At 35.8% G+C, this 144,179-nt stretch overlaps 1 pseudogene across 1 annotated transcript; it reads right to left on the bottom strand.

The window, feature by feature from the left end:
• Positions 1-31,495: 31,495 nt before the first annotated feature.
• LOC308499494 (small ribosomal subunit protein uS2-like) lies at positions 31,496-133,167 on the bottom strand (annotated as a pseudogene). The gene is made up of 2 exons: positions 133,095-133,167; positions 31,496-32,412 (listed from the first exon to the last, which is right to left on the bottom strand). The product of its transcript is annotated as a small ribosomal subunit protein uS2-like (transcript).
• Positions 133,168-144,179: the final 11,012 nt, after the last annotated feature.

Here is a 144,179-nt window from a genome sequence, read left to right as displayed (position 1 = left end):
GGGTGCATAACCTTTCTGCCTCTTCCTCACCTAGGAGTTAACCCAAGGGGCTTACTCCCTGGACAAATCTGGCAGATGGACATTACACATATTCCTGAATTCGGCCATTTAAAGTATGTACACGTAACTATAGATACCTTCAGCGGCTTCATGGTTGCCACCCTTCATGGGGGCGAGGCTACAAAAAACATCATAGCCCATACCCTCCAATGCCTTACCACACTAGGAAAACCTCAAACTATAAAAACAGACAATGGACCAGGGTATACCTCCCAGGCATTTCAAGCCTTTTGTGCTCAATTCCAAATCAAACACGTCACTGGCATCCCTTACAATCCCCAAGGCCAGGGCATTGTAGAGCGAGCCCACCAGACACTCAAAAACACCATCAACAAGTTAAAAACCACCACTGCCTATCCGACCAAAGGATCTCCTCGTAATGTTCTCAGCCATGCATTATTTACCCTTAATTTCCTACAACTTGACGCTCAGGGAAAATCGGCTGCCGATCGCTTCTGGCACCAAGAAACAAAAAATCAATATGCTACAGTTATGTGGAAAGATCCATTAACCTCCAAATGGAACGGCCCCAATCCAGTCCTCATTTGGGGACGTGGGTCAGCCTGCATTTATGATTCTCAGGAAGGCGGCGCGCGATGGCTGCCAGAGCGTCTCGTTAAGCCTGTCAACACCCCAAATCCAAATAACACATAAAGACTCCAGGGATATCTTCCCTGAGAAAATCTCTCTCTCTTTTCACAGGACATAAAGTTCTTCATGGAGTCCTTCACTTTGACACTCTTCACATTCCTCATCATCCCCGTTTACGGAGGGTTTGGGCCCCCCGTAAGCCGCGAGCAGCTATACAGACAGCTCTATGGCAACCCATGTGACTGCCCGGGAGGCACAGTGCCCAGTGGATACCTCCGTGCCCACACCGAGGAGCCAGCCCCACAAGGACAGGTAGATTTAGCATACTTAGCATCCACTGATTGCGGTAATAAAGTAGCCTACCTCGCCTATAATCCTAATATAAAGGGGGGATTCGGACTAGGAATAGATGAAACACAATGGACCTGTACCAATAAGCCCCGCATTATTCCCCCCATTGCAGGACTACCACCGCCCTGCCCCAGCGAATGCAGCTATTTTGATCAAATGCATTCTTCCTGCTACACAACCACCCAAATTTGTACTGGCTCAGACAACCAAACTTATCTCACAGCCATGTTATTGAGACGTAGGTCCGCCACATTCGGAGGCGATTGGGACTCCACCTCCCTCTCTGACAATAACAAATATAGTCAGGCGGGCTGCAGTGGTACAATTGGAAATAAAGTCTGTTGGCCAACTAAAATGCCTGTCCACATTTCAGATGGCGGAGGGCCAAATGACATATTAAAAGAGACTCTTGTCACTGAGCACATTCAAAAAATACTCCACCACCTATTCCCCCCTTTAACTTACCACCCCTTGGCTCTCCCAAAATCCCGGGATATGGATTTAGACACACAAACCAACAACATTCTCGAATCCACCTTCTGGGCCTTAAATCATTCCAACCCTTCTCTTGCCCAGGACTGCTGGCTTTGCATGACTATGGGAACTCCCATACCTACTGCAATCCCCTCCAATATCACAGTAAACACACAAATCTCTAACTGTTCCCGTCTCTCCCTTCCTCTTAGAGTTCAACCTGTAGGATTTAATACCTCCCCCTGCTATCAGGGACGATTTCAAAACAACACTTTTGATGTAGATCTAGGGTTTGTCACTTTTACTAACTGTTCTGACATCATTCAAGTTAACGGAACCTTGTGTTCTAGCCCTGGACAAGTTTTCATATGTGGGAACAGCCTCGCTTACACCACGTTACCCACCAACTGGACTGGACTTTGTGTCTCAGCTAGTCTCCTCCCTGATATCTCTATTATCCCAGGAGACACACCTGTCCCTCTCCCCAGCCTAGAATTTGCCACCGGGCGCCACAAGCGTGCTATTACAGCCATTCCCTTACTCGTAGGGCTAGGAATTACTGCTGGAATAGCCTCAGGTACCGCGGGAGTAGGTGTTGCAGTCCAGTCCTACAATAAACTATCACGCCAGCTGATAGATGATGTCCAAACACTTTCTGGGACCATCAATGATCTCCAAGATCAGATTGACTCTTTAGCTGAAGTAGTCTTACAAAACCGTCGAGGCCTAGATCTTCTCACTGCAGAACAGGGAGGTATCTGCTTAGCTTTACAGGAACGCTGCTGCTTCTATGCTAACAAGTCTGGGATCATCCGAGACAAGATCAAAAAACTACAAGAGGACCTAGTAAAAAGACGCAAAGAACTCTTCGAAAACCCACTCTGGACGGGTCTCAACGGACTTCTCCCCTACCTGCTCCCCACCCTTGGCCCCCTCCTATGCATCCTTCTCTTAATAGCCTTCGGGCCATGGGCTTTTAGGCGCATTACTGACCTCATTAAAAACCAAATCGATGCTGTTTTGGCCAAACCAATCCAAATCCATTATCAGCGGCTAGCAACAGGGGACGGCCTCGAAGAAGGCTATCTTGGCTTCCTCCCCACGGGGACGACATAATACTAAGGGTATGTCTACTCCCCCCACGAGTTGGGGAGGGGTATGGGCACCGAGGTGAGTGCAAAGCAAAGCATTTGCAAGGAAAGGGCTCGACTCACAACGGTCGGCTCCCTTTAACTTTCCTGAGAACATACCTGGTTTGCATAGAGGTTGGTATCAAAAAATCTCTACCTCTCCTCCACAAAAGATACCCAAAACCATCCAATAACGAGCTCTGCTCGTTGGAGGAACCAGGCCTCTGTTCCCTCACTCGGTCAAGGCCCACCTCCTTAAAACAAACAAAAAGGGAGGAGATGTCGGAAGCCATAGAAATCCCCAGGCCTTGCCTAGGCAGAACTTCCTGGTCACAAAACCCAAAGCCCACGCGCGCCAAACCCAGAGCCCGCGCGCGCCAAACCCAGAGCCTGCCCATTTCCTTGTACCTCATATGGCATCGCCCTGTCCTAGCCTATCAGCCCGCAACAAGTACCTCGCCACCCTATGACATAGCATATCCCACCCCCATCTGACATAGCTATATATATAACCCGCCATCTTAATAAAATTTTGAGGCTTGATCAGATCCCTGTCTTGCCTCCATTCTTCGCGTCTCCTGTCTCCCCTTTTTTTTTCATCCTCAACAGGTTTCTTCCCCTCGTCCCACGTTGCATTGTCCTGCCGGTCGGGACAGTTGTGCATATAAACTTGCAATTAATCCCCCTTTTCACTCCTGTGCCTGATCCACACTTCCTGACGTTCCTACCATCTCTGAGCCCCAAGCCTGTTTCCTCCAGAGAGGAGAACTCCATATCTTCCACCAATCTTCATTTTCCTTATTTAAATTAAGGCAATAAATAATCAGTAGTAAACTTCTCTAGAAATACGGAACTAGTAAATTAAAATTATTAAAATTTATTTAAAATTACTTTGCTGTTGTTCAGCAAAAATCTCTCCTTTATTACAACACAAAATATTACTTTATTTAAAGTGTGTATGTTTAAGACTATCATTAGCTTTATAGAAATGGTTTGATTGGGCTACAAAGATACACTGTATCAAAAAAATATGTAAAGATTCGATAATTTTCATCATAACTAAAAACTCAGATTAATCTAACGAAAAATGAGCCCAGATTGTCTTCAACTCTATTCAAATGTTATTTTACAGACACTAGTGATACTACAAAGGAAACAGTTCTTTAATTTGAAATTGAAACATAAGATTTCAATGGCTCCTCAGTTCTTACAAAAAAAAAAAAAAAAAGCATGTTGTATGTCAATGCTCATAGCTGGAAGAGTTGACCACTTCCAATTTCATGGTCAAATAGACAAAAGGGTGAGCAGAGATCAATGTCATTTTAAGCTTTGAATTTGCTAGCTGCCTCTGATTTACTACAATCAATTTTAGTACTTGGATTTGGCCTACCTTGATTAGACAAATATCCATTTAATCAAAACGTTGTCAGACTACAACAGAGGAAAAAAACAACAACTAAGAATTAGGTTGGGATTGTGTTTTTATTTTTATGAAGCACGGTTATCTATTGCCTATGTAAATGAGATATGTATATTTCTTTTTCTCTTAAATGATTCAAGATGGAGCTTCATGCTCTTAGGTAATACTTTTAATTAATAATATAGTTGGCCACCATGATTTATTATATTTAAATGATAAGCAAATACATGGTTAACTCTAAAAGAAACAGTTCTGTATTGGATCTAAAGCTCCCCTATTCTTTATGTGCTTCCTAATTGAGCAAGCAGTTTAGAGCTTCTTAGGAGTGCTTAGTGGAAAATATTATTTGGCATGCCTAAACCAAATATGAGACCAAAACACCTGACATGGCTGTCATGTTTAGTCTAAGGTGATTTACAAGAGAAATGAAAACAAGAAAAAAAGAAACTGGATCAAGAGAACTAAATACTTTTAAAAACCCTTACTTTTATCAAAATAGTTGTGTTATCTCAACTACTGAGATTACTGAAGTAATTACAAATAATACCAGGTGTGCCAAAAAAAATGTATACAAGTGGACACTTTGGTCAATGTTGTTCAAGCAGTAGTTCACTCTCTGGACACTGATGTAACCACTTTGAGTACTTCTTGTAATTACAGAAGTAAAATGTGACTTGTATTCATTTTTTGTTATTGGTTTATATTGAGTATGACTATAATTGTTTTTCCCATTCTTAAAAAAAAAATATATATATATACACATACACACACACACACACACACACACACACACACACACACACAGGTAACCTCTGTATTTAGAAGAGTCTCTTTAAAAACTCACTAGAGCAGCAAAGACACAGACCACCAAATACACTGGTAGAAAAGCCAATTGTTTTTGTAATTTTTCTACTTATATGTAAACATAAAATTATTTTCATAATTGCATTTGCTACCAAATACAAAGTTATTTTTATTATAAGGTTGAAACGATTAAAGTAGATAACTGAAACACAAAGACCAAATAATCTCATTAAAGCACAAATTAATAATGGATACAGAAAGAACTTAGAGTATAACTTGGTATAATGATTACTTTGGATAATGCATTTCTTTGATTCATATACCTTTAGGTCAGAAATGTGAATTGATTTCAATTAGGCCTAGAAATTCCAGTATTATTAAAATATTTTCTATGTCCAATATATTGTGTTAAATGAAAATAATCTGTGCTTCTTAGGAGAAGAAATGTTTAGAAGAATTAGAGAAGTATAAAAGAAAGGACAAAATACTTATGGATCTACATTCTGCCAAATACTGTGTTTGTTATTTAGGTTAATACTGATACAATTCCTATGAAGTTCAAAACAGAGGCTCCTTTTTGATAAATGGAGAAATACTGAGAATCAGAAAAATTGTTTAAAAAACACAATAATTAGTTAAGTCAAGATTAATAGGTTTTTCAGATTCCAAAATCCCACTAATTTTTATTAGGAATGGAAATATAATTAATGGACACTAAATACAATAGAAAGAGAAAAAATAATTGTAGGTTATGTGATTTAAATACTAATTGGCTGCTTTCTGAGCTCTAATTCTCCCAAAAGTAACATTTATACCAAACTTATGATTGGAGTTTTATGAAAAAAATTAATAAAGCAGAGGTGATAATTGTATGGGGAACTCTGTGGTAGATCCTCAAGTACTGTAAACTAAGAGGAGTATTTACAATCATATTTATATTACTATTTCCTTATATAATTTAAAACCACATTGTTCATTATTTTTTAACATAAACTGATTTTAAATAAAACTTAAGTGCTCATAATGTAAAGCAACAATGCCATGCATTACCCTTTCTACTCCAAGTTTTGCTCTCTAAACATCACTACCTTTAACTTTTTCAGATTTTTAGCTTATCTAAAGGATACATTTCTGACTCTAAAAAGTATTGTTATGACAATATTATCTGACATAATTTGAGAAATTATATACTGAATCCCTGTTTTGAAAGATGAGTATTAGATTACCAACGTCCTGTGTTTCTTCTGTCCAACTTTGGTGAGTTATTATTTTATTCTTCTAATGATTTGGGATATATAAATGTTAATCTTATTTTATCACTGCATCAATTTTTGAGTGTTGTCTTAAGCATCTCTTAATCCTCATGATGTCATATGAAGCTACAAACATTCCTGTTACACTCTACCTCTTCTTTTATCTTTATCCTCACATTTTCTTTCAACTATACTTCTAAATGTACTGCAAAAGTTAAGAACATCTTATTCATAACCATAAATAATTTTGTTATTGAAAGTTACAGTTTAATTCTAAAAGTTGAGAATACCCACTGTTTATAAAAATATCACACACGAAAATATTATATAATAAGTTAGGAATTGATTTGTCTATATGGGTTGACTATACAATTGTTCTATTCAAATGCAAATGTTCTTAATACACAGATAAATAGTATTTGATATTTCTTACATCTTATTTCTCAAAATTAAACCATATTTTGAGAAGCTTCATATAAAAATAAGATATATGAGTTTCTTTCCATGGATTTTGTCATTGACTTTCTTTTTTCTTATTGAGAAAAGAAAAAAATCCTTTTTTTAAACTTCATCATTAACATCATCAGCATCTAAATTTTATCGAATCTATTCCATTCAAATAGTAGGTAATCTATATGAAGTTAACTGATTTCTTGTTTATACTGTGTTAACCTAAAATAAAGGCCAAAGTGAGAGGCAACAACATTTATTTGAGATCAAAGAATAGCTATCTTAGAAGCAATGATTCAGGCAGAAACTCAAACAGTGTTCCAATTAGGGAGTGAAGGCAAGGGTTTTTTTGTTGTTGTTGTTGTTTTTGTTTTTCTGTTTTTTGTTTTATGAGAAAGGGAAGGGAAAAAGAAGAAAGGTATTTCCATTGGTGTTAATAAGTGAAGGAAGAAATTTCTATAGGTATCAAAGCTAAGTTATGCTTTAACTATACAAGGTGGTGCTATTTCTAAAGAACGTCTTTAATTTTCAGTCCAGGAGTCAGAATGTCTGCTTTTCTGTCAGCTCTGCAAACAGCTGTAGGAAATGCAATGTTGATTTGGTCCAACCCAATGGTTATTTTGCCCAGTTAAAGCATCCCAAAGTTTGAGGAGTAAGATACGCAAGGCAGTTCCTTTGGAATGGTAGCTCCAACTTCATTTTGAAGTTGCTCTATTTATATTATTTTTCAAAATTGAGTGAATGTTCTTTTGTAGGTATTTATTTTTGTAATATAGAAAATATTATGTTTCTACAGAACCTCCATATTAACTTCTCCCATTCTATTTCCTAATTTCTATTGATTGTATCATTAGTTTTATATATCCAAAGTTGAACGCACTTGCCTTCATTCAATAATAATGAAACAATAATATATTTATAACATTTTATATTTATAATATATTTATAATATATTTATAACATATTTATAACAAGTATAAGCTTTGTACTTTAGAATCTATGATTAACAACAATATTTGAGTTTTCAGTAGGTATTTTCCTTAGGATTGGAAGAATTATCCACAGGACAAGTCTAAAAATTTCAAGTATTACTTATAGTATGGCTGAGTAAGCCTCTTCTAAGCTTTTTCTTATGGAGTTAAGAACTGTAAATTGAAGAAACATTAATAAACAACTACCTGATGGCATTACAGGGGAAGAGAAAAAGCGCATAAATTCTAGAGGGAATTCAAAACTTAGAAAAAGGTAAATAATGGTGTGAGTTTCCTGTTTTAAAGACTTTTACACTGAAGGCACAACACAGTTGATGTCTTATATGGTAGATAAAATGTCAATGGAAAACATGCAGTCTTTCAGAGACCAGAGTGTGAGACAATTATATATGTGAATGCAAGGGGACAGGTCCCATAGAAAAAGACAGCTAAAGGAAGGGAGCCCTAATGTTTTTGTTTTTTTTTTTTGTTTCTTGTATAAGCTTGGCCCAAATCTCTGACTGATCTTCACAAGTACGTGGCAGATACAAAAATGGTATAGCTAAAGATAAAAGAACTGAACTGAAATTTCAGTTGCAACCCAAAAAAATAATTTGCATTTTTTGTCTGACCAAGATAATTACCTGCTAAAACAAACAAAAAATCAACACACTTAGAGTGATATAAAAGAATGCAAAATCTCCACGACATATAATTTAAAATGTCTAGGATAGAATTAAAAAACTAAATATACAAAGAAACAGGAACATGGGACCAGCTCTTAATAAAAGGACAATCAATTAAAACTCATCCAAAGATGATCGAGATATTGGGAGGAGGAGATAGGATTTAAACAAGCTATTTATAACTATGTTCAATGAAGTAAAAGAAAATATGTTTGCTTAATGAAAAAATAGGAAATCACAGCAGAGAAACAGAACTACAATAAAGATCTAAAAGGAAATTCTGTAACTGAAAAGTAAAATAACAGATGAACGAGTCACTCAACTTGAATATAAACCTGTAGAAATGATCCAATCTGAAGAATACAGAAAAAAATGTGTTAAAAAAAAAAAAGCCTCAAGGACCTGTAGGACAATACCAGAAGTTGATCATACATGTAATTGGAGTCACAGGAGGAGAGAGGTAAAAACATTTGAAAACTTATTGGCTAAAATTTTCCCCAGTTTGGAGAAAGACACATATACAAATGCAAGATACTCAGCATACTGCAAGCAGAATAAATACAAAGAAAACCATGTCTAGGCACATTATAGCAAAACCTCTGAAACCAAAGATAAAGGGAAAATCTCATAAGCACTCAAAGGAAAACAATATATGACATACAGGGAACAAGGATTCAAAAACCACTGATCTCATCAGAAGCAGCTGAGGACAAACGGTAGTGGAAAAATATCTACAAAATGCTGAAAGACAGAACTATCAATCTGGAATTCTATTTCAAGTGAAACAACTCTTCAAGAAAGAAGGACAAATAAAGACATTTCAGAATAAAGAAAACTAAGTGAATTATTATACTGTATGAAATACTAAAGGAAGTTATTTAGGTGAAAATAAAATTATACTGGGGGAAACTCAGTTTATAAGGAAGGAATGAACAGCATCAGAAGTTATAATATAAAACATTATTATTTCCTCTCAATTTAAAAAAAAATGAAACAAATGCTTAAAGCAAAAATTGTAATATGGTCTTAAGAGTTTTATATATACAAGATATGATCAAAAACAATGGTGTATGTTTAAATTTAAAAAATTGTGACAGTAAAAGATGTATTGCCATTAATCCCTCTCAAAATACTCTGCCTCACTTTGAACACACTTATCCCATCATTCTTGCCACTTTCTGAAGCAGTTCTGGAAGTCCTCTTTCGTGAGTGTCTTTAGTTGTGCTGTCATGGCTGCCTCAATGTCCTGAATCATTTTGACTTTGGGGAAGAGCCAGAGTCGCATGTTGCCAGATCCGGTGAATAAGGTAGATGAGGACACACCGTAAGGATTTTATTTAACAGAAACTGCCATACCACAAGTGATGTGTGACATGGACCATTGTCATGACGAAGGATGAAGTAAAGACATTCATGAAAGAGGACTTCCGGAACTGTTTCAGACAATGGCAAGAACAATGGGATAAGTATATTCTAAGCAAGGGGGAGTATTTTGAGGGGAATTAATGGCAAGGTGTCTTTTACTGTAATAATGTTTCTTTTATTGAAACATTCACCATATATTTCTATCACATCTCATATGTAAATGTACATAACATCTGTAGAATAAGGATACAGAATAAAGAGAACTATATGGGTACAAAGTTTCCACATTTTATGTGAAGTGGTAGAACAGTAACTTTAGAATGAAAAGTTAAGGGTTTATATTGTAACTGGTACAGCAACCACTAAAACACTAATGCAACTAGGTAAAGCTAAAAATTCGACAGCTAAAGATATATATTATATAAATATTCAATTAATTGAAATAAAGGCAGGAAAGGAACAACAGAGAAATGACTAAAACAAATAAACACACAAACACAAAACCCTAGAGGTGAAAAACAAACAATAGAGACATGTATCCAATCATATCAGTAATTTTATTAAATGTCAATGTAATAAATGTATTAATCTTTAAATGCTCCAATTAAGGGGGAAAAGTTTGTCAGAATTAATGAAAGAGCAAAACCAAACTATATGCCTTCAAAAAAGTTTGACCTTTAAATATAGAGACACAGGCTGAAAGTAAATAGATGAAAAAAAGTATTTTATATAGAGAATAAGCATAAAAAACCTAGAGTAGTTATGTTAGTATCAGCTAAAATAGACCTCGAGAAAAAAAGGTATTACTAGAGATAATAAGAGACATTTAAAAATAATACAGTCATTAGTACAAAAATGTAAATGCACCCTAAAACAGGGCTTCAAAATTGAAGAGACTTATCAAAGGGGAAGTAGATAAAATCACAACTACGTTGTAACAGTCATTTTATCACCTGAAAAGATCAGTAAAGACACAGATTATCTAAAACAATACTATAAACCACCCTGACGTAAATGACATTTAGAGAACACTATACCCAATAACTTCAGAATACACATTCATTTTTAGTATACAGGATACGTTCATTAGAAGAGACCATGTTCAGAGTTTTAAAGCAAGTATTAATTGTCCTATAATTTAACACATTATAAATAAATCACTATTGAATGTATCACTATGGCAAATATAATTTTTTTCAGTTGTAGGTTGGTGCAAAAGTAATTGCAGTTTTTGCAATTATGTTTAACCTTTTAAACCGCAATTACTTTTGCACCAACCTATAGCAAAAGGAGGAAGGAAATAAGGAAGAAAGGGAGGAAAGGAGGTAGAAAGGGAAGAAGGGAGGAAATTATATACAGATCATTTCTATATAGTTTTCCTTGTTTTATGTTAGCCTTCGCCAACCTCTCCACCCATGTTTTTATTCTAAAATAATTATTGAATGAAGCAGCCTGCTATGTCTTTCCCTTTCTGGTTGTTTTTTTTTTTGCTTGTTTTTTTTTTTTTTCTAAAAATAAAAACAGTGTTTCTAAGTCCTGCAACTATAACACCAGACCCTAGCCAGGCTATAGTGTTTGTTTGCTATATTGTTTAAAGATATTCAACTCTTCAATGGAGAACAAAATAAACAAATGTCAGGGATGAAATGTATAAGGTCTACTAAGTATAGTTACTAGGTTATTAATCTGTAGGACATGTCAGATATAAAATAAATATGGCCCATGTGTGCTGAACACAGATAAATATGATGGAACAAATGAGTTAACTTGTAGATATACAGGGGTGGAAGGACTGATTAAACGTTAAATATTCATAAATCATGGATCATATTACTCCTGGCTGTGAGTAATGTGATCCCTATTGTGACACTGTTACCCATTGATGACACCCGTTTTGGTCCTCTGTGACCTCTGCCAGAGACAAGCAGATGAAATCCATAGCTGCTCAGCAAGTCGTCAGTGATCTACAGCAGTTGGCCAGGCATACTTGCCCCTGTGTCTCTCTAATCGAACAAGAAAGTGATGGGTCAAAGGACCCTATATCTGCTGAGTGTCATTTCCAACCCTCACTCTGGTTCTTGTAGCTGCACTGTCAGCAGAGCAGGCTGATGAGGCAGTGGGAGAGAGATGGGTGAGTGAACACAGTAACGCAGGTCTGGGGTAGTGTGTTCCTTCCATCCAGATGCATCCTGCCATTGTAAGGATGTAAACTTACACCAATCGTTTGCCTTTGCTTCTTGCTATATTTTGGAAACCGATTAAATAAACCATTTGATGCCAGGATGTTAATTTGGTCTGTGAGTCTCTGTTACGCAATCTCTGGGACAGCTTCTATGAAGACTACTGTTCAAAGATGATTTTCCGTTGTGGCAGTAGGCTCAGGTGACCAGTTGCCCAAGGAAGTTAACAGGCTTAAAGATGGTAGTTAAATGTGTGACTGGCAGCTGCTAGCTGGATTTAGACTGAAAGGCTGAATTTGCTTTACTCCCTGAGTACTTAAGAATAAAATATATTAAGCCTGAAAAAAAAAGACAAAGTTGAATGATTTAAACACATCATGTCAATTTGAAAAGAGATCCCAGAATTTTCTAGCAGTTGAATGCTTTTATCTTAATAAACCAAGAACAAAAGAAACACACACCACACACACATAACCGGCAACATCAACAAATACTATTTTCTTTATACAAGAAAACATGAGTACTGGACAAAGAGCTAAATATGGAGGCAGAAAACCCTCGAGCCCATGGCTCACAGAGATTTCAAGCAATTATCTTTCTGTTTTTCTCTCTTCTGCATAGAATTGTGATGAAGATTAAACACTTTAAGCTTCTCAGATTAGAATGATTTAAAGGAACAAAACATCGGGACATTTTACATTTTCTAAGTAGATATGCTTTCCTCTAATATAAAGTGTTAGCCTGAAATATTGAGTAGTTTAATTGTCGGAAGGTTAGTTGTCTTTTGGTTAGAATATCTTTCTTTCATTTCATATAGTTTAGAAAATCAGCCATTCTCTATTCTTATTGTGCATCAGAGCCATGTGGAAAGATTTTTATAGCAGATACATGAATCTCATATTAGATTTTTGGATTTTTTCTTTTTTTTAATTAAATTGGTCTGAGGTGGGATTCCATATACTTATAGAATGGAGTTTTGATATCTTGAGTCACCAAATTGATATAGAATTTGATAGAATTTGTTTTTTGTCATTATTAGTGGAATACAAAAAATTTAAATGGAGATAGCCAGTTTGAAAGATTTTAAGGAATATTTTAAAATATTACGTAGGTACATAAGGAAATCTAGTAAGCCTGATTGAAGAACAGGCCAGGCTAAATGTTACATGATATTTATCTCCACTGTGTACACAGAATGACTAAAATTCAGCCTAATCAAATGTTTCCTGGCAAAATTCCTTCACAGAAACTGATGAAATGATAAGATAAAAATGATTAATGCTTATGGCAATGATAGGGTAGCCAAAAAAAAAAAAAATACCAAAGTTTCTAGGAATCAGAAACTTGAATATTCCACTAAATAGTGAAAATTTGAAGTATGTTTATTCATTTTCTTTGGATCTCATTTACTTAACCTGTTACTGGAGTGCTATTTTCTGAAGACCTTTCTGGCTACAGGGCCTAATCTGGCCTTCCGCGACTATTATTCATTCAATAGTCATAAACCACCTGGCTGCTTTCCCTCTTCCCTCTTTCTCCGGCCACTCCCTGATCTCCATCTTCTACTCCTGAATCCAAAGCTGGCAGCCCTACAAAAGTTTTTACCGAAACAAGTTGGAGCTTTCAGAAGAGTCTCTGGGATGTGAACAGAAGACGAGAACAGCTGTAAAGCAAGAATCGTCTATGGCAAAATGATGTATCAGCTGATGCCTCTGTCCTAAAATTGCTTCTGGGCATCTGTCTGAAAATAGTCTCTTCATTCTGCTTTGTGAAGTCTCATCTTTTGAAGATTCTCAATTTCACGATGGGTCAATGGTAAGTTCATTCTTAGTCTCTAACTCGAGCTCCTAAAGTAGCCTAATAGGGCACTGCTATTGCAATTCCAGACCTAACATTAAAAGTTTTGGGAACTGTGGGACAGGACAGGCCTGCCTGCCCTGCAATGATTTTTGGTTCTTTCCAACACCACAATACATGTGTAAATGGATATAAATGAGACTTTGCTGAAGAGATGCAATTAAGTAAAATATAAATGTAGCCAATTAAAAAATCATCTCTGAGGGCGGCCTGATGGCTCAGGTGGTTAGAGCGTGAGCTCTCAACAACAAGGTTGCTGGTTCAATTCCCTCCATGGGATGGCGGGCTGCGCTCCCTGCAACTAAAGATTGAAAACGGCGACTGGACTTAAGAGTTGAGCTGCGCCCTCCACAACTAGATTGAAGGACAACGACTTAAAGCTGCTCGGCCCTGGAGAAGCACACTGTTTCCTAATAAAATTTATTTTAAAAAAAATCATCTCTGTAAATGAAGAAAAATATTAAAACGTTAAATCTTTCACAGGGGATCCCCTTGAGGGTGCCCATAGTCCTAGACTTTTTCCTTGGCCTTGATCTTGTCCCTTCATCTCCTCCTTTGCACAAACCACAATTCCACATAGGAACCACCACCCATTCATAAAAAGCCCCTATCCTTGGAAATCCTTTCCTTCCCCTGCAAAATCTCCCCCACCACCCGAGTAATCCACAACACATGGGATCTCAAATAGTTCGTATCCAAATCCAAGGAAACCAGTTTACAATAACATAATTAAGAGGAATGAGAGACCCAGTCACAGTAGGACTGTCCTCCTAATAAGAAAAAACCTGCCTCAATGAACCAATTACTACTTCTCTCCTGAATTCTCTGTCTTTCCCTATAATTTCAAGGGAAGTTTTTTTGTTTTCCTGAGAAAAGCACAAGAAGATCAATCACTCACTGCCTGAGTTTAGCAAAGTCCACACACTAGACATCATTATGAAGAACAGCAGAAGTTTCTTTTTGTTCACCTTCAACAACTCTGGGAACTTAACTATTTCCAGTTAAGTATACTGTATTTGTGTGATTCCAAGATAATTCTTTTTCTGAGGAAAACAAAAACACTACCACATTAAATATGCACATTAATAAGATTCCTTATAATTCCAAAGGTTAAAATGTCCAACTTAAAATATACTTTATCAAATATTAGACAGATACTATATGCAGTCGGACAATTGAGTTTGCAAACTCATCCTAGAAAAGGCGCTACACACCTCATGCTGAATATCGCTATGGTCACTTTTGAAGTGCTCCCCTTGGGAAGCTATGCACCGATGCCAGTGCCTAGTCCACCCTTCAAAGCAATTTTGGAACTCTTTTTCTGGAATGGCTATCAGAGCTGTAGTCGTATTACCCTGATGTCCTGAATGTCATCAAAATGTCTTCCTTTCAATATTTCCTTTATCCTTGGGTAAAGAAAGAAGTCATTGGGGGCCAGATCAAGTGAATGGGGAGGGTGTTCCAATACACAATTGGAACAGTATCGGTGTTCCAATACTGGCTAGAAACTCCCTCACAGACAGTGTTATGTGAGCTGGTGCATGGCTGTGATGCAAGAGCCATGAATTCTTGGTGAAAAGTTCAGGTCATTTTTGTCTAACCTTTTCATGCAGCCTTTTCAGCACTTCCAAATAGTAAACTAGGTTAACTGTTTGTCCAGTTGGTACCAATTCATAATGATTAATCCCTCTGATATCAAATAAGGTTTGCAACATCGTTGCAACAAGTTCATGAACTTACTTGTCAGGCTGTCTATGCTTCATATGCCAATGAAACAATAAAAAACATTCAACTTTTTTCTCTATAAGGCTGAGGCTGCTTAATTTTGCACAGTGGAAAAATGGTACTAATATATACTGTCAAAACTTTCAGAAATAGTCATCAACATTAATATCTTCATAAAATTATTAGATGACCAGAAGTAGTCTTTAATCTGATTAATGTGCAACATCTTAAATAAGACACATTCCATAACAGAAAGTATTTGTCCTTGTTAAGTGACACAGTATTTCAAGATTATTTTAGCTGTCAAGATATTTGTAGGGACTTAATCAAGAAATTTAATTTCATGTTTTAATTTGTATTAACATAACCGTCTATCTAAATTATTAGAAAAGTTGATCAACTTATCTAAAAAATGTATTTTGTCTTACAAAACATATATTCCCTAAAAATTTGATGTTTAATCTCTGTTCTCTCTCTGCATCTCTAGGTAAACATTACCTTAAATGTGATGTTACTTTATTCTTATGCTTCTGAAGGATTTAATGACAAAATTAAGTGTTCTCTATCTAGCCAACACAATTGAATACTTGCTGTTACAAAGAGAACTAATACACTATGGAAAGTATCAAAAAGATTTAGAAATAATCCCATCATTAAGAAGCGTATAGGATATTCGGAAACTAATTTATACCCAAATGAAAAGACAAATCATTATGCAACCCATTATATAATTTCCAAATGAAATCTCATGGAGTCAATAGAAGGGTAGAACATTAAGTGGCTTGAATAGTTGTTATGAATGCTATGATTTGATGAGTTTTTTTGTGTGTCTCTGCCTGATTTTTGTGTGTTTAATTCCTGTAATTGACAGCAATTGTAGTGTTGGATTGTATCAGATAGGATTGCAGCAATAAACAACTATTCCTTCATTGCACATTTTTAGTATTGTATTATTTGGTTTATTTGTTAACTTATTTTATTTCCCTGTTTGTGTGTGTGTGTGTGTGTGTGTGTGTGTGTTTTCTATGTGCTTTAATTGATATCTATAACAATGCTGATGAGAGAACTTTGATAGGAAAATGATTTGTGCTGAGCTTGAAAAATGTACAGTTTTGTGATATTTTAGATATGCTAATTTTTATTTATAATCACTGCAGAATGTTAAATAAAGCATTTATGTTCCACTATCACATTTTTAAAGAGAATTGGCAAACTTTTTACACCCACAATATTGGCAGATAAGTGCCTTACTCACCTCCATGTACACATCATAAGTAAAAGATAGCATCTAACTCCTAACTCTACAGCATAAATTAGTCCTAATGTACAGAAGGAATTATTCAAATCTACAACATCAAAAATCTCTACTTTCTATTTAACAATTTGCAGATTACTTAAACTTTACTAATTTTGGATATTGTACAATGTCAATATAATTTACTGATAAGTTAACATGGTAAAAACAAAACAAAAACAAAAACCCGATTTTATAGCATAATGAAAAATGAAAACAAAAGTTGCTAGACAAATTTAAGATTATTTGGTTTTAGTTTTTCCAGCTTAAATTAAGCATATAGGCTATAAACATTTAATTTTTAAAGAATGAAAATTGCAAGTATATGAAAAATATTTAAATATATTTTATTTTGTAAAGATAAAGGCAAGTAGAGGTCTTCATTTTTATTTTGAACTGATATGGTATTCAAATTGTGTTATTAGCAACTATTATTTGCAGTTATTTCTTTTCTTCTGCTTACTCTCAATTTAATTTGCCCTTCTTTTTTTAGTTACCTAAAATGGAAACTTAGATTATTCATTTTAGATACGTTCTTCTTTTCTAATATATGCATTCAATGCAACCGATTTTCCTCTACACACTACTTTCAGTGTATCCCACAAATTTTGATAAGATGTGTTTTCATTTTCATTCAAAATATTTTAAAATTTCTGAGATTTCTTCTTTGACCTATGTGTTATTTAGAAGTATGTAGTTTAATCTCCATGTAATTGGGAATTTTCCAGTTATGATCTGAAATCACTGTATGATTTCTATTCTTTTAAATTTACTAAGGTGTGTTTTATGACTCAGAATGTGGTCTATCTTGGTGAATGTTCCATGTGAGCTTGAGAAGAAAGTGTATTATGCTGTTATTTCATGAAATAGTTCTATAGATGTCAATTATATTGGTCAATTATATTCACTTCATTGATGGTGTTGTTGAGTTCAATTACGTCCTCACTGATTTCCTGCCTGCTAGTTTTGTCCATTTCCGATAGTGGGATATTGAAATCTCCAACTTTAATAGTGAATATATCTACTTCTGGCTGTTGTACCTCTTTTTTTTTTTTTTTAACCTCATGAGTTTGATGGTATGATGTTAGGCATATTCACATTAAGAACTGTTAAATCTTCTTGGAGAATTGACCCCTTTATCATTATGTAATGCCCCTTTTCCCTGATAACTTTCTGTGCTTTGAAGTCTGCTCTGTCTGAAATTAATATAGCTACTCCTGCATTCCTTTGATTAGTAGCAGCATGGTATATCTTTCTCCATCTGTTTATTTTTAAATCTACATTGGGTGCCAAAAAATATATACACATTTTAAGAAAGGAAAAAAGTATTAAAATTGTAATACTCAATATATATCAATAACAAAAGATGAATACAAGTCACATTTGACTTCTGCAATTACAAAAGTGCTCAAGTTACCATCAGTGTCCAAACACTTCTGATTATGGTGAACTACTGCTTGAGCAATGTTGATCAAAGTGTCCACTTGTACACATTTTTGGCACCCCCAGTATACGTATCTATATATTTAAAGTGGGTTTCTTGTAGACACCATGTAGTAGGTTCTTGTTTTTTTTATCAACTCTGACCATTAATCTCTGTCTTTTAATTGGTGCATTTAGACGATTGACGTCCTAAGTGATTATTAATATAGGTGAATTGATATCTACTGTATTCATTATTGTTTTCTATTTGTTGCCCTTGTTCTTTGTTCCTATTTTTTGTCCTCCACTCTTTTTCTGCATTTTGTGGGGTCTTTTTAACTCAGAATTTTCTGTGATTCCATTTTTTCTCCTTTTTTAGCATATCAATTGTACTCTTTTATATTTTTCATTTTAGTAGTTACCCTAGAGTTTGCAATATACATTTACAGCTAATCCAAGTCCACTTTCAAATAACACTATACCACTTTGTGGGTAGTATAAGTACCTTAAAAAAAACCAAAATATTCCTAATTCCTCCCATCTCTTGTATTATTGCTGTCATTCCTGTTAGTTGTATATAAGCATACTTAAACATATGTATATATAAGTATACACAATCAAATACATTGCTGATATTATTATTCTGTACAAACTATTATCTGTTAGATTATCTAAAGAACAAGAAAAATAAATGTTTTTATTTTACCTTCACTTATTCCTTTTTTGATGTTCTTCCTTAGTTTATGTAGATTTGAGCCTCTGACGTACATTGTATTCCTTCTCTCTAAAGAACTTATTTCAACAGTTCTTGCAAGGAAGGTCTGTTGGCAACAAATTCCTTAATTTTTGTTTGTCTAATAAAGTCTTTATTTCTCCTTCACTTTTGAAGAATAGTTTTGCAGGGTACAGTTTGGTGTTTTTTCCTTTCAACACTTTAAATATTCACTCCACCCTGTTCTTCTTACTTGCATGGTTTCTGAGAAGTCAGATGTAATTCTTGTCTTTGTTCCTCTATACGTAAGGCATTTTTTTTCCTCTCTCATTTAGGATTTTTCTTTATCTTTGATTTTCTGTAGTTTGAAAATAATATCCCAGGTGTATATTTTTGGAGGGTATTTATCCTGCTTGTTCTTCTCTGAGTATCCTGGATCTGAGCCATATATATATATATATTTTTTTTTTTTTTTTGGTTCTTTCTTAGGATTTCCATCTCTGTTTGCATTGCCCTTACACTGTCTTTGCATGCTATCTACTTTATCCATTAGAACTCTTGAATATGTTAACTAAGTTGTTTAGATCCCTAGTATGATAATTCCAACATCTCTGTCATGTCTGGTTTAGAGGCTTTCTCTGTCTCTTCAAATTGTGCTTTTTGACTTTTGATATAATTTGTAATTTTTTTCTTGATAATCAGACATAATATACTGGGTTAAAAGGAAATGAAATAAATAGGACTTTAGTAATACTATAGTGAGATATAGGGAGAGGGAGAAAGTTCTATAGTCTTATGTTTAGGTCTCAGTCTTTTAGTGAGCCTGGACTGTGAACTTCAGTATTTCTTGGGGGTTTCGTCTTCCCCCCTTACATGAGACAGGATGGCTATAGTGGGCTAGAGTTGGGTATTTCCCTTCCCCCAATTCAGTTAGGATTTGATAATACCCCAGCAGGTTAGGCTATGTTTAAATAGTTTCTCCTGAGAGCATAGTTTATTAAGAACAGAGTGCTCTGGAATATTTCAAAATGATTCCTTTTCCCCCCTCCTGCCAGAAGTATGAGGAGATATTTCTCTGATATTTACTGTGGGAAACTGGTTGAGATCCTGAAGGTAAATCACAATATTGCCCCTCCTCCCCCATGACTGGGATCCCCTGGAGTTATTAACTCTCAGCATTGTCCATAATGAGTACCCTAAAATTCATCAATTACAGCTCACTTTTTCATTTTTCCTACTCTGTCACTGGTTTCCATGAGTCTCTGTTTCTGCAAGGCATCATTCCCTATATTCACTTATCTGTCACTCCGATCTTAGTGGCAGCTGCTTCCCCTGGATCCTCCCTCCCCTGTCTTACAGATCCAAGAATTGTTGACTTTTCAGTCTGTTCAGCTTTAGATGTTATTCAGGTGGAAAGGTGACCTATAAGCTCCTTACATGTAGAACCAGAGTTCACCCAGAATATTAATTTTTTAAATGGAGAAAAGCATTTTCTTCTCTTCTAATTTTAATAGTCTTGCAAAGCAAGCTACTTAGTGCTGAGTTCATGACATTATAATTTACAATCTAGTTTGCAAAGAATCATTTTTTAAACCCTAATTATCTTCTCGAAGTGGCAAAGATGGTTAAGGCTGCTACTTTGTAACTCTTGAAAGATGTTACATGAATCCTCATTATGACATACTGAAAAGAGATTGGGTTTGCTTTGAGTTGTATTTTTTCACAGATTATAATTTGATTATTTATATAACTGTATTTCCAAACCTGTAAGCTTTTCATTTCTAATAAATCTTATTTGTAATATACAAGGTCTGCCATTAAGTTTGTGCACTTGCCATCACACACTTACACTGACAGCACTGTACAAACAGTTTGGTAAGGTTTCATAACCTTGGTATATCAGTGTCTCACAGCTGTGTTCATGTTGGCAGTATCTTGCTGAGTGGCATTCATTATTGTTGTTGTGTGCTTTGTGTGCCTTCGTGAGAATGTCTGAGCTTGAATTAGAGCAACGAACAAACATTAAATTTCTTGTTAAAGAGTGGAAGTGAAATAAAGGACATGTTAGTCCAAGTTTATGGGGATAATACCATGAAGAAAATGATAGTGTACAAATGGATTAAACGTTTTTCTGAGGGGAGAACACGTCACTGATGGAGAGAGGTCAAGGCGGCCAGTAACAAGCAGAACTGACAAAAACGTTGCAAAAATTCATTGAATTGTGCGTCAAAATCATCATCATAGCAGACCACATAAACATCAGTACAGAAAGCGTTAGGAAAATCTTAACTGAAAATCTTGACATGAGAAAGGTGTGTGCAAAAACAGTCCTGAAGGAGCTCATCAATGAACAAAAGCAAAGGAGAGTCAAAGTTTGCCAACACCTTCTGGAGAGGTAACACCGTGTTTTGTGCCATGTTATCTCTGGTGATAAAACATGGGTGTGCCAATACAATGCTGAAACAAAGCACCAAAGTGCACAATAAAAGTCAGCTAATTCTCCACAACCAAAGCAGTTCTGTCGCTCTGAATCAAGATTCAAAACAATGTTGCTAACCTTTTTTGATATCAGAGGGATTATTCATTATGAATTGGTACCAACTGGACAAACAGTTAACCATGTTTACTATTTTGAAGTGCTAAAAAAACTGCATGAAAAAGTTAGACAAAAATGACCTGAACTTTTCACCAAGAATTCATGGCTCTTGCATCACAGCCATGCACCAGCTCACATGATACTGTCTGTGAGGGAGTTTTTAGCCAATCAACAAATAACTGTATTGGAACACCCTCTCCACTCACCTAATCTGGCCCCCAATGACTTCTTTCTAAAGGAAATATTAAAAGGAAGACATTTTGATGACATTCAGGACATCAGAGTAATATGAGGACAGCTCTGACGGCCATTCCAGAAAAAGTTCCAAAATTGCTTTGAAGAGTGGACTAGGCACTGGCATCAGTGCATAGCTTCCCAAGGGGAGTACTTTGAAGGTGACCGTAGTGATATTCAGCAATGAGGTGTGTAGCATTTTTTCTAGGATGAGTTCGCGAACTTACTTGTCAGACCTCATATTGCCTTGCAATAAAATATAAACCGCTTATTTATTATCCCATTTTTTTAACAGTCTTGTTCATGTCATGTAAACCTTATTTTTAAATAAAGAATATTCATGCATTTAACAATAGAGTTTCACAATACGTGAAGCAAAACCTAAGAGGCCTGAAGGAGAAATAGATAAATCCACAATCATGTTTAAAGGCCTCAACACACCTTTCTCAGTAATAAATGTAACTAGTAAACAGTAAATCAACAAACATATTAGAAGACCTGAGAAAATAACATCTACCATCTGTATTTAATTGACATTTATACAACATTACACCCAACCAAAGCACAATACATATTCTTTTCAAGTGCACATTGAACATTCAAGATAAATCGTGAAAGAAACCTTAGGTTTGCTATCCTGGGTTATGAAAAAACTTTACTATTTAAAAGAATCGAAATCAATGCAAAGTATGTTCTCTGACTATAACAGAATTAAACTGGAAATCAGAAACAGAAAACAATAGGAAATATCCAAACACTTAGAAATTAAACAATATACTTTTAAACAATGGTCAAAGAAGCGTCAAGATGAATTAGAAAACAGTTTTGAACTGAAGGAAAATGAAAATATAACATCAAAATTTGTGAGATACAGCTAAAGCTGTGCATATATGAAATTTATAGCATTAAATCTTAACATTAAAAGAAAGATCTCAAATCATAATCTAGTTTTCAACTTTAAAAAATTGAATTTTCCTTGTACCATCAATGGGACTGGCGAGTACTAGGGACATGAGCAGCCAATTCTCTCTTCCTTAGTCATGAACGTAACACTCTGCTGCTGCTGAGCCCAGAAACTGACCCCAAATCTCTCTCTACTCAGTGCCACGGGAAGCCACCACTAACTCAGTGGAGTTGAAATGTGACATGTGTTTGCCAATCCAGACCTACAGCTTCATGTCCAAAAGTCAGCAGGACAAGGTTTAAAGTCCCTGGTTAAGAATTTAGGAAAAGTGGAATCTTTCTACCTATAGATCTAAAAACCTAATGGATAATTTTTAATTTTTTTTTCTTGAAGTATAACAAACATAAGAAAAGTTCACAGATTGTAAGGCTAAAGCTCAATGAATTGTCACAAAGTTGAACACACCCATACAACAACCATGCAGGTCAAGAAACAGCGTTGCCAGCACCTAGGAATTCCCCTCATGTCCCTCTCAATCAATTCACCATCTGCCCTCCAAAAGGGACCACCACCCGGACTTCAAAGTTCATAGTTAAGTTTTGCGTATTTATAATTTTATATAAATAAAAGCATACCATATGTTTTTTAAAAAATGAAAAATAAAATAAAAACAAACCAAAATCAAGTATAAGGTAGGAAATCATAAAAATAAGAGCAGCAATCAAAGAATTTGAAAACAGAAAAACAATAGTGAAAATCAATGCAACCAAAAAGCTGGTTCTTTGAAAGCATCAATAAAATTAACATACCTCTAGCAAGACAGACAAAGGAAAAGAGAGCAAAAACACAAATTAATATCAGAAATGAAGAGGAAATATTGCAGACCTCAGACACATTAAAGTAAGAGATAATAAGAAAATACTATAATGAACTAACACTATGCATATAAATCTGATACCTTAGATAAGGGTACAATTCTCCAAAAATTAACGATGAACTAGATAGCCTAAGTAGTCCTAGAGCTATTAAAGAAATTGAATTCATGGTTTAAAACCATCCAAAAAAGATATTTTTCAGGACTTGATGTTTCACTGGCAAATTCTACAGATTATTTAAGAAGAAATACATCAATTTTTTGTACTCTTCCAGAAAACAAAAACATTCATCTCTGTTTTTCCAAGATTCATGTGGATGTGATTTCTGCATGATCATATCAAATACGGAATGTGTCAGTACCTTGAAATTACACGAAATTACACTTACTCCCGTATAAATGTTGACAGAGATGACTGACAATTAAGTGTCTTAAGTTTTATTTACTCCATCTATCTGAACATGAGTATGAAAATTCTACAATCTCCAAGTTAAAAATCTTGCTATCTGTGTTGCAATGAACTGAATGTATAAAATAATTCATAAATTTGTTTCAGTAAATTACCCTATATAAAGCTTATCTGTGCATTTTTATGCATCCAAGAGAAGAAGGCGACAGAAACATAATCAATGAGACACACACATACACACCAAGTAAGAAAAATTAAAAAGTGTGTTTGATTTCCAACCATTTCACTAGCTGACACATGCCTAGGAGTGAATTTTAGAGAAGCAACATAAATGCTGTTTCCTCAATTGGCCTCAGCTCTTGCGTGAGCTCCTTTTGAATGTGTACATGTGTTGTGTAATAGGTATATAATTCTATATGTATTAAATACAAACACATACACACACAGAGTACATAATATTTAAGCCAATTAAGCCAGTGACTAAACCAAACTGAAGAAACAGTAATTATTCCAAACAAATATCAGATACACTGCATTTTATGGCTGATTTAAGAGAGTTTTCAGAAATAACTGTAACACTTAACTTCAGCAAATTATATAACTTTATTTTATGTAATTCTGAAAGGTTACAAGGACCAAGAAACACTAAGTACATTTGAGCATTTATTTCAATGATCAGAGAATGACACATTTCTAAGGTGAACAACTGGCACCATAATGTATAAGAACTCTGGGAAACAGGAGGAGAAATGCTAATATAACATTTAAAAAAAGACCAAATATACTATAATGTATTATATGACAATGAATATGGGCTGAAAAGAATATTGAAGAATGTAAAAGGCTTTGGAAATGAAAGAGCAAAATACAGTAGGACAAAAAAATATAAGCTATGGTGGATGGAGAAGAACCCGAGTTCAATACAGGGCAAACCACTGATGATATGCTATCACATTAAATACTTGAATGATCAAATTTTCGATCTACCCACTACCTCAGGCAGCCTGTCTACTACACAAACTGTCTCCAATATATTTAAGAGTAGGTGATATTTCCATCAATGGGGGTTCTCATTCAATCATCATTTAGGTGTTCACTATGACATATTTCTAAGTGTTTAAAAGTTATACTAATTATTGATATTAATATTAATCATATCTGCATTTTAACAAACATTTTGTTTATTAACAAGTACCCAGGCGAAAAATAGTTGCAATTTTTGTTGTAGAAACTTCCACAAAACTGATGGAAGCTCCAAGATTTCTCTTGCTCATTCACACTCAGTTCATTTATAGTGGATTACGATTTGACATAGTGGATTACTTCTCCTCTTTGAAAAATCTTCTCTTCGTTTCCATAAGACTTTAAATTAAATATTGAATTTAAAAGTATATTCTTTTTCTGGGGGTATTCATGGGTCCTAAATACACAGATTTCAATAAACAGTATTCTCCAGTTAATAACGGAATATCATTATCAGGGCAGATATTACCTCAGATTTTTTGGTATGCATTTCTTTCATGTATTATTTCTAGTGCCATTCCTACACCCACCAAAGATATTCAATACCGTGCACTAAAGTGTGCTTCAAAACTTCCATTCATTGCTATACTCTTACATATCCATAAAAATATATGTAATTATATTTGAGAAAAGACTTTGTAACCAGATCAAAAGACAAATTATTATGCAAGCTATCATTTCCAAATGAGAACTGAGTTCAAAAAGAGGTAGAAAACTTAGTAGTTTGAGTAGTATTACGTATATTAGTTTGTGGGCTTTTCCTTTTTAATATGCCCCTTTTTCTAATATATTTTTAGTTCCTGTAATTGGGAGCAATGATATAATGTAGGATTTTACCAGATAAGTGAAGAAGGAATTCAGTCATGAATTAGGCACAAGTAATTGTCCTCTGCTTAGAATTGCACAGAAAACTGAATAAGGAAGATTTTTCAGACTTGAACTTTACTAAACATTTAACTTCTACAAGATGAGTGATTCCATTTGGGCTTTAATATATTTATGAAAAATTAATAAAAAATTCTGTATTCATCTTGTTCAAATTTGGGGCCTTTTTGAATTGCTGGTAATGACTGAGGACCATAGAATTGTTAACTGCTCATTGCATAACCTGTTCAATGTGCTATGTAGGTGAGACAATTAGCTAGGTGTAAAGCAGGATGGGACAGAAAGGAAATATTCTATCAAAGTACAATATAACTTGGCAATTAACTTAATGGATGTCATAATACGACCCTTTTTAGAGCTTTTATTGTACAACAGCAGACAGACAGTCCTGTAAACAAGAACAGCCTATCTCATCACTTATCCCAGACAACTGTGTAAGAGTTGTATAACCTGAGAAGCAATTAAGTATAGGGAGGTAAAGGACCTTCTGATTTCCTATTGGTCTTCTGCAAAGAAGAGGGATAAGCCATCTCTAGTTTCCAATAGTCTGGCTTTTCAGCCTAATCACTTAAAATAAATATGTATGCAATTGCTTAAAGAAACACACACACACACACACACCTTGGGGAGACAGGTGGGAAAACACTTTTAACCACCTTAATTTAGTTCTTCCATAAAGGAGGTGGTACCAATGTAACTGGGTTGACTTCATGTCACCTACACTTACAAATAGAGTACAAGTAAAAGTCAAGTGTAAGTATATGGCTTTCATCAGCACTTTCTTCTCAGAACATGAAAAATAAAAGCCAGGTCCTGCCTCAACTACGTAAGCACCAGAGAGTCTTACTTTCTTTACATGTCCTCTGTGATAAATTTTGTATGAACTTGGCTAAAGTAGAGTTCCCTGTTATTCAAATACTAAATTAGGTGTTGCTGTGAAGGTATTTTGATAAAAGTCCATAATCAGTTGACTCTGAGTAAGGAATATTATCCTAGATAATCTGAAAAGGCCTAATTTAATCAGTTGAAAGGCTTTAAGAGTAGTGTTGAAACTTCCCTGAAGTAGAAGAAATTTTGCCTTTGGACAGCCCCTCCAGCTCCTGCCAAAAATTTCCAGCCTGCCCTTCCTGACAGATTTCAGACTTCCCTTGCCACTCCCCACAATCATGTAAACTTATTCCTTGCCATATATATATATATATGTATATATATACACACATATACACACACACACACACACACACACACACACACACATATACAGAGAGAGAGAGAGAGAGAGAGATTTTTTTCTCGCCATATATACAGATGGATTATAATCATCTTCAATCATCCATAATCATCCTTTCAAGCGCCCATGACTGAAAAGTAGTAGGATTTTGGTATAGGTTGGAAAGAGGCCCCACTTAGGACTTAAGCTAAGGTCATGAGCTCTAGCCTAATTTTCCAGAGAACAGGCTACCATCTGATAATAAAGCAATACAATATTCCCTGTTTACCATCCTCCTTTATATCTCTTTCAAGAAACTCAGTGATGCAAGTAAATTGGCCAAGGCAGAATCTAGGCATTTCTGGATATAGTCCCTATTCCATAATGTCATCTTAGTATATAATGTCATCAAAACCTCATTCAAGTCTGAACAAACACACATACACTCATACACATACATCCTACTGCTACACTATTATGTATCACTTCTGTCTCCCTCTGAGTTTCCTTGCAGTGACACTGGACAGTTCTCAGAACACAGCCAAGTTTCTCCCTGAAGCACTGAGTCTCTGAGATTCTCTGCTTCATTCAGTGCCATGGGCGCTTGCCCAACCCCGCGCTGGGCAGCCTGTGATGTATGGGGACTTCAGGCCCTCAACAGCACCTTTCAGTCAATGAGAAATGCAAGTCACAGAACAGGTGTGCCAGGTTTGGCATTCCAATGTGAAAAAATCCTCAGGTGTCTTCCACATGGCTCCTCAGAGAATGTTCTCTGACTTGAATTTGTTGCATGGATGAAATAAGGTCCCACCCCCTTCAACAGTCCATTTAAAATGTCTCTTTGTTTCGGTGTTGTGAATATTTTTCTCAAAAGAATGCATTTCAGAAGTGTTTGTTAGGGGCTGGAGGAAGGCTTTCCACCCCATAGTAATAGAGAGTAGTAAGATTCAGGATGGATGAAGCTTACACATCTCTTCTATTAAACAGGAAAAGGGCAATTTTGGAAGGGGAGATGGGGGAAAAAGAATACTCAACATTTCTGGGGTCTTTGCATGCAATAGAAAGGAAATGTAAGAAAATCAAGGATTCAATGGAAGAAAACTTGCATTAAAATACTCATAATGTAAAGAACCACAAGAAATGAGTCTCCCAGTATCCCAGGCTTGGAATTAGAAGACGATGTTCAAGTATCAGATTCATCAGTTAATGGATATTTGGTGTTAACAAAATGATACAGTATGCCTGAGCCTCAAGTTTTTGTCTATAAAATGAGGATAATAATATTCAACTTACAGGGCTGTGGTGATGACTAAAAGAAATAATTCATGTAAAAATGTTATAAACTTGAAAAATGTATGCAAATGTTAGAAATTATTATAAAAGATCCATTTTCAGACATTCAAGAAAATAAAAATTTGTTTTAAAAATTACCATAATGCAAAAAGACTGAAGTTCTAAATTCAGCCTTTAATTAACCAGCATTAATCCAGTTTAATTAACACAGCATTTCGAAGAAGGCAGGCATGCTACAGCTTTGTTAGCAGCAAGTCTGCTCTATAAATACCATTGTTCGGTTACAACTTTGCCTATTTAACTTGGCATCACACATTTATAATCATACAAATACCTATCAAAAGCTAAGAGGTCATAGGGAACACATTCAACAGACAGATAAAAGCATAGGATGAATTGAGCATGAAACAGAAAATAATCTATTTGAACAAAAAAAACAATACTATTTGGCCTTTCTCTGGAAATAATTTCATGTCCTTTGCCTTGAAGAAAATGCAGCTGCATTTTATGTTTCCTTTTATTGGACGTTATATAGTGGTAAACAAATACGACAAAGAAGCGATGGGGACATGGAAGGGCATGAGGAGAAAACACCTAAAACCAAAGCAAAACAAAAACAAAACCATCATGTTGGTTTTCCTTTTTAGAGGCCTCCAAACGTACCTCATTTGCTCAGAGAGAATCCTCTTCACATCCTGATTAAAGGCAGTGAGAGTACTTCAGCTGGCAATCTTGTCTAATTTTAAAACTATCGTATCAAATGATAACTACCAATATTACACAGCGTGAAAATGAAGGTCAAATGCTACAGTTCGAATGCTAAATAAGGTGCAGAATATGTCTAGCTTTTAATAGGGTAAATTTTGTTGATTTTAAAGAAATTTACTCTAAAATGTACTCCTAAGCCACAGACAGGCTGCACTTTCCAGTGTTTAGTAATAGTGATGGCCCTGTCATCACTGGGATTCTTTCCTCCTAACTTACAATGCCGTGGGGCACGGGACGTTACAATCTATCATTATAAACTCAATCCTGCAACGATTGCCTTCTCCTTCATTCCCAAAAATCCAGCAAAGAATTTTCCAAAAGAGGTCAAAGCGTTTTTGTTTTTTAATAAAATTTTCTAATACTGGTCTTATGCAGCATGCACAAAGAAGAAACCTAGAGTTTTCCTATTAAAAGGTCCCCCTCCAGAAGACTGCACCTGTGAGGCCTAAGAAGGTCATTTTGGAATGTCATTAATACTACAGTGTTCTGGGCTCTACTACAGTTTTACCCTCTTCGTCAGCCTTATGCTGATCGCTGGGAAAACAGAGGACCCTGCCCCCAAATACTTAGCCTCATCAACCATCTGGTATTTGTAATTCTATCATTAGTGATAATGATAATGTGCTTGTATATTGTGGTTGTGGACGTCCCTGATTAGAATGCAAACGGAACAGAGGGACATCACAATAAATCATTGTTTGCCATTAACACCTACTTGTAAGCTACTGTATCAGTTTATGGAGCAGGGCCTTGTTAACTAGGACATGCCAATTTTTTGGAAGCAGCAGCAAATGGGCTCGGATCTGGAGAAGACATGTTCAGGGAGACCTCGTTGTGAGATCTGGCTGATCAAAGAGCTTTGAACAATTAGATATATGCACATCACTGGAAAGAAAGATACAAAGGGGAAAAGGGAGCCAGAAAATACACTACCTCAGAGCTCTGTTCCAGATTGTCCTTGATCTAACTGTACCACCACCATTTGATACAAGCAAATTTCTGGAAAATCCATTATTGAATATTGATTCTGAAGGGGGTCTTAGCAATTGTGACCAAACACTCTCCCTCAGGGAAGTTGTCGAACACTGGTTGTCTTCAGTAGTTTTGAGAATGAGTGGTTACCACTATCATGGGAAGGAAGGCGTGGAAGCCATTCATTGTGCCCATCCAGGTGTCCACGTGTACAGCTCACGGGGGAAGCTAGGCTCTGCTGAAGTAATTCTCCTCTTTAATAGACAAGCTGACGTCACACAAAGGCTAAGTGGCAAGCCCAGAACCCAGGCTTCCGAAATCTGACACCAGTGCACCACAACCGCCCCTCAGGTTTGTATACTTATCCCAACAGTGTTCTCTCTACAAATCCAAACCTAAGGTGGAAACGAGAGGAAAAAAAGAAGTCTGCCAAATGACTTCTATCTGCATGATGGTGGTTATGGGAAGCCCGATTTAACAGAAATTACTAAATTCTTTCCAGCTATTTCTAAACATCATGGTGTGTTTTGGATTTACAATACTGAAATGAAAACGGTTGTGATGAGCTTGGCGATTCCTAATACCACCTGCCTCATAAATCAGTATAATAAGGGGCTCCTAGGTGAAGCCATCATTGTAAGGAGCCAACATGTTCTAAAAACTTCATTCCTTTGCAGTGTATTTACTACTCTTTTAGAAAAGGTCATAGCTTTGATGAAAAATAGAATTATACAGCTAGAGGAAACCACAAAAACGCCCTTAATTTACCCCCCACATCCACAATGGAGTTCATCCAAGATGCGATTATCTATTGCCTATCATCCACATCCCTTCTAATAAAAGAGCCTCATAAAATTGACTCAAAGAAGTTTTTTTATATGACAGCACTTTAAAAAGTACTAAGGCATTGCACAGATGTAAGGGATTATCATTAAGGATACAGAGAGTACAAAGTATCCATCAGGAAAAAGGTGCCAGTGTTTCTTTCACACTATCTTCTAGCAGGTCTTTCTCGTGACCACCCTAAAGCTCTCCTTATGCTAGTTAATCCATTTTCCCCTCAGATCTCCTTATACAAATAGAAACAGAAAATAGAATCATAGGATGTTAGATGTGAAAAATACATCTCCTTATTCATCCCTCAGATTTCATAAATGAGGACAGTAAGAACAGCTGGGGTCATAAACACAAACACCTACAAAGGCTGGACAGGTAACATAAATAAGGAAATCATTTGAGTAAGGAAAGTTTGTTGGTTCTGAGAAAACCACCTGTGCAAGCAGCATAATAAATAGCAGCTGACATGCGAGCTCAGTGAAAGGGGCAATGGAGGACGCGGTACTGTGGAACTAGGCAAGTGCCAGCCCACCTGAAGCCAATTGTGACCACCTGGACACTCAGGCCCACCACCAGCAGATTTATCAAAAAACTGAAATCCAAATCTTTGTGACAGTCTCCTGATCTTAAAATCGTTGCATTCATTTTTAAACACTTAAAAATAAATATATAAAACAGCTGCAGGTCTATTCTAGTCTATGCCCTGTGAGTTCATGACCTCTCATCTCGGTCACACAATTTCAAATCATGCCTGCCTCCTATTCTGTTTAGCAGCATGTGGAAGAACAGCTTCAGACCACTCAGTGGCCGTGCCTACCTGTTCAGTAGCCTGAGCAGCGGGAGCTGCTGTCCAGTCCTCAGTGATGGGTTGAACACTCCAGTTTTCAGCAAGGAACTGCTGAAAAGGTACCAACGCCACCTGCTCACCTTCAGACTCGTCTGCGACCTCAGGTTGAGTAGCAGTGAGTTTGGGAACCGGAGCAGAGTCCATTCACCCTGAGGTTCCTCATAGGTTAATGCTTTGTCCGCAGTGGTCTGCTCAACCTTTCCCATCTCCTGAGGATCTCTGTAGAAGCAGAGATCAGATGAGACCTCCCGCAGGTGCTCGAGGGAGAGGACGCCACGCATGCGCAGAACTTCTCGGGCCAGCATCCAACACATCGCACTTGTGAAGTGAGCTCCCTCCCTGTTGCACGGGATGGCTGTGTCCACATAGAGTGGAGGAGAATCTGTGTTACACAGAGCGATGGTAGGCAGCATAACGTAGGATGGCTCCAGGAGAGGCCGGTGGTCAGCTCTGGGATCAGTAACCATGGGAACTCACAGCTCCCTGAAGGCTACCTGGATCTGGTTAGAGAAGGTTCTGGGAGTGAGCAAAGTGCAATAGGAGAAGTGAAGTGAAGAAGCAATAGGAGTGGCTCTAGAGGCTGCAGCAAACTTCCAGACAGCCCGCCTGCCAATATTCCTGGAGGATATGACACTGGTATCAGCTGGGTTTTCAATGTCAACAATGGCACGAGCCGCCAGCAGAAGCTTCTCCCAGGTCCTCTTCATATTTATGATGCAGAGGCCATCACTTTTCCTTTTGTTCCATTTGGAAGTCAAGACAGGTGCCCCCTAAATGGATTCCTGCTACAAGGAATTGGAGGACGTCCTCCTCCACTGTAGGACATACAGTGCTCTGGACATTGTAAACATTTCCAAGTTATGACGGGAACCCAGAACACTGTTGTTTGGACCCCTCTCTCTGCGTAGCTTAGAAAGTGAAGTAAATTTACCTTCATAAGTAATTTACCTTGTGAAGTAAATTCTGTCCTTTGGGTTCACAATAGGATGAACCAGCACATGAACTTGCATTTGTATTTGTCTTACAGAAATGTGAATGTAATGGTTCAATTCACCCGTGCAGTCCTCTAAACTTCACTTACAGTGGATCCTGGGAGGTTACTGTTTGGGGGTCTGGGATTTAGGACAGAGATTGCAACTACACAATAGTAGGAAACAAACTCAAGAGGAAATGGTGCCTGTAATGCTGACTTTTTCAATATCGTGAACATCAGAGTCACCTAAGATTTTTCACAAAGGAGGATCACATTTTAAATCACCTGTCAGATATCTCTTTCCTAGGCAGAATACACCAATAAGGTTTCCTTATTTGGTACCATTTTTTCACCTTTATGCTGCTTGGCATATTCTCCTATGAGTCCGTTCAAGCTCTCTAAGTTTGTCAAAACCTGCATTTGACAAAATGAGGGACTGCTGCTAACTCTGCAGAATGACTGCCAGGTACCACTTCCTCCAGGAAGGAAATTATATGCGTGCTTAAATCAAATATTGATGGGGGCAGTGGGGAAGCAAACATTAGCAATGCTTTGTTAGCTCTTGCACTGGGTTATGATAGAATTTCACCTAATAAATGGACTTGGATGCTTGGTCCCCTACTGCAAAGGTGCTTCCACTCTCAGAAAACAGAAATTGGGGGAAACACACCCTCTACGAAGAAATAGAAACAACGCTCTAATATTAAAAGGAAAACACAATGACAGAATCAGGGAGCAACTCAGTGAAGCCATTACCATGGTTATTGCCATTTGAAGGCACAATGATTGAAGTTATTGTCTTAATGTAAGACTACTAAATAATGCATCCCATAAAGAAAAGACATTGTATTAGCCATAGAATGTGTGTAACTGCAACAGAATTCATACTTATTTAATGATACTTTGGAATCGGATGTTAATTAAAATGAAGTAGAAATTTTTAAAAGGCAAGAGAAATTCAAACACACCAGTATATAAATTGAAACATTCTCTTTGTTTTGCAAACACATAAAGAAGTAAGTTTCACATCTTGTTTTTTCTTGTTTTTTGTTTCTTGTTGGTTTTTCCCCCCTTTTTTGGCCCACTGGGAACACCACAATCTTGACTCCTCAGTATTTCCACTTCTAATTGCTAGGAGGGTTCATTATCAGCTGTCTCAAGTGCAATACATCAACCTTGCAAAGCTGAGTTACAAAAGACGTTCACACATCTGATGGGCTGCTGTGCTAAATACATCTTAATTTGTGCTGCATCTGCTGTTTTCTAATTTGTTTGTCATGCTGTGAATGCTGCAGACTTTATTAGAGCAGCTCCCTGATTTTTTTTTTCCTTTAAAAACGCATCAATTCTTCATTTAAAAAAAAATGGCCGTTTTCCATCATTGTTCATCTGTGTCTTGGAATGCCATAAATTCAATTCTGTTATGCACGTAGATGTATGAAAAATGCTGTGCATTTGACTAGGTACATGTATTACGTTAGAATAAATGCACATATATTTGCATGTGCATCAAGCCAAATAGTTTAATCACAAAAAGCAAAACAAACTTTCTTCTGCAGTGACTGGATGCACAAAGTGACAAACACTCCACTCTCAGAACTCCGGCATAGATAAAAGTGTTTCGAGTCATTGGGGTCTGGTTTGGGTTCCCTTGTTATGCAGATGTGCGTCAGCGTGGTGCTCTCAGTTCAGACCCAACGAGACGCAGCAGTGCAAAGGGTAAACAAACATACGCAATTCAGTATGATCCAGAATAAACCATTCTCACATGAGGGGAGTGTAAATTTGAGTGGGAAAAGGAAACAAACACCAGCCCATGCCTCATTCAAACTTTTCACAAAACACAGTGTCCAAGGTGAAGGAAGGGCCTACTTCATGGTCAGTGACTCGTGCTGATCACACAAGGCTTCATGCTGAGAGCTGAGTTTGGTTTAATGCTGTGCTAGCACTGTTTGGATAGTTTGAATAATTTATGAACAGGGGGCCCTCCATCCTCGTTTTGCACTGAACCCCACAAATCATGTAACCGGTCTTGGGTGCAGGATGTGTTGTAGGAACACTGATGGAACAGCTGAAGGATTTACTCTGCAGTATTTCAAGCGTATTTCAAGTACGCTTGAAATTTCAAAGTATTTCAAGTCAGTTCTTTTATAGTTAAGATCACAAAAATACACCACTTGAAATGAAGAAAAAAGGAAAGATAAAAGGAAAACGTGGAAAGAGAAAAGGAAAAGAAAACCAAATAATATTTACTTTGTATTCATATAGTTTTATGGGGCATGAGGGGTGGAAGGCAGCCATTTCTAGGCAATAGTCCTTATTTCTGAGCACAGAGCTTCTTTGAATGAAACTGATGAAAAGAAAATGCTTTCTGTCATCGATTTTGGTATCACTAGCCAAAGTGGCACTCAAAGTCAGTCTATAATCTTTTTCAGAAATTAAGCTAAATATAATTCTGGGTTTTTTTTGACAATTTCCCACCACCCCTGTCCCTTGCACATGAACACACATAATTCAAATTATTTCAGGAAACCTAAATAAAAACTAGGGAATAGAGAGAAGTTGGAAACCTCAGAGGGCTGTCTGTGACTCTTTTCCTGTCTCGGGTAGCTTATTTGGAGTAAGGCTATGAACTGAGAGGCAGCGAGAAGCTGGCACAGGAGCTGGCACCTCTGTGTCTGCAGCCTGGAGATGGGAATGCAGAGAGGCAGGTCTTTGCCCTGGCTTCTGCCAGCTGCACACCCTTCCCAGAGGGAGACATGGACCCATTTACATAATACCAATCAGTCTTCCGTGTCAACTTTTCCCAAGAACATGAAGAAGCGATGACCAAGGCAGGCATTATGCCTGCTGGAGTCACAGACAAACCAGGGCTTCCATAAAGGATTATGTTGAATCAATAAGGCATACTGTTCAACCAGGGCTGAGAAAAACACCTCATAAAGTAACAGCATTTGTAAAGGTTAATCAATTCAGCTAATTGTAAATGCTCTCAATTGTCAGTCCCTAAGCAGTTCCCTTTCTTTGTAGCTAGTAATTCACTGTGGGACGCAGCAGCTCGAAAGCAGAAAGCAGAGAAAGCGGGGGAAGCAGTCAAATTTCTCATTACTCTCTCCATGTTGTGCTCTGTCGGTGTCTGTAAATGTCAATACATTTACCACAGGGAGAGAACCTTTTTTCCTTACTAGCCCTACTTGCCTCCTTCATTATATACAAAACAAAGCAAAGAGTCTAATTATCTTGGTCTAGGCAGATGGAAAGGAAATGAGGGTATTGATTTGGGGGAGCAATATCTTAAGGCAATGCATATGACTAATAAGCTAGGTAGTTAAAGGGATGGTCTTTCATTGACAACTATAAGAAAAACACATCTTATTCACTGCCCAGAATTGACTCAGAAACAGAAACTCCTTCTGTCCTTCCCTCCCCACTGTCTGCATATCCCCAGTAAGACCAAAAGCAACGGGGAGGGTTTTTTTTTTAACCGAGTGCCTGTGGAGATTTAAGAAGTAGAAACAAATCCTGTCAGGCAGAAAACAATGAGATAATTCTACCCTGAAATTATAACCAGACTCTGGCAATGAAAGCAAACTACTAAATTTCATGAAATCAGATAACTCCTGTCTTCCCACTAGACTTCATGGCCAGAGTTCCAGGCCAGTAGTGGGCGCTCTACTGGGGACACAAAATGTAATTTGTTTCAGCAATGCTAGAAAAGTTTTAGAAAATGGTGATACAGGACAAATGATAAATTATTCCAGGAAAAGTCACTCTCCTTTTAAGATCTCAGATAGATCCCTTCTGTTCTTTACTGTGTATATGTATCTGCTATCACATTTCAGAAAGTCCTATTTTCCTGCAGTTACAGAGATTAATTTTCTATATTTAGAAAAATAAAGGAAGATACCATTATTTTCAATTCATATAAGCCAAAATGGAAATGAGAAGAACTATTTCAAATGTTTTTGGGGTATGGTAATATTTGTAGCAATGTGAGTAATAATAACTAACACTCACCCGTTTATTATACCTTAGAATCCAATGATGTATATAATTTCCCATACTGAAACATGAACTGCTGAAACACGCAGTCAGTTTCCCTTTATTTCATCTGCAATTTAATAAAATGTAAATGTCTTTTCCTTAGAAGTAAGGTTGTGACTACGTTTGCAAATGTACAAAGAATCACAATATATTATAAATCCCAAACCTTCAACAATTTGATTAAAGAATATCCTTATCTTTTACGTATTTCAATTTAGTATTATTAATCAAAGACATTGTACAATTCTAGTTAAATATATGAGGCCTGTGTCCCCGTCTCACAGTTTGATATTTCAGATGTTGAGTCAAAGTATACCACCATGTTGACCTGAACAGCATCGAAAATAAGCTGGAGAAGATGTGGAAAGCAGGTTGTTGACAGCTGGCCCATCACAAGATATTTTATCCCCCAAATACAAAGTCGGACAATTAAGTTTGCGAACTCATCCTAGAAAAATGCTACATACTTCATTGTTGAATGTCACTACGGCCACCTTCAAAGTACTCCCCTTAGGAAGCTATGCACTGATGCCAGTGCCTAGTCCACTCTTCAAAGCAATTTTGGAACTCTTTTTCTGGAATGGCCCTCAGACCTGTCGTCGTATTACCCTTGATGTCCTGAATGTCATCAAAATGTCTTCCTTTCAATATTTCCTTTGTCTTCAGGTAAACAAAGAAGTCATTGGGGGCCAGATCACGCGAGTAGAGAGGGTGTTCCAATACAGTTATTTGTTTCCTGGCTAAAAACTCCCTCACAGACAGTGCCTGTGAGCTGGTGCATTATTGTGATAAAGGAGCTATGAATTGTTGGTGAAAAGTTTAGGTTGTCTAACTTTTCCACGCAGCCTTTTCAGCACTTCCAAATAGTAAACTCGGTTAACTGTTTGTCCAGTTGGTACAAATTCATAATGAATAATCCTTTTGATATCAAAAAAGGTTAGCAACATCATTCCAACAAGTTCGTGAACTTGATTGTCAGACCTTCGTATGTACGATAATTCTAGATCTGTAGGATGGTAGCATTTCTAAAGTCAAATGAACGATGCATTGTAATAATAATGATGTACAGTTAGAAAAAAAAATCTAAGTGCTTCTCTACAGTGAACAGAACCACTGGTTTACGAAAGGAATTCTCTTCTTAATGAAAGTAATTTCTTATCATTCATGAGGAGAATTTAAAACATTCCCTGTTTATCATAGGAAAATGAGAAATCAGTCAGAATGTCCAGAAGCTCCCTGACTGACAAGACCTCTTCAACAATAAACTCTCTCTCACTCATTCAGTCCCTCCCCTTTCTCTCTCCCTGGTCCTGTCCCTTTCCCTTCCTCTTCTCCTTCTTCTCTCTCTTTCTCTAAGATATAGTCCTTTCATTTACCAATGCCATTTTTCCTTAATTTCAGGAGAAATTTCCTGACATCTTTTAAAATGCTGAGAATCTACAGTGAAGTCCTCTAAATGCAATTTTCCACCTTAAAGGAACTGAAATACCTGTTAGAGTTTCAAGAACGATAGCCTCAGGCAAACCGTGAGCAAACTTAACAAAACAACAAGCCCCCCCACCCCCAGGATCCTATTATCTCATTTCATTTACTGGTTGTTCCTCAGCATTTGGTACCTTCATCTTCATATATATTCCTTTGGAGCCTCACCCTTTTATACATAATGTAATTTTCTTTCCAGCGGATAAATTTTTACATCAGTTTAATAATTTCTTGAAGTTATACTGGAGTATTGCTCAACTCGCTTCTAAATTAAAGCACTTATTAAAAAACTTTGAAGCACTCTCACAATTTTAAATCACTGTGCACATAGCAATTTAAAATTATGGGAGCAGTTTTATAAGCACTTGAATTTGGAGGTGATCAGAGACCTGAAAATGTGCAATATAGAGTAATTTAAAATTATTAGAGTACTTCACATTTTTTATAAGCTCTTCAGCTGGGAAGTGATCAGGTTCTAACATCTGAGCTTATGCAGTGCAAAGTGAAGTACTCCTCAGCCTGAGAAGATTCACTCTATTAAATCAAACTACTTTAATAATTTTAAAGTGATGTACAGTGAGCATGCTCAGATCTCCAAATTCACTTTTAAATTAAAAATATTTTTCACTTCCAACCTACAAAGACACTTCTATGATAAAGCAGTAATTTATCCTCTCAGTTTTAAACATCAAACTGCCCTCTCTCTTTTAGAGTAGTTTTCCCTTGGTAAAAACAAATACCAAAATATTAAAAATATTTCTTCTTTTCCATTAAAAATAAATAAAAGCATCATGCTATGAAAATCCAACAATCTAGTTACATTGGAAAATATTTCCATTTTAAAGTAAACTTTAGTGGATTGTATTATGGGATATAACAGTTGTATACCTAAAACAATGACCAACTAATATCTTGAAATGGTTCTTAAACGTAAGCAAATAACCAATCATCTTATTTAAGTATAACACCTAACCCACTGAAACATATGGATGATTCTTCACAACAGGGCAGCCATCTTGCAATTTGAGAAAAGCCAAATATACCCTACTATGAATTCAGCAGAACACTGCTGACCTGAATGAATACATGTCGTTCCAATAACATTCTCCCAACCTATCCCTGAGTTCAAAGAAAGGAAAACATAACAGCATGATACCTGCTATACTAAATGTACATTGGGCACAAAGGGCTCTCAGATCATTCAAATTGTTTTGTTTTATATGATTGTTTTGTTCTTGTGAAATCTTACCTACACTTTCTAGAAGGTAGAATTGTAGTCTGGATTACTTATTTCTATTAATAAGCAAGATTATTCACCTATTGAGAGGGACTCTAATCTCATAGTAGAATGATTCCATTTCTGATATGTTTAAATGTAGTTACTAAGAAACCATTGATATTTATATCAGGAATGAGTGATTTACAAACTGATTTTGGTAGTTTTCTCACCCCACAGAAAGACAATTCAGATAAATAGATAGTCATCTATGAAACCATTTCTAAAGCTAAAAAAAAAAAAAAAAAAAAAAAGTTTTCTCTTGACTATCAAATGCCAAGAGGTTCCCTTTCTCTCCTCGCTCTTCCAGAGGGCCTATTCATCTGAATCCTAACTGTGGTCAAATTGAATCTACTGGAATGTAATCATTTAGTCCCTCCTTGCTCTTTGATATACTTTGAATTTTATCCTATAAGAGAACTGACCCTAACTAATATGTTTATAATCCACAAGTGAACCAGAGTGTTCCCAATAGTAGAAAGTATGCTTTAACTGTTTGTTATGGCTTATCAGGGACTAAAGCTACAAAATATATGTACCGCTCTGTTTAAATGTTCTTCTGTATTGTGACAAAAATGTCCAGAGCCACTTCATCTTACACTACAGATACTACCTGAAAACAAAAGTCTCCTCGTACTGGGGCAGAGGTGGGGTGGGAAGATGATGATAATGTTCTTAAAAAGTACTCTCTCAGAACAAGCTCTTTCATCGAGAGATATGCCAAGGACATCCTTAAAGAAGTAAACTTATTTTTGAGGGTTGTTACAATGACTTTAAAAACTTCATTTCAAATGCCAGGCCCTGAATACTAAAGATGAAATAGGGAACTACGGGTCTACATTCCTTTATAGGAAGAAAATAGGATTCTGCAGTTTGGATTATAATCGAATTATAAACTCACTGAAGGCAAGGTGTACATATTGCCAAATTCTCTGAATCTTCCCACAGAGAAATAGATGGATGCAGTGAACTTCCAGTGTCTTAGTGATGATGAAAATAATGGATTCAGTGGATTTTTCATATTAAAATACCCATCTGTATACAGAAATCAGGGATATTACCTCTATGAACATGTTTCTGAAATTAACCTATGATATAGGTTCTGTTCTAAGTAGCATATTAACAACTTTCAGAACTTATACATACCTGCTTCTATAAAAAAGCATTTTGAATTCTGTGGGATTTGCATTTGTCTTTATATTATGCCCAAACTGCCTGTTGTATATATTATTTGGGGGGAAAAGAAATACTCTGGAAGAAGACCAAAAGAAAGATATTCTGGCAATAGAAATTAAGAGTATTTAGATGGTTTGCAGGCACTCAGCGGGATCAATTATTTGGCTATAGTATCATGAGAGTATACATATACACAAGAAATTCAGTGGTGATAATGTAAAACCTTCTGTATATTCTTGTCTGCAAACTAAAAAAAATCTAAGTAAGTAATCATTAACCAAAAGTTGTAAAGGGATGGTGAATTAGTATGTGCCTGAATTGAGGGAGAAATTTGGGTATAAACAGTAGAAGAAATCACAAGGGCTCATCTAAGGATTTTTATTTGTGGGAGAGAGAAGACAGCTAAAGGAACCTTCAAGAATTTCTTTCCTGTAGTATGTGAGCTGACAGGAAGCCTCTAAACAAAATTTTTGTTACAATGACTAAGTAAAAAGTAAGTCAGGCAATTATGATACAATGAGTTTGAAAATCAATGTAGATATTTCACAGTGTCTATTAGATAGAAAGCAAAAATGTACTTGTAAAACTAATATCAAAAAAAGAATTTAGATGAAAGTATAATACTCATACACTCGAACTATGCAAACATAATGAAATATGACCTGCCTGGGACATTTGTCAATGGTTGTACTCAGGATCTGTCACTGTATTTCACTGTAGTAATCACTGCTTTTAGGATCCCTGTATAAAAGGTAAGAGAAGCAATATTGGATGATGCCAATCTATGTATGAGTCTCATGTGTACAACACTAACTTGAGGACTGAAACCAGGGAGATAACACTCAAAACCCTTTGCGCATACATTCACAGACCAATGTGTATGTCTCAGACAAAATTTTTTAATTCCTTTGTATTTTCCTGCAGCAGTACTTACGCCCATTCACATGAGTGTGCCTAATGTTATTTTATGTGAGAGCTTTGCTAAATAAACAAAAATTTCATTAACATTGTGGCCATTTTAGGTAAATTTTTGCCAAATGATATAAAATGCCCTTTAATTTCTAGTGCTTACTGCATGAGTTAATCCATTTAAGTGGGAGAACATGTTTTGTCAGATTGTGTGAGTCTGACAATTTTTTGAACCAAATCAAGCCTTTTGAGGATTGAATTCCATTTGCTTCAGGGGGGAAAAAAAAGCGACTTTCTGGTTCAAAGGAAAAATGCTTAGAAGCCATATTTGAAAGGCTCATAAGGGGTCTTACACATCAAATAGCTCTTAGAAAACAACATTCTGATGAGTCAAGTGTAAATTAATTAGAAACATACAGATTGCTTTTTCCCTGGCTATCCACATGGGTTTCAAAGTTGAAGAAAGAGTATTTGACAAAATATGTTTGGAGTTTTCTTGACCCAAAAGCATAGTAAAGTAGTTCAAGATGTATGTTTCCGTGAAACAAAGATACTTGTTTTCTGGCCGTGATCTTCCCAAATAGCTAATGAATGCCTGTGCAAAATGTAGGGGTATTCCATTTTGAGGCCATCAAATTTATCTCAAAGAAGATTTGTCCCTGCAAAAAAAGATAATTAAGTCATTATAAATGAATTCAAGCTTTGCAGTGCTTCTAAAAGGGAAGACACAAGCGAAATAAGCATTAAGACATGTTCACTGCAATTTTATCCTATATCAAGAGTTGAAGTAGGACACCATTTACGTGTAGAATTCCTGAAAAGCTAAGACTGCAGATCCAGGATTAACATTTCTATGAAGCTCCCCAGATAATATTGGATTATAAGAATTTGGTCCAGGTACTTTGGTTATATATCCATGAAGGGCTTATATCCAATCAGTAGGAAATTACAACAGGTCAAAAAAACTAGAGCAAATGAGCAATTGTGGAAATGTATGCAGAAAGTAGTTCCCTAGTACCATCACTAGAGAAAGTACTTTAAAATGTTATCATTAGCAAATATTTATGGCAAGCCAGTTGGTTTTTATGGTGCTGAAAATTAATGCCATTAGAATTCCTTGAGCGAATATCTTCAAACTTATCACTAAGAAAAAAAGAAAAGAATAGAAAAAGAAAGAGATAATAAAAGAGGCTTTAAAAATATAAAACACTACCTTTTATGTTTTTTGCTAAGTGATTTATTTTTTCTTAATTATATTTCCAGATGGCTAAAATAAAATTAGGATGTCCTTTTTAAGTTGACTACACACAGGCAAAGCACCAAGCCCATCCAGTTAGAGAAGTAGCCAAGCACAGCTACTTCCAAACTGCTTAATTCTGACTCTAATATGAAGATTTGTTGGTTCATATTTTCTTTTTTTGATTAAATTTATTGGGGTGACAATGGTTAGTAAAATTACATAGGTTTCAAGTGTACAATTCTATAATACATCATCTGTATATCACATTGTATGCTCACCACCATTTATCATAATGAAGTGGGTTTTTAAAATTTTTCTCCCTGGGTCCTTAGAAATTTAGAACTCTCCCGAATGATAACAAACTTTTGAAGAATTCTGAAGTTGGTTTTGTATCAAAACTATACTCTCACAGCTTCATATAATTGATAGGGCGGCTCAAGAAAAGAGTTATCACTAAGGTGAACTAGTTGGGATAAGCCAGTTCCTGGGAGCCACTTAAATAGAAAAGCCTCCAAAAGATTTATATATATATACCTTTTGAAGTTGATTTGGAGTACCATTTCTCCAGTTAACATGTTTGGCTTGCTGCATTCCAGGAGAAACTTGGCAGCTCAGCTATATTTAAGATGTAACATCGGTTCTATATTCAGTCAGCCTTTTCACGCATCTATTCTCTTGGCATTTCATTGCTATTAAGTTTCAGTTTTAGTTGTGGGAGATTTGGAAAAGAGAAATAACAATGGATGAGTGTTTGTTTTCCTGCGTGTGTTCACATAGATATATTCCATCACACAGCCTTCCCTCAGAGAAAAACAAATTTAGTATTACACAGCCAGATATTTTTCAAGAAATATTTGTTGATGATGATTGCCCCTCTGCAGGACACACGTAAAGGATCGTGCCATTTGTGATCCAGATTTAGTAGTGCATTGGGCTAAAAGGCTTCTCATGCTTTCATTTTTCTTTTCATCCTAAATTGTCTCTTCCTTTTGCTAAAATATTTCCTTTGCTCTTCAATACATTTCAAAGTTACATTAACTCTCCAAAGCTTAAGGTAAAAAATTAGTATCAACCCATTCCCAATTTGCTAACTGGCTATCTTTGAAGCACTGACTACTACATTAAGTAGATAGATTTGTTTCAAAACAAACTCTCCCCCAGAAGTCCACAAAATGCATCACACATTTGCTGTAGAGTATAAAACTTGCTAATTCAGACGGTCAGACATACGCATTTAGACAACTAGCTCCTGTCAAAAAGTCCATTCTGTCCTCCAGCTAAGGATACAGGATCAACTTCTGCTTGGACACATTCTCTATAACCACTTAAGAGATGAATTTTCTTAGTCCATATTTCCCAAATAATGCCCTGCCCATAACAGAAGTGTCATAGAGTTTATTCAAATATGTTTGTTTCGTAAAAGGTTTCTGTGGCTAATGAAGTTAAAGAAACTTTGGACTAAACATAGTTAAGCAGGTTTCTGTCATCTGGGATTTTCAGGAGTTTTAATGTGGGACATCCTCTGGGAATCTCCAAGTGGGCCTGTCATGTACAAGGTTCCTTTGACTTAGGAGATTTCAGAACCTCTGATGAGGGCTCTGCAGGACCCTACATCCCCCAACAGCACATAGGACATATTCTTGCTATTCCTTGTTTGACTGTTTTCAACTGGTGGTGGGGGTAGTGGGGTAAGAGGATCCCTGTCCACAAAGACCTGGGGTACCACTTTCCAACTGGAATCTTTGTTACCGTGTTTCCCTGAAAATAAGAACGGGTCTTATATTAATTTTTGCTCCAAAAGACGCATTAAGGCTTATGTACAGGGGATGTCATCCTGAAAAATCATGCTAGGGCTTATTTTTCGGTTAGGTCTTATTTTCAGGGAAACATGGTATTTGTTTTTATACGTAAGTCATTCATAAGTTGGGGACTGACAGGATCCTCTTTTATTGGGCACTTCCTAATGCATGGACCTATGAATTAATGCCAGAAAAAAAAAAAAAAGGGAAGGAATAACTGTTACACAATCCAGCCAATACAATTCTGTTGATTTAAAAATAGGATTAGATCCATTGCAGAGAATACTATCAGCTGTGCAGTAAGTAGACATTAATATTATTCTAAACACATAGAAGCTACATGAGACATGACTAAAACATAATCAAAGCAATCAACATTTTAAGAGTAACACTGTTTACAGAAAACAAAAATATTTGAGTGAAAAGGAAAAAAAAAACCTGGTTTATAATAGATCTTTGTATTCATAAGGGGCTTTACATATTTCATACTAGATTTTGTAGATTATGCAGTATGGTCACAGAGTGAAACTCCAAAGCACTGGTTGCAGCAGCCAGGAAAACAAGGTAGGGACTTACATATAGTAAGAAGTCTATAGAGTCAATTATTTCTGCAAAGCAGAGCCATTATTGCAGTTCATACATCCCAGGAAGTGATTTCCTTTCTGCCCAAAAGTCAATGATTATAAAATCCACTTCTTGTTTCCATGCAACTCTTCGGGAGGCAGCTGTCTGAGTCCACCACAGGCAGATGGAGAGGAGGCAAGTTGGGGCATTTTGCAGATTACGCAGACCAAAGGATGGCAGATTGCCACCTGAGAAGACAGCATTTACAGATAAAAGGCCTGAAATATTTTTGCATTTGCTAGAGCAATTCTGTTTTCAAGAAGCAACTATTCCAACACAGATCAAAATGATTCACAAAGAGCCTAAAGAGAAAGCAGAAGGATTACGGTCACGTAGCTCCAAACAGGACCAGGGAAAAAAACACTTACTACAGAAAAACCAATTCTGCCAGTTCTTTAATGAGAGATTTTGAGCATAATCTAAATCAATGGTCCTCAAACTATGTAGTCCCAGGAACCCTTCACCTCTTAAAAATGATTAAAGACCCCAGAAAACTTTTGTTTATGTGGGTTGTATTTACCAATGTTTACTGTATTAGAAATTAAAAGTGAGGTATTTTCCAGATATACACACAAATGTATTAGAAGAGTGACATTGTTTTAAATCTGCAGCTCATGATGCTTAATGAAAGACAGCTAGATCCTCTTATCTGCTTCGAAATCCAGTCCCCTGCTCTGTCATGTAACCCCTGGAAAATGTAACTGTACTTTCAGAAAGAAACGGATTGAAATGACAAACAAGGTCTTTGTAATGTCATGAGAAAAGTTCGACCTTGCAGACATCCTGAAGGATGATGACCATCCAGAGGAGGGCCCGAACTAGACTTTGAGAACCAATGAACTAAAAATATTGTATGTTCAATATATTGACAGACATTTACATATATCATTATACTGCATGTAGATATAGATTTCTCGGGCTAACTACTTACTAACCTGTAGGTAGAACGTTTCATAGTGTAAGTTCAAATATTCTAAACTGTTCCTTTCTTGCAACTGTATAAAGCCTGTGATAGACATTACAAGCCAAAACGGCAATAAACAGGTCACATACAAAACGGAGACCGAACAAGACGCATTTCTGACTGTCGGTACTAACTGTTATAGGTTCACATGTGATACTATTGTGTCCTAATAATGAGGTAGATGGAGTGAACATTACTCTATTTTATAGATGAAGAAAGTGCACAGAGAGGGGGTAAGTGACTTATCCAAGTACCATAACTAATTCGTGACAGAGCTGGGACTGGTTCCAGCCCAGTGCTGCTTTGGGCTGATCACTGGGCCAACACACGATGCCAAAACACATGGTTGAAAACTGAAAATTATTGCTGGGGTTTATGTTGCCTGATTTGTTTCTTTATAATTTTTCACTTACTCTGCCAAATAGCTGTTTTGGTAGATATGTGGTTGCTGCTTTGATATTAGTTTGCTAAATATTCTGTTTTAATATTTTGAAAATGTATAATTACTCCCTCTAACCTTAATTTTCCTTACATGTAAAGTTTGGATCAAAATACCATGAAGGCTCCAGGAATAATGACGTCTTTATAACTAATAAAACGAGGCATATCAGAATCCAGAAATTATTATTAATAATAATGAAAAGGTCCCTTCAAATTGGACGAATATATAAGGGCCATTTGTGGGTTGCTCCAGGGTGGTAGATGGTACCGGAATTTTTTGGAAGCCAGAGGCTGGGATGTTTGACACCCTGAGACATATAAAGAATACTAGCCAATAAGGTCTTGTCCCCATGTCCCCACAGGAGTCTGAAACATCATACCGGACAGCCACATAGGTGAAAATCTTGTTTACAATTTTCTAAACCTAAATACTAGCTAGCTGTGTTCCACATATAAATGCAAAGTATTTTGTCAGAGTTTTAAGATGTATAGATTTTTTCCAAAAACGCAGCTACCATATGAAGGAAGATTGTATTTTGTTTTGTCTGGAAGTTTACCAAGAATGGCCCCGATTCAGAAAAATATGTTGTGGCACTGATGTTGCCACCTCAGTCCACATTCATAGCTGATATATTCATAGTAATTCTACACATCTGTGTGAGTATCCCACTACTTCAACAGATCCAGTACAGAGATAAATAAGCATTTACACATATATTGAAATATTTGACTATAAATAGCTTTCCAATATTTCTCCTTTATATTATAATTAAGATTTTTTTAATCAGTATTTTCATTGGTGATGTGTATGTAGATTATATTGCGTGTGCGTTTCATGGAAGGACAGTGCAGAGATATTCCCCAATATATTTTTTAAATAGTGTGCCTGATAAGATCAAGAACAACTGTGTTAATTTCCCTCAGAAATTCCAATTTTTTCTTTTCTTAAAAATTTACTTTTAGAGTCAGGATTAATAAATATTTCTCAAATTTCAATCCCTTCTGCGAACTTTTTTATGGCTACTCCCTCGGTGGTAATAAAGCAGTGTGAAAACAGCTTGCAATGCATTTGACTGAAGGGTTTGATACAGTGGGTTTTGTGGGGGAAGAAATGGGATGATATCCTGGATCGGCTTCAGAAGAACTCATAAAAGCTATATTTGGTTACCTAAACCATTCAGCCTTAAGTTCATCTGCTGCCAAAAACCCACAACTGCCTCCACCACCACTCCAGCACCATCACCAAGTACACACTTGAAAGTACACAAAGTTCCCTCTGCTCTATCTACCAACATAGAGAAAACAGATGTAGTTTACAGTATTATTGATTAAAGGAGGGAAGCTACAACTTCTGCTTCTACCCAAAGCTTTGCAATGCATGCCATAGGTTCTACAGGGAGTATTCTTTTCAATCATGAATAATCTCCATTTATAGTTAAATGTCGAAAATAATTTCAGCAACAAATGTGTGCCATCTACCTAAATTAGATAAAAGTAATTGAAAGTTTTAAAATCCCAGTGAAGTTTTTTATTCAATGTATCCTACACAACAAATAATTATGATGTTTATTTCACTACCTGTACATAAAGATTTCCTGGGTTGCTTTCCTAAGCCATGCACTTATGGTAAGATATATTTCTCACACTCTCTGCAATCTGAGACATATTTTTTTAAAATTGCAAATAAAATGACTTTTCTTAATCACGTCATTTTTCCCCTCTGGAAGACACTACCTTTTTTACTTACTGTTTTAAAAACTGCCCAAATCAATACAACTTTCATGGTTGAGTACTAGCCTATTTGATTATGTTACACGAATATGTACAGTGCTAGGAACAGCGTTTACTTCTCGGCTCTATTAGTTTTGCAGTAATGGTTCATTAACGGCATACAGCATTAATTTAGAGTAAGCCCTGCACTAATTATGACAATTGATTTCTTTGTTTAATTCCCCTATAACCAAATGACACACTGTACAATGAACCCCAATTTAAAGTCCCTTTGGGAATTTGGATTACATTACATCTTTTAAAAAGGTTATGCTTTGATGACCTAACCCACTTGATATTTTTCTCTTTGCAGCATGTAAAATAATAAAAATACATCTAATTGCACTGTAATAATTTTAGTTATTAGGTTTTAGTAAAAGATAAATAAGCAGTTCTAAAAATAAAAAGAATGCTTCCACACATAAATTTCCCTTTCAACTTGTACTAACACCCATTTTATAATGAACTACAATGCATAGCATGTTTCGAGGTTGAAAAACATTATCTTCATCATTCTCTGTGGCCTAAAAGTCAGAATTTTAAGGTGTCAATAACTACTCCCTCTGAATACAGTGACCTTGATTTAGTCAGATATTTTTTCTGCTTTAACTTCTTCAGTTACACAGCAAATTGATAATACATTGAAACACGTTTTTAAAAATACTTATTAACGAAAGCCTCTATTGTCAACTAATCCAACTGACTACATCTCTCAATACGCTGTAAAAAAAATAAACTCTTATTGGCATAAGTATAAATTCTGAAGGCAGAATCCCTGAATTCAAGTCCTGATTCTACTACTTATAAACTGGGTCATCTTGACCATGTCATTTCACATGTCTGTCTATTTCTGCTTACATCAAAAATGTGTATGTATAACATACATATATTATGTTATATATTATATATTACACATTACGTATTATGTATCATAAATATTCTGCTTCACTCACAGGGCATTTGTGAACATCAAATAAGAAAACTTAGATGATTTTCCAATAACAATAATAAGATGATGAATAAAAGGAACAAATGTATTTCAAAGATTATGATACGTTTCCTGCTTTCTGGAATTCTGAATCTACCAGCATGTACTTCTAAATAACCAAAACAGTATGAATCTGATGGAACATTGTAACCCAAATAAAAGTCACATCTATATGTCTACCAGGAGCTGAAACAAGGATAAAGGATGAAATGCATAGGCTACCTAACTACAGTAAATCCCAAACAATTCAATTTCATTCCATCAGCCATGGCCAAAGCAATGGCCTAAATAATAGGTATATCACATCTAATCTATAATTTTCTCAGAACTTCCTCTCTTATTTTTAATACCTGAAATAATTTGTTGGTAATTGGAGGCAAAGGTAGGTCTTGCACCTATGAACATAATTCGAACATTAGTCAAAACCATGGCTTTGATTATTATTACTCTATAGACAAGTCCCAACATGGATTTCTAGTCTCAACTTTATCCAGAATGCCACCATAATATTTTTTCCTGTGTGTAATGCATCTCAAACTGTACATCCAAAATCAAATACAGTACTTCTCCTTTGCATTTAGATGCACTAGTGAGAGTGTTTTGCTTACTTTTTCTGTATACTTCTTAAATAGTTGGTGCAAATTTTCTGTAGAAGCAAATATCGTGGTGACGGTGAAATAAAAGAATAACCTTATATATTTCACTATCTTAGTAAATAGTCTGGATGCATGCATCCAGCTAAACTGATGCTAACACTATGCGTAGCTTCTAAAAATCAAGCCTTGACAAGGAAAATATAATTGTAAATAAATATACTAATACCAGTTACTCACAAATTATGCTCCCAATATAACCTTTGTATTTGAAACAGAGAAAATAAAATGAAATCTACTGAGAGGAAGCTCACTGACAAATAGTTGTGCAGTGTATTTGCGAAGTCCAAAGAGCACCACAAAGAGACAATGGTTCCAAAATGCCGTGATAAGTGTGATGTGAGTAATTAACAGATGAGATCATTTCTATTCCCTTCTAAGGGCAGCAAGAGACTAATTTAGCAGTAGATAATGACATGACTGATGAGTTCATTTGGAGTATAAAAATGAGCAGCTTAAATCTAATCTTTATGTTGACAGGTAACAAGTATAGTTCTTGAGAAAAGAAGCAACATGTTCATAAAAAGCAGCAAAAACAATTAGATTGGCAGAAGTCTTCTAAGCCAGCTGCAAACAATCTCAAGAGAGAGAAGAATCTCAGAGAGAGAAGGACAGTTTCTTACAGTGGTACAGGCCCTGAACCACAGTGATGTAGAATTTCATGTTATTTTTCTGACTTATATATTGTCTCACTTTAGAGATATTTAGATGAGATGCTTATATTAAAACAGAAATGAAAAAGGATAAGAAAATCAAACTTACCATTGACTTCTTATATCTTTGAAGTAAAATGAACACTTTTCTGTTTTACTTGAGAAAGGGAAACATAATACTACTGTACTATTAGTAAAATCTCCATAATTTATTTTCAAAAGGGACATCAATGTTAGACCATAATACAGGATAGCTGAAGCCAAATGGGAGTCAATGAAAAAGAATACATAAATGTATTACGATATAAAGTCTATACTCAATATTCTTATTTCTTGGATTGGGCAGTGGTTTACGAGGGTTTGTATTTTATAGTTATTCACCTTGCTATGTATGTATATTCTTTAAACTTTCATGTAAGTGGGTTGTATTTCACAATTTTTAAGAGATTATTTTAAAATATTACAAGCTAGGTAAATGATAAAATCCCACGCGTAGTTTCCTCTGTGGCTATGTCTGTCGCAATACACTTCAGTCAGTTGGTAAAGCTGACAGAAGCATTTGTCAAGAAAAGTCTTTTGTCGTCATGTGCATAAAATAATCATATAGACAAAATAATGAATTTATATGTTTCTTTAATTCTTAGTAAATGTTCTGGGAGCTGGTATGAAAATGAACTCAGGCTGAAATGTATCTATTTCCTAAAAAAATAAAAATAAAAGTAAAGCTTTGACAAAGACAATATAATTCAAAAGCAATTATTAGTACCAGTTTACCACCAACACCAGAACGTACACCCAATACAACCCTTTTATTTGAAACAAAGAAAATAAAATGAAATGTAACTTACTACCGTGTTTCCCTGAAAATAAGAACTAGCAGGACAATCAGCTCTAATGCATCTTTGGGAGCAACAATTAATATAAGACCCGGTCTTATTCTAATACAATATAAGATCGGGTCATAATATAATATAATGTAATATAATGTAATATGATATGATATGATATAATACCGGGTCTTATATTAATTTTTGCTCCAAAAGACGTATTAGAGCAGATGGTCCCGCTAGGTCTTATATTTGGGGAAACCCGGTAGTTACTGCTATGGCTTAGTTAACTAAATCAAATCAGCCTCACCCTATGCTAAAGAGAAGCCAGCAGTGCTATCTATATAGCAACTCACTTCTCTGTCTTTCAAATTCTCATCTGGTGATGTCACTTCAGATGTGATTCTGGTAGATAAAATGTGTAAATTTGGTCCTGGTTCACATTCCTAGGTCATAGAGCATGAAATGTTAGTATCCTCCAATCTGTGTGTAAGTATGAAAAGGTAAATAAAGTCATGTGCTTGTATAGGGACAAGAGAGAATGCTTACTACATAAAAGACCATGCATATTCAAAAGCTCTGTGAAACCAACCAGTGTCCAAATATATATATATATATAATATTCATATATATTATAATTATATATTACATAATATATACATATGGTTCCAAATCTAAGAATGAAAATATGACATCTAATGTTGTATCTAATAATGAAACAATGAGTTGGTAATACAGCATTTAAAACTGCAGTCTATATTCTTTTCTAACCTACAATGAAAAATGTCTGAAGGAAACAAGAATGTTAATAAAACACACACGCACATTCATTTGAATTGAAAAACTGTAGCAGAAGCTAAAATTCAGGGAGTAACCTATTTTCTTTTAGACCATTAGTTCCCAATCCTATGTTAATTTTATTGTCTGACCTTCATAGCCACAGATGGAAAGAAATAAAACAAACAAAAAATTGTGCGAAGCACTCCAGACTTTGTTTGTTGGTGAATCATACAATGTTATTCATTTTGAATATTTTAGGATGTGACTGTCTCATGAATTCTCATCATCATCATTTTTATTCTTCTGTCAGATCTTTAATTACAGAATCTTAGAGAGATCCTGGGATGCTATAAGGCACTGAGTGAATCACCAAAATACACATTTACTTATTAGGACTTTCCCTGTTCTTTTCTTATAGGAAAAAAGTATGAAAACTGTGTGTACGTTAAACAAAAAAATTTTGGACCCTGAAAATATATTTTAGGAAGTTAGAAATAGATTTAAGAGGAAAACAAGAGTAGCTCTTGTTTTTCTTTGTGAAAGTGATCATTAACCAGGGACAGTCAGGGACTGTCCAGTTATGACCTTTCAGAAAAAAAAAATCATTCTGATCCTGTATAAATTCTATATTCCAGCTAAGTTCAATTATTTTTATTGTAAGGAATTATATTAGTGAAGTTACAATAGCTACTGTAACAGATAAATCCTAAAATCTCAGTAGCTTAACACAAATCTCACTGGCTTAACACAAGTTTATTTTTTGCTCCTGTAAATTCCAAACACTTCTTGCTCGAGAGTCTCTCTGCCAGGTAAATTCAGGGACTCAATGAATGATTCTACGTTATGGAAGAAACATAGGAATCTCTGGCAGATAGCTAGTTGTCTCTTCCACAGTGACTCAAATCATGAATATTTATACATCTGACTTCAGAAGCCTCCTTCTTCTAGGTCCTAGATAGTCAAAATGTAGAATCACTAGAAAATTGTAGTGCGGGATCTCCATGTGCAATAAATTATAGAAGAGTTTGGAAACATCCCAGTTCTGCAGTCAATGGAACACTCCAGAAAAAAACAAAAAACGGTAAAATTACATAGAGTACATACACAAGGACGAATGTTAGACATAGTTTTTGTATAGATCAAAAGGAATTCTGATAGATTAAATAACAGATATTAGGTAAATTATGCTATACGTGTGTCAATATATCTGAAAGTTATTCTGCAACAACCGTAAAGAATGACCTACATTTATTTTGCTGATGTTTGCATTTTAACACATGAGAATAAAAAGTTCAACTGTATAGAGTGGAGAATGGCTTCAACAGAAACAAGTTTTTCTGGATTGTCTACTTAAGTGGCAATGAAGGTCTGAAAATCAAGCTGCTGTCATCACTATTTTCCCCCCTTGTTCGAAACAGACAACGCACTGCCTACTCTATATTTGTCATCCTATATTCCTTAGATATATACTGGGCTATTGGTCATTACATATCCTTTTTGTCATAAAACATTTCATCATGACCTTCATTGTTCTGTAGAATCTAAGTAATTTGGGTATATGACTGGCATATTGATGATGGACACCTGTGAGATCAAATTGATACTTTACTGCCAAGCATGTGGAGTTAAACCGTAATACTTTAATATTGATAGGTCAGAGGATTTTTTCCCCCACAAAATACTAGAGATGTCTAAAGATGAACATCTCTCTAAGTTAGCAACAAAGATCACAACAGTAGGCTTACTCTTTTCCCAACAGTGTCATGGTGATAGATGCTGAAATTGGGAAATAATGGTAAAACAGCATTTGAAGCACACTCCTCTGAGGAAGAGAGCATCCATCTACAACAGAATTCCTATGATGCTACTAATATCCAAAACCTTCAGAGTCTACCATCAGATCAATCTCTGTCTTCATTAGGACCTCAAGTTATCACACATTTTACAAAAGAAATACTAGCACATGTTAGAGCCGACAATATCTTTCTAGTCACTGCTGAAAAAAAACTAAAGGGATTGGCTTTCATCCTGATTCTTATATTTAAACTTCTTGCAGTTATTCACCATTTCATTTACTTAAAAGCTATTTACCCATCGTTACCTATGAGCCAGACAGATGACATTTAAAAACAACCAAAAACTCCAAAATATACTTCTTCCTTCATAAAACTGATATTCTAGGTGAGGAGATAGATAAACAAATATGCCTATAAATGTAGAAAGCAAACCAATAGAAGTCTTAGAAAAGAAAACACACAGAACTATGACAGCATACAATACCCTGGAGATCAGTGGAGAGAACGTTTTGAGGTTGTTGGTGCAACAGGCGAATAGAAAGATGGGTCAGAGTGACCTACACAATAGGAGATGGAAGCAGAAAGCTATGACTAGAGCATAAGAAGCAAGACATAAATGATGTTAAATGGAGTAAAATTATATTATCGGACAGAAAGCTGATCACATGAAGTCTTATGAGCCACTTTAGGTATTTCCATCTTTATACTAAAAGCAATGGGAGAACACTGAGTTCAACGTATTTGTGTTTTACCAAATCACCCAAGTTGAAAGAAGGAAATAGTCCAGTGGATGTGGAGAAACTCATGGGAAGCTATTGCCTTCACTCTTAACAGATTTCTCTACTCTTCAAGCCAATTCAATTTAATTATGCAATGAAAAAACAACTTATTTATAAAAAAGAATCACATTTCACATGTCCCCAATTATCCTGGTATTATTAGGCAGCATTACAGATATGGCTTCTACTTTTAAAAATGTGGCTATTTCCATATATATTAAACACCACATGTACACTGGGGTCTACCTGCAGCCTCTTGGGCGTTCTTTAAGTTAAAGCAAGTAAGTACCCCATTTCACTGCTTCCCTATCCTTTCTGCTTGTTCCCAAAATAAAACTGTAATAAAAAATTAGGTACCACTAATTTATGTCTGCTTTTCCCTTAACTTTGAAATGCTTCTAGCAAGTAAGCATCTGAAATTTGTCATGACACAACACGTAATGTCACGCATGTGAACCCTCAACCATCTGTGAACCAGAAATTTTATCCCCATCAGAAAATTCCCCTTTCATATCTATTTCATAAATAAAATATTTCAGGAAATATTGGCCAGCACTTAGTCCACATTTCTGTGGATTACCTACATTTCAGAATTTAAAAGGATTCTTTTATTGTGAGGTCTGATGGTATTGACAATATTACGATGTCAGGTCGTCTGTTAAACATTTGTGTGAAACTTAAACATGATTTAAATTCTAGTTTCTAAGATTTATTACCCTCTGCTACTATGATACAAAACCACTATTAATATGCTGTGAAATGAGACATCTACAGCATCAATAGTAAAAGCCTTTAAGTGGTAATCCTTCTGAACCTTTTCTCGTAATAGCTGAATATTTGCTGTACAAAACCAATGAAATTCACACATGCTGCTATAGAGTAGTGGAGAGATTATTACAGTATTTTTCCCCCCAAAATACCTTAGGCTTTAGATGATTAGAGAATAGTCTTATGTTTTAAACTTCCTGCCAACAATGTGGCTGTTAGTTGCATTGGATGGAGGACAAATTGTAGTATAATGTATGTTGACAGCTTAATAACATGGGTTACTATCCTTGGTGTACTTTATGATGTAATACATCCTTATAGGTGTCTCCAGAGAATTGTGCTATGATTTTCGAGGCACAGAAAATTCAATAAACTAAAACAGTCTGAGTAAGATTTCTGCCTTCTGTATACTTTGGACATTTTCCTAAAAAATAAATAGGTGCTACCCTTTCTAAACTATTTTTCTGACATGACTTTTCTGTTTTTCTTCTCAAGCTATAGATTTTAAGATTGGAATGGTACAGTTCTTATTAAATTATACATTAAAAAATATAAAAGTCTCTTTCTTTATATAATAAACAGTCTTTTTCAGGTCTCAGAGGTAAAGCTTCCCTTCTATAAAAAGCTATAATTGTGGTTTTCAAAAATCTCATTAAATATTTAGATCTTTTAGAGCACAAGTGTTTTCTGTTGAGGTTTAAACACATGTAGGATTAATTATTTCTAATGTTTTGACCATTGTACAAATACTTGTAGTATTAAATAGCTAACAGCATAAAACAAAATAGCAAGCCTTATGTGCAGAATTCATATAATTATTCTTGGATTTACTTTTTAGCATGATATTTCTGGGTGAAACAAAAATGGCAATACAATATATTTTTAAAGTGCTAAATGAATAAAACATTATCAAATGAATGCAATTTTAAGAACAGATGTTAATTCATATAGCCTTACTCCTTCTTTGTTTGCATTTATACGACCATAAACACAAGAAAATATACACGTTCTCATGCACACTAAATCCACTGTGATTCCATGATGGACAATTGCCTGGTACTCTAGTGATCTGCAGAAATGAAAACACACTACAATATTCTAAAAGAAATATTCTCAAATACTACTTTATTTTAAAAAAGAAGACTCAGTTATTTTATCATAAACCTGTAAAGTGAAAAAGAAGTTGGAGAGAATGACCATAAATCATTGTCTATCACAACTACTACCCTTTATTCAGTCTTCTCTTTTAAAAAAAGTTAGATAATATGGGAATATAAAAAAGCACAAAGCAAGTTTCCTGTACTCAAGGAAATATGGTCATTTTTTTAAATTAAGTACTCCTTATATTGCAGGTACTGTGTAAAATATTTGGCATACACATTATTTCCATTACAGCTCCAAGCCACCCTAGAGGATAGGTTCCTAATGACTATCTCCATTTTATAGATGAGGAAAGAGGGGCCAGAAAGGTCAGTGGTTCATCTAAGCTCTTAGAGCAAATGGGTAGGTGGTGAAGTTTGTATTCCAACCCGGGCATGCAGAATTCAGAACCTGAAACATACAGTTTTCCCCACTGGCAAGGCAACTGATTTAGATTTTTTTTTTAATGCATATGTAAGTATTTTAATAAAAAATAATACAAGCCTATAGGAAGAATACTAAGTGCATGTAAATTTTGTTTATTATTTGTTTGAAGACTAAGAAACTCTGTCATTGGGAAATCTGCCTGAAATTCCTTTATTTCAGAGTGTTTACCCATGCTGTTGTGGCTTCACAACAGAGCAGCTTCTTTGTCCCCACCCACTCAATGTTACTGCTCTTGAAAATCTTATGCTACTTATTTCATTGTTGTCATTATTAGGAAATTTTCTAGTGGCAACTCAGAGCCAAACTGTCTATGTGTTCAAAGAAAAACTATAGAAAATAACTATCCCAGGTTTTGTGAAGCCCCTGAAAGCTGAGAGTGATCTGAAAAACAAATCGGAGTCTAGAACGTGAGGCTCAAACCAAAAAGAAAGGTTAATGCCCTTGAACTCTAGCCCACATTGAACTTTTTGGTTCCCGTGTCTTTGCTCCTTTTTTCTAAATTTTTGGCCTAGAGCTTGTGTGCTTTCCTCCACCCAGGGTTTCCACCAAGCAGGCCTGGTTGGAAGAGATCCCAGTAGAGAGCAGAGGTCTGAGGATTATTGAAGTGGTTTTCTTTTTAATTACTTATAAAAACAGAGACAGAGCCAATCACCAGCCATGTAATTTGCTCCATGTCACTGGGCCTCCAAATTCCCTAAAGAAAGCCAGAATCACCTCTTTCCCAACAGTGTTGTATTGTGAGCTTCTCTCAAGTTTGGGAACCATACTGCTTAGGGAAAGAGAGGGAGGAGAAGAAAAAATATTATTTGAACACATTAATAAAATGGAGAGCACAGTTAAACATATGCTCAAGCACAGAGTTTATGCCTATGTGTCTTTACTCTTTTCTAGCACTTTGAAATTTATTCTCATTTTATTTCCCAGTTGAGGAAGCTTAACACAATCTCTATTTCTTCCTTTCATAGCCCTCTGATTTTTCTTCCATGGGGTTTGCAATCAGAAAGTACTCCTTAAAAGCTAAATTAGGAACACAAGATGAAGAGACCGAGATCAATCTGATTGCATTGGTCCTTACTAAAATTTAATTAACTAGCATTTAAATAAATACTCTGGAGGCAATGGCAGGGAACAGACAAAGGCTCTAAAAGAGGAGTCACAACTTCAATGCCATCAGTGGTTTCACATGAAGTCCCCACCCTCAAAAAACAACAATAAAAACCCTGATGATCAGCACAAAGGAATAATTTCATTTTCTTGTGCATTTGTAATTTTCAAGACTTTAGCTCAGTTGACAACATTCATTCCCACCCACCTCAACCATCCCTCGCCACTTTGAAAAAGAAAGCAATCTGTAAACTCGAACCAAATGTTTTCCGTTTTTTCTGTCTCTCTCAGAAACATCAGCAGACTTAGTCAAGCACAGGCAGAGTGCCAGCCGCAGCAGATGACACTAACCCCAAGATACGGGAGTTGGCTGTGTGCCGCTGAGGCTTGCGCAGAACGGTATTAAAAGTAATGAACACAAAGGGAAACCCTGCAGGGCACGACGTGGTTTGTGTTTATGCCTCATTGGAACGCTGTGGGTATTAGCAATTCTTCTACATCTACATGTACATGGTGTTTCCTGGTTTTGCAAATGTACTGCTTCACTTCTCAACTTATAGGGTCTGACAATTAAGTCCGCAAACTCATTCTAGAAAAAGTGCTACACACTTCATTGCTGAATATCACTACAGTCACCTGTGAAGTACTCCCCTTGGGAATCTCTGCACTGACGCCAGAGCCTACTCCACCCTTCAAAGCAATTTTGGAACTCTTTTTCTGGAATGGCCATCAGACCTGTCAATGTATTACCCTTGATGTCCTGAACGTCATCAAAATGCCTTCCTTTCAATATTGCCTTTATCTTCAGGTAAAGAAAGAAGTCATTGGGGGCCAGATCAGGTGAGTAGGGAGGGTGTTCCAATACAGTTGTTTGTTTACTGGCTAAAAACTCCCTCACAGACAGTGCCGTGTGAGCTGGTGCATTGTCATGATGCAAGAGGCATGAATTGTTGATGAAAAGTTCACGTCATCTAACTTTTTCATGCAGCTTTTTCAGCACTTCCAAATAGTAAACTCGGTTAACTGTGTGTCCAGTTGGTACAAATTCATAATGAATAATCCCTCTGATATCAGAAAAGGTTAGCAACATCTTTGCAACAAGTTCACAAACTTAATTGTCCGACCTCATACTGCGAGCTTGAAACTAGAAAAAAATCAATATTCCAACATTTACATCCTATTCATTCAGACTTATGATTTTAGTCCAATAAGGAAATGACAAGGTTGTTTACTTTATAAAGAAAGGAAACAAAACTAAAATGGTAGTGTAGTAACTCAATTGGTCTATGTCATCTAGTGATGTTTTATTTGTGCTTCCATTCTGTAGGAGGTCCATGAATCACATTATTTGAAAAAGCTTATGAAAGAACAAGGCAACACAACAATAAAATTCCAAAAAACAAGAGCACCATGACAAAACTTTCCCTAGTAGGTGACTCCAATCAATTGAGTGGCCCTTCTGAATAAAACTGGAATATATGTGCATCTAACAAAGCTTTGGCCCATGGCTGAATGATTTCCAAGTGAAATAAAATCTGTTGCTGGAAAAAAAGAATTTACTAAAAATTAACGGTCATTACGTGGTTAACAATAGTCAGCTAATAGTGAGGTTACCTCTTGTTAAAGCCAGACTGTAAAGCTATGACAATTTCTTTGCACATAATAGCGATGTACCAAATGAGGAACTGATTAGATTACCATTATAAGAGCCATTGCAAAGCCCTAAATATATCATTGGCAGGGTTCCTCCAAGTTGAAAGTGCTAATCTCCAATACACATCAGCTCTGGCTTGGCTTGTCTTGTTAGGTAAACAAAATGTGTCTTGCCTGTCATTGCCATAAAATATTAATGCACTGGAAGTCTCTAAACCTTGCTAAGCATAAGGCCTATTATCACACTTAAGAGCAAAGCAATCTAATAAATCGCTGGCTGTATAAAAACTAAGTCAGCTGGCAGAGACAGTAATCTCCCTAAGGGATAGTAACAGCCTCATCTTCGACTACAGCAGCTGCAGTTCCAGAGAAATTATGTTTCTTCTGCTCAGTAAAAATACATTTGTGCTGAATTCTGTTATTTAAACTCTAATGGAATCATTAGGAATATCCATACATTATGAGTAATAGAAAATTAACTAAGAAAATCATCTACAATGCTGTCATATAATAGATACAGTATTTTTATTAGGCTTGAATTTTAGAGGGCTAAATCTGATGTAAAACCAAGCTTCTTATTTCTAATACCCATTTGGAAGAGTATGAACCCCCAACTCATACATAAATAATCATGTGTAAACACTGAGCACTGAGCAGATATCCCTAATTGAAAGCAATTCACTTATTTGGCCCTGGTGTTAGGTCCTTCAGACAGTATATAAACATAAATGTAATATTCTTGCTATGCACTTTAAAAACAGTTATAAAACTGCTGTTACATTGCTATTTTATGCTACACCTAACCAATCTCTGAAAACCATAAGAAAGGTATATTTCAGAGTGAACCATACATTTATCCTGTTTCCCCCACCACACACACACATTTAATTAGTTAAACCAACACGTTTCTATAATAGAGAAAAGATAGGCAAAGATTTTTTTAAATGATAGTAACAACTAATAATAAGTGCTTTACATATATTAGATCATATGAATATGATCTCATAATAACCCAGTAAGGTAAGCACAGCTGCATGTGCACCTTATAAATGAAGAAATTGATTATTTGTTCACTGTTAACCAGTTAGCAAAAGGTACCACCCATTCTTAAATTCTGGTCAACTGATCTTGAACACCACACTTCTAAGGTAGCCCAGTTTTTGTTGTTGTTTTGTTTTACATGTACCATTTCATCTTGCCAGAGATACTGCTTCAAATCTTGAAAAGCATTTAGCATACTAAAAAGTAATTGCTACCCAGGGATGACAATTTGAGGTTACATGATTAATATATGAGGTGTACCTTTCGTATGACATTCAGTAATGAAATATTGATGACCGATACATGCAAAACATGTGAACTAAAAATAAAACAAAAACAACTCTGTTTTATTTAAAAGTAATATTGGGAGTTGAAAATATATTTAAATCACAATGGGAAAGAAACCCCCTTTCTAATGAGTCAGGGATAATAGGCTTAAAACTTACACAGAGACTAATGTGGATATTTAAGATCTGTTATATGTGTCTTTTTTTGTTTGTCTTATCCCTTTGTTGCTTTTAGTGTTATATGCCACATATCAGTGAAATCATATGGTTTATAGACAATGTGGTTACCAGAGGGTAAGGGAAGGGGATACCAGAGGATCAGTGAAATCATATGGTTTATAGACAATGTGGATACCAGTGGTAAATGAGGGTAAATGGGATCAAATATATGGTGATGGAAGGAGAACTGACTCTGGGTGGTGAACACACAATGTGATCTATAGATGATGTATTACAGAATTGTACACTTGAAACCTATGTAACATTACTAACCATTGTCACCCCAGTAAACTTTAATTTAAAAAGAAAATGTTTCCCTTCTACAAATGAGACAGAAAGATCCAGTAAAAACTAGGCCTGTTCTAGAATTTCAAAACAATGACGTTAAATCTAAAAATAATAATAAAATTATATAACAGAAAAAAAAGATCTGTTATATGTATGGTGGCGGTGTATCAGTAAAGGAACAGAGTCTTCTCCTGTGTATTGTTTATGGTGATAACATTCTTAATAAGGCTATGCCATTTTCTCTATGTTGACAGTAACATTGGTGTCAGAAAAACTAAATAAAATTGTCATTATAATTAAGTGTGTGTTACTTTGTCACTTAGAAAGAACTAAATCATAATGAATCTGGAGCACAGAAATCCTCAGACCTGTGAAAAGTGGGTCTGAAAGTTGCATAGCTACCTAATTATGCTAATGAGATCTACAGTACACAGCGGTATCAACCTCTCTGAATTTTCTAACATTTATTCAATTTGTTCAAGCAGCTCCTATCTGCAGATAACTTGCTCTGTGTGCAGCATGCTTTGAGCTGCCAAAGTTACACCGGCGATTAAGATTCAATGCCTAAGATACCTCCATACTGTTTTCCATAGTGGCTGCACTAATCTGCAATCCCACCAACAGTGCACTAGCGTTCCCTTTTCTCCACATCCCCGCCAGCATTTGTTGTTTGTTGATTTATTGATGATAGCCATTTTGACTGGGGTGAGGTGGTATCTCTTTGTGGTTTTTATTTGCATTTCTCTGATGGTTAGTGAGGTTGAGCATTTCTTCATATGTCTTCTTGCCTTCTGTATGTCCTTTTTAGAAAAATGTCTCCTCAAGTCCTCTGCCCATTTTTTAATTGGGTTGTTTGTTTTTTTGGAGTTGAGTTGAGTTAATGAATGCCAACTATAAAAAAAAAAAAAAAGATTCAATGCCTATCCTCTAAGTGGCTACATCTTTGTAAAGAAAAATTAAATCTACTCTGAACTCCACGACTACATTTGCCAGTGTGGGCAAAAGGGCGCTATCATCCATACTGGCTCTTTCTCCCTTGCTCTCTTTGGTCCCAGGAAATGGCACAGCATCCTAAATCGTAAGCTCCTTCCCAAAGCCATCTGATTATTCCCTGCTCATTGTCATTTGGACTTTCTTGATTGCCTCAAATCAATGATGAACCATTGCCTGGGTCTGGGCACATTGTCATGCAAACAAAGTCAACAAGAAAAATGTGAATGACTGTTGGGTAGGCCACCAATAGTATCTACCACAAACAGGCTGAAAAGTAGTCCCCAAAATGTGAAGGAGAGATAAAGAGATGGAAAGAATGAAAGAGAAGTTATAAAAATACTGAGAATACAAACAGAAATGTCAACATAAGTTAATATATAAATATTACAGGAAAAGAATAAATAGAGGACATAACATGTTAGGAAAAAAACAATGACTTAAATTCTCAGAATGAAAGAAAAATATGAAACAAAAAGAATGCATGACGGTAAAGTGTATAAATTAGGACAAACCCATACCAAGACATGGTATAGTGAAAATTAAGAACACCGAGTAAAAATAAAAAGTTCTTTAAGGTTCCAGAGAGGAAAATCCAACCATTCATAAAGGAGTTAGAATCAGAATGAGATTGAAATTCTCAAGGACAACATTATATTACAGTCAAGAAAACAATAAATTATGTTTTCAAATTGTTGAAAGAAAATCACATTATACCAGTATTTTATATCCAATTAAACATTGATTTAAGTGAGTATGAAATAAAAACATTATCAAGCACAAAGCGCTTCAAAAAGTTTATCACACAAAAACCTATTCTATGACATATTCTCCAGCAAGAAAAGAAATACATCCAGGAGGATGCTACAAATATATAGGAAATAAGGAGAGAGAAATAATCTAGAGAAAAATGTATCTAAAAAAGCAATGACCATAAGGAAAAAACAAATCCAAAAAGCAAGAAAACGTCCATAACGATCAAGAATTAAAACTTTAAGTGATCTATACACGAAGGGCTTGTTAAAGTGTTTAACTTATTGAAATAGAATTTATGGATATTTATAAGCTTATAAACTTATTAGAAAAATAAACGTTAGCTTATGCCTTAAAAAAGGATAACCACTTTTCAAACCAGCAGAAGAAAATTCACTATATGTACTGAACATTAAGAAAACAGAAAAAAACTCTTAAGTTTAAAAAGTGGAATCTATTGTCAGAAGTAAATCCCAAAAAATAGTAATTAAAAGAAATGAAAATGGCTGTTACCATCAATCAAAAGATTCTCTGATGGATTTGTTCAAAGATTTGGAAATATTAAACAGACTAACACATTAAATTTAAAAATTGAGGGATAAAAAAATGACTACACAAAAATATGGATCAAAAGAAAGCCAGAATTAGACAAAATAATTTCAAATAAAAATGATCATAAGAAAAAAATAAAGAATAGATTCATTATGAATCTATTTCTATATAATAGTACAACTGAAAATATATAATAACTACTTATAGAACTACAGAGGAAAATGGATAAATCAACAATTGTAGTTGGAGGTTACCAACAAATAACAACTGATAAATCAAACAGATGAAGGAAAAGCAGATATTTTTTCTTATAGAGTAAAAAAAAGTAAGTTCTTATAAATTTTACATCAACAGAAACTATACATTTGCTTCAAGCGAAATTAGAAAATTTAGAAAATTAATCTTGTACAAGGCCGCACATCGCAATAAATTCCTAAGAATCAATATCATACAGAATTTACCTATAAAGCAATAAAATTATAAATCAATGATAGATAGGTAAAACATTGATGTCTAAAAGAAAATACTTCTCAATAAACCTTGGATTCAAGAAAGAAAATAATGACAGTCTTAGAGCAGAAAGATAGTAGTAGCACCATATTTCAAAATTTGATATCCATATGAATCAGATTTAAAGCTATGTGAGGGTTTTAGTTGACCATAAACTCAATATGGACCAACATGGGTGGGGAAAAAAAATTGAACAAATAGCAAATGAGATTTAACACCTTTTAAAGTGCAAGTATATTATCCAAACCAAAGACAGTCAGATTTCATCTTAAATATTGTATCCTGTACTAGATATATTGTATTTTGTATCCTGTACTATAAAACAAGGAGAACCATAAGAAAAAATAGAAAAGGGCACCAGGTTGGAAAGACACTTGGGCTCACCATCTTATTCAGACGGTTGGAAGTTTATTGGGAGTTGCCATCTGCCCAGTGGGTAAGCAGGTGGACAGACGATCCATATTACTCCAAAGGGCAAAAGTGAGACCGATGTCTGGGAATTACAGTGGGCAGAAGATAGAAAAGAAATTCCTAAAAATAAGACTCGATTACAAACAATTGGTCAAAATAGTTATCAACTTATGACAGGGCTATTCTAGCAGACTCAGCCTGCTGGTGCAGTAGAAGGAACTCATGCAAAGAACGAGTCATTGTAGAACAGGACATCTATGGCCCCTTGGTACTCAACATGTCTGAAGTTCTCTGTTCTCACTATAAAAGTATCAACTCTTCAAAAAGGAACAAATTATCTTAATGGTATGTTTGTGACCGTGTATGCAGAAAAGTGGTGATTTTTACCAAATTTAACATTTTCATGTTTCTGGTCAACTTTCTGTTAGCAGATAGTTTTAATGATGTAAAATCAGTCAGCCTATAATTTTATTTTTCAGCCCTGATTTAGCCCTCTGTACTACAAATAGAGTGCAAAGAACTTGTGTATGTTTCAAGTTCTATAGAGTTTACCTTACTTTGTCATTTGACTACCCTCTAGGACCATCCATATTGTTGTAAATGGCAATATTTCGTTCTTTTTTATGGCTGAGTAATATTCCACTGTATATATGTACCACTTCTTTATCCATTTGTCTATCGATGGGCACTTAGGTTGCTTCCATTTTTGGCTATTGTAAATAAGGCTTCAATAAACATAAGGGAGCATATATCTTTTTTGAATTAGTATTTTCTTATTTCTATTATCAGCATTGACTACTTCTTAGAAAAGGTTCATGAGAGGAAGCTTTTCAGTTTGCAAAGATGAGGTCAGGTGTCTTTTAGTAAAAGTCTTCAATAATGCAAGTTTGAGCAGCAAGGGATAAGGTATCCCTCACCGAAAAATAGAAGAGAAACTGCAGCATAATCCACGTCGACTAGCCATAAAGAAGACAATATTTTCATTCATGTGTTAACTAGTTCATTCATTTATGTACCTGGTGAATGACACTAAGTAGAACGGAGAGGAGCGTGGGCACAGGACACAGCCTGAATGGGTTTAACTCCTCTCACAGCCACATGACAGGGATGAAACTAAGCAAGTTGCTTCATATTCCTGCACCTCAGTTCCTTAAATTGTAAAAGATGATACTGACACCTACCTCCTAGGCTGTTGTGAAGATTAAATGATGATAGAGACAGAGATGAAATAGAGAGAGAGAGAGAAAATAGATTATAATACACTTGCAGATACATAGTGCCTAGAACAAAGTCTGGCCTATGTGCTATCTAAGTGTCAGCTGTTACTAACTGTCATATTCCAGGGATTGGGCTAGATTGGGGATACAATCCTGAATAAATGAAAGGTAGTTCAAGATCAAATCGCACAGGGTATGATAGGCCAAATTACAGGATTCTACTTAATCCAAAAAAATACAGGGATGCTGTTGAAAGATTTGAAATGGGCAGGCTACCTCATCATCTTTGCCTGTTTTAAAGATTATTCTGGCTGTAATGAGGAGAATGGATTGATCAGGGATCAGGGGAAGGTTTTGGAAGAATGGACATAGAGAGACAAGTGTAATGTTATTTAATGCCAAAAGAAGCAAAGGAAGGCTGAAATTTTCTAATTTTCTTTTCTGAAAATGTGACGTGTGTGTGTGTGTGTGTGTGAGAGAGAGAGAGAGAGAGAGAGAGAGAGAGAGAGAGAGAGAGAGAGCGCTGAGGAGAGAGGTTGTAATGTGTATTGTGACTAAATTATTTGTGGACTCAATCCCTCATTTGGAGTTGAAATAAGTAACCCTGTGACCTTTGCAAAGTTTCTAAATCTCTCTAAGACTTCATTTCCTCTTTTTGTAAAACGTGGAGGCACAGCATTTTTATGGGAACTAAATAAGAAACTGTATGTGAAAGGACTTCTTAACCATAAAGCCCAATATAAATGTTCTAGTCGTCGTAATTATGTGGTGAAATTGGAAGGGGAAACTACATCTTAAGGTCTCTTCTAGGATGTTTATTTTACCAAAGGAGAGGCATAAAGAAGGAAACACGATATCACAAAGCAAGAAAAATTTGTGTGATTAATATCTGTGGTTACAAAACCAGTTTTTCATCTAAGAATGCCCTTCGTCTAGAATGACATTCCAAGGTTCTGCGCCTGAGACTAACTGCTCCTATGTATCCAGCTCACTCCCTCAGGACTCGGATTCCTACAATTTTTTTTACTCCACTGGGTCATTGATCTTAACTTTTTTTTTAAGCTTTCATGTCCTCACATCCCTCTTTAATTCAGATTAAATATCATGTTCAATCAGTATAATCATTCCTGTTCATATACCTGACAACACACACACACACACACACACACACACACACACACACACACACACACTCCTTCATCATTCATCCCTGGAAAAATCCCAAACCTAGTTAAGCGCAATTACCCACATATGCTGCTCATGCCCCTGTGAGATAGACACATGGAAGGAAAACAAAACCCAACTGGCTAGACCCATTTTATAATCATGACCACTAACTGCAGTCCTAAGAAGTAACACTGCTCGTCTGTCTACTTCCCCTCCCATTCTTCTAGACCATGTCTCCTGGTTGATCCTCTATTCTCAAATTCCAACACATCCTTCCTCATCTTTATCCTCAGCTTCCTTCCCATTTCCCTGAGGAAGTGGAAAACATCAGAAGACGACTTTCACAGACTTTACAACCCCACCTCCATTAACACGTATGTGTACCCGCATCTCTAGCTTTCCCTCTTGAGCACTGTCCAAATTGAAGCCAGTCTCTTCATTTGTGCACCAGATCCCAATCCTTCCGGCTACTCCAGGACAGTGCACCTTTCTCCTTCCTTTCCCTGCCTTTCTCCTCCTCCCCTGGGAATTTGTCTCTCTCTCTCTCTCTCTCTCTCTCTCTCTCTCTCTCTCTCTGTCTCTCTCTCTCTCTCTCTCTCTCACACACACACACACACACACACACACACACCAGTTTTTCTCATCAGTGTACAAGCATTCTATTATTTCTTTCACTCCTAAAAGAAAAAAAGAAAAATCCTATAACCCCATAATCCCTCTAGTTACTTTTCTATTTCATTCTTTCTCCTGGGAGAAAATTCTCAGGTATAGTGTTTGATATAATGTCTCCAATTTCTCCCTTCCTTCTTTTCCTTAGAATCCTTAGACTTCTGCACCTACTACTTTGAAATGTTCTTGTCGAATTTAGCAATGATCTCCACTTTGCTAAAGACAGCAGTCTATTTTCTCACACAACTTAATCATATCAGCAACATTTTACACTTTTATATTTAGCAATATCTCCAATCTGGAAAGTTTGGGCTTAGAACTTGTTTGGGTCCTCTTCTCTCATGGTCAACTTGTCATACTGACCACATGAATGAAACAACAAACTCCTTCTAACATAAACACAAACGCAGGCACATAAATCCACACAAGTATGCATACACATACTCATAAGGGAGATTTTTATCTCCTTTATCCAACATGATTTCTTTTTTCCATAGCACATATCACCATTTGACAGATTACATATTTACTTGTTTTTCACATTCCATCTCCCACCATTTGAACATAAGTTCCACAAAGACGGGGACTTTGTTTTCTTCACCATTAAACCCCCAGAGCCCAAAACAGTGTCTGACATACAGTAGGTATTCAGCAACTTTTATTTGAATGAATACATAAATGAGTGAAATCAATATTTAAATTGAGAAAATTTCCCAGAAGATAAAAATAGTTGTTTAATTAGCAATGTCAACTCAAACATGTTAATAAGCTATGATATAAATATTCCATATATGTATTTATTCATTTGTAGTATTTGTAACTTGCCTGTTCTCAAAAATGATTTCTGGCAGCTGATATGTATATAATGTAGCTATTTATAAACTGAGTATAGAATATTCTGTTTCTTACCAAGGAAAAAATGCTGTCAAATTTCTTTCATAAGTGAATCTTTGAAAAAGCAAAAGAGGGAACAGACTAATAAGGCTTTTTTCAAAAACTAACTGACTAGTAATTTGTTTAATTTTTTATATAGTTAAAGAAACATACAAATGGACAGTGCCAAGGTTGAGGGATATTCGGGTTAATAGAAACCAAGAGGAATTTTTTATTTCAAGAGTGAAGATGTCAAAAGAACCTCTGCTCTCTTCTTGATATACCCATGTTTCTTTCCAGTTTTATTCATTCAAAAGACAATTCTACATACACCAAGTACAATCACTAAAATCTGCATATTGTAAAAAACAGACATTAAAAACTTTTACTTTTACCATTTTGATATAAAAAAGAGGTTTTCCTCAATCTTAAATTTTTGAATTAGTCAAAACATGTTAAAACTCTCTAACTACATTTATTTGTCTAAGACAAGCTTTGGCCAAACAAACAAAAAGTGCAGATACCGTTTAGTTTCTGGTAAGAAAGTAATTCTCATGATGAGATTGGCTAGAGTGTGGAACAAGTTTTCCATAGAACTGGAGAATGCTTTAAGACCATTAAAATAAAACCATACAAAACAGTGGAAAATGTATTATAGTATGAGGGAAAATGCTGCCCAGATCCCTGGGGGCTGCAGTGAGAGCTGAATAGGTCTTTTCAATCTCCAGCCATTATGATTCTAGGTAACTATTCTGAGAACAGATGAAAGGAGTGGTTTTTCTATCCATGTTGAGCTCCTATTAGCCCCTTGAGGAAATAAGGGTTTTGTAGAAAGTGTGAGTTCTCTAAGTGTTACTGAAATGACCTTGGTTAATTTCCTTATAAAAAGTCAATCTAATAATAGCTCCATCGTCTAATATTAACAAAGCTGCAAAGTTACACAAGTTAGAATAACTTTCCTTTGCTTGGACGGCAAAATCCTTCAATGTCCTTGTCTCTCTTTTCCCCATGTGCCACCCCCTTTATAGTCTATATTTGCTCTTTAATATTTGATTTCACATTTGATTCCAATCATCCTGATACAAAGCTGCAGTGTGAAGTTGAAAGATTCAAAGAGGAGCGAGGATATGGCTGCCACCCTACCCTGACTGAGTCCACTGAACTGTAAATCTACCCTGTATTTAATTACTCAACTAGACGGTACAAGGATAAGGTCCCCAGAGCGTTGTACTATCGTGAGTGATTGAGTCTGCTTGCTGTAATAAGCTTTTCTACAGCTAAGCCAAAAGGTTAAAAGTATACATAGAACTTCAAGGCAAGCATTGTTTTTAAGTAGCTTCAAAACCAAAAGAATAACAGCCCTTTTTTTGAATGAAGGCCTCAGTTCCAAAACCTTAAGCTGAAGTGGGAGAGTTTTGTGGAAAGAATTGTGTTCCCTCAAGCAAATTTATAGGTATTTGGGTCAGTAATGGGGGTGAAAACCCCGCCTTCCCCGTGCCAGCTTCTATCACATCCACAGTATCATTGGCTCGGGTTTGTATAATGAATAGTGGTGAACATGATTGCACTTGTGAGATGAATCAGCAATTCCCAATTAGAGCGGCAAAATAAGACTGTTTTCTTTCTGAATCATTGTGGAAGGCAAATGGAAAACTGACAGACTTTGTTCTCCATCAGTGATGGGAGGGGAATTCATGTTGAGAGCCAAATTTCCAAAGTTAAACGTACCGGGCTTGCCAGCAAAACTGTTCACACCCCCAGAGAGACCACAAAACCCTGCAGCTGTAATTTCATAAACACACATGTGTATAAATCAAGTAATTGCACACCTAACTATCCACTTGAGCCTGTGTGCCTGGGTTTTTTGCAGGTGCCCGGGGCACTTGTGCTATTTGGCTTTGAAAACAAGGTTTCATTTAATTGACAGGATATTATCAAATTCAAGCTGACTTGTATGGACAAATCTCAAAATATGAGGGTGGCATACAGAATCAGGCAGCACATAGAGTGTTCCATATGTGTGTTCTACAAGGTTCTTGCAGCTGACTGAATTCTAAACAACAGAAAGGAACAAAATTAAAATGTCAATTTAGTTCTAGTTCATGAAAGTGTGTTTCCAGAGCATTCAATGAAGCAACATCATTTTGAAATATTTTTGCCATTTACAGAGAGAGAGAGACAGGAAATTGAGCAAGTATTATTTTGTTTTATATAATATTGTTTTAAAAAGGCTTTAGGCCTGTTGGCCGGAAGAACAAGCAGATCCATGTTTCCATGTTCCATCTGGCACAAGCCCCAGCAGACAGCCATGGAGCAGGCTGCCGACTGCCAGGGAAAGCACTCGCCACAACATGGAATCTGACTGCTTGCTAAGCTTGTACTCTCATCTTTCCAGGAGAAATTCAGGTCTGTGGGACTTCAGGACAGGTCTACGCACCACTCGTCCTCTACAAATGCTTCACACGTTACAGTAAAGAAAGACCTATGTGGAATCAGTTCAAAAAATTCTGCTGCAATTCAACACAACGCATTTCTATCATTTTCACCTTGAGAGAAAGAAACACTTTGCATTTGTTTCACAAAAATCTAAACCACCCACCTCTCATAGACCCCTCCCCCACAAGGAGTTAATAGATTTGTTTTTGTTTTTTTTTAAGTACACACACACACACACACCCACACACACACACAGTAAACCAGCAAAATTTTAATGGAATGATGCTAGAACTCACTAGCAAATAATAGGATGTTGAGTGCTGTGTCTCCCATTTGTTATTCTATTTCTAAAGCACCTACTGTTAATACTGCCCCACAACAGGGAATTCATGGAGGTTCTGAATGGACTATGAGAACTTCAACCTCAGCATTCTTTGCATCTGGTTCATATTTTACTATTTAAAATAAAGAACTGGAATCAGAGATCCTTTGCAAGTCAAAAAGGTGATATAGGTAAAATCAATCTTATGATAAAATGTCCCATAAGGATTATCTTTCTTGAGACAAAGTCAGTCGTCAGCCAGAGCAAAGAGAACTCTGCAAGTGTTTGTCCCAAAAATGTGTGAAAAGTCCCACTGATCCAGTTGGGCAAAATTTCCAGTAAATTTTGTTTTCACAAAGTTATTATCAAAGAAACCCATTACGTTTGCATGTAACATTAGCCAAAAATAACATTTCAGTATGACAGCAACAAAATTTAACCCTTCTTTTTTTAATGACTTACAGATTATTTTTTTTTTTTGACTTTTTTTTTACTGAAAACTTTCATCAAAGGTCTGGTTTTGAGAGTTTTAGAACTGACATATTTCTTTTGCTTTGTTATCAGAGAACTTGAAAATGTATAAGGTGTTTATGGCCTATTAAAGAACCATTAGGCCATAAAAATAATCTGCCTATAAAAATGGTGAGGGAAGGTGAAATGTACAGTGTTTAAACCATAATCTGATCACTGTATAAAGGCATAGTAGGAAAAGCTATTGATTTTTTTTCCACTGAGCAAACATGTTAAATTTCAGATGGATTAATAGGTTAAAAAATAAACTTAAATCTAATACCAAGGAAAGAGGGGAGACAATATAAGAAAAACAATGCCAACAACATACCACACATTTGAAATTATGTCTGAGTGTATTGTGTGGGGGAGGCATATGGGATTATCAACACGAAACTCTGTTTATTTACACTCTGCTGCTTTCATAAGGATCTTTCAGATAGCATGCAGATTCATAAGTCTGATCTTTCCAATTCTAACAAGGTATTCAGCATTTGTATACCACAACATACAATTTCTGATATTGTAATGTAGCTTTCAAGCAGCCTATTGGAAACAGTTTGGAGACAATATGATGCTAGACTGGAAAGAAGAGAGGGTACAAGACAGAGAACTCAGCCTTGGGCAGAGACCACCAGTCCTAACTACCTGTGTGATACTGGAAAAGATTCCTACCTTCTCTGCTTCTAAGTCTCCACATCGTCAGAGTGCGGGGTATTATTAAATGATCAAAATGGAATTATTAAATTAAATAATACATCTAAAGAACTCTGTCTGCCTGACACAAAGAAAGCACTAGAGATATTTTATCAGTTTTTATCATATGATTACCTGGGTCCCTAAACAATTTAGGGGTTGTTCCCTTAACCCCTCTGGCCTGTTTCTTCTGGATGATGGGCTTGAATTATGGTCCTTCCCAGTCCTAATCAGCTCAAACTCCATGAAATCCTGTGCCCTAAATAGAATCAGATATTGAAGTTTTTGATGACTAAGAGCAAGACTGATCTTTTAGGCACACTGCAGGCCAGGATGGACTTCTTGACATCTTTGTATGGTGACAACAGCCCCAGTCTCTAGGAATGCCGGTAGGTTGGGTTATTCATTATTCAAACACAAAACATGATTAGTCACATAATTTTTAATAATAATTATATTATATAATAAAATAACCATATTATTATATATTATAAATTAGTTTGGTAATAATTATATATTATAGATTGAGAACTTGAAATTGACTTACTTTAAAAATATATATTAAAGCAGAGTCAAGGTTACTCTTATAATAATGTCACTTTTTTAATTTGTTTTCCCAAAACACTTCTCATGAGACTCTTGGAAAAACCATAAATATATTGCTCATATTTATGTATTAAATGTTCTGTGGCAAGGAAACACATAAGTACTAGTTCCCAAAAGGAAAGTTATGAAATGATTTTAACTATTATATAGGGCAAAATGGATCAACAAATGGACCTCACAAAATATTGATACAGTCTGTACAATATTATTGAAAGTTAACTGAAAATGCTTGTTTGCTAAATTGGACTCAGAGATAACACAGAGATCCATTTTAAATCCACCAACTATCTCTGCATTCTATGTCCACTAAAATATTCTATTACTATATTTGATCAATTTCATATTTCAAGATACCTCTTTAAAAAACACAATTATATATATCTATACATATATAGATATGAATCAAGATGAACAATAACAGGATCAATACCGTTATGATGTTTTGGGATGTGTTTAACTGTGAGAAAGCGATTCACTAAGCAATTTCTTAATCATCCATGTGACCACCCAGCACTGCTAATACAGGTCACTCATTAAAAATTTATTAAACAACTACTTTGCTCAAACCTGTGTTAAACATTTTGTGGAACTGGGAAAGAGAACAAAGAGGGAAACACTAACATGGAAAAAAAATTAATCTTCTCTAATAGCCCAAATTCTAGTTTAGTAGTAAACTAGGTAACTACATTGTGGTCTATTCATATGGAATACCAAGGCAATAGATATAAATCAATTTCACTTGTACACATGCATAAATCTCACCCACACAAAGTTGAATAAAAGAAGCCAGAAACGAAAGAGTATGTACTGTATGATTTTGTTTACGTAAATCTCAAGAGCAGCAAATTATGCTATCGTTTTAGAGATTAAAACAGTACTTACACTTTGAGGGAAGAGAGGTGAAGTTTGCGGGAGCGAGTAGTAATTGCAAAGGGGCACAAAGGACCTTTCGGTAATACTCTATTTCTTGATCATGTTACATGTAAAAAGCCACGGAAGGGTGCATTCATGATTTGTACACTTCTCTGTTTAGTTTATACATCAGTTAATAGCTTATTTAAATACACTCTAACAAGGTGACAAAATATGCTAGAACTTTAAATCATAGATCAGGGCTAATATCCCTAATAAAGAACTACAAAATATTATAGAAATAAACAACCACCCAAATGAGAACAAGCCAAGCATTTTTATTTAGAGTCTGTTCTTGTAAGGGTGTCAGCCACCATTTGGGTTTTGGCAGAGACTCCAAGGCAAGCAGAGTAGTTGGAAAGCTTTATAGTGAAAAAGGAAAGGCTTCCAGAATGCCCTGAACAGAGACTACTGCAAAGGGAAGCTGAGGCAGGCTAACTAGATACGACAGATCCTATGTGATTGGTTACGGGTACATTTTTGGCTTTCTCTGGTTGGTCCTAAATTGGAAGCAGAGGCAAAATTTAGAGAAGCTGTCAGTCATCAATCAAGTCCTGGCCACTTGTGGTTCATTGTTACAGGGATTATAGTTTGGTTTCCTGGACTGGTTGCTGCAGGTTGTGAATGAGAGTCCTACTAATATACATATACGTAGTCTAGTCGATGTCTATTTATATATTCAGTCTCTCAATATCAATGAGGAAAAAGACCAACAATCCAATTTAGAAAGACAAAAAACAAATTTAAAAAGGTGAGCACAGTCAACAGGAAAGGAAATCTAAAAACTTCTCAAAATTAACAGTCTCATTTATAATAAAAGATATATCTTACTGTATTTACCAGTCCAGTTAGAATAACAAACTTTGAAAGGATCAAAAAGTTTGACAACAAACTTTTGAGAGAGTGTTTGAGAAAATAGATACTCTCATACATTGATGATGGGAATTGGAATAACCTCTATGGAAGACAACCTAGTAATATCTATCAAAATTACACATACACAGACATTTAAGCCAGAAAGTCTATTTCTAGGAATTTATTCTACAGATGCTCTTGAACATACATGAAATGACATAAATAAGATTATTGATTGCAGTTCTTTTTATTAAGCAAAAGATCAGAAACTATCTAAATATCTATCCATAGGAATACTGATTAAATGTGGTAAATTATAGTAAAGCCATACAATAAAACACCGTGTAACTGTAAGAAAGAATGAGAAGGCATTTTATCTTCTGATACAAAATAAAGTCTAAGATACTCCATTAAGTAAAACAACACAAGAACATGTAAAATAGTGGGAGAATAACGAATATATATATAAACACATATATATACACTTATATGTATGTGTATATGTATATATTGCTTGTATATACATAAAATATATACAACATACTTGCATAATAATGGAAAAGCTTATATACCAGGTGTGCCAAAAAAGTACACATTTTAAGAGATGTTATCTTTGTATTACTTTTTGAAGTTGAATTGAATTACGGTAGCAGTGTGTAATACGACGCTCAAAAGATGGCACTAATCAAGTGAATGCTGGCATCATTCACTGTATTACACTTTTAATACAGTTTTTTCCTTTCTTAAAATGTGTATACATTTTTTTGCACCCTCTGTATGTGTGTGTGTGTGTGTACATATATATATATATATATATAAAATTAATAACATGAGCTACCTTTGGAAAGAGAATCTCGATATCCAGTGACAGAAATGAGAGAGTGATTGCTCACTGAATGCATTATTTTACTTTTTAAATTTTGAATCATTGAATACATAAACCTATTAAAAAACATAAAATTAAATTTTAAAATTGCAAATGATAACATAAGAAAAAATATTACCAATATATGTGATAGAATCTCTGCACTCAGTGTAACAGAATTCCTATGTATCAATTAGAAAAAGATACAAAATGAAGAAACAAAAATTGTAATAAAATAAGACAGAAAAGATTACAGAAGTTGAAATTTAAATCACCAATAAACGTATACAAACATGCTAAACTTTATAATAGTTAGGCAAAAATATAGTAGATTATTATTACATTAATTATACTAAAATTAATTAATTATACTATTAATTATACTTTTCATAGCAAAAGCTGTGAAAAGAAATATCATCCAGTGTTGCTAAGATTAAAGAAAAACATGCCCTTATATGTTTCTGATGTATGTGTGAAAGGATTAAAATATTTTTGTAATGTAGTCTGGAAATCTCTACTTAAATAAAAACACATAAATCCTTGACCAATGCATCTCATTTTGGGAGAATGGCACTACAAAAATAGACATGTAAGTATGTAAAGCTGTGTAAGGTAATTATGGTAAATAACATGACTTAAAGAGGAAAAACCATACAAAAACAAAAACTGTAAGCAATCTGAAAATCCAACAGTAGGGAAATGGTGAAATAAGTTATGATGCAGTCATACTAAAGAACATGATTCAGCTTTCAGAACGGATGGGTAAGTCCTATTAATACTGTTAAGAAAATAAAGAAATTTGTCCATGTGCTCAGGAGGTCACCTCCATCTAGAAGATATGCCACGTGGAACCTGGAACCTCTAAGGTTGCCATAGCAGGGTCTCAGTTCCAAGGTGACACACTTCCACTCAGGTTTTATTAGCCAGCACTAGTCATAAGAACCCAATCTATCACCAAGGGATAGGGGCTGGGAAATGCAGAGGATATTCAGTAAGTGCTGATTGTCTTTTCCACAGTACATATGTTGTACAGCTTAGTATGAACACATCAAATTGTTAATTATTGCTCTTGAGGAGACGTAATAGAGAGGTAGGAAGATAAACATTATGAATATTTCTATTTATAATATTTAACTTGTAACAATGACTGTGTACCTCTTTTACAAAGGAAATAAAATGCTATTAAAGTCGGGGATACTTGTATACATGGTCACCTTTACACCATACACACCTAAACCTATAGATAAAGCTTGCTATGTGATCAACTGAGAGGGAAAGTTTGAATGTAAAAGAAAGAAAAGGAAATGTCAGCCAGTGATTTCAGGTTCTTGAGATGGTAAGAGAGAATGGAACACAATATACAAACTGAAGATCTTATTAAAAGAAAAAATAGCTCTTCTATTGTAAATAAGAGGAAACAAGGAGTATAGAGAGGATACACATAAAGGTGAGCTGACATCTTTAATGTCTACAACATGAGAAAGTGTCTTTCTCATTATTCCTAAATTCTCTATAAAAGAGGAGCCAAGGTTTTCTGTTGGATGTGAGGAAGTAAATGGTTTGTAGGCTGACTAGATTAGATAAAGTTTGAAATAATGGTTGCAGAAGACGGAAAAACGAGTTAGCCAGGGAATTGCATTAGTTAGCACTGTATTAGATAAAAATGTACCTCTTCAAGTTTCATCAGCTGCTTTCTTTTCCCTTCAAGATTACTACTCCACTCTCACTGTCACCATTTCAGAGATCTCCAAGCTGGCTATTCCACATTGAAACCCAAGGTCAACTCCATAGATGGCATATATCACACACTGTTGTCCATGGTGTTGCCTCCTCCTATTCTGCATTTGGGTAAAATAATATATTGCAGGGGTAGGATATGGCTTCTAGAATATCCACTGAGGAGCCAGGTAAATAAAAAAAAAGTTCAAGGTAATTATCTCCTGTGGAGGGAAAACTGACCAATGGGAAATAAGAGATGGGATGGGCCTAGCCAGATGAATCCCTTTCCTTTCTCCCTTCCTTTACATCTACAACTTAATGTGTAGGAAGATAAAGGTACTACTCAATGTGTGGTATGTATTTGTAGCACATGTCAGGCAAACATGCCTGCTGAGTGCCCTGATGTACCACCTCAAAACTTAGCGTGAAGTGGTACATCACATTGTATTGCTTTTTCTCTATTTTCTTTGTGTGCTTTGATTTTTACTCACCCTTTCCCCCTGGGCTTGAATAGCACAAAATTCTGCACTTTTACCTTTACTTAGGATCAGCTTTCCATAAAATCCGAACTAAAACAATTGGTATAGGAAGTGGTTTAAGAAAATATGGTCAAGAACAACAATGGTCAGGATGGGAGCGTGGTGAGTTGCTCAGCTGTGTAAAACCAACAGAGACCCTACTTATGGCAATGGGGTTAATAAAATGACACGCCTGTAGAAAGCAAGGCACTGGGAAATCAGTGGTTGTGGCATGTCACCAGCATGGAAATATGTTAATATGAAGATGTACATTGGGATGGCTTCTTAAGACAACCCTAGAGACTGTGCAAAAAGGAAATCACACCCTCTCCCCTCCAAAAAAGGGGGCATGTTTTAAAAGCCAAATTATTTCAGTGAGTGATAGCTTTTAAAAAGACCCTTATGTTCTATTTCTGCAGCAGTGGGTAAGAAATAGTGGGACACTGAGACCTGCGATGGGAATATCTTGGTGGGTGAACCCTATAATCTTGAAAACTCAAACATACTGAACCATCTTTGCTAGAAAAAGCAGCTCCTTCCCTGGAAACTGAAAAATGAACTCACCTGAAGCAGGTGCCTGACATGATAAGGTATGTTCTTTCAAAGCATCGGACCCACCATCCCTTTTTACCAACTGTGGGGACCACAGCTTTATCTCACTAACTCTCTTTGCTTACTTATACAGGACAGAAAAACTAAGCACTGCTTTGAAAGGGTCTATGTCGATTATTGGGGCTCTTTAAAGGAGGAGTAAGGGCATCTCCATTCACACACACACACACACACACACACACACACACAAATAAGGGACCTGGATATAATGGAGGATATGAGGCTCTTGGGGGTACAAGCGGGAGACTGTAATGTACAAAAACCTTTTGTTCCCTCTGCGTCAGTCAGGGTTTCACCAAAGAAATAAATACTACATAGTATTTGACTTTACACAGTGGTGGACACTGGAGCAGCAGTCTCTGTAAAACTGAGGGCCGGCAGGAGAGAAAGAATATGGATGAAAACTGAAACCCATGAGGACAAACTAAAATCCAAGCTTAATAAAGTAAGTGTCCTTGAAGAGAGGTTGGCACCTTTCATCAGCAAAGTAAATACACACTTGGCCCAGAAGTGAAAGTGCAGGAAAATCCCTAGGAAGGGGGAAATAGTTGCATGCAGTGAGTTGAGTCTGCATATAAGCAACAACATATACCAATTATAAAAGCTCCTGCCCCAACCTTACAAGTGTAAAAAATAAAATGACCTCACCTCTGTTTTTTATATTTCCTGTTGAAACGTCCTTTGTGGCCCACCTCAAAGGAAACCTGCAGGAAGAGGAACTCTGAAAAACGTATTCAGCCTACACAAGTTGACACACTACAATGCCACCATACCCTCTTTACATCCCCTTGACTGGTACTTTTTAAAGACAGAACTGCCTCCCTCCTGTAACGTGCCATTGCCACAATGGTAGCTTTTGGCAAGTTTCTCAGGCTAGAGTCTCAGTGCCATGATATGCGGCTCTCCGTCACACGCACTGAGTAAGCCACCTTTCCACTTTTGGCCTTGTGTAAAATGCCATACCATAGGGTTTCCTGAACATTCACCAAACAGCTAGAAAATGAACCCCCAAAATGCATGGAAAATGGGAGAGCAGAAAGAACTGGGGGTTACATTTCCCTCTTTTTTTCCTTCCACAGACTCTGCGATACAGACCTTCCTTAGAGCCCAATTCCATAGAAATTCCCTCTGCCTGCTGAGTCACTTTACAGTCCGTGAAGCAGGTAAGTAGCATGATAACTCATCACATTGTGTTGTTTCCTATTCGTTTATGGCTCACTCTCCATTTTCCACATCCTTACCACCTTTCCCATTAAAAAAGTGATATTAATCCTTGCCTCAGGCTCTGTGCTCTAAAGAACCTGAAAAAAATACCACCAGGCAATGTGAAGACCCATTTGAGGCTGGGAATGATGACTACAGAGTAGAAAACTATTTGTTTTACTTTGGTGATTACTAAGTTCCACCTTCTTGTTCAAGTTAAAACACAGAAAAAAAGAGGATTATTTGGTTCATCCAGGGTAAGAATTCTGTCAAAAGCCTCAATGCAAGGACAAGAGGGCTACATCTCATACCTGTTATAAGTGACATTTTAGACAGAACTTCTTTTTTATTATACCCTTTCCAAACATTCTGTCAGTAAAAACAAGTTTTGAAGGAGAAGGAAGAGAAGATCATTCTGGGAGGATGACTTTCATAAGAATCTAAGAACCAACAGGGAAAGAAGCACAGTTAGAGAAGATTCTGATGCTGAAAAGAAAATATTTTATAACTTTCTGGCTCCTCCATGTTTTGCCTAGGATAAATTTGGATGTTAGCTTAAAAATATTATTAACTTTTATTGTTTTTTTAACACTTAAACTGCCTTCTGATTGTAAACAGGACACTTCTGGAAGATTCATTAGGATTTCCAGATCCAAAAATGCCATTGCAATATATAACTGCTTCTATAAGACAAAGAGGACTTATGTCCACACAATAAGAGAAATAGTGACAGGACCTTTCCATACATTTTAATTAAACCAACATTTATTGAGCATTTTTTGTAGGCCACATGTAACGGATAACATTGAATATATAAAAATGAATTAGGATCTTACTTTCAATATAATGTGATGAGTGCTGTGAAAGGGGAAAACATGAAGGGCTTTGACAGGAAAAGCATCTATTCATGGGACTTTGAGAGGCCTTTTGGAAGAAATTACAACTACCTGAGGTTTGAAGGATAAATAGAGGTTATCCCAGCAAAGGAGGGACAACTGGTGTTTCAAAATCTCTGCCCTTTGATGTATGTTTATCATATCACTTATTAAGTAGTTAAATATGCTCCAAGAAAAAAATGTCTTACACATCATCTCTCAAACCTCATATCTTTACCTAGTTTATTCTTCAAAACAAAGAGACTAAAGAGAACAAAGCCTTCATTTGACTAGACCACAAAGACACTGTCACGGAGCAAAAAGTAGAAAATTGAGGCTTTCCAAAACCTAAAATGGATTTCAAATGTAAATAAATGTATTAATACTCTATTTGAAGTGGGTTTTTTTCACAGACGTAGAGGTTTTTTTCAAGCACGCTTATTTGTAGCTCAAGTTGTTTCAGTAGCTAAATGTATGCCTGGAACCTCACAGAGTGATACGAAAGAAGGAGAGAGAGTGACAAAGAGCAAATGATTTTCACTTATTTAAATACTGAAAAGAGTTTCGCTTCAGGATTCCTGGTACATGATCAGCACTAGATTCTTTTTTTTCCCCCTCAAAAAAAATGAGGTCTCCTTCTGAGTCAAACAATAACATCAGTCAAGCTGTTGTTCAAGACAGCAAGGCACTTCCCTCAATGCAACTGGAAATTTTACCTGCCCCAATCCTTCAGCATGGTTAATGAGAGAAGAGACAAAGGAAGCCAGTTAGGTACTGTCTTCCGTTGCTGAAAGCTTGATTATTATAACAAGTTATATAAAACCAACTTTGTGAAATACGTTTTTTGTCTATTATTTTTACCCATTTTTATTTTCTTTTCATGTCTTCATTTGAGTCTTGAAGATGAACTATTGAGAAGAGTGTCATTTTCATTTAATTTTCCAGTATTTTCTCTAATTCCTGCCCGAACATCCACACAGGCAATAAAATGAATACCTTTTAACCTTTTTTGAAATACATCTGAACTAAGTAGAAATAAAAAAACCTTAAACCACAGCAGGTTAAAACCTCAGGGCAAGTCCTTGACCCAAGAAACATTACTCTCATTTCCTTTCTATCAGGACTACACATGAGATCATTCTTCATTCTGCCTCTTTCCACTTATGTTTGATATATATTTCCAACGAGTCTTTGAAGCATCGAGTCTAGGAAAAGATGATAATGGTTAGCAGACACAGGCTGCCCTCAGCAGGGCAAGAGGGTAGAGAATGTGTTCCGCTCTTCTCGGGTTCCACACGTTCAAGATCAAAAGTCAAGTACGAGCCTCAGACTTCACTAAGTTCCTACCAAACTCCTTCCACACCTCCACACAAAATCCTTTCCACCATTATACTCATCAAATATTTTATCAGTATTTAAATTAGTAACCAAAAAACATCAGCTTAAAACCCATTCCATCAGACTATCCACTGTCCTTCATTCTACTGACATCCCCAAGGTCACTCTTCTGATTACCTGAAGATTTTTATCTACCGCTCAATGACTCTCCATTACATAACCATGTATGTTATGTAGTGCTCTCTCCATTACATAACCATGGTCCCAGTTTCACTTGTGGTCCTGTGGTAATTTTGAATTGATCCACATTTTACTCTCAAAAGTGTTCCCATTTGGTCAATAAACTTACAGTTGCCTTGGTTATAATGACTGGGTTTTGCAATAGGAAAACATGAGACTGTCAGTCTCTGACCTCCTAATACCTTATTTATTCTTATTCAATGATATTGCCCTAATGCCTACCTTGATTATTCATTCCCAGGACCCTACCCTAAATCTTCTCAATACCAGTAAGCCCCTCCTCCAAAATCTTAATTTTAGTCTTCCTGCTCTGACTTTTCCTATCTTTCAAGTCACACACATTATAACTCCGAACATAATAACTATTTCTCCTCATCATTACTTACAACGCATTGGTTCCATAACCATTTCCTTTTCCTTCATTCTCGCATGTCCTTATTTCTCTGTGTATGCAGCTTACCCTAATCAGTCATTAAAATTCCTCCATTGTATATACCCTCAATTCTCTAGTTTATCTCGCACTTTATCTTATCCCCTCGGCTAAACCAAAACCTTAATCGTTTCATTTTCTTCCTATTTCACCTAAGAGAAGGAGATTGAATGAGATTGAAAACAGACAGATACATACACACACGCCCACATGTGCACACACACTCTCACATGCATGCACACAAAAACACGCACACATCACTATTGTAACCATACTGACTGTACTTTAATTTGTGATCACTTTAAATGGGCCCATAATGCTGCCTGGCAGTTTTCCTCTATTTCCCTAGACCATTCACTCTCCCATTCACCTAGATGATTTCATGTAGTTCTCCCCTATACTCAAATTTTGAAATTCTCCTCCCTCAACCTCTCTCTCACCTGACGAACTTGCTTCCTATTTCAGAGAGAAGAGAAGCAATCAGAAGTGAACTTCCAGAAGATTCCTCTATCATACCTACCTGCCTTGTGCATTTGTGTCTAAATCCACTGCCTTCTCTCTTTTAAACTGTACAAGCTTGAGAAAAAGGCCAAGTCCTTCACTTATCCACTGGAGCTCATCCATTGACTATCAACACTACATCTCACCCACTGTCCTAGGAAAAAAGAGAAAGAGAGAAAAATAATATTTTCATTAAAAGGAGATGGATTGAGAGAATGTGACACAAAGCACCAAAAGCATCTGCTACAGAAGTGATTCCAACTCTATATTCAGAAACTAGAGAAATATTCACAGGATGGGTTTGGGGTCCAGTTGGATCTACTGGAGGTAGATTCAGGCCAAAAATATGCCTCGTGTAAACTGCAAGGCTGAACAGCTGAGCATGGTGGCTATTTTATTGTTTGTTAGTTTCCAGCTAGGTTTCCCATGATCAGTTAAGTACTACTAAAGATTCATGTAGTTTAGATTATTCCATTTGCTTTTGTTTTTGCTCTCTATTACAATACTGGCTCACTTTGCTTTTAATAGTTGAACTATTAACTTAACTATTAACTAAACTGCTTTTCAGCCTTTGCCATCCCCTTGGTATTCCCTGTCCAGCAAAACCATGGAGCCCACTTAAATTGCACTGTTCCCACCAGAATTCCAATAATAGAGAGAAAAGCCAATACAGCTCTTTGCAAAGATGCCAGTGCTATCATCATCTATGTACTTCTCAAGGCTTTGGTGGAGGAAATGTTGCAAGGCCTACTCGGGGCGGGGGGAGGGGGTGTAGGCAATACGTGATAAATCCACACTGGTAATTTTGTCTTCCACTATATATCAAAATAGAAGAACAAAATTTTACATGTGTTTTAAAGCTAAACTAATAATCACATATCAATTTTGTTTCCAAATATAAAAGAATGCATTATTAGTATACACAAATTCAATTAATTATTAAAGTTCAGGAAGGTCACATTTAGTGGGTTAATTTGGACAAAGGTAATAAACAAATTTAATCTACTCTGATAGAAGGGTGAAGAAACATTCTCAACAACACACATTTTTAACAAGTGTAATTTTCTATAACAAACAAATTATTTATAAATTAATAAGTGAGCAGACCTTGAAAAGTAAGCATTAAACTAATTTCCAAATATTATTTGAAAAATATTTTTTCTCTTTTCAGTAAAAAAGTATAAAAATTCAACTTCATGATGGCTAGAAAAATAGTAAATGTGAATTCAACTTAAATTTTATAATCAATGGATGTAAATAATATCTAAATTTCTGCCTTACCAAAAGTAATGGCTTTTCCATTCCCAAAATCACTTGTGTTAATACTTCACTAAATGTTTTTCATTATCTTTGAAACGCGTAGTCAAATTTTTCAATTAGAATTTTAACCATAGCTAAATAACATGATATGTGTTTATTTAATATTTTGTCTTACAACAATTAATTTCTGACAATTTTCTTTAATATGGGGCACTGTTGAGTCCAGTATTCTATGAGCAGCTAGGAAAATGGCTCCTTGAGCTAGCTGTTAAATCAAAACTCTGGTATATATATATGTACATTCCTAAATTCTACCTGATATAAAATGTTGTTTCTCTCTTCTTGGATGTGAAACTTCAGAATTCATTCCCATATATATTCCTTACATTTTTGTTCATATAAATTACCAAAGTTGTGCAATTCTTTAGTTAGTATCTCACTTCTCCCCGGATTTGATTTTACAGTTGGCCCTTTGGGTCCTATTGGGATCTGTCCAGTTGTTTGGAGGGAAACTGGAAAAGGGGGAATTGTACTCATTTTGCAAGGTAACTCCCATAGATGAGGGAGGTATAATATCTTCACACAAGGGAGGATATCCCTCATTAAACAAGGGGTGAGATGGTGAGATGTGGGTAAATAATCATAAAAGTTTAGTGGGGGATGAGAGTCCTTCAATTACTCTAATTGATCCCCATCTAAATTGTGGAGGACTACTCTTAACTGATCAATACCATAACATTCACAAAAGTGACCTGGCAAGGCTGTGGGTCCAAATAAGAATGTATTTCAGCAATATGCTGTATCAAATATTTCATTTGACTTATTTTATCTCTGTAACTTAACAAAATATGAAGCCACTGTTGACATAATCATGGGAAATCTCTTGTTTTCAGTGCATCTTTGTGACAAGAATTTATGGATTTGAATTTGGTTGTTCTTCCTTTAAGCTCTGCAGCATTATTAGTACTAGTTAGTTTGTTCTACATTACATGATTTTCACTCCCCTTTTATAGTGTTATGTGGCAACAGTAACATGGTACCTCCAAAACTTGACTCAATAAGCATTTTAGTCAAGATGACTGCTGATGATAATTTAATTAACTTCTTATCCACAACTGGAAGTGAGCTTTCAAGAGTATCATAACTGGATGTTAATGAGATTTTCATGACCTTTACCAAACCCAGAACAGATAACAAATCCTAGATTCTTTATAGCCTCATTTTCCTGAGGGACTTTCACCTGAAACCCTTTCCTTTGTGCCAAAATCTATCCATCTGGTATTCTGGATTGAAAAAACAAAACAAAACAAAACAAAAACACAACAGAATAAACTCTAGCTAATTTAAATACAAAAGGAATTTGTTATAATGGTAACAGGTCATGGGAGCAGTGGAATGTACAGAAAACACAGGCTTAGAGGTCAGGCAGTGTAGTGTCCAAGGAAGGCAAGATGGGAGAACACAGCCAAGACAACGTACAGAATAATCATAGTAATGACTCTTGCAGAGCTACCATTTGACATGCACCACCACAGTCACTTGAACTTGGTGCTTCCTTGACTAACTCCTCATCTTTCCTTAAATATTTGAATCATTCCCTTAAAAGTTAAAGTTCTGGGTTGGGGGATCAAAGAAGAAATTAGAGGAGAGATCAAAAGATATATAGAAACAAATGACAATGAAAATACATCCTACCAAAATTATGGGGATGCCACGAAAGCAGTTCTAAGAAGGAAATTTATATCATTATAGGCCTATCTCAAGAAACAAGAAAAATCCCAAATAAATAACCTCACATTGCCCTTAAAGAATTAGAAAAAGAAGAACAAATGAAACCTAAGGTCAGCAGAAGAAAGGAAATCATAAAAATCAGAGCAGAACTAAATGAAATAGAGAACAAAAAGACAACAGAAAAAAATGAATGTGGCAAAGAGCTGATTCTTTGAAAAGATTAACAAAATTGACAAATCCTTGGCTAGACTCACTAAGATAAAAAGAGAGAAGACACTAATTAACAAAATCAGAAATGAAAAAGGGGAAGTTATCATGAATGCCACAGAAATACAAAGAATCATCCAAGAATACTGTGAAGGAATATATGTTACCAAATTCAATAACCTAGCAAAATGGTCAAGTTCTTAGAAACATATAGCCTTCCTAGGCTGAACCATGAAGAATTGGAAAATCTAAATAGACCCATCACCAGTAATGAAATTGAATCAGTCATCCAAAACCTTCCCAAAAGCAAAAGTCCATGACCAGATGGCTTCAGTAGTGAATTCTATCAAACTTTCAAAGAGGATCTAATACCAATCCTGCTCAAACTGTTCTGAAATATTAAAGAAGAGACAGTACTCCCTAACTCATTTTATGAGGCCAACATTACCCTGATACCAAAACCTGGTAACTATAACACAAATAAAGAAAACTACAGACCAATATCTCTGATGAATACAGATGCAAAAATCCTAACCAAAATTCTAGCAAATAGAATGCAACAATGCATTAAAAAGATTTTCATCACGACCAAGTGGGGTTTATCCCAGGGGCACAAGGATGGTTCAACATACGCAAATCCATCAATGTGATACATCACATAAACAAAACAAAAGACAAAAATCATATGATTATATCAATTGATGCAGTAAAAGCATTTGATAAGATACAACATCCATTTACGATTAAAACACTTAATAAAATAGGTATAGAAGGAAAATACCTTAACATAATAAAGGCCATATATGACAAACACTCAGCTAGTCTCATAATTAATGGTGAAAAACTGAAGCCCTTTGCTCTACATTCAGGAACACGACAGGGCTGTCCCCTATCACCTCTGCTTTTCAACATAGTGTTGGAAGTCCTTGCCAGAGCAATCAGGCAAGAGAAAGAAATAAAAGGCATCCAAATTGGGAATGAAGAAGTTAAATTGTCACTCTTTGCAGATGACATGATGCTATACATAGAAAACGCTAAAGACTCCACCAAAAAGCTATTAGAAACAATCAATGAATACAGTAAAGTTGCTGGCTACAAAATCAACGTACAAAAGTCCATTGCATTCCTATATACTAACAATGAAATCTCAGAAAAAGAAATTTTAAAAAATTCTTTTGCAATTGCAGCAAAAAAAATAAAATACTTAGGAATAAACTTAATCAAGGATGTGAAAAACCTATGTGCTGAAAACTATAAGGCATTTAAAAAAAAAAATTGAAGACACAAAGAATGGAAAGACATTCTGTGCTCATGGATTGGAAGAATCAACATAGTTAAAATGGCCATATTACCCAAAGCAATATACAGATTTAATGCATATTGCTTACCCATCAAAATCTCAATGGCATTTTTTAAAGAAATAGAACAAAAAATCGTCAGATTATTTGGGAACCACAAAAGACCCCGAATAGCCACAGCAATCTTTAGAAAAAAGAACAATACTGGAGGTATCACACTCCATGACTTTAGCTTGTACTACAGGGCTACAATAATCAAAACAGCATGGTATTGGCAGAAAAACACATACATAGACCAATGGAATAGAATTGAGAACCCAGAAATAAAACCACATAAACATGGACAGATAACTTTTGACAAAGAAGCTAAAAACATACAATGGAGAAAAGACAGCCTCTCCAATAAATAGTGCTGGCAGAACTGGAAAGCCACGTGCAAAACAATGAAACTGGACTACCATCTGTCATCATGTACCAAAATTAATTCAAAATGAATCAAAGACTTAAGCATAAGACTTGAAACAATAAACTGCATAGAAAAAAACATAGGTAGTAAACTTATGGATCTTGGGTTCAAAGAGCATTTTATGAATTTGAGTCCAAAGACAAGAGAAGCAAAAGCTAAAATAAGTGAATGGGACTACATCAAACTTAAAATCTTCTGCACAGAAAAAGTAACCATCAATAAAATAAAGAGGCAACCAACTGAATGGGAGAAGATTTTTGCAAATAGTGCCTCTGATAAGAGGCTAATATCGAAAATATACAAGAAACTCATACAACTCAATAACAGAAAAACAAACAACCCAATTGAAAAATGGGCAGAGGACCTGAAGAGACATTTCTCCGAAGAGGACATACAAATGGCAAATAGACATATGAAAAAATGCTCAACATCACTAATCATCAGAGAAATGCAAATAAAAACCACAATGAGATATCACCTCACCCCAGTCAGAATGGCTATCATCAACAAGACAAATAGTAACAAGTGTTGGAGAGGCTGTGGAGAAAAAAGAACCCTCAGACACTGTTGGTGGGAATGCAGACTGATGCAGCCGCTATGGAAAGCAGTGTGGAGGTTCCTCAAAAAATTACGAATAGTATTACCATATGACCCAGCAATCCCTCTCCTGGTTATCTACCAAAAAAACCTGAAAACATTTATACATACAGACACGTGTACTCCAATGTTCATTGCAGCTTTGTTTACGGTAGCCAAGACATGAAAACAACCAAAATGTCCTTCGATAGATGAATGGATAATGAAGTTGTGGTATATATACACAGTGGAATACTGTTCAGCAGTAAGAAAAGATGAAATAGGACCGTTTGTGACAACTTAGATGGATCATGAGATTATAATGCTAAGCAAAATAAGTCAGACAGAAAAAGCAGAGAACCATATGATTTCACTGATATGTGGCATACAAACCAAAAACAACAAAAGAAAAAGAAAAAAAATGAAGAAACAAAATTCATAGACACAGACAACAGTTTAGTGGTTATCAGAGGGTAAGAGGAAATGGGGGTGGTAGATAAGGGTAAGGGGGATCAAATATATGGTGATGGAAGGAGAACTGACCCTGGGTGATGAACACATAATGTGACTTATAGATGATGTAATACAGAATTGTACACCTGAAATCTATGTAACTTTACTAACAATTGTCACTCCAATAAACTTTAATTTAAAAAAAAAAACAAAAAAGTCTGGGTGGGAGCATCCAGCTGGACAAACCTATGCCCATATTTCCTTCTAAGGCTCAAACTGATTGTCCCTTAAACACAAAGGTATTTGGACATTGTCTTGCCACGAAAACCCAAGTTTGTGCTTACACTACCAATATGCAGGAACAAAATACATGTAGAAAATATTTTATTCTGTATAGGACTTAAAATTAATGTATGATTGAATAAATATAAAGTGTACAGATTTATGAGGAAACCCACAAAATTTATGAGGAAAGCGATAAAATAAAATCTGAATGAATGGTGAGATATACCATGTTTTTAAAATCACTGGTGTAAAAATACTTAAACTCTTATTAAATTTTATCTTTCAATCCAAATTAAATCACAATAAAGTTTTCATTTCTTTCCATTGACCTTAGTAAGCTGATTTAGTAATCATATAAGGAAATATACATGAATTGCTAGGACATTTTTGAAAAATAAAATAATGACAGGAGACTCATACTACCAAATACTAAAAATAATTATAGAATAATTTATAGAAATTAAAATATCAGGTTAATAGCATGCAAATGAATGGGATATAATACAGGCCCTGAAATTCTTATGTGCACATGGAAACTTAAGGTATAATAAGAGTATTGCTTCAAATCAGTGGGAAACAATAAATATTAGATAAATTTCATAGAGACAATCTACTAACAATATGGAAAAAGTTTTAAGTCTCTCTCATACAATTACAAAAATAAAGTCTGCTTAAACATTTAAAAATCATATAAAAAAGAAAACATATGAGATCAGACAATTAAGTTTGTGAACTCATCCTGGAAAAAGTGCTACATACCTCATTGCTGAATATCACCACAGTCACCTGCGAAGTACTCCCCTGGGGAAGCTATGCACGGACGCCAGCACCTAGTCCACCCTTCAAAGCAACTTCGGAATTTGTTTTCTAGAATGGCCATCAGAGCTGTCAACGTATTACCCTTGATGTCCTGAATGTCATCAAAATGTCTTCCTTTCAATATTTCTTTTATCTTTGGGTAAAGAAAGAAGTCCTTGCGGGCCAGATCAGGTGAGTAGGGAGGGTGTTCCAATACAGTGATTTGTTTACTGGCTAAAACCTCCCTCACAGACAGAGCTGTCTGAGCTGGTGCATTGTCGTGATGCAAGAGCCATGAATTGTTGGCAAAAAGTTCAGGTCATCTCACCTTTTCACGCAGCCTTTTCAGCACTTCCAAATAGTAAACTTGGTCAACTGTTTGTCCAGTTAGTACAAAATCATAATGAATAATTCCTCTGATATCAAAAAAGGTTAGCAACATCATGGCAACAAGTTTGCAAACTTAATTATCAACCTTTTAAAAAACAAGCAATCCTAACTGTTGAATATGACCTAAAGTTTACATACACTAAGCCCAATAGACAAACTGATAAAAGGTTTGGAAAATATCATCCTTCTAAATCGAGGTCGGAAAATATTTTCAGTAAAGGGCCAGATAGTTTAGTTAGTCGTGCGGAGCTTACGGTTTCTCTAGCAACTACGCAATTCTGCCAGTGAAGCACAAAAATAGCCATATGCAATACCAAAATAAATGTGTGTGTCTATGTTTCAATAAAGCTTTATCATGAGCACTGAAATTTTAATTTCCTATAATTTTCATGTATCATGAAATTGTATTTTTTTTTGCAATCATTTAAACAATGTAAAAACCACTCTCAGTTCATGGGTCATTCAAAAGCAGGTGAAAGATTGTATTTGTTCTTGGGCCATAGTTTGCCCATTGTTACTGTAAATTATACAAAATGATTGCTAATTTTTAAACTATGGTTTACTTTTACTTATTACAGTGCTGTAATAATTTTTCAATATGTCTAAAATGAATGGTCCTTATGTGGGCCAATTGACAAATGGTTGGTGACAGATGAAAACAAATGCTGCTTGCATTGTGTGACCTTAGGTAAGTTCATTTGTAAAATTGGCATAATTACAGTATTTACCCCCACAGATCTTTTTGATGAATAAATAAGACAAAGCATGGAAATTATTTAGGACAGATACCTGGTATACAATAAAAATTCAATAAATGATAAATTATTGATAGGTTGCAAGACTCTGGTCCCCAGGGCAAGCAAATCTTTCACATGAAAACAGATGCTGTAGCTACAGCCAGCATCCCATCCCATGGGCAAGACCATCCCAGTGGCGAGAAGGATGCAATTAAACCTTCAGTTCATCTAACTCCCCTGATTCTGGTTCTATATTCATCAGGAAACATCTTCTAACAACAATTTGGCTGACATGGAGTCTATTTTCGGATAGTCTCAGGCTTTGTAGTATTAATGCATTGTTGTAAATATTTATTTTTGCAGCTAATTGTGAGCTTACTTCAAGGGAGTGCATGCCGAAACTTGAATCCACTTGTAGTATTCTACAAATAAGATTTCTGAGTCCGAAGGCAGAGTCAGACCCTGCAACTTGTCAAATCCACCAAGGTAATGAGAGACGGTCATGAAGGCCTCCTTTGAGGTCCATATCATCATCCTGATATCATCATCACACCCCCCAACCCCCACCTTGGGTGTTGAATAAGCTATTCTGGCTATATGATTTCCCTCTGCGTCTTGGTGCTGACTGCCTTCCAGACCCTCTGCCTGAGAGCTAGAAGTTTCCATTTAAGGGCTAGGAAAGCATTATAAGTGATGAGGTGAGGAGAGTCTTTTAGTAATCATGTCACATTACCAAGCAGCTAACATCAAATTATACCTGGAGAGAATTATTTTTAAAGGGGCAATGAGAGAAAATGAGTAGGAGAGAGGGCATTTCCTTCACACCAACATTATTAATTTTGCTTTTGTCAGAAATATTTACTAAAACTCCAGTAAACCCCTGCTATTTAAGATTTTTAAAAATACACACTGTGGCCAACGACTTTATATGCAGACCCAGGCAAACGGTTCCAGTATAGTATTGGTTTGCTGTTGTCAATACAAACCTCAGCTGTTTTGGGGAGATCATTCTAGATGGTGGGAAATTGCATTGCACTGACTAATGACCAACGTGTGGTAGAAGGTGGAAAGCGCTGCCCACCTCACAGAAATGCTCAGTATTAATGCTTTAATCTTTCTCCTTCACCCTGATTGCATCTGTTAGCCTTCTTACCTGAGGTACTCGTGGATTTGGGGTCAAGTTTTCATTATGAATGTGTTTCTGACTTTTTTCTTTCAACATATGCAATTTTTTTCCTTTTCTATGCAAGACAAATGTATTTAGCCTGCAAGTAGAGCTAAACACTCTCAGAGTAACTGACTCATTTAGCGGTGCTTGGCTTCCTGTGCTTGTCAGCGGCAGGTGACATTTAGCACAGGCTTTATCTCAGTTGTGGTAATTACTGGGATGACATGAGCTCTCATACATAGCACAGATTGTTTTCAGCAGATGTAACCAAGCAACTCTGCTTTCTCTCGAGCCGTGTCTCTGGCTTTCAAATTGTGGCATTCCACGTAGACACACACGCACACAGGCATGTACACACACATACACACACACACAAATTGTTTAATGTCATTTTTATGGAAATGCTCACTCTTTGTTGCTCTGACTATATTGATTTATGCCATGAGGTGGTGGAATGGGATATCTTCATTGTATGCAACTTCAGCATTACAGGCTTCTAGTGAGTACTATTAACAGAAAGCCCTTATTGTTATTGTAATGTATCTCAGCAGGGCACCAAATGCTACAGTAATGATGTAATTAATATGCCTGGATTTACCATTTGATGTTCTCAGGCACCAATTGTGTTACTGATGAGATAGAAATGATTATTTTTTCAAAAATTCATGAGAGCAGCATTTTTTGTTTGTTTTTTGTTTGTTTTTTGGTACAGAAGTTGAATGAAAAGAAAATGTTTTAATAAAGAAGCCATAATCCCTAAAACGCTTAATTATTATGTGAGACATATCTTAGTGACACAGCACCTTTCAAAATAATTCTTAAGTTCAGAAAACTTAACATTATTTAACCAAATCACTTATCCTGAATACCTAGATATGAAAAAAATAGCCTGGCCCTTTAATATTTTCAGTTTTAATTAACATTTTCATATTTCCAGACTCTAAGATCACTCTGTTCATTTAGCAATTATATTACAAAAATATATATAATTGTCCAGAACCATAATTCAAAGCATGTCAGTTCTATGATCTTCGCTATAAAATGTAACTATACAAATGTTCGAATTTTCATTTAACCAAATTGTGAGTCTAGACATCATGCTGTTTAATGAACAGGGACAAGAAGTAGAATTACTAATAGTAAATTACTACATTGTAGATCATGAAATATATATAGGCTGCAGCCCAAGGGTTCTGAGTGAAGTGATGGACTGATGGCAGTAAGTTTGAAAGAGGCTTAGATGAAGTCAGGGCTGAAGAAAAATGATGAATGAGAACCTAGCTAATCAGGGGAGAGTTTCCCAGTGCTGTTGAGAGAGAGAGAGAGAGAGAGAGAGAGAGAGAGAGAGAGAGAGAGAGGAGGGGAGAGGAGGGGTGGGGAGACCAGAGGAGAGGAGAGGAGAGGAGAGGAGAGGAGAGGAGAGGAGAGGAGAGGAGAGGAGAGGAGAGGAGAGCGAGAAAACATAAACTTGGGCATTCTACTTATGAAAATTGTTCCATTTGTTAAAAGAGGAAAAACATCTCAGAGGTATTTCTGAGACCTTTAAATGTTATAATAATTGTTGGATGAATTGAGGTTGAGCCAGATCATAATTATGCAAAATAAAGCTTTCTGTTGAGTAGAATTTCCACAAGAAGTTTTAACCTCTGGCATTTAAATAGGAAGGCAAGGGATAAGGTGCCGTCATGAATAAATGTTAAACCTGAATAAGATATGGACTTATCAAAAACGCTAAAAGAACTTTTTAGCCTGCTTTCAAATTCCATCAAGGGATTAAATGTATTGTATGAAAGAATCTGCCACTTAATATGTTGAGAAGGAATGTGAAATAAAAATACAAAGTGACAGTTTACTTCACATAATACTTTTACTTCATTAAGAGGGAAGCAGTCTTTTGACAGAATTCACCTGAGTTATGTAAGGTCCTTTAAATGGCAGCTGTCTTTTAAGTAATCATTTACTCGTACACCATTTCCCAAACAACTGAATGTTGACTGGAATTGTGCTCGCTTCGGCAGCACATATATTAAATGTTGACTAGAATTAAAATTCCATTCACTTCACACAGACTCAGCTTCTGTCTAGTGTAAGAGGTCTCCAGTGCTAGGTTATTTCAAATTCTTTTGTCGACTGATAATTGCAGTGATGATCTGGTCTCAGGTTTCCATCACAATGCATGTATTTACGAGGTCTAGCAATTAAGTTCACGAACTTATTGCTAACCTTTTTTGATATCAGAGGGATTATTCATTATGAATTTGTACCAACTGGACAAACAGTTAACCAAGTTTACTATTTGGAAGTGCTGAAAAGGCTGCGTGAAAAGGTGAGATGACCTGAACTTTTTGCCAACAACTCATGCCTCTTGCATCACGACAATGCACCAGCTCAGACAGCTCTGTCTGTGAGGGAGGTTTTAGCCAGTAAACAAATCACTGTATTGGAACATCCTCCCTACTCACCTGATCTGGCCCCCAATGACTTCTTTCTTTACCCAAAGATAAAGGAAATAGTGAAAGGAAGACATTTTGATGACATTCAGGACATCAAGGGTAATACAACGACAGCTCTGAGGGCCATTCCAGAAAAAGAGTTCCCAAATTGCTTTGAACGGTGGACTAGGCACTGACATCAGTGCATAGCTTCCTAAGGGGAGTACTTTGAAGGTGACCATAGTGCTATTCAGCAATGAGGTATGTAGCACTTTTTCTAGGATGAGTTTGCAAACTTAATTGTCAGACCCTGTACAATGCACAGGGAGGGATAGTTTTTGTATTATTTCTTTCAGTGTTTTCTCTGCCCAGAAAAATGAAGGAAACCAAATGGGCCAGACAATGAAGGGAGAAAAGATTTTGAGTAGTAAGAAAACCTAAGTTCAAATGCTGGCTGGCACTCTACCAACTTCCCAGTTGGGCTCCTTCATTATAGAAAGTAATTGATATTTGCCTCTTCCCTCCCTTGCAGAATGGTTAGCAAATAATGCTGATGTTCTGAAATCTTTACAGGGAAACCCTGATATTACTATAAAGAGTTATCATTGAAGTTAAATCTCATAAAAATCTCCTCTCAACCATTCCCCTTACAAAACATCCACCTTCTTTGAAAAGTGAATTTCAAGCTTAACAAAAATCACCATAATAACAGGGCTGAGAACTGAATCCTTCCACTTCCTTACAGACCACAAGGGAGAAGCAAACCAGGCTGTAAGTATCCTCCCAGTGAGATGAAAGACAACGGACCTTAACCAGCCCGCACACACAGCCTACACCAGGCCACTGACACGTGCAATCAGTGTACAGCTGTGGGCTGGCTTTGGAGAGAAACACTGTCTCACAGCCCGTCACTTAGAGGTCATAATATTTTAGTGGCTCTTCTCTCTGAACAGAATAAAATCTGCAGATAGTTAAAAGGAATGAAAGTTCTGTTTAAAGCAATGGAGTGGAAGGAAGGGTAAAAGGGAGTTGATGAGAACCAAATGTTTCCCATATGGTTCCGCACAGAGCTGCTGGAGGGCCATATAAAAAATTAATCCAACTCATAGAATTCTGCTCAAAGCCAAGTATGTGCACATAATGAAAATGCAACTCAAATATGACACATCTGGGGTTTTTGACAACATTGTGGGATGCAGCATTAATCTTAATAGTTGATTCTTAAGCTCACAATTTATTGTGTTTTGTTCCTTACATTTTAGAACCTGACATAGCTGGGAATGGAAGAGATGTTTCTTCCTATCTTAGAGGGTAAAAGGATTATGAATATTTACCATCTTTCCAAGTGATGATATCACTTTCTCATATGTATATGCTTAGTGATGACTATTTTCACATGTTTCAATTCTCCTAAGAGGTAACAAAGCTTTGTAATCCATTAACAGAACATTCTGTGAAGTTCAAGCTCTATTTTCTGCCCTTTGTTTTCACCTAAATAGTTGGGATGGCCAGATTTTAAAGCATTATTCTTACAGATAATTTTAATAAAAACAAAGGGCAGAAAGAATGGGCTTGAAAGAGATCAGATCTGGAAGCAGGACCACTCTTACTTAAGTGCATACCAATCCCAATTTCATTCATCTTTCTCCAGAAAACATATGCAGAATGAAATGAATCAAGTTGTAGCATGAACCAAGTAAATAATTCAAGGTCTTTATGCCAAAATAGAGATTGCATAGAGGCACACACAGACATTGATTTATTTACCAGCAAAGTTTGTGCCAACCAGTTCTAAGATTTGTGACAAAATACAACCTGTTTTCCAAGAGACTGAGAGTTTTTCAGGGGCTTTAGCCTATAGGCAAGAGGCCACAATTCAGTGTTAAATATTGGGTATTTCAGAGCATAAGCATTTAAAGGAGTGACGCTAATCATTCTCTCATATTTCTTCCCAAACAATTTTATATCTCTAGTAAAGCACTTTTCCTACTCAATTGTAACTGTTTATTTTCACTTACGAGACCGTGAGCCTCTTTAGGTTATATACTCTGTTTTGTTCATCTTTACTGCCTCAAGATGCAGCAGAAGGTTTAAGACATAGTGTACAGAATGAGTTAATCCTGTATGTCATGACCTATTTCAAACATTGCTCTGGGTAGTAAAGATTCAGAACTGATGGGACACGAACTCTATCTTCAGAGAGCTCATAATGCAGAGAGCGCACATCTAGGCTACTGAGCAACTGCCAAACACTGTGCTAGTTCACTTCTAATGTTCGAATACAGTGTAATGGCTGCACAGGCAACGGGGCGCATCCAAAACATCTTCTATTCCTTAACTCTCAATGGGCTAATGGGCTACTCCTAACTCTCAATGCCTGACATGTGTCAAAAAGGATCTTTTCATTGGCTCTGTGTTTTAATGATGCTAGTTCAAAGGGGAAGAGCAGGAAGGATAGAACTAATGGAACATTTGAACAGCTTTACCTCAGAAACAAATTAATTAATTAATAAACAACAAATAAAAGGGTGAGAGAGCCTAGGGATAGAAAAATTAGGAAGCTGCATTGTCTACATATTAGACTGAGGACATGGTTTCTAAAGAACCTAGGAACGAGGCCAGGAAGAGGCACAGACTTTATGATGTAATAATATGATAGGTAGGGAAACTAAATCAGCCTCCCACTGTGACCTGCGGGCATGATTACCAGAAAAATATAAGGTAAAAAAAAAAAAATCTGCAAATAGCTCTAATCGGGCATGGGCTAAGCTGTAAAGCTCAGGAGCAAGAAACTTCATCTGGTGGTTTTCGGGTTCCCACAGATAGCACCCTGTTCACATCTCTGCAGAGGTTCATCCTGCCTCAGACCAGACACACAGGCAGAGTTCTGCTGACAGATAACATCAGAGCTCTGTGGTTGGTGATCCCTCAGGGGCATTTATTGACATGTGTTGCTATATATGGAGATCTCTAAAAATGTGCTTAGATTTACTTTGTTCTATTCTTGAGGCATGAGGCCTGATGTGAAAACCGTGGAGAGGACACACAGAGAAGGGCACTGGGGGCCTCTGCCTGTTTTGGCAGAAGACAAGGCAGGGCTGACGGAGTCTCTTCCGTGAGTGGTGACTATCTAGCCAGTGGGTTTATGAGTGTCTACAAGGCAACTGTGGGGCCCCAAAAACAGTTGAAGGTCTTTTCAAGCTATGTGAAGGTTGCCTTAATAAGTGACAAGAACAAGAGTTATTTGTGTCAATGTGGTTTTGGGTTTTACAAGACTGGTGACATTTGGGTTCACTGTATCACCAATAACACTGAACTACATGTGGTCATGCTTCTTCATCCTCTAGAATCTTACTCTTTTTCTTCCTCTCTTTTATTTCTTCTGTGTGGCTCTTGGGATTTTCATTTAGTTTTGGCAGGTAGGAGCATTTGACTCTGGTGGATCTACATATTCTTATATGCATTTTATTTAGGTCAGACCTCAACTCATTTTTTTTTTCTTTATAAAAACAGTTCCAGTTCTTTATGTTGTTGAAATTATAAAATAAAACCTGCTCATTATAACAAATCAAGTTATATAATAAAGGACGTAAAAAGGTAATTCTAATCATCTCCCTCCTTCACAGGTTCCAAACCTCTAATCTCACTCCCACTGGGATAACCAATGTCAACATCTGATATATATTATTTCCATATATATATTTCCATATGTATATGGAAATAGTGTATACATATATACATACATATGGAAACAGTATATATATACACACACATATATACACATATATATGTATACATACATACATATATATGTAATTTATTCATTTCTTTGTCTTACCAGAATAGAATAGTGTGTGTGTGTGTGTGTGTGTGTGTGTGTCTTGCAGTTTGCTCCATTAATTTAACAATGCAATTTAGATATTCTTACAAATCAGCAGTTATAGTGCTAAATCTATTTTTTAGTCTATTCATACACCATATACCATGTTTCCCCGAAAAAAATACCTAACCAGGAAATAAGCCCTAGCATGATTTCTCAGGAGGACATCCCCTAAACATAAGCCCTAATGTGTCTTTTGGAGCAAAACTTAATTTAAGACCCACTCTTACTTTGGGGGAAACATGGTAGTACATTTTCTATAAATAGGTTCTCACCATTATTGGTGAATTTAGAACTATTTTATTGAATATACAAAAAGAAAGTTCACATTATAAATGGATGTAACAACGTAATTTTTTCACAGTTAACACATCTATTTAACCTCCTCCCAGATGAAAAAATAAAATACACGCAGCACCCTCGCCCCCCCCATAGTCACTACCCTCCTGTACCCAATGTTTACTATTCTCACTTCTAACATCATAGTTTTGCTTTTAAAAGTTTATATAAAGGAAACCATCAGTATGTATGCTACTTTGTCTGGCTTCTTCCATTCAACAATATGATTATGAGTTTCACCCATATTTTTGTATGTAATTTGTTCATTTTCCTTGCTGTACAGAAGTCTTGTAAACAAATATAACGCAATGTAGGTTGAGTCCAGTTTGGACACTGCCACTAATAATGCTTCTATGGACATCAAACTATGGAAGCCTCCCAAAAACTACTCTCTTGTGTATTAATAAATAAATAAATAAATAAATAACCTCTCTCTCAAAGCTCTCTTCCTTCCACTGTCATCAAAAGTCTGTTTTGAAACTCACAGTTGAAGTTTGATATATTTTTCTCAGCACTTCTGAAACACCGAGGACAGTGTGAGTGGAATGTTCTTGCTTTCTGGACTGAGAGCTAGAGCCTCATGTTTCATGGCAGTGTGAGTGTAGATAATTGAAAGGCACTGGAAGACACCAGCAAAACCTTCAATAGCATTCTACAACATTCTATCAGCGAATCATGGCGATAGTACCTATCGCTCTGCATGTCAGGATCCAAACTAGAGGCTAAGAATCCAATAAAGGTTATAGCCAGAAGTACTTAGAGAAAAGTGCTGAAGAATTTCAATTTGTCCAATGAAAGATGAAAGATGACAAGGAGAATATGGAGCTGGTGCGGAGGAGAGAGGCAAAGTCTAGAAAGGAAAGTTGGAGTAGGAAATTTGGAAAGAGGGAGAAAGATGCGGCAGCAAGAGATCAAACAATTAACAGATTTTTAAAACATAGGAATGGATGTAGGTGAAGGTGGTCAAAAGGTACAAACTTCCAGTTATAAGATAAATAGGTCCTGGGGATATAATGTACAGCGTGGTGACGATAGTTACAAATTTTCTATGTGTGGTGATAAATGTTAATTAAATTTGTTATGGTAATCATATATATATATATATGTGTGTATATATATATATATATATATACACACATATATATATATAATTTCGTTGTACACCTAAAACTAATACAATTTTATATGTAAAAAAATTGATAAATCCAATTTTAAGTGTTTTCATTGCTTTGATTACATGATTTTCCATGTAGTGAATGTAGCTGATCTTATTATTCGCAGATGCCATATTCGCCAATCACCTACTTGCTAAGATATATTTTTAACCTCAAAGTCAAGAAGAGACACATTTTAGCAGTCTTTTGCAGACACGAGCAGAGCAGCGAAAAATGTGAGTCACACAAAGCACACATTCCCAGCCAAGGTCGTACAGGTGACCCTCTGCCTTCTTGTTTCAGTTCTCATATTGTGAACAGTCTTCTTTCTGCCATCTATTTAGTGCCACATTTTCTCATTTTAGTGCGTTTTTGCTGGTAAGTCCACTTGTTAAAATGACTCACAAACACAGTGCCGCGGCGCTGTCTAGTGTTCCTACCATGTTTCCCCGAAAATAAGACCAGGTCTCATATTAATTTTTGTTCCAAAAGACACATTAGGGCTTAAGTTCAGTGGATGTCCTCCTGAAAAAAATCATGCTAGGGCTTATTTTCCAGGTAGGTCTTACTTTCAGGGAAACACGGTAGGCATAAGAGGTGGTGATGTGCCTCACGGAGAAAAATACATGTGCTAGATAAGCTTTGTTCAGGCATGACTTAGAGTGCTGTTGGCCATAAGTTCAAAGTTATCAAATCAAAAATGTGTGTTAAGTACATATAAAATAATTTGCTTAAACATAAAATGAGGTTTTGCACTGACCAACTGGTAAAAATGTTGTGACCAAAGGCTTGCAGGAACCTAACCCTGTATTTCCACTAGAAGCAACAATTCAGTATTTGCTAGCTCAGTTTTCACAGTGACTATATAGAACATCACAGCAAATAACAAGAATAGACTGTATTTCATAAAATCTGCGGCACACAAGAGTCTCGTGAGAGGAACTTTATACATCTGTGAATGGAGGCAGGAGTATAAATTAGGAAAAGAAATGAAGTTGCATGTCAAAATTATGCTGGTGCAGCCAGGGATTGCACTCTTTGGTGTTGGTGTAATGTTTGAATGCCATCAGTTCTGTAGAAACAGGAAATCAACCAGGCCAGAACTTGATCCTGACAAGCAGTTAAAACATGCTTTTGTGTGCTCAAATAACCTCTTTAGTACGATAACATCTTTATCTGGAAGATGAACGGTGTGCCATCTATCAATCTTCAGGTAGTGTTGTCAGCATAAAAGTGACAATATCTAGAAAGTGTTCTGAACATTTTTAAAAGAATTGTATTATGATGGACATGTTAATTGTTGCCAAAAAGAATATAATAAAATAATGTACAATTAAAATTAGTATATAACATGTTATATAATAATTTCGTCTTTGAAACCAGTTAGGTGATTTAAGTCCCAATGAGGAATATCTAATTAAGAAAATAAGCTTATCTTTTTTTACTTTTAAAATACATAAAACTAGAATATACAAGTAGCCAAGCACACAAGAGGAGTCTTATTTATATCAAGTTCTGCAGAAGCACAGAATCCAGGGTTTATGCCAGTAGTTTTACTGTCTCATCAAATGTAAAATGAAGGTCAAAAATGAAATGAAAAGAATATAATGTATAAATGAAACTTCAGCATATTGCCAGTTCTTCAGCATATAATGCCTCTGAAGAGCTCATTATATTAGTATGTTCTGATTTTTTTTTTTTTGCTTATTTTTGCATTAAAATCAGACTCTAAAAGAAACCAACAAATAGTATACTATGGTGCTATTAAACAAATGACATTGCCCATTGAATACCATTTAGCTTGAATCAGTGGTAGTACTATTAATTTCTCCCTTTTTAATGCACACTTTAGCTAGCACATGACCCATACCACGAACATCAGTTACACCCCAGGGACCAGACATTAACAGCATGGGCTACGAGTGGTTTATTTTACAATTGCTGTGAAATAAAAGCTGAAGGAAATGAGCCACTGGTGAATTACTTGCGAGCAAAAACAACAATATTTGTATCACTACTGAAATACTCCCTTCCAAAATGCGGGGCGGGGGGGAGGGGTGGGCGGGGGGGGGGGGAGGTTCAGGCAGAGGTTTTCTTATATTGGTCACACAGAAACATAGAGATAGAGGAGATTGGGTTAGTAAACAGTTAAGAGTCTGAAGTTCTTTATTTGCATTTAAACAGAATTTAGTTGAATAGCTGAGATCCTATACCATTGCTAATTAAAGCACAATTTGGACACATATACACACACGCACCACAAATAAAATAATAAAATAAAAATTACTTCCAAATAAACTACAGTCCATCAGATCTTTCTTCTCATAAAAGAAACATGAATATGACTTCAATCTTTTGATGTAGGTGATCTTTACAGAACTATATGAAGGAAGAAAATTAAAATCTCACAGCAGATTCTTCACAGAACCAATTTATCCCTTTTTTGTTCTTTTTTGTTCTTTTTTTAATTTAAGAATATTGCTCCTTGCATATGGCTTTTCTACTAAACTCAGTCAATATCAGAAATATTTATGTTCTCATACAAGATATGCCAATAGACTCAGATACTTTACTACACTTATAAAATATATAATTCTAACTCAATGTACTCCGTACATAAGGCCATTGCCTGCACTAAAAAGATGCCCTTGATTTATTTAAATACAATGCTCAAATATAGTATCAATTAATCCCAGCTTCTTGTTCTAAACTGGATTTAATCTGTTAACCTCTCACCTTCCTTTAAAGAGAGTTGGAATGAGTGATAGACATGAAAGAAAATAGGGTTTGCAAGAATAAAATGGCACAACAGTATACACTAAAAGCAAGTAGACCTGTTAATTATCCTGCTTACAGGTTTACACACACACACTTTAGTCTGATTAACTGGATTGCACGGCTGTTGTTCCTTTTGCTGAAAGCTTTGACCTTTTACTTAAGTCCAATTTAACACAAGGAAATCATTATTCATTTCTCTCCCACTCAAAGTCTAGATGTAGATTTGAAAATGTTATTTATTGTCTGGCTGTTAGTCTTTAACGTGCAGCAGTTATTACTAAAATAGACAGCTGGCTGCATCGACCTATCCTTTACTGCCCCCAAGGCCACGCATACCTAATTCAAGGATATCAGATAATGGTATGTGGCATGATTTACATGTAGAGAATTCAGAATTCATTGTAAGCCTATTTATAACTACAGCACCTTCGATAGAGAAGATGATTTAATAGAGGTTGTAAGGGTTTTCTGACAAGAGACATTAATATTAGAACCTTTTTCCAAGTGCTGCAAACAGTGGTGCAGAGATGTAGCTCTCCTGAGTTATTTTTCATTGGCGACCCTTTTTCTGCTCATTAGCACTTACATTCCTGGGGTTGGGAAGCCACTGTTTTAACTCTAATTTGTATGTAATGAGCATATTAAATGCAAGGAGACTCTCCTTCATTAACAAAGCTGAACAAAGGCTGATAACTGATGAAAAAGGACATCTAGTCTCATAGAAATTTAGCAAGTCCAATTTTTGCAGATGGTATTTGGAAAACCAAGGGTCTGCTCTCCAGAGATGGTCATGGTGGATGATAACGGTTCTGTAATGTCTTTTCAAAAGAGTTAAAAACAGGCTGATGTCTTAGCCAATACATCTCCCTCTGATAAAACTAATTCTAATGGAAGAGGTTGCCTCTGGATATTACTAAGAACATATAGGCTATTTGTTTACACCAACACTGCACTGCCAATTACTTCATAAGACATTTTGGGATAGTTCAAGTATCAAAAAAACAACAACAAAAAAAACCACGCAATGCCATTTATGTAACAGTCATGAGAATTAACCACACATTTGAAAATGCAGTTTAATGGAGCATGTTACCAAAGACATCTTTATTACTAAGACCTGGTTTAACAAATTAAACAAATCAGCACCTTTGGTGGTGCATTATATTTTTAATTTAAAATGTAAAATCAGTGTTCTATTTCAAACAGCAATTTTCTCATGAAATGCATCTCTAAAGACTAGAATTGGTTGGTATTTATTTTGAAAAGCATGTATATTATAGTTTACGGTGCAAGTTTCATTTGGGGGTGAAATATTTCTTCTAGATTCAAACTCAAGCTTTAGAAACCCTTAGATGCCATAATGAATGGCTTATACCTATGTACCAGGTTGGATTTTGATGTTTATTACATTTAACAAAAAGATCCTGAAGTCTGAATTTAAATCAACACCTTATTTTTATTTGGTTTCTCAGATTAATCAGTCTAACATAAATAAAATTGTTTTTTAATTCATTCATCATGTATAATAAAAATAACATCTTCCAAGAAGTCCTCTAATAAAAATAAAAGTAGTCAGTGGAAAATAATGTCCCTACTACACCCATTATCCTCAATCCCACAACATCTAGCACTATTTCTATTCAGCGTGCTATTTCTTGTTGTTACTGCATGTATATATACCTAAAGGTCTTTATTTGGTTTCCTAGAATTAAGGCAGTGCAAATAAAGCACAGAACTCAGACTACGGAGGCCCTATTTTGTTTGAACCAAAGGGAAATAAGACACTCCCATTTCATTTTGGCTCATAATAATTGGTGACAATATGCTTTCCTGAAAAATCATGGTTGGATCTATTTCATATTGTGTATAAAGTATCATTTCAGTTGTGTGTGTTTTTAAAGAGGCTAAAAGGCAAACACAACAAAGACTATCAAAACTAAGGCAGATGGTATGATCCTGTATTCCTGGACTTACATCAAACCCAATGAAATTAGAATTAAGTTATTTTGAAGGATACAAATCCTATGGTGTAGATGAGTGAATGGTTTCCTTACTAACTTGCCCTTAACCAATTTAAACTCAGTATGTAGAACAGTATCTTCTCTCTTCAGATTTTTTCGGTGGAGAGGGGAGGTTGACAGTTGATTATCAGTGTTTTCTATGAAATTAAGAGAGAATAGTCCAAATGTGTGCTAAAATTTGTGATGAACATGTCATGAATTGAAAATGACAACTAGTGGCAGAAATGTAAAGATAAATAAGACTATAATTGAGATTTATTTTCATTAGAGTGGAGAAATTTAAAGTGTTTTCCTTGATTATTTAAATAAAATTGCATGGGTAGTTAATACTTACTGAGCAACTCCCATGTTCCATGTACTTACTAAAATAATCTCAAATGATACATATGAAATAATTTAGAAAATCACATATTCATATTGCTTTAGAAATATAAGATATTCTTACACTATATCCTTTTTCCAGGTGTATAACAATAAACCATAAACAAGGAAGTAACGATTACATTTTTTCCAACTTTAACAAAGCAATACACCCTTCCAAATTAATAACTAAACGTGAGGTTCTGAAATACTTACATTCTAAAACTTGTATACACTATACATTGGGAATACATTGGTCCAAGGAACCACCATATCAGAGTCTTGTAAGGTATATATTTCCAAAGGAAAAGAAGAATGCATATACTATACTTGGATTAGGATGTGAAAATAAATTATATTCAAGATATTTAGGGAAATGTTTTACACTTCACATTACAAGAGTCATATTTCCAATTCTTCAAAGAGATGACAACTAGGTTGATTCTTCTCACTAGCTTGCACACTAGTGTGATATATGCTGTCAAGTAAGTATTTTCAACAATATGGTGGCAAATTTTTCCTTAGTAACTTTTATTATTTTGCATTTAAAAGGCCAAAGAGTTATTTATTTGACAACCAAATATCCAGGAGAGTGGCTATTTATGTCAAAGTATAAAAATTCACTCAAAGAGAAGCTATCTTACATTGTTTCTTCTGGCATTAAAAACTGCACTCTGTACAGAAAACAGAAAACAAACAGAAAAAGCAAGACTTCACATGCGCTATTTCAGAGGGACTTGATAAATGCTTGACTCTCTAATCCAGTAATTCTCAAATTCAGAAAGAAAGGGGCAGGGCAGTAATTTTGCCCCTCGAGAACATCCGCTAACCAGTGGACACACTTTTGGTTGTCACAACTTGAGGACAGGAGTTTTGTTGTTTTTCACAATTGAGGGTGATATGTTCCTACTAGCATCTATGGAGTTGCATCTAGGAATTTTGCTAAACATCCTACAATCCGAGGACAGCCTCAACAATAAAGAAGTTTTTAACCCAAATTGTCAATAGTGTTAAGGTTAAGACACCCACTTTTAATTGCATGTAATACTATACATTGGGAAAGTTGAGTGATGTGTACATACAGCCTCTTTATTTTTTCAACTTCTTGTGAGTCTATAATTATTTCAAAATGAAAGTGTTTGTTTGTTTGTTTTTTAATGTGTTAGTTGGATAGAAGTGGGAGCTCTACGAGTGAATGAATCTGCCCCAGTAAAGTGGCATTTATAAGGAAAAGAGTTCTAAGAATAAACTCCCAGGTAGCAAATACACAGAGCCAGCAAAAATGCCCACAGGAAGAGTGTGAGTGACAGCATGAAAGTCAAAGAAAATAGAGTTTCACAGATACAAAAAATACCGATCAACAGCATCAACTGCTGATGAGGGAGGTACAGTAGCCTGGTGTTGAAAATAAACACTGAACTAGGAGTAAAGGAACAACAGGAAACAGAAGCAGCAAGTGAACTTTCCCAAGAAATTTAACAAACAGAAGAAAGAAAAAGCCCAACTGACAGAAAAAGTGGAGATGAAGCGAGGAGATTAAACTTATTTTAGGATAGAGGAATAGTAAATACTTAAAATGAGGAGTCCTGTAGGGAGGGAGAGAATTTGCATATTCAAGAAATGGAGAAACAGGACAGAGTAGATACCAAAAGGGGCAAAGGAGATAAATAGGATTAAGTGTTCAGATAGCAAGTTCAGTCACCTAGAAACAAAGTCTATTTCTAGTTCACATGTACGTATGACTAAATTTGACCAAATCAAAAACACGAATATTTGAATTTTGAAAAGCATCATAGCATTAATGGTTACTATTGAGCTTTATGATTAATAATTTATTTTACAGAACCACATAAGCCTAGATTTAATGAATCAAAACTGAAACTGACCATTATAATTATGTTTCACCTGAAAGCATATAATTCGTATTGAAAAGTCTGGTGAAGGTAATTGCCTGCGGGCCATAACGACAAAGCTTGTTGAACATGCGCTGACTTATAACCCTAAAGTTAAATAATGTATGAATAATTTTGCTTTCCTCTACATGCTACATTAGTCTGAAATTTTTAAATACTTAAGAACTTTACAGTAAAACTCATTTTATGTTCAAAAATAAATAGGTTAGAAAGCTAGGAATCACTCTTTTCTAAAGGAGATGTTTAACACTAAGACTTGCTCCAGTAATTAAGTAATGATAAATTGCACTTATGTGTAAAGCCAAGCTTGTTGACATTAACCTTATTTGAAATACATTGGTCACCTACATTTCTGACATGCATTATAGACCAATGACTGGTGATGAAACAAAATAGTCTCTAGGAATGAGAGCTGTGTCTTTACTTGAAGCATTTGAAAGTCATCACAATAACAGAACATACCTAAAAATATTTTACTGACAAGAGGAAAGACAAAAGGTTGAATAATTAAGGGAAGAAGGCTTTCTTATTTTCATTTGTTAGGGCCGTAGCTTTGAACAACATTTGCTGCATGAGTTCAATACTATCTAATATCAAATATATCTGGATCAAGTATGATATGGTAGCAAATATAGAGGCATGAAAATTCATATAAAAGTTCTAGAAGAATGCATGCTAAACCATTAACCATAGTTATCTCAAAAAAGAGAGAAACTGAGGGAGCAATCTCAGAGGAAATTTCACTTTTACTCCATATATTTCTGGATCATTTCAGCTTTTTCTCTAATAAGCATGGATTCATGCTTATTTGTATAATTAAATAAATAAATGTATAAGATTCTAAGACAAAAAAAAATATTCAACCAAATACCAGACCCACAAAATTGTAGGTAAATCTTAAATGGTTTTTAAGCCTCTGAGATTTGAGGTAGTTTGTTACACAGCTGTAGATAACTAAGACAGTATGTTTAAAAGGTCTTTACTTTTCTTCTTTTCCTTGCATTTTCTAATTTTTCTACATTAATCATGTGATTCTTTGACACACAGATAAATTATAAACTGGAGAAATTATTTTTATCAAACTGAAAAGCCTGAGAGAAGACGGAGCGGTTTCCAGTAGAAAAACACTCCACAAAAACAACTAATAAAGTTGGATATATCTATTAATAGTTAGACAGATGGTAGTTAGATAGATGATGGATAGGTGATAGATAGATTGATCCATGTATCTGTTTAATGACCCCTCAGATAGCTACAGAAGCAATGAAAATTTGAGGGCTTTGTGCTACTTTGAGCTAATTGATTTGCAAGTATCCATTTCCTGAGGAATTTATTGACATTCAGCATATGCTTGTGGCTGAAAACCTGGTCTTGGCCCAGGTGGAAGGTGTCTGCTTGGGGACAAAAAAGCAGTAGAGTTTTTTGTGGTACTATGGGAATGGAGTGATAAAACTGAGACTTTGAAGAACCTCAACACACAGCTAGTTTTCCCCTCAAGCTATTTGCCAAATGTTGAAGTACAGTACCATTGGATGCTTTATGGTGATTCTGAAAATTTCTGAAAAACAGAGGAGAATTTTATGCAATCTCTCTGTGTGCAGATGGGAAAAGGTGATAATGCTTATGTACACGCCAGTTGAAAACCTTATGGGGAACAGGGAACAGATTATCTATACCTGCATTTCCCTTGGAGGTCTTTACCAATTCTGAGCACAGGACAGAATCTGAGCATCAAAAACAGAGAAACATTGGTGGGTCAATAGAGCTAAAGTAAAAAAACCGAAGACTAGATAGTTCAAGTAAAGGCTAAGTTTATCAGAGTGGATAAAAGTTAAAAACAAACTATATGCTGCTTATAAGAAATATGTCTTAAATATGAGAACAACCTAAAAGTGGTAAACCTAAAATGGAAAAATATGCTATTTATATGCTAAGCAAAAGAAAGTTGGATCACCATATTAATATCAGATAGGATAGACTGAGGCAAAAATATGTATATAGCTAGAGAAACAGAAATGTTTCATAATAATAAAGTGGCCAACAGAACAGTAAGATGCAACAATTCTAAAGGTGTATGTTCCTAATAAAACATCTTCAAATATATAAAGGAAACGTTTGACAGAACATTAAAAGGAAAAATAGACACATTCACACTTGAATGAAGACCTTAACGCACACTTCTTATTAAAAGCTGATAGAACAGGCAAATAAAACCAATTCACAAGATACATGAATTAACACCAACCATAATTAACAATATGGACCTATTCAATACATATATGGAACAGAACCTAACAATGACAGAATGCACAACATTTTCAGAATTACTTTCATGTGAATTTTCCTTGCAGTGCTTAAGCTTACTTGATAAGACACTACACAAAAGAGGATATTGCAATGGCTAGTCAACGTAAGAAAAAGGTTCAACTCATTAGTCTTTTGGTAAACATGAATTAAAACTTCAACGCACGATCTCTATATACATATCAGGAGGATTAAAATGGAAAAGATAGCCAATGTCAAGTGTTGACAAGGAAGCATATGGAGCAAATGGAGCTCTCATATAATTTGGAAAATTGTTTGGCAGTATCCATAAAGTGGAACATATGAATACAGTATTAATCATCAATTCTGTCCTTTGGTTTACATGCCTTATCTCAACCCCCAACATTCAGTTACCAAAAGAAATGCGTGCAAATATTCACCACCAAAGACATGTATAACAATCATAAAAGCACCATTTGTAATAGACACAAACTGGGGAAATAGCCTGATATCTATCAACAATATAATGGATATATAATTGGTAGTATATTCACACAATGGACTATTATACAACAATAAAAATGAATGAACCGCAGCTACACACAACATGTATAAATCTCACAAACATAATGCTGATCAAAAGAGATCAAACAACTAAGAGTAAATACTGTAGAGTTCCACTTTTATAATAGAATAGACACAGAAATGCACCACACAGATACCCTTGATGGAGGACATGCTGTTCCACCCTGAGAATGTAGTGAGCAGACCGCCTTCAACTGCCAAACCCTTCAGGAAGCACCTCAGCTACAGAGAACTGCCTCACCTACATCCAATGACTGATGGAGGCAAGGATACAAATTCTGATCAGCCATGTTATTTTCAGAGTTCACTGGGGGATGGGCTGAGGTTGGCCAAGTCCACTTTGCAGCTCTACTTCTCCCTCTGCAGCATATGATGTCAAAATAGGAAAAACTTATCTATGATATTAGAAGTCAGGATAATACTTATACTTGGGTTAGGGGGTAAAGGGATTCTGCCTGGATGGAGGCAGATGTGGGGGCTTCTGTAGTGCTGATGATGTGTTTCTGAGATCTGTTTCACTTTCAAATTTTACCAAGCTATATAATTTTCCATATGTATGTTACATGTTGAAAAAATGTATAAATACTTATTGTAATACACTTTATAATACACTTATATGTTATACTTTGGTAAAATATATAAATACATGTATAAATGATAAAATGTATAAGTATATAAAAAGTACAAATGTTTTTTATATGTGTTATACTTTGATAAAATGTTCACCAAAACATAAATATTATATCATGTCAAAATTAATTAATTAATTGATTGATTAAAAATACTGGATTGGAGATTTTTTAAAAATATAGGGAGAGTCATTCACTGACTACTCTGTGACTTTGGGTAAGTCTCAAATTCCCTAAGCTCACAATTCCTCAACTATAAGATTTTGAAAACACAACCGATTGTTTGGTGGTGTTTTTTTTTTTTATAAATTAAATTTATTGGGGTGACAATGGTAAGTAAAATTACATGGGTTTCAAGTGTACAATTCTGTAATACATCATCTATATGTCACATTGTGTGTTCACCACCCAGAGTCAGTTCTCCTTCCATTACCACATATTTGACCCCCTTTACCCTCTTTTACCATCCCCCCGCCCCTTTACCCTCAGGTAACCACTAAATTATTGTCTGTGTCCATGAGTTTTTGTTTCTTTATTTGTTTGTCTTTTTCCTTTGTTGTTTTCAGTTTTATATACCACATATCATTGAAATCATATTGTCCTCGACTTTTTCTGTCTGACTTATTTGGCTTAGCATAATAATCTCAAGATCCATCCATGTTGCTGAAAATGGGACTATTTCATCTTTTCTTATGGTAGAGCAGTATTCCACTGTGTATATATACCACATCTTCTTTATCCAGTCATCAATTGAAAGTCACTGGTTGTCTCCATGTCTTGGCTACAGTAAATTATGATGCAATGAACATCTTTACAGGTAAATATTTTCAGATCTTTTGGGTAGATACCCAGGAGAGGGACTGCTAATTCTATTCTTAATTTTTTTAGGAACCTCCATACTGTTTTCCATAGTGGCTGTTCCAATTTACATTCCCACCAACAGTGTCTGAGGATTCTTTTTTCTCCACAGCCTCTCCAACACTTATTATTTGTCTTGTTGGTGCCATTCTAACAGGTGTGAGGTGTTATCTCATTGTGGTTTGATTTACATTTCCCTTATAGCTAGTGAAATTGAGCATTTTTTTCATATATCTGCCGGCTACCAGTATGTTTTCTTGGGAGAAGTGTCTGTTCATGTCCTCTGCCCATTTTTTAATTGGATTGTTTTTTGTTGTTGTTGAGTTGTACGAGTTCTTTATATATTTTGGATATTAGCCCCTTATCGGAGGCATTATTTGCAAATACCTTCTCCCATTTGGTTGGTTGCCTCTTGCTTTGCAGAAGCTTTTTAGTTTGATATAGTCTTATTGATTTATTTTAGCTTTTACTTCCCTTTCCTTTGAGGTCAAATTCATAAAATCCTCCTTGAACCCAAGATCTAGAAGTTTATATGCTTTCTTCTATGCAGTTTATTGTTTCAGGTCTTATGTTTAGGTCTTTGGTCCATTTTGAGTTAATTTTACATTCTGAGTATATTTGCTAGTTTTCCAATTTCATAACTGTTCTGAGTAATGGATAATTGAGTTTTTTATCCCCATTTTTCTGATGGTGAAACCATCTCTATAAAGATTTGGCAATTTCCTGGAAGTTACAAAGTCAGTAAGTTGCAGAGACAGCTCTAAAACCCAAGTTTTCTAGAGCTGATCTGGCAATTTGCTGGTAGTTTTCTAGAACTGGTGTCTTCAACATCAAAGCCAGACAAGGTGTTCCAGAGAAGTATGTTATTAAATATGCTAATGGCAGTAACCATCTGGAATGATTAATACAGAGAAGAGTGAGAAAATGTTTAGAACATAAGGGAATGGTTGATTCTCAATGATAGTTAAAAAAGAATTCAGACTTCGTGGTATAAAAGAAAAATTAACATTATTCAAAATAAATAGCCTAGTGGAATAAAACAAAAGCCAATAATTAAGAGTGCCAGAGGCAAAGAATGTCCACTCAATGTCTACAATACCTATGATATCAATCTTACGATTGTCTTTTCATTGTAATTATAAGATATGATCCTTTCAGAAGGATAGAAGTGTTTCTTAGTAAATTAATGTCATTTATTGGTGTGAAAACTCAATGCTTTCTCCAAAGATATAACTCTTATATTCCATTTTTCTGGATAAAAACCATTCAATTCTTTTCAAATTCTCCCATTAGAAGCATACAAACTCAAAAACAACAACAAAAACTAAAAAACAAAACAAAAAAACATGTCTTCCCATTCTTTCAAACAAAGGCTCAATATAAATTTAAGAAAGTATAAATTGCACACCAACTTCCATCCAGCCTTCATCCTTGCAATAAGCCCTGACTTCCTAACTTTGATTTATGGGCACATTTGTTTCTCTCAGAAATCTTCAAGGGACAGTTAGTTGGCCCAAATTCAACACAGTCATACTGCTTGCCAAATAAGAACAGTCTCCAGTGTGTCTTTTCATGTTTTGATGCATATCTTCTTTTGAATACTTTATAAAGTTTATGATTCCTTGAATCATGGAAAAATGCCCACCTCTTCCTTGCACTGTGCAGTTATCCTTCACTCCTAAAAGATCCCTGCTTTGTCAATTAAATCAGTTAATTTGCAGGCCAATTAAATTAGATCAATCTGTCAGTTGTGTTAAATTAATTAAATTAGTTGTTTGGGATCATATAGTACCAATACCAGAACGCAATAAATCCAAAATCTTATGCCTATAAGTAGGAAGTAGCTAAAGAAATGAATCATTAGACTGTATCATCTCACAAAACAACAAGTTGCTATAAAGAAAGACAAAATCACAGGCAACTGATGCTTTTTACTCAATTTGGTACCTCTCACTACCCTAAGTATTTGGATTATATGAAATATTTATGAATAAACAATAATTCCTCAAGAAACTTTTCAATCACAGTTACGTATTCCCTTTTGTATGTTCTCAACATAAAAATATTGAACAGTTAAACCTCCTGTAAAGTGAACTGAGAAACTTATCAATCAAAAGCCACAATCATTCATCAATATTTTTTAAGGATTAATAGAAGCAGGTAGTTCTCAGACTTAAAAGGCCCTAATGTTTGTGTAAAAACTTCAGAATTCTCTTTGCATTAGATTTTAATGATACGGCCACCAAAACTTTAGAGGTTAGTTGAAGTATCTAAAACTAAATTAAACATTAAATGTTTTCTTTCATTTAAAATGTGTTTCCTTCCAAATAATTAGTCCATTTGTACAAAAAAAAGAAAATAAAAAACAATAGGAAGTCTCTTTGAACAAGATCCATATTACTACTTCAACCATAACATCATTTTAAGTCTGACACTTTTCTTTCCATTTTTTACGTCATTATCAAATCAAATAACCATAAGAGTTTTATTTACCCATTACTGCACAATGCCACTAATTATGAAACTAGAGAATAAGAAGGAACACACTTTTTACCATCAAAATAGTGCCATTATACTAAGGCACTGTTTAATCAAATCCTTGACAGAATCCTTCTCTTCCCTTCACCTCCCTGCCCCATCCGAACCTTTCTACATACTCTGTTGGCTCAAGAAAATAAGTGGATAGAAAAGCCTTTTCTGTCAGGATATCAGATAACTTATGACTCACAGTGACCAGTGATAATATGTCGCCGTGAACGTTAAGGGAGACACATCACAGAGATGAAGCAAACAATGTATTTCATAAAACTGCAAAGGTGTAAATTTAGACTTCAAATTATAGGGACAATAAAACATCATCATGCAGGTCTGAAACGTAAGTGTTATCGTGCTTATAAAATGTGCCATAATATTCAGAATAGTGACAGATGATGCAATGCACAGACCTACCATGTTTCCCCAAAAATAAGACCTAACCGGGAAATAAGCCCTAGTATGATTTTTCAGGAGGACATCCCCTGAACATAAGCCCTAATGTGTCTTTTGGAGCAAAACCTAATATTAGACTTGGTCTTATTTTGGGGGAAACATGGTAGCATGGTACCGACAGGATACCTAGCACACCACACTCCTCCCTACAGGTGGATAAAAGACATGTTCCTAACACATCCATTAATGTATTTTATTATGATCTACAACATCCTTGATGGAGCTGTCTAAAAGCATGGTGGAGTGCTTCTCACAGGTTTGCTGAACTGTTATTGATCTTGGGTAAATGTTTACTCATTCATGTGTGAAGTTCAAACCTTTGTTCAATTCTGGGCATATTTTTCTCAGATATTTCATTACTCCAAACTTCCCCAGCTGCAGAAGGCAGGAGCGGCTGCATTTTGGCTATTCCAGTACAATGCCAGGGTTTGCAGGGTGCTCTTCCCAGGCTGCTGAAAAGAGAGATGTGGATTGCTCACTTCTAACAGATCTAGTGTTGTGCAGTGTCATTCTCATAGAGAGTTACAGAAAATGACAACTCGGAAGATAAGCTTCTCCATTATAACCACTTGCTGCTTATGGTACTGCCAAGTACCCAGACATCATACATGCTCTTTAGAGATGCTTTTCAGAGAAAACAAAACAAAAAAGACACACTCACACAGACTGATAAAATTCTATCCTTGAGAGCAGATGAAAGGAGGGCATAGAAAGGCTATATGTAACACTGTGTGGAGGAATACTAGCTTTGGGGAGCAGGGGAAACATCCAAGCAGACAGTCCTTATATACGTGAAAGAGGTACAGGTAAAGGAATGTGCATCCCAGGGAGTCGAAACACAATTCCTTTATGATTCCAAATTCCCTTTTGCAGACCCAGTAGTTTGTTCTCTGGTTGGAATGAGCACCTCTGATGACACTGGCAGACTTCATAAGGGGCTAAAAGAACTGACTTCAGGAATGGGTTGGCTGGATTCCCTCCTCTTTCAGTGAGACCAAACTCAAATCTAGAGCTCAAGGGAGGTGGAGACTAATAGATAGGTAGATGATAGATAGACAGACAGACAGACAGACAGACAGACAGACAGACAGATAGATAGATAGATAGATGGAGAGATAGATAATCGCTTGGCCTTTCCAAAAATAACAGGTCACCTGTCTATTTCCACCCAATAACAATAAGGAATTGTGGTGATGCAGCTGAAAGCTATAAATTACAAGTCCACAACTTCTCCTCCAAAATCCTCAGAGACAGAAGTATTTCAGCATTCAGAATCATTTCAGCATTTTGGAAACATAATCTGGTACTGATATAGTTATGTGCAACACCACTAGAGGGGGCTAGGGTGGCCCTTCTTTAACAAATAGTATAATTTCTACCAGGAAACGTGTAAATGTTCACACAATTTTGGTTTTCAAATGAAAAAATAGATTATAAATAGCCTCACAAGAATTCAGGTCAGATTTTACCACCAAATAAGTTTGCCACATTTCTAGGAGAACAGAAAAACAGTTTGTTTTTTAGGCCCATTTTGGTTTAAGAACCAATGATAAGTGATTTAAGATTTTACCACAATTGTTCCTCTCATCAGTTTTGGACTGAGATGATCAAGAATTGCATCTACAGCATTTCTCTGTAGCACAGGTAGTCCCTAGTTTATAACATATGTGTCAAAAGTATCCATCAGGGGAGGTGGAAGAGGTTCCAGTAACTAGTGTAAGTAAGCCTCAAAGTCTCTTAGCCGAGCACTCACCAAAGTCAGAGTGAAGGAGGCTGGGAAGACGGCTTTTCTTCTACTGCTCTTCTCCTCCCAGGATCCCAGACAGAGTAGCCCCTAAGTTAAAATGATGATCACTCAGTGTTGAGTGGGGTGCTTGGAAAGGACTGATGGTCAGCCCCGACTTGCCACCTTTCGTCTCCATTGCATTCAGGATCCTGCCTCTCTCAGGTCTAGATGTAACTTCCTTCTTCCCTGTCGTGTACAGACATCATCCTTCACCTTCCTTTCCCTATGCCCAGGAGCTTATAAAGAGAGTTAGAGAGCTGCCCACACTCCTTTTAGTCCAGCCTTTTGTTCAGAATAACTCTTCCCATTTCATCTAATGAACCTTATTGTTTTTCACACATCCTACACATCTCTAGCCCTCCATCCTTAGTTTCCTTCTTGATGTTTCTCTTTGGATAATGCTCCCTCACTTCAAACTGAAGCTGATCTCATAATGTTCTTAAAACTGGCTGCCCTCCAGTCTTCTCTCTCCCATAGCCCATTAGGCGGAATACCTTAGAGGCATTCATGACTTCAATCCCTACTTTGCCCCCCAAATAGAGGGCAGTGAGTAAGGCCTGTTCTTTGTTTGGGATACATCTCCCTTCTTCTCCAGCCAATTTCTGAAACCCAGACCATTTTCCATCCACACCTAATCTACCGTGGCCCTCTCATACAAGAGAGCACGCCATTCTACCTTCACCAGGCTGAACAACACACCTGAGTCAAATGAATTTTACTGAAGTACCTTTTCTATTTTGTCCTTGATCTATTTAGAAAATTATGGTGTTGCCAAAAAATTTTTAAATTACATGTATATAAAGTACAGACCATTAAGAATTTAATAAATACAGTCATACTCTGTTTATCCAATATCATTGCAGAATGAACTTTTTCACGTAACCACATTTACAAATAAAAGAAAAATATATCTTAAACTTCAAAAATATTTAAAAGAACTTCTCTTGAACAAAACACCTGAAAATCTATTTTACCCTTTATGACACCTTACCCAGAATATGATAAATGAAATTCAATTGGTGCTTTATATTTCAAGATCATAATTATCAATGTTCTTTTTGTATTATTCTCTATATTTCCCAATAACAACTAAAGGATAAGTTCCTAAATTTGAATTACCTCAGAAGCCTTTTTGGGAAACCTTCTCTAATACTTTTCTTATGTATATCCATAACAGCAATAACTAATCACTGCAGAGCATTTAGAACACACAGAAAATCTATGTGAAACATTTTTAATTCTTACGTTGTATCAGTAATATTTTTCTAGTCTGCTGTTAGATTACCGATTTTCTTCCCTTTCTTCATGTCATTAGTGTGTTGTTTTCAGTATCTCTTCCCTTCTTTTGACTTGCTGCTTTTAATATTCTTCTGTGAACTAAAATATCCAGCATTCCATCTTCCTAGAATTATGTAAAGATGCAGAGCAAGTAGATCTATGGGAGAACTAAAATGCTCTGCTACAAGCAAAAAGACAGTTCTTCGGGTTTTAACCCATTACTTCTCCCCTGACTTTGGGGTTTCAGATATTAAGCCAGTCTTAGAATATTTCCTGAAGAGGAGGCTGTAGGGTACAAGAGTTGTGGATCTTGAGATTGGTCCCCAACTGGGTTCCTTCGTACCCTACATCAGCAAAGCCAAGGGTTATAGAGACAAAAGCAAAATGTTTGTGAATCACTAAAAATAACAGTGAGATGTGCCACTTACATTCACCCCACTTGAGTCATGTGTCTGTGTACTCCAGATTAGGGAGCCATAGAACATAAATTGGTCATTGGTACGATGCAGTTGGCTGGCCACCCTGGTCGCCTGCCTGCTAGCCTCATGAATGCCAGGGTTAGCCTCCCTTTCTGGCATAGGGGTGCATATGAGGGAAAAGCCTATGTATGGGCCCTGTGACACAAAATTTATACAGTGGATTATTGTATAAACTTTATTTGTTGTGAAGAAAGATGAGGTCACTACCGGCAGAAATGCACACAGGCCCTAGAAAATGGTACATAGCTATTGATCCAGAGGGGGAAAATATATAAAGAGACAATATGGTTTGGATTATCAACATTGATCAGTTCTCTGGCTATATGTCATAATTCAGTTTGTAAAAACCTCAATCATCTCATTTCTCATACAATATTATATTGTTCTACCATACTGATGGCATCACATAGATAGGATTTGGAGAGTAGGAGGCAGCAGGTACTGTAGACACCTTGGATTGACACATGTTCTAGAATTCAGGAGATAATTTTAAAGAAAAGTCAAGGCCTGACATCATATTGAAGTTCCTATGTATCCAGAAGTGACACATTTTACCGTCTACTTCTAAGTGTCACAGAAATGTAAAAGCCTCTTTGAGTTTTAGAAACAATAAATGCCAGATTCAGGGATGACGCTTGATACTATTTGCTGAATAACCCAAAGGAGCATATCCTAGAGCAAGAGAAAGCTATCTAGTGCAAATAGCTTTGCTAGTTTTTCCTGATGACCGTGAAGCCCCGATTGTGCTTAAAGTCTCTGAGGCAGATTGAAATGCTGTATGGAGGCTGTTGCAAAACTGGATAAAGGAATCAGAGCAGTGACACCTGGGTTTTGAAACAGTTATGCTCTTTTCTTTTTTTTAAAGATGTCTGGCTGCCAACGGTCCTACTAGAAATTGAACACATGCCCACAGGGCAGGAGTAAATGGTACTTATGTTCTGCATACTCATCTGAACTTGGTGTTATCTGATGCATCAACCCAGAAAATTCTGAATGCCCAACAGTTTCTCATTACCAAGTATAAGTAATATATGCAAGATGAGGCTTGCGGAGGTCAGGAAGGCGTAAATATTTTGCATGAGCAGATGGATCCATTTCCCATTGTGCCTGCCTCACAGTTGTCTTTCCCTAAATCCACACATAGGGCCTTGGGGGAAAATCTCTAGGACTAGAAAGAAAATCACTCAAGCCTTGTTTGCAGATGGTACTTTATTAAATGTTGGCATCAGCTGGAAATATACTATTGTAGTAATTATAGCCCCACTCATGGGTAACCTTGAATGATAGGAAAAAGGGAGAAATCCCAGTGTGCAGAATTTGTTTTTAAATCAACTTTATTAAGGTATAATTTAGGTGTAATAAATTCCTCAGCTTTTAAGTGTACAGGTTGATGAGTTTTGACAAATATATATGTCATTGTAACCAACATCCCAATCAAGATACGTAACTTGTCTACCCCCCAAAAAAGTTATTTGTACTTGTTTGCCGTCCATCTCCCCATAGCCATCACAGACAACCACTAATGTGATTTTTATTACTTTAGATTAGTTTTGCCTGTTTCAGTACCTCATATAAATGAAATCACACAATATATACTCCTTTCTGTATGATTTATTTTGCTCAACGTAATGTTTGTACAATTCATCCATGTTGTTGCATGACTCAGCAGTTCATTCATTTATATGAAATTCAGTAGTATTTCATGGCATGTATATATCATGATTTATTTATCTATTTACCTAATATAGGTCATTGAGTTGTTTCCAGTTTTTTACTTTTATGAATAAAGCTACTCAGAATACTCACATACAAAGCATTTTATCCACATATGCTTCCATAAGTCTTGGGTAAATACGTAGACTAATGCAATGACTCAAATGATTGAGTCACCTATCTCTATAGCATTTAATGACTCACGAAAAAAATTGCTTCTGTTTCCATGACACTTGGCTTTGCTGGTTTATGAGCTTTAGTATGCTACGGAACCAGGGGCTCGGCAGTCTCAGGCTCTAGTCCTTCCATAACATGGCATAAAGACTCCCTCCCACATGGAGTCATCTCGTAGAAGAGTTGGGGAGGATAGAGAGAAATCTGAAACACTGAGCATTTGTTAAAGAGACTGAAACTACCAAAGAGATTGGTCAAATTATTAGATTCACGGTTTAGAACAGATTCAACATTAAGTTACGTTTATTTTCCTGCTCATCAGGTGGAGGCTGGTGAGGAAGGTTGATCATCAATACATAAAATAGAAATGTATATTATCTCTGAATATATAACTTGTAGTCTGAGACACACCTTTTGACTTTCACTGTAATAGTGTTCATAGGAGCACATGTAGGAGATGCTTACGTCTGTTTGACTGAAGAGAGACTGTTATTTACAGTGAAGGTGGGGGAACTGGTGTAAAGATACATAGATTTTTAACCTCCAAATTATTTTTAATCAATGATAAAACACAAAACACATTGTATGTCCAATGACCATTTATCCACTTAAAAATCAACCAGAGCACTAGAAAAATTAGAAAGGAAGCAAAAATGTGCATCCTTTTATCTACTACACCATATTATTCCATATATAGTGTTATTTGATTTTATGGATGTTTTATAAATAACTTGATCTATTCTCTATTATTCAATCTTGAGATCATCTCCAATTTTTTTTAATTATAAATAATATTACCTTATTTTCCAATGCATGATTATTTTTTCAAATTTCTGGTTGTTTCCTTAGGCTAAATTCTAGGAGTGGGATTTCTGGGTTAGAGGATATGAGTAAGCTTAAGGCTTTTGGTATTTATGGCCCATTCTTGGAAAATATTGCGCTAATATGTACTTCTACTTGGAATATATAATAATGTCCATTTATTTAAACCGTATACAAATGTTGGATTTTATATTTCTCATTTTTATAATCTGACAGAAGAAAAGCTATATTGTCATTTCAATTTGTATTATTTTGTTATTACATAGGTTAAATATTTTGCATGTGTATGTTGACAATTGTTATCCCTTTGGTGACCCAAGTCTGCTTTCAATGACAAAGTCACCATAGAAATGCATAATAATGATGAATATCATCCCTTTTAAATAATTGAGCACATAATATAGGTAAAATTTTCCACATAATTAGTGTACTAAAATGTGTGGACTCGGGACAGGTTATCTCTGCATGATGACCAAAAAGCAAACAAATTACACTGAAGTGTCAGACTGACACTTGAAGATAATTAAACTATTTTTTTGTTGTTGCTGTTTGTTTGTTTTAGCAGCTAAGCCCGACATCCTTTTTAAAGTGGAAAATCAATTGTGGTATTTGAGATATTTTTAATATTGATTAAACCTAATATTCAAAACAATACCCTTTTTCTCATATGAAAAGCAAAATTGTCTTTGAGAATAAAGTTACAGCTTAATTTTTCAGGAAAAAAGTCAAAAAAAATTCTATTTTTCTAAGGCTTTCTTGAAATCCTCAATGATTAAGAACTGAGATACAGGTAGAATTTGTGTCTCATGTCAAAAACAATTAAAATAGGAGACAAATATCTCTTTCATTTTTGTCTATAATATGGGCCATCATTTCAATAGTTTACTTCCTTACGTCTGATCCAGCCTTTGGTCACACCATTCAAGCCCAAAGAACCTTTAGTTACCTTGAATCGTGTGGATACCACAGAGCTGGTTGACAAGCTCTTTATTCTAAAGTAGAAACACTCATATATTCACAGTCTTTCACAGTGCTCTTTTTGTTTTGCAAACCCCAGTTTTTGTTTTAACCAAATTAGGTATGATTTGGGCCAAGGAGGCTCTGAACTACTAAAGTAACATGTATATAAACACAAATATGAATTCAAATTCCACAGCCAAACTCCTCATACTGTAACTCTATAAGTATTCACAAACATCCGTCACAATTAGAAACTCTTTTTTATTGATAGTGGATCCATAAGAATGTTGCTGGTTTTAACTACACAAATAATTACTGTGTTTCTCCGAAAATAAGACCTAGCCAGACAAACAGCTCTAATGCGTCTTTTGGAGCAAAAATTAACATATGACCCGGTCTTATTTTACTATCAGACCCGGTCTAATAAATATAAATATATAATAAATATAATATGAGACCAGGTCTTATATTAATTTTTGCTCCAAAAGAGGCATTAGAGCTGATTGTCCAGCTAGGCCTTATTTTCAGGGAAACAGGTATTAGACTTAGTTGTGCAACAAACATCTATCAATTTGATATGTAAACAGGATAGAGTTTAGAGATCAACTTTAGTATGACAAATCCCAGTAAACTCTCACAGAGAAACAGAATGTAAATAATACAAATAACAATACTAGGTTCCTAAATAATTGAATCTCGTGAATTCTTCTGCAGAAGAAAAAAAAAGTCAATGTGTTTAACCTGAGAAACATAATCAACAGTAAGGTTTAGAGCCCTTGAATGTTTTTATTCAAACAGGAAGTTAGAATGAAAAAGTGTAAGGTTTAGGGTGAGGCAATGATTGGTTGAGGTGAATCGGAATATATTCCTGAGTCACAGAAAGGTGAAGTGGACACCTGAAACAGGGAACAAGGTAGGTAGTGTTAGTAAGTATAAAAGAAGTAAATTAATTTGACCTTTGATCAATTGCTGAGTCAAAGATTAAGAACTGTCTGCTTTGTGTCTTGGATGGCCATTTGTTGATATGTCACTTGAAATGGGTGGGTAAAAATAGAGCTGAGAAATAAGAACACGTTGTTTGAATTTACCAATGAAATATCTATGTTGTGAAGCCCAGCAGTCAGGGAGATACAGGTATTTTGATTCTAATGTTAATCTCTGGTTAACATTAGGCTTTGGGTGCTGTTAGAAATAATGCAGCTGCTGAAGCTGTTGGAACAGGTAAGATCATTGAGGAACAGTTTAAAAAACAAGAACAGGTGAGGGTTAGAAAAGGACTTTGGCAAATAAAGGTATTAAAGAGACGGGCCAAGAAAGAATTATCTATAGAAGGAGATTAAAATACAGCCACAAGAGGACAGGAAATAAAGCAGAAATAAGAGTTGTTATAGAAGCCTAAAGAACAGAAAGTGTCAGGCAGATAAGGGTAATCAAAAGAGTCAAATGTAAGGAAGAGGTAAGGAAGACAAGCACTAAAAGTGTCCATAAGTTTTAGTAATAGGAAGCCATTAAATATACATGGCCAAGGGAGAGTTTTAGGGAATGGTGGAGGCAGAAGCCACAGCAGCACATTGAGTTGATCGGTAGACAGGAGGAGAGAAATGAAACAGATCTGCATGCTCTCCCTTTTCTCACACCCCCTCAAAAAGTCCTGTTTTCATAAGTTATAGCAATGAGAAAAGTCACCTACATTTCTCAGGGACACATGAAGAAGTGCAAATAAAATATCTAGTCCCACCCATTTGCCTCAAACAACCCTTTTAAGATATATTTAGAGTGGAATAAGATTTGGGAATAAGAACAGTTTTTAAACATTTCCAGTGTGTTGGGCACTTGTCTAAATTCTTTAGATAAATCATCTTATATTAGCCCTACAATGGCACTTCTAAAGTGGATAATTATACCTGATTATGGGGTTTAAGATTTAGGCTCATTAAGTTCCTGACGTCCAAAAGGAAGCAAAATGGAAGCATGAGGAGGCCAACCCCCAGCTTTCTGGACCCAAAACCAATCTATTTTCTACCAGAGTTCGTTTCTTACTTCCTAGTGTGTCCTTCTGATATGGCCCAAGGCAAGGACAAATTCAGAGACCGTCCCTGGGCTAAGACTATGTTGTCATATTTCCTTAAGGCCATCATCCTAAAGCTGTCTTCCGGGCAGAACTCAACATCCCCTCCTTGACAATCTGCCAACATTCTTCTTTATGTGTCTCCCTTTCCCAAAATTCAGAGAAAAAATATTTGAAGGAACTCTGTAAATTTTGAAACTGTGAGATTGCTGCATGTTCCTAGAACTCATTTGACATAATCATTTTTAAATGATTTTACTTGTATTATTAACTTTCTTATGGCTAATTATATCAACTTTAAATAATGTAAATGCTTGCTTTTTCTGATTAGAAAATGATATGATTAATGTGAGAAATTGGAAAAGTTTAGTAGAAGTTCTATTAACTGATAACCATTTAACAGGCTTCCTAGATTAATTAACACTCTCCATGTTCTCTGTAAAACATACTGACTAACGCCCAGGGATACAAAGTTTGCTTGTGGCTGGCAAGTCTATGTCTGGCATCTTTGCAATGTCTCCTCTCACGGGTTGATTTGTATGCTTACCAAAATAAGGTTATTTATTCACAAACTCGATTATGCCAGCTGTACCTATTAATGTGTTTATGAAGTGTAATTAAATGTCACATAAACCAAGAAAATATGAGCATGAAAATAAAGAGCTATTGTGTCTATAAAAATAATTTGAGTTCTTTGGAAACACTGGCTAAAGATAAGTAATTAAAAATTGCTATTGAATTAAGTGTGGGTATAATAATTTTCTTAATCATAATCTACACTCAGATTGGTGTCAAACCTCTTTAAATCTTTACTAATGAAGTCAAAGTGAGTGTAGTTTTTAAAAGGAAAATATGGAGCTCTAGTTTCCAGTTAGCAGAACTTTACTAAAAGAAGAGAAAAGAAGCCCGTATTTAGAAAATAAATGAACATTTGTTGGTTGAAAGTTTAAATAAAATGTTTAGATATTTAGGGTATGTATGCATTTTTCTTTTGATCGTCTAACTTTAACAGAGTTTAAATTAACTAACCAACTACCTATCACAATCATGCTTAATAACAATCATCCATAATCCTACCAGCAGTAATGTTAATCATGATTATTAACATTGTAGCATATCTCCTCTAGTCCTTTTCCTTCTATCCATTTTACATGGACTAGGATTAGGTCATACTGTACACACAAATTTGTAGCTCCCTTATTTATTGACAAGCATTTATAGCAAGCATTTCCCCCATATAAATCATTTTTTTCTTTTCCAAACCTACTTCACTTTATGGTATTGTATTATTATAATAGATTGTTTCATATACAATAAAAATGCACAGCTCAATTACTTTTGCCATTTTTATATACTTATATACCAAAGCTTAAATCAAAATATAAAACATAACTATTGTCACTCCCAGAAAGTTCCCTCATTCCTTTTTCCAGTCAATTACCACCACAACCACCACCACCTCAGAAGTATCAACTTTCTGATTTTTATTACCATAAAATAGTTTTTCCCGGTCTTGGATTTCATATAAATGGAATCAGACATCATGTATTCTTTTGTGTTTGGCTTCTTTAGTTCAACCTAATGTGTGTAAGATTTATTCATGTTGTTGACCATCAGTAGTTTGTCCCTTTTTATTAATCAGTAATATTCCACTGCATGAATATGTTACAGTGAATTTATACTTTCTCCTGTTGATGAACATGGGGTTCTTTCCAGTTTTTAAGGATGCTATGAACATTCTTGTACAAGTCATTTTGTGAACATATGTTTTCATTTCTGGGTCACTGAGTAGATGTATATATTTACCTTTACAAGGTTTTTCAGAGTTTTTTCAGGTTATATCGTTTTACATCCCCCACCAACAAAGTGTGAGAGTTCCAGTTATACCAGGTCCTCACCAACATTGGGTAGTCTCAATATATTTTCTTTAAAACTGTATCCATTCTTTTGGATGTGAAATGGTATCTTATAGTTTTGATTTCACTTCACTGATGAGTAATGATGTTGAGCCTCTTTGGACGTTCTGTAAACATTCTTTCATTAGCTGAGTTTATATTCTATGTTGTGGATAGACTGTATTCACCTTCTCAGCTAGGTCTTTCCTGCCCACCCTAACTAATTCTCCCTAATATCTTGCTCCAGAACAGCAATTCTGTCTTATCTTAAATTATCTCCTATCTATCTACTTACTTACATGTTTTTATGTTTCTCTCTGCTTACATATTCATTAGTACAGAAATGCCATGAAATTAGGAATTCAACCTATCTTATTTACCACGACATCCCTGATGTGAAGATCAGTGCTTGACACACAGGATTAGCACAATATTTGTTGAATGAATTCTCTAACCAATAAAACGTTATCTGATATTTCCCATGGCATTTCCCAGTGCCTCTTTACATACGTATTCCCATTCTGAATCTTCCTTCCCACATCGATATGGGAAAATAAACACGCTGTATTTAGTTCCTCAGAGGTCAAAGATACAGCAGAAATGCAGATGAGAGTCTTTCTGGTTTTCAGGTTTCCAGGTAGATTCTTTTTAACTCTTGGTAGAGAAAAAAGGTTTGAGAGTTTGTCTCTCTGTTCATGCTTTCTTATTGGTATTTTGCAGGCCACTTTAAAACACAGGCTTATATTACTGGTTCCACAGAAGAAGGGCTAGCGGGCATATTTCTCTGCTGAAGTATTAAAGTAAGACCCCTTCCATGGGAAGCTCCAGATTTGGAATAAAAAGCTGACTGGACCTGGAAATCAGAAGTTCCTAAAATTCCGCTCACGTGTTGATACAGAATTATTTCAGATGCCACATGATTCGTGAATGCTAGCTCCTCTGTACTTTCTAATAATTAGCTTGGATAGATAACTCTTGAATATAGCTACACCTCCAGAGAGGTGACTCATCACATTGCTTACCTTCTATGCCTAGAAACAGATGATTTTCCTCAAACATATATATTTCATATCCATCCAATTTTCTTTATTTCTACTGCTGCCATCAGTCTTCACCCATCCCCTCTTACCCAAACCATAACCATACCCTGCCAATGGGTCTCTCCATTTCTTCTCTTGCCCCAATACAATCTGCTCTGAACATATCTGCACAAATGATCTTAAGAGGTCATTCACATCATGTCACTCCCCTGTTTAAAGTCCTTCCAGGGATTTCCATTGCACTTAGAAAACACTTCAAACTCCTCACTGTTACCTCGAAAATGTGGAATAATAACAAAAACCAACCAAATGAGAAAAATAAGACTATTTATTCTGAGTTTGCTATAGCATGGGAGTCAGCCAACATCACTTGCATTTTGGCAGAGACTCAAACAGGCAGAGGAGTGGGAAAGTTTAATGGAAAAAGGGAAGGCTTCTAGGCCTCGTTGAAGGCTGTGGGCATGGGGACTCTATAGGCAGTCTAACTGTAGTGAGGCATCCCATGCCATTGGTTAGGGTGCATATTTGGCTTCCTCTGGTTGGTCCTAAGTTGGAAGCAGGGACAAAAACTAGGGAAGCTGTCAGTTATTAATCAAGTCCCAACCATTTGGGATTGTTACGGAAGTTATCGTTTAGCTTCCTGGATTGTCACTAGAAATAGCAATTTGGCTTCCTGCAAGTCTGATTCATAGCAGACTGGCTTCCTGGGTGTTTATTATATATAAGCGGTTGGTATCCTGGACAGATTGCTACAAGTTTTGGGGTCAAAGTTCTATTTTTATATATGACGTCAGACAATTAAGTTCACGAACTCATCCTAGAAAAAGTGCTACATACCTCACTGCTGAATATCACTACGGTCACCTTCAAAGTTCTCCCATTGAGAAGCAATGCACCGATGTCAGTGCCTAGTCCACCCTTCAAAGCAATTTTAGAACTCATTTTCTGGAATGGCTATCAGAGCTGTCGTTGTATTACCCTTGATGTCCTGGATGTCATCAAAATATCTTCCTTTCAATATTTCTTTTATCTTCAGGTAAAGAAAGAAGTCACTGGGGGCCAGATCAGGTGAGTAAGGAGGGTGTTCCAATACCATTATTTGTTTACTGACTGAAAACTCCCTCACAGACAGTGCCCTGTGAACTGGTGCATTGTTGTGATGCAAGAGCCATGAATTGTTGGTGAAAATTTCAGGCCATCTAACTTTTTCACGCAGCCTTTTCAGCACTTCCAAATAGTAAACTTGGTTTACTGTCTATCCAGTTGGTCCAGTAAACTGTCTGTCCAGTTGGTACAAATTTATAATGAATAATCCCTCTGATAGCAAAAAAAGGTTAGCTACATCGTTGCAACAAGTTCGTGAACTTAATTGTCAAACCTTGTATGATCTGGCCATTGTCCATTTGTATATTCAGCCTGTCAAAATCCCGTCTCATGAGTTCCCTGCTCTCTACTATGGTTTTATCCTCTTCTTCTCTCCCCCATTACTCATTGGTACTAACCAAAAAGCTTCTGATAAGTCCACCAAAATTTCAAACTCAGCCCTGCCTCCCAGCCTTTTCATATGCCTCTGACATGGAAAACTCCTTCTCCATCTTCATATCTCTGCTTAAATCTAATTTCTTTAGACAGCCTTTCCCAGATCACTCTATTTAAAATTAATTTGCACCCTGGCTACTTTAGTAAATATTAACTATTGTTTTCTTCACTTCATTTTCAATTTTGTGATTATTCTTATTGTCCTACTTTTATTTCATCTCTCTGCTCCACTGGACTATAAATTTTGGAAGCAAGATACAATACTTGCCGCTATATTTCCAGTACCTAACAGACTGCCTAGAATACAGCAGGCCTTTGGCAGAAATTTACTGAATGAATATTTAGTCTTCCATTCCACTCTTCTCATCTTGCTTTTAAAACCACTAAATTGGAAAGCTTTACATATACTGTGGACTTCTGCAAGAATTCAAAATATCATAATGAATATAATTATTAAATATTATTATACCAACAAGGCTAATATATTTCAAATTGCAGATATTCTCATCCTTATGCAGTAGATAGATCATTAGAATTTTTAAATTCTATTCTTCAAGTACTGTGCCTCTAACAGAATTGTAATTCATATCTATTGTACATGCTGAAAGTATTCTCTATGATTTATGCTACACAATAAACTAACCCAAGATTTCTAATGGAACATTAACAACGAAAACACTGTAAAGAAGATCCCTTCCCTAAATTGTACTTTCACATCAAACTCTCGCTCTAAGAAAGGATGAGAAAACATGAGATTTTTCCCTTGTGTACAAATAGCAATTAGGATACTGTAATTTCTTAAATCCAAAAATCAGAACACAGATTGATGGACAAGAAACAGAGGCATTGAAAATTAGAATATTGTAGAAATGTGTGCAGCCATCACATTTCTACAGTGTGTTTCTTTTTCCTTCCAGGACCAACTGTGGACACACAGTGGGGGGAGAGGGGCATATTATCCTTGCCATTATCCAATTGACCCAAGTGACAAGAAATTAAAATGTCTTTTGTAGTCTTTCAAGGGGATGGGGATTAGAGATGGGAGGGGTGAAAGCAGCTGCCTTTATCTTGACACCTTTGAAAACTAGGGAATCTATTTAATGTCGTGCGCATTATTCCAAAATGGTAATTACCCTGAAAATATATGATAAACACATGCTAATGAGATAAGCCAACAAGGGCAAAAAATCCACTTTAATAATGCAATCATAAGAGAAAGAGTTTTAAGTAGATATGGGGAAATTATCATAAATGTCAAGGCTCACAAAATATAATAAAAAAGATTGATGTGTTTTATACATGCTAAATCACTGATGGGGATTTACTATCTACACAAGATTCCCAGCTGACAGAAAAACAGGCTCACCACATAACAATAACTTCTGTAAAACATTACTGTTTAATTTTACATTTTCTCTCCGTTTACACTGAGCTTAAACATCAAAAATATTCCCAGGCACTAAAAGAATATCAACTCTTTTGAAGGAGGTGTGAAAGTATTTTGTTACTATTTTATGAAAAAGAAACAATTAGAAAAGGTATCAGTCATTTTCATAAACATCACATCTATTTCTCTCTCAGGAGTGAATACCCATATTTCTATTATCAAGACCGTAGTGAAAACTCATATTAACTCAGTGTTTTCCAAGATAAAACCAAGCACAGGGAAGAAAGGGTTAAGCTTTGTATTAAGAAATTTAAACAAAAATAAAAATAGACATTCCTTAAGCTTCCTCAGGAGATGCCATTAAAATAACCTCAAAGGAATATAAGAGGGAACTAAACCAAGCAAGTGAGAGGATTAGAATGGGAGGAGGACCATAGCACTCTAGAGAGTTCAACAAATTTCTGGAAGGTAGAAATTGGGGGAAGTATGCTTATTGAAAGAGAGTGAAAGAACTTAGGGATAAGGTTAGATTGAGGCTGTAATAGGAGTAGGATTCAGTCTTCCTGCTTCTTTCCAGAGACCCCAAGCTCAGAAGGAGTGAGAGGCAAGAATTAAAACGGGGAAGCTAAAGAAGTAAAACCAACATCATTTTCCTTCCCTCCCCATATGCAGAGCAACAGCAACCCATGGTGGTAATTTGTAGGCCAAGCAAACAATAAGAGAAATCATCTCTAAACAGGTTGAATAAACCGACTGGAGAAAGTTAAGTCTACTGGTGTGAGTGTTGACTCTGCATCACGTTTTTATGAAGAAAAAAAAAAAAAAAAAAGTAAGTAAATGTCCCAGAGCCATGGAAAGTCATAAATCTTCACACGACGGGGGTCTTCTGAGTGCCAGGCAAATTCATTGAAAACAGACTTATAGCTTTTGTTTTTCTCATTAAAAACTAAAATTTATTTCAGTTTTGAGAAGAATAAATAAAATTATGATACATTTGAGGCTTGGTTATAGACTAAAAATGGATATCAGGCTGGTTCTGGAACCTCCACTGGGTTAAGTTGGAGGTTCATTCTGCAGGTTAACACCTTAATGCTTTCGGTCTTTGACATAATATTCATATATTGAGTAAAAGTATCCCAAAAAGAACTAGTCCAAGGACTAAAGTTATCCAGTCTTCAACTGACAAACCCACTCTAACAGTAAGCATCAAATATCCTGACATAAAGACTACGGTGCATTCACAGCACCAAGTCCAGAAATTTCCTCAGCGCTGTTATCATTTGCTAAGATAGTATGTAAATGAGGGGCACAGAAGATTCAGGCTATGGTGCATTCTGGCTGGTATAAAAAAAAAATTCTCGAGCAAAGATCAAAAAATAGATTCATGAACAAGAATCCTGTTATAAAAAACTGCTATTAGGCAATTAATTAGAAGATGTTTTGTTTTAAATGTCAGAAATTCAAGGGTAAAGAAATAGAAGATACTAAAAGTTTCCAGAGTAGAGTTTGGGGAATGAGAGTGCATGCAGAAAACAACAACAAAAAAAGAACAAGAATAAGAATTAGGGTGGAATTAGACTTCTCATTTAGAAAGCTTTATACAAGAAGACAATGGGGCAGTATTTTCAAAGAACTGAGGAAACGTTATTGTGAACTAGACTCCCATACCAGCAGTACTATCAATCAAACATGAGTGCAAATAGAAGGCATTTTCAAACATATTAAGAGATATAAGACTTCTTGCCAAAACTGTTTCTGAGTTATTTGAGAACATACTGAAATACACAAACTCAGTCAAAATCAAAAAAAGGAAAATGTGAGAGCCAAGAAATGTTAGACAGAGTACACTAAATATAACCTCACGCCCTTTAAAATAGAATAAGTACAAAACACAATTGGTCAAAATTGTATCAAGAAAACAGCACCAAAAAGATCTTCAAAAAAAAAAAAATGTATGGGATAAATGCCATTCCATAGATAGAATGATTAAGAAACTGGAAGTGATATGGTGACTAAGGTTTATTTTTCTTTCAACAAGAAGAAATGAAAGGCAATTAGAAACTCCAGGGAAATACACATGCCTACATGCACACATGCATACACACACACACACACACACACACTGAAGTCGATATGGCATGATTTTCAGATCCTGATGGCATGTAAGAAAAAGAACTCATTTGGACCTTAATGCTAGAAATAGTCTTTTTCAAGTTGTACAAGGGTCATGATTTTGGATTAGTTGAGAAAAATATAATTCTAGCATATCTTTCGGCTTTGCATAAAATAATATTTATATAGGCAAAATAGTTTAATTCAATTTATTATCAACTCTTAGAATCTAACTATAGAGAAAGCACCTGTAACTTAATTAAGAACACAAAACAGAATGTATAGGCTATCATCCTTGATACTCAAAAAAATAAATGGTATAGCTGTCAACTGCTGGAGGCAAATATGGAGTGATCCAGATGAAGGCAACAATCAAAAAAATATCAACTTACTTATTAAGAAGTCAAAAAAATTAACTGTTGACTAATAAAAGAAGAAATCATGCTTTTGAGTATATTATTTAAAACTACAACAATACCAGTAAAATAACTGAAAATAATAGCAACGCAGAGGAAGAAGTAGTGGTGCATAAATTTGATAAATTGAGAAATAGGGAAATATTTATAGTATTAAGACTTACATGATGTCCCACCCACCATAAGACTAAAGACCAGAATAGCGAAATGGGGCAGAGCTCTTCTTGTTTTCAAGCCGCTGCCTCAGACACCATGTGTGCACAGGCTGAGAGATGCTTGGCCTCACCTTTGTTTCCAGCCGAGCCATGCTGATCACTGTGCAGGCTTCAACTCATCTCACACTGGTGGCTCCTTACCTGCAGTGCACGCCACCTGCAAGGCTTTTCCTTGATCCTCCAGGGCTCGTGTGAAGCTGATACAAAGCGGCATGCCAGCGGGAGGCCGTCCCATGCATCCATGTGCAACCTGTGGAGTGTGGACATCATGGTCAGAGCTTCTCCAGGCAATCGTCAAATATGTCATTCTGAGAGGCGTGCTGTACACTCCTCGTAAGATCTTTGTGTGGTCCAGCTGCAGCTGCCCGCAGTGGGGACCAACTCACTAACACCTTTATAATATCTTTTCTTCTTTCCTTTTTAAACCTTCCCACTCTCTCCCTTCTCTGCATAATTACCTCCAAAATAACCCACCTTCCCAGAGGCCCTTATCTCAGAATCAACTGACAGCGGGAATCCAGGCTAAGACATCTCTTGTGCGTCCCTTGGTTTTGTTTGTTTTCGCCATGTGTATGCATTCATTTTATTTCAAAATTCTTCTGAATATGCACATTATTTGCTTTAGGTCATGCATTCCTCTCATAATTATCACATGCAAAGACAAGTCTTAATTTCCCTTCTCTGAGATTCAAGGACTTGTCCCTATATGCTTAAAGTGAGTTCTCCTATCAAAGAAGTGCTACATTTAGAATCACAGCAGAGAATAACAATGAACATATAAAATTCTAGTTGGTGGAGTATCAAACTGGGAAATATAAAGGCAAGAAACACAATTTGGAACTGACAACAGTCCCAGGATGACTGAGCCGGAATCTCTTTATTCTTTCTATAAAACAGCACAATAATGTTTACGTCTCAGGAAACTGAAATGAGTTTTTAATGATTTTCAAGTACTTCTTGAGGGCTTGAGGGCTGAGATTTCACACTGTATTATATATTTAAACTAGTCACAGTTCTCAAAAGACTGAAGTGACCAGGAAGTGCCCTGAGCAAGGTGTGAGAAGATATGAATCCTTGATTCACTTCCACCTCATTTTTGTTATAATATTTAGGCAAGGAATTTAAACTTTCTGAGCCTCAGTTACTTCATCTTTAAAGCAAAGATAATGTTAGCTCTGACAAGTTTCAGGACTTAAATATAAGAAAAAGTTAACTTACGAGTAAGAATTTAAACTTTCAGCTCCCCTGTAAAGCTAGGAGATGTGGCCACCTGGACTGTAATCTAGAATGGCACCATTTCCAGAGTTGAGTAAGCTAGTTTCGCCGTAAACAGGGCACACACCCTCTAATCTATCACTGTCTCCACTACTCCCTCCTGCCTCATAGCTGGTCCACTTCACTTATTTAGATTATCAGTTTGATCTTTGTAACAGTTGTCTTTGAAGCCATTATTCTAGCATCAGGCAAAGGGACAGATAAATGCTCTCTCAATTATAAAAAAAAGGAAAAATTTGCAGGTTGGAAAATAAGGATATAGAGCCAAAGAGAAGACGAAAAGGGGAATGTTAGAGGTTCCTGAAACACAATTGAATGGTAAACCTGGAATAGAAGACCGGAGAAAATTCCCTGCTGGATGGAATACTGCAAAGAATTTCAAGATCAGGTATTACTAATGTAATTTTCACATTTTCTGCTGTGCTGTGCTATGCTATGATGTGATATAACCCTGTGCCAAATATGGCCCCTGTGGAGAACACTGCTAACTGTTCCCCGTATCATTTCCTCCTCCAACATTAAAAATAACTCTTAGTGTGTTTGTTTCTTTTTTTTTCCTTTTTTCCTTTTCAGTTTTACTGAGATAAAATTGACACATACCATTGTATAAGTTTAATGTGTACGATTGGATAATTTCATACACATACATATTGTGAAATGTTTACCACAAAAACACTAGTCAACTCCCTTCACCTCCCTCACAGAATTATGCTGTTATGATAAGAACATTGAAGATCTACTATCTTAGTAAGTATACAACACAACATTTTTAACAATAGTCACCAGGCTGTACACAGTACCCCAGAACTTATTTCTCTTATAACTGGAAGTTTGTATCTTTTTGTCCAATGTCTCCCCTTTTCCATACACCCTTCCCCCAGTCTCTGGCAACCACCATCTGACTCTCTGCTTCTATGACTTAGGATTTTTTATATTCCACATGTAAGAAAGATTATACAGTGTTTGTCTTTTCCTGTCTGACTCATTTCACTCACTGCCCTCAAGCTTCATCCATGTTGTCACAAATAGCAAGATTTCCTTCTTTTTATGGCTGAAAATATTCCTTTCTGTGTCTGTGTGTGTGTCTCACATCTTCTTTATCCATTCATCTCTCATATCTTGGCTATTGTGACTAATGCTACGATAAACATGGGAGTGCAGATTTCTCTGAAAGATCCTGATTTCATGTCCTGTGGATATATACCCAGAAGTGGGATTACTGGGTCATATGGTAGTTCTATTTTTTAATTTTTGAGGAATCTTCATACTGTTTTCCATAGTGGCTGCACCAATTTACATTCCCACCAACAGTACACAAGGGTTCCTTTTTCTCCATATCTTCACCAACACTTGTTATCTCTTGTCTTCCTAATCACAGCTATTCTAACAGTTGTGAGGTGATATCTCATTGTAGTCTTGATTTACATTTACTTGATGATTAGTGATGGTAAACACTTTTCATGTACCTGTTGGCCACCTGTATGTCTTCTTTTGGAAAAATGTCTGCTCACATAGTAATCATATTTTTTTCCTGTTGAGTTGCATGAGTTCTCTCTTTATTTTAGATATTAACCCCTGCAAATATTTTCTCCCATTCCACAGGTTGCCTTTTCATTTTGTTGATTGTTTCTTTCTCTGTGCAGAAGATTTTTGTTGGAAGTAGTTCAACATTGATTTTTGCATTTATTTTTTATGCTTTTAGTATCATATCCAAACAATCATTGCCAAGACCAATGTCCAGGAGCTTTTGTTCCCTATGTTTTCATTTAAGAGTTTTAAGACTTCAGGGCTTATGTTTAAGCCTTTAGTTCATCTCTAGTTAATTTCTGTCAGTGGTGGGTTTAACTTCATTCTTTGGCATGTGAATATCCAGTCTTCACAACACCATCTATCGAAAAGACTATTCTTTCCCCATTGAGTAGTCTTCTTTTTCTAGTTCCTTGAGTTGTAAAGTTAGGTTGTATATTTGAGATCTTTGTGGGGGTTTTTTAATGTAGGTAATTGTTGCTATAAACTTCACTCTCTTAACTGCTTTTGCTGCAGCCTAGAAGTTTTGGTATGCTATGTTTCCATTTTCATTTATTTCAAGATATCTTTTCTTTCCCTTTTAATTTCTTCTTTGACCCCTCAGTTATTCAGGAGTGTGTTGTTTAATTTCCAACTATTTGTGAATTTTCCAGTTTTCCTCCTGTTATTGATTTCTAGTTCCATATCATCATGGTCAGAAAACATAATTGCTGTGATTTCAGCTTTCTCAAGTTTGCTAAGATGTGTTTTGTGACCTAACCTATGATCTATCCTGGAGAATGTTCTGTGGGCGCTTAAGAAGAGTGTGTATCCTGCCAGTGCTGGATGGAATAGAGCGCTTAGGTTTTTACTTAGTACATGGCCACCCAGAAGAACTATTTCCCAGTTTTACTTATAGCTATGCATGGCCACGGGCCTAAGTTCTAGACAATAGAATTTGAGGGGAAGTAATATGTGTAATTCTGGGGATATACCTTTAAAGGGAAGGAGGGTGCCCAGGCTGTGGACAAAATAGCAAGTTATCCTGGACCACACCAACAAGGCTAACACATCATGGATAGTGGAGGCACAAGATAGCAGAAAGCTGTGTCCCTGAATGACCTTTTGAAAAGGTGCCAACATGCTAAGATTCAGGCCATCAGCCTCCAGGTTTTTACAAACCCAGAGAAGTAAACTTTTATAATATTTAGGACATTGTTAATGCGGGTCTCTTACACATATCTAAGCTTACACTCTAACTGATAGGTCCTGAAATTCTTCAGTAAAGACTTGGTCACATAATATGAAGGGAAAAGAAGTTCACTATACGATTAATTTGTTTTGCAAGGAAAGTGAAATCTGCTGCGGTAAGTTATTTATTAAATATATCTTACTTTACTCTCTTTGCTTCATATCTATAGTACTTCTTAGGATGTTATCACTTTAATAATTAAAATACCCCATATGAGGTTGATAGTAATTGTTATCAACCTTGCATCATTATATAGATGCATTTATTTTCATTACATAGAACGAAAATAAAAATACAAGTAAATAGAAGATGATAATCTTTCCTGTTCTAACATCAAGACTACAGCAGCCAAGTAACAGTAATTAGTCAATATATATTTTCAGTCCTTGTCTCACATTCACATTGTGTTGGGGCATTCCACTAAAGAACTGAACAGTTTTTCAGACCATGAAAAATTGCATGATGAAGCACAATGGAACTATGGCTTAGCACAGTCCAGTTAGACTTTGGAATCTGATAATCCACATTTCTTGTTTTAGATTCTCTTATTGGCACTCTTACTGTCTCCTCACTGGCATATCATCCACTCTCTCCTCAACACTATCATTTCATCACACACACACACACACACACACACACACACACACACACACACAGACGTGGTACTTCTGAGAGTGGAGATTAGAGGGATCAGTCTAGAAGAGCAAAAGTAGAGAACTGGCTGCCTAGAACATGCTCTAAGTTTGAGATTCCCATAAGGTACAAGCAAAGGTAACCTAAGATTTTCATTGCAATTGTCCTACCAAGTGCATAAATGAGTCAAATTCCTGGAAGTCTATCCAACATCAGAGAAGAGTTCATCTGACAAGAACATCTCTTTGTTAACCCTTGTATACTGTTGGTGTGAATATAAACAGCCACTATAGAAAATAATATAAAGTTTCCTCAAAAAAAAAAAAAAAAGAGAGAATTACAATATGATCCAGTAATCCTACTCCCGGTATATAGCTAAAGGAAATGAAATCAGTACTCAAAGAGATATCTGTACTCCCATACTTGTTGGAGAATTATTCACAATAGTCAAGATATGGAAACAATCTTAGTGTCCATTGATGGACAAGTGGATAAAAATGTGTTTTTTACACACACACACACACACACGAAATATTATTCAGCCATGAAAAAGAAGGAAATCCTGCCATTTGAGACAACATAAACAGACCTTGAAGGCATTATGCTAAGTGAAATAAGTTAGACAGAGAAAGACAAATACTATGTGAGATCACTTATATGTGAAATCTAAAAAAGCCAAACTCATAGAAACAATAGATTGGAGGTCTCCATGGGCTGGGGGTTGGGGAAATTCGTAGATGTTGGTCAAAGGGTACAAACTTGCACTTAGAAGATGAATAAGTTTTGGGGATCTATAAACAGTATTGTGATTATAGTTAATAGTACTTATATACTTGAAAATTGCTAAGAGAGTAAATCTTAAACATTCTCACTACATAAAAGAAATGATATGTGATATGATTAAAGTGTTAGCTAATGCTACAGTGGTAATCATATATATGTATGTATACCTTAAACTTATACAATGTTACATGTTAATTGTATCTCATTGAAGCTGGGGGGAAAGAATATCCCTGTTTCATTTATTTTCTAGAAATCAATGTTAAGTAGAGGGTAAAAGAACAATAAATCCTAGCATTCAATGATTCTAAGATTTCCAAAACATTGCTTCTTTATACCAATCCAGGCTTAATTATGTTAATTTTTACATCAATGTTGCAGAGATCTTAGATAAAACATGAAATGATACACAGTGGGGAAGAAAGAATTTATAGGGTCTCATTTATATTACAAAATAACAAAATACAGTCACATAGAAAAAGGGAGATTCTAAAATACTTCCCAAGAAGTTATACAAAGGTGAAGAGTTAGAGAATGGTGGTTGCAAGACAAAAACGTTATTTCCAATGTTCCATTCTTTTCTTCTATTAAGTTAATTTTTTAACTTCTAAATATGCTTTCAAAACTCTTTTATCCAGCTAATTCAATTTTTCAAAATTAATTCATGTATCAAATAATATGAGAAAAAGATTAACATGACAAATTCTATTTCACTCCTCAGTTATTTGTAGCAATTTTAGTTTCTGTATGAAACAGGCAATATCTAGACAACCTTACTCATAAACACACATAAAATTTATTAGCTCTTAAATATTTACAGTTGGCGCTCCCTGAAAGGAGCTAATGAGCAATTAAAGAATATCCATGGAGATGGAGGAAACGGTCACTTTGGGAGGAATACTGATGATACTAGATAATCAAGACTCAGTCCTGGAGTGAGAATAATATTTGTGACTCAGGGAAACTGGGCATATGGACTTGACATTGAAACAAATATTAACTCTCTATGAGACATGTAGTGAACTTGCTCTCCGGAATGTTTTCAGTAACCTGCTCTTTCCCCATTGCCAACGGTTATAGTCAGGTTATATAAAGACTATAGGAAAATGCAGTGATAGTCACATCTTTTCTTAATGTCCCTTTAGGTCATAAATTTCTGAAGAACAGAAACAATGTCATTTCCATTTATGTAAAATCCCTTCAGTCATAGCACAATGTCTTCCTCTCAAAGGATATATTTCTTTCAGTGTATGAATTTTCTCAGATTCTTAAAAACATTTTCTTACTGCACTATAATCATTCCTTCTCTTTAATGTTAAGAAACAAATATAATTTTAAAGCTTCTTTTATATGGATTTTTAGGAAAAAATAGATAGTAACAAATGCAGAAACAATAGGTATAATACTATGTAGAATAATCCTATTGCTTTTCTTTGTTATTCTCAGTAGAATCCTAGACTTTTTATCCCTTCCCCCCCTAAAAAAGAAAGAGAAAACGCTTGTTTCAAATTATGTGTTTTATGTTTGTGTGATAATTACAAGGAGCATATCTTGTAATTACTAACATAACTCTTTCATGGATCTGAAATTTGAATTGACAGTGCTGGATTCAGAGTCTGTTCCTGAGAGTCTGTATATATTTGTAAGAGATTAAAACACCTTCAGATAGAACAAGCTGAATAAACATTCGGACTTTAAAAAAATGAACAGGTCCAAATATACTAAAATATTTGATTTATAAATTCAGCACTGTGATTTTTTTGAAATCATTAGCAGAAAATATTACATTATCTTGTCAATAATATAACTAATGCATTTTGTAACCAAGATCCAGAATTTTAAGTAAGAAAAAAAAACCAATATCTTCTCCTTTTTCTGTATTCATTTGTTATCTTTGAAAATACCAATTGAAAAGAGCTTTATTGATACAAACCCCAAAATAATTATTTATCCTGAATTTCTTGTTCTTATTTAATGAAATGAGCAGGGTATGATAATCTCAACACTAAAATTGCATTTCCAAATTATTTGACATGTTACCACCTAGCAGACTTAAGAATGTCAAATAAAAAATAAAAAAAAGCAAAAAGCAATATGCAAGAAGATTTCATATCAGAAAAAGTATACCGAATGCAAATGAGGCATAGAAGGACATCTGGCTCAGGAGACAGTGATAAAGAACTTGGAAACACACAGGTATTTTATAATTAAGTACAGACAACGCAGCTCCCAGTATGACACTCATATCGCTTTTAGCATCATTCTCCAAGCTAAAAAGTAGTTCTTTCTGGTCATAAAAGCCTTGAGAGCAGGAACAATATTTTTTCCACATCATGTAAAATCCCTTGAGTAATAACATCAACTGATAATACTATTGTTTTTGTGACGAACTTAACATTATACAAATTATCTCATTCAATGTTCACAATAACTCTATAAGGTATTACTTAAACCCACTTAATAGATGAATACAGTACAAATGGTTAAAAAATTTTCTCCAAGATAACAGAGTGTCAGTAAGTGTCAGGGCTGGGATTCAAATTCAGACATTCTGAGTCCCAGAATGTTTAAAATAAGTACATTTTGCTCACCATATACCACAGCCCTCTTCCTTCTTTTTAGACCATTTGCCATCTTTTGCTGTGTCCTCACATGGCAGGAGAAGAGGATGGGGAGAATGAAGGGGGGAGAATGGAGGCGGAGAGACAGAGAGAGAAAGAAAGAGAGGGATCATATGTACCTTCCTTTGTTCATAAGGGCATTATATCCATCATGAGGGCCCCATGTCATGATGCAGTCTAACCCTGATCACCTCCCAAAAGCCTCACACTGGGGATTCGGGCTTCAACATATGAATTTGGGGAGGACACAAACATTCAGTCTATAATACTCTCCTGGTCCCTTCCAAACACCCAAAAGGGAATCCGCACAGAAAAGGAGGAAAAGGAGAGTACATGAAATAAAAGCCACTGATAACTGAATACCTAGTCTTCGAAGCACTTTACCTTCATTATCCTTAATCCTCCTACCAGCTCTGAAAGATGAGATTTCTATGTCTACTTTAGGGGAGAAGAAATAGTATCAAGCAGATTAATCATTGTGTGAAGGTCACTCACCTAGTAAACAGTGGAGTTAGTATTCAAATACAAATCTGACTTTAAATACTGGGTTTTCTGGTGGAGTTGACTATGAGGTAGGTGAGCCTTCCTCAAACTTCTCAAATCCCCCTTCTTCATCCCCATCCCCCACATCGAACCTAGACTTAATGAACACTCTCAAGATTATAAAAAGTCCTGGACTGTAGCAAGTGGGGGGTCTAGAACCTCATGGTGAGTGTCCTGAAACTGCATAAAGCGCTGGCAGACACAGAAAGCTCCCTACTGGCACATTTCCTGGGTCCAGAGAACAGTCATTCGGTTTCCCTGTAGCACAGCAACAAGGTAGCTGGACCTCAAATATAACTGTTTGTAGGAAGTTACACTGGATGGCTAAGCCCTATTCTCACCAAATATTCCCAGGTTCAAGACCAGCACAGCAGCAGCAGAGCCTCAAGGGCTTGAATATTGTTCCCTGGTGTCAGTGTAGGTAAAAGGTCAAAGGGCACTCCCAAAAGAATGTACACCAGTCATTCCCCAGCTGTAAATATCCACCTTATAGTTCCATTTAAGGGCTAGATTTGTATTTAGGTGCAATTTTATTTTAAAAAAAGAACTTAAACATAGTCTATTTATCAGATTCTCTTACGTAGGCTACAGCAGTCAGCTAACCTGAGGCAAAAGTGGTAGGTCTACACTACAGAGGGGTAACCATGCTTGCTTAAGATTTCTCCAGCTTTCCATGTATTGCTATGTATTACAGCTTCCATATGTCAGTTTATAGATTTACATGATCTCAAATAGAGAATCTTGCAGAATAGTGGAATGACAAGGGGTGTGACCATTTCTATATAATGTTATCTAACGGCAAAGTATTAAAAAGCAATGCCAAATTTAAAGTTTTATAGAGAGGTTGCCAAAATAATGTATACACATTTTAAGAAAGGAAAACTGTATTAAAATTGTAATACTCAATATATACCGATAACAAAAGATGAATACAAGTCACATTTGACTTCTGCGATTACAAAAGGTGCTTAAAGTGGTTACCATCAGCGTCCAGACAGTGCTGATTATGGCGAACTACTGCCTGAGCAACATTGACCAAAATGTTCACTTATATACATTTTTTTGTCCCACCCCCGTATATTTTCTACAAAAAAAAACCATGTATTTCAAATTTGTTTACTGTCCCTGTGATAACAAGGGAATATCAGTACTAAGCCACCTAGAAGATATTTGAAAATAACTAAATACCCTTATTTGCTCCCTCAAGGTAAAGGTGAATTTTTAAGAATGGAAAAAATGATTATATTGTTAAAGAATTTTGAGCTATGAATAGAACATTTTGAAAACAGATGTTTGGAAATGGAAACATATGACTTTGCTGCCAAAATTAAATAAGCATATTATCTTTAAAAAAAAAAAAAAGAGAAGCTTCACATCTTATACTTTAAAAACTTAGAAACACAATTTTCTAGATTGTTTTAAAATGGCCTACACAAAGAGTTTCATGGGATTTGACCCTTAGTAAAAGTGTAACAAAGGAACCTCTTGGTGCAAATGTGTAAGAACCACAGACTCACTGACAACATGGAACATGGAAATGTACCAGATGAATTTCAACAAAACCTTTCTCTTATTAGATATGAAATTAAGGTTATAATTTTACAAATGGAATCAAGTTTGCACTTCATCCGTCTGAATCTACTTATCTTTAGTAGGTATCTTTTCAGCTTTGTTTTCATTAAAATCAAGCATGAAAATAAACTGGACTTATGACAACGTTTGAATCACTGACACACAAGCAAGACTTTTAAAACTATAAAGCATACTCAATCACGTTTTGTTCACTGATAATTATAACTCATACTAATGACAAAGGAGTAATCCATTAGTACTAATATTAAAATATTTTTAAAATATTGGTTCATTGTGTGTGTCTCTTTGTATTTCTATTTTTATATGTTTTATAATAAATATATTCATAGAACACTACATGCACAGATTTTTTTTTTAGAGATTACTTTTCTAAACTGTGTAAGACCATTGAGACACAAGCCCATTTTTGGAAGGATGGATAATAATTGAATGAGTTTAGATTTCTTGTTACCCTGATGTGTAGGGGCTCTGAGTCAGATTTCATCGACATCTAGAAAAAAGGATGTAAACTGTGTTTCTTCCACCAAATTCTATGGAGGAAATTTATAGAACTTTAATCTGTTACCTCTGCTCTGAATAATTTCCCTTTAACTATTTGGCCACATATTCACAAATAGAACCCATTCATATTTGCATGATAACAAAAACTCCTGTCTTCCATAAATCAGATTAAACCCAGCAACATTTTAATCCTACTCTTCCCAACTCCTCATTCAATATACCCCAAACCATCCATCTTGATACACATACGGAAAGAGGACTCTCAAAAATGGTAGGACCCATGTACATTGGGACAAATATAATCTCCATCATAAAGAGCTGTTTTCATTTAAAATAAACTTATGGGAAAAAATACAGCTCAACAGTTTGAGGACAAAGAGGAGGGCAAACATCTTTAGATCAGCTTTCCCTTCCCTCCTTTGCAGTATCTCCAATTGACCATTTTTCGCTGAGTAAAAAGTTTCAGATTACTCAGTGACTTGCCTAGTTCATTGCCTACAGCAACCAAAAGGTGATCTTTCA

This window comes from Rhinolophus hipposideros (genome assembly GCF_964194185.1).
Source record: "Rhinolophus hipposideros genome assembly, chromosome: 7".
NCBI classification, from domain to species: Eukaryota; Metazoa; Chordata; class Mammalia; order Chiroptera; family Rhinolophidae; genus Rhinolophus; species Rhinolophus hipposideros.
The sequence above is the reverse complement of the archived record's forward strand: the minus strand, read 5'-3'. Positions and strand labels throughout refer to the sequence as shown.